This window comes from Cebidichthys violaceus, unplaced genomic scaffold (genome assembly GCF_023349555.1).
Source record: "Cebidichthys violaceus isolate CVI_PGR_0920_01 unplaced genomic scaffold, fCebVio1.0.p SCAF_65, whole genome shotgun sequence".
NCBI classification, from domain to species: Eukaryota; Metazoa; Chordata; class Actinopteri; order Perciformes; family Stichaeidae; genus Cebidichthys; species Cebidichthys violaceus.
The window spans coordinates 886207-1029333 of record NW_027176872.1 but is presented as its reverse complement, the minus strand read 5'-3'; the positions used below and the strand labels follow the sequence as shown (position 1 = coordinate 1029333).

The 143127-nt window shown below is 41.7% G+C and overlaps 8 protein-coding genes across 23 annotated transcripts in view; 4 read left to right on the top strand and 4 right to left on the bottom strand.

Annotated features, from left to right (window-relative positions):
• The window catches only part of LOC137890489 (oxidation resistance protein 1-like), a 152310-nt gene extending 145516 nt beyond the window's left edge, over nucleotides 1-6794 (top strand). For all 4 annotated transcript variants that reach the window (XM_068734585.1, XM_068734583.1, XM_068734584.1 and 1 more), the window contains 5 exons: nucleotides 685-810; nucleotides 2695-2847; nucleotides 2967-3062; nucleotides 4470-4543; nucleotides 4737-6794. In XM_068734585.1, coding sequence (XP_068590686.1) covers nucleotides 685-810; nucleotides 2695-2847; nucleotides 2967-3062; nucleotides 4470-4543; nucleotides 4737-4872 — 585 coding nt within the window. In that variant the 3' untranslated portion in view covers nucleotides 4873-6794. The remainder of the gene's footprint in view (nucleotides 1-684; nucleotides 811-2694; nucleotides 2848-2966; nucleotides 3063-4469; nucleotides 4544-4736) is intronic.
• A 1546-nt stretch (nucleotides 6795-8340) lies between these two features.
• Nucleotides 8341-17315, bottom strand: sqlea (squalene epoxidase a). The gene is made up of 11 exons (XM_068734613.1): nucleotides 16832-17315; nucleotides 16275-16533; nucleotides 14355-14532; nucleotides 13748-13844; nucleotides 13504-13617; nucleotides 12863-13034; nucleotides 12274-12369; nucleotides 10677-10819; nucleotides 10323-10419; nucleotides 10079-10166; nucleotides 8341-9547 (listed from the first exon to the last, which is right to left on the bottom strand). The coding sequence occupies exons 1-11, from the start codon at nucleotides 17111-17113 to the stop codon at nucleotides 9355-9357; spliced, it is 1719 nt and encodes a 572-aa protein (XP_068590714.1). The 5' UTR covers nucleotides 17114-17315; the 3' UTR covers nucleotides 8341-9354.
• Nucleotides 17316-21125: 3810 nt separating this feature from the next.
• LOC137890481 (protein LYRIC-like) lies at nucleotides 21126-29579 on the bottom strand. Its single transcript, XM_068734569.1, has 13 exons — nucleotides 28951-29579; nucleotides 28578-28697; nucleotides 27842-27917; nucleotides 27099-27281; nucleotides 26630-26680; nucleotides 26312-26446; nucleotides 25677-25760; nucleotides 25483-25551; nucleotides 25235-25380; nucleotides 23984-24100; nucleotides 23510-23617; nucleotides 23207-23333; nucleotides 21126-22078 (listed from the first exon to the last, which is right to left on the bottom strand). Exons 1-13 carry the CDS (start codon nucleotides 29281-29283, stop codon nucleotides 22014-22016), a joined length of 1614 nt encoding a protein of 537 aa, XP_068590670.1. The 5' UTR covers nucleotides 29284-29579; the 3' UTR covers nucleotides 21126-22013.
• An 819-nt stretch (nucleotides 29580-30398) lies between these two features.
• Nucleotides 30399-61205, bottom strand: ubr5 (ubiquitin protein ligase E3 component n-recognin 5). 8 transcript variants are annotated; one of them, XM_068734539.1, is made up of 59 exons: nucleotides 60990-61205; nucleotides 57384-57428; nucleotides 57168-57249; nucleotides 55829-55905; nucleotides 54187-54306; nucleotides 53362-53641; nucleotides 53063-53222; nucleotides 52672-52821; nucleotides 51642-51853; nucleotides 51295-51411; nucleotides 51074-51184; nucleotides 50650-50804; nucleotides 50496-50537; nucleotides 50204-50321; nucleotides 49871-50055; nucleotides 49592-49701; nucleotides 49003-49115; nucleotides 48687-48833; nucleotides 48436-48547; nucleotides 48160-48314; nucleotides 47872-48069; nucleotides 47489-47699; nucleotides 47042-47168; nucleotides 46762-46913; nucleotides 46150-46245; nucleotides 45772-45895; nucleotides 45528-45625; nucleotides 45092-45249; nucleotides 44493-44584; nucleotides 44210-44356; nucleotides 43884-44002; nucleotides 43596-43722; nucleotides 43332-43461; nucleotides 42940-43100; nucleotides 42520-42759; nucleotides 42147-42270; nucleotides 41785-41896; nucleotides 41506-41637; nucleotides 40236-40493; nucleotides 39861-40129; nucleotides 38762-38973; nucleotides 38340-38573; nucleotides 38013-38086; nucleotides 37728-37900; nucleotides 37469-37618; nucleotides 36895-37112; nucleotides 36466-36586; nucleotides 35412-35784; nucleotides 35135-35222; nucleotides 34871-35015; nucleotides 34491-34621; nucleotides 34271-34331; nucleotides 33895-34076; nucleotides 33649-33733; nucleotides 33397-33552; nucleotides 32678-32791; nucleotides 32393-32537; nucleotides 32159-32244; nucleotides 30399-31158 (listed from the first exon to the last, which is right to left on the bottom strand). In XM_068734539.1, exons 1-59 carry the CDS (start codon nucleotides 61049-61051, stop codon nucleotides 30946-30948), a joined length of 8589 nt encoding a protein of 2862 aa, XP_068590640.1. In that variant the 5' UTR covers nucleotides 61052-61205; the 3' UTR covers nucleotides 30399-30945. The 8 variants fall into 8 exon arrangements, with proteins under 8 accessions (XP_068590640.1, XP_068590642.1, XP_068590643.1 ...); XM_068734541.1 differs by having other exon boundaries at nucleotides 33895-34073; XM_068734542.1 differs by having other exon boundaries at nucleotides 35439-35784.
• Nucleotides 61206-67558: 6353 nt separating this feature from the next.
• Nucleotides 67559-70498, top strand: LOC137890468 (Krueppel-like factor 10). Its single transcript, XM_068734552.1, is given in 5 exon segments — nucleotides 67559-67642; nucleotides 68260-68490; nucleotides 68980-69832; nucleotides 69918-70085; nucleotides 70088-70498. Coding segments are annotated over 4 exon segments (1338 nt in total). The 5' UTR covers nucleotides 67559-67642; nucleotides 68260-68268; the 3' UTR covers nucleotides 70183-70498.
• Nucleotides 70499-70737: 239 nt separating this feature from the next.
• On the bottom strand, nucleotides 70738-79174 carry LOC137890467 (antizyme inhibitor 1-like). 2 transcript variants are annotated; one of them, XM_068734550.1, is made up of 12 exons: nucleotides 78962-79174; nucleotides 78207-78328; nucleotides 76661-76871; nucleotides 76318-76491; nucleotides 75800-75972; nucleotides 75314-75448; nucleotides 75011-75092; nucleotides 74689-74763; nucleotides 72659-72824; nucleotides 72453-72568; nucleotides 71633-71853; nucleotides 70738-71512 (listed from the first exon to the last, which is right to left on the bottom strand). In XM_068734550.1, exons 3-12 carry the CDS (start codon nucleotides 76760-76762, stop codon nucleotides 71398-71400), a joined length of 1359 nt encoding a protein of 452 aa, XP_068590651.1. In that variant the 5' UTR covers nucleotides 76763-76871; nucleotides 78207-78328; nucleotides 78962-79174; the 3' UTR covers nucleotides 70738-71397. The 2 variants fall into 2 exon arrangements, with proteins under 2 accessions (XP_068590651.1, XP_068590652.1); XM_068734551.1 differs by having other exon boundaries at nucleotides 71633-71850.
• Nucleotides 79175-83556: 4382 nt separating this feature from the next.
• On the top strand, nucleotides 83557-90947 carry LOC137890503 (V-type proton ATPase subunit C 1-A-like). Its single transcript, XM_068734605.1, has 13 exons — nucleotides 83557-83701; nucleotides 84198-84361; nucleotides 84981-85048; nucleotides 86063-86148; nucleotides 86437-86531; nucleotides 86771-86862; nucleotides 87045-87143; nucleotides 87227-87295; nucleotides 87409-87501; nucleotides 87718-87811; nucleotides 88537-88634; nucleotides 88767-88893; nucleotides 90311-90947. The coding sequence occupies exons 2-13, from the start codon at nucleotides 84230-84232 to the stop codon at nucleotides 90407-90409; spliced, it is 1152 nt and encodes a 383-aa protein (XP_068590706.1). The 5' UTR covers nucleotides 83557-83701; nucleotides 84198-84229; the 3' UTR covers nucleotides 90410-90947.
• Nucleotides 90948-93478: 2531 nt separating this feature from the next.
• Nucleotides 93479-137244, top strand: spire1b (spire-type actin nucleation factor 1b). 5 transcript variants are annotated; one of them, XM_068734589.1, is made up of 18 exons: nucleotides 93479-94119; nucleotides 100215-100243; nucleotides 111774-112010; nucleotides 115521-115646; nucleotides 122541-122615; nucleotides 122792-122956; nucleotides 123334-123420; nucleotides 124501-124630; nucleotides 128013-128063; nucleotides 128950-129113; nucleotides 129224-129317; nucleotides 129556-129698; nucleotides 130467-130655; nucleotides 132157-132294; nucleotides 132431-132501; nucleotides 132617-132644; nucleotides 132965-133257; nucleotides 134853-137244. In XM_068734589.1, exons 1-18 carry the CDS (start codon nucleotides 93768-93770, stop codon nucleotides 135106-135108), a joined length of 2628 nt encoding a protein of 875 aa, XP_068590690.1. In that variant the 5' UTR covers nucleotides 93479-93767; the 3' UTR covers nucleotides 135109-137244. The 5 variants fall into 5 exon arrangements, with proteins under 5 accessions (XP_068590690.1, XP_068590691.1, XP_068590692.1 ...); XM_068734590.1 differs by lacking the exon at nucleotides 128013-128063 and adding an exon at nucleotides 125241-125282; XM_068734591.1 differs by lacking the exon at nucleotides 128013-128063.
• Nucleotides 137245-143127: the final 5883 nt, after the last annotated feature.

Genomic DNA, 143127 nt, shown 5'->3' with positions numbered 1-143127 from the left:
AAGTAAGGCTCCCTTGACGGGCTGAGTGATGTTTTCTGAGGACAATGCAGGTAGGCCCGACTTGAATGAGGACTGAAACATGAGAGCATCCCAGCCACCAGTGGGGAAGCGCTCCACAATCAGCCTCTGTTATCGAGAAAGATAAATAACCCCAACAGTCAGTTGGTCAGAGAAAATGTCGAGCAGTGCAAATTATTCATTGGGTTGATTTCCCATTCAATTTGCATTCTCCTCTCCCAGACAGTGTCTCTGCCCGCTCCCCTAGTGCTGCCAAACCAATCCTAGTCGTCTGGCACCGGAGAGTGGCAGGAAGATTTTCCGCTGTCGTCATCAAACTGTTGGATTATCAGTGTGTGAGCAAACACTGCGTTTATAATTTTGGCAGGAACATGGTTAATTTAGAATGCTTTTGTTGCTCGGCTTAGGCTTTGGTTAAAGGCGAGTTCCTTCATGTCGTCCCAGCCTTTTTATCTTAGAGCTGTTTAGTAAAACCGTGCAGAGTTTTGTGGTCACTGCTTTAGATAGTCTCACTATGCAGGAGTAGCCCGATATGATGCAAAACAGAATTGTAGGTTTATGACAGATAGCTATAATTGAACCCATCCAGTGTCGGTGCCTTATGGAAGCTGAAACCTCTCCCTGTGTGAGTGTGTATGCACGTCTGACATGTGTTTGTGCCTGTAGATCACCACCAAGGAAGAGGTGAACTCCAAGCAGGGCACAGCCATCAAGACGGAGCTGGAGCCAGAAACGTTCAAGCCCAACCTCAGAGAATCCAGTGATCTCCTGGAGGCCGACCAGATAGAGAAGGTACAGACTGTTGCTCCAGCCTGCTCTAATGCAACACTAACATTTATGTCACCATGTGCATCTGAACGCTAATGACAATGTAAAGGAGACGGCAGGCAATCTTTTGTACTTTTTTCATGGTCAACAAATCACCCAAAAGACAAAAAGTAGGAATTAATCGATCCCGCTAACAAGTGTGTGCATCTAAAGCCTGTTGTATCTAAATCCTCTGTGCCATAGAGCTATTAAATACAACTATTAAAAACACATCAGAGAGCCACACCGTTGGACTGGTTGACATGTTCCTTTAGTGTAATAAAAAGGACTGTAAGTGTACGTAAACACTCTCCGGTTCAACAAATGTGTGTTAATCTGCTAAATAAATGACCTGTTGTGTTTTTAATGATTTACATTTTCAGTACGAACCAATGGGTAATAAGAAAAATATTTTTGACAAGTATACTAGACATATCCTTGAAATGGATAAACTGTATATAATAATATGGTCTGTGGGTCATGTGGTTGGTCATTTCACTTTCAAATTTGTAAAAAGAAAAACTAGCCAAGTCATCCATTCCTAGAGCTCCCTTTCAGGATTATTTGTCATCTGTGGGGGAATAAATGTGTTCACTGCTGTAATAGCCATTATACATCTGTCAGCCCTACAGTTGTTAGGTGGGAAGAGGAATACATTACGCAGGAATAATAATATTTATAGACAGCAGCATCAGCGGGTACTGTAGTCGTACTCCTTACATCAGACAGAAACCAATAAGCTGTGGTCAGTGGGTTGAGTTTTCTTTCTACGGCTAATGTGGCCGTTTAATATTCCTGAATTCCAGCCACATAGAACTAATAATGGACATAAGTTTGATAAGCCATTCAGTAGCCTAAATTTAAACCGCAATAAAATACAAAAAAACACAAATAGCATGATTCAAGTTCCAACAAATGTATTCAACAGGTTGCTGCACACTTACATTCATTAAATTAATTTCATCCGATGAATCGCTTTATTCAAACTGAGAATCTAGTTTGAGGATTTGTTATTTTAGGGTGATGATGTCACGACAGACATTCCATATTGACTTATGTAAAATGGATATTGAGCGGCTTATGTAAAGATGACACACGGTACCTGTGAGAAACGCGTGAAACTGACATTTCTGAGCCACAAACCTTTTACGTTTGAGGTGTGCCGTACGCTCCCGCAGGCGAGCACGGACACGCCCACACGCCTCCAAACGAGTCCCCGTTGGCAGATAAGTTGCCGATGTGCAGCTTCCTCCGATTGCCCCAAGGGCGGAGCTCAGAGCTCAAGAGGTGAGCCGAGTCGGAGCTTCATCTCCAACTGCTGATTACGCGACTGCTTGTGCTGAACCAACAAGAAAAAAAAAAGAGCAGAGGGACCTGTGAATTATTGGAGAGCGAGCAGAACGTTTAAAGACCCTTGTTCCATACAGAGGAAATGGTGCAGCATACTGTAAAAAAAGTTGTCACTTTTAATTCCATCTTTTAGTCCGTGTCTGTTTTATCTGCCTGTTAAAATGAAGCATAAACCGCACTGCTCCTCCGCCGCCTTTGTCGGCTTTATCTCCCCCATGCACCAGCGCCACTGTTAATCCTTCAGTCTGTCAGCGGGGCAGCCTCTCAGGGAGTGCCGGACCTCTCTTTCTCCCGAGACCGCTCTGTGTGTTTGGAGCCCTGTTACTCTTCCTTAAACACCAGACCGTGTTAAAAGTTCACCGCGGATGTAATTGAGCATTGGTGGCTGTGGCCTTTCTGTGTTTCATTTCCTTTCTCTGCTTCTTTCCTCCTTCATCCTTCCTTTTTTTTCTTTATTACCCCCCCCCCCCCCCCCCCCCCCCCACACACACACACACACACACACACACACACACACAGCTTGCCAGGAACCTCCCACCTCGGACCATTGGGTACCCATGGACGCTGGCTTTTGGCACATCAAAGCATGGCATGAGCATTAAGAGTCTGTACAGAGCCATGCAGGGCCAGGACACCCCCGTGCTCATGGTTATTAAGGACAGCGACGGCCAGGTAAGCTGTCAATTCGACAGAATGTAAGTAGTGCACCGCAATATATTGGAAGCGACTTAAAGCGTTCAGCACGTTCTACTAGTTCTGCTGTTGATGTCGGAGTTGTTTTCTTTCTCCAGGTGTTTGGTGCGTTGGCGTCTGAGCCCTTTAAAGTCAGCGACGGCTTCTATGGCACAGGAGAGACCTTCCTCTTCACCTTCAATCCAGAGTTCGAGGTACACTACTGACTTTACAAAACGGTCTTTTTTTTTTTAAGGTGAACCCAAATAGCTTCGAAGCTTTGACCGTTGCCATGGTAATCAACGTCCGAATCAGTATTGGAATGCATCGCGTTGTTGGGTGTGTGGGTGTCATTGCGCCGCTGTCCCGGGTGCTGAAACGATAGACGGTCTCAACAAAGCTAGGGCTACAGTATATATTTATTCATGCGTTTGTTTATAGACCGATCATTTGATGTGAATATTGCAGGGGGGTTTTTTTTAGCCAATTTCGTTTCAATGAAAAGGAAAGTCGTCCTCTCTACAAAGAGGGCAAAGTAAAGTACCACGTAAGTAGATAATGACGGCAGATCTGAGGAAAGTTCAACAGCTTGTGTTGTCGTCGGCCCTCCCACCAGCGTTTAAATGCACACGCTGACCGGGCCTCGAGCCAGCAGGGTCTCTACTCCAACACAACCTGCCACGAGAAGAACTGTCTAGAAGCTCTTTATCTGACCGAGCAGCCAAGGTCAAGAGGCGACTAATGCTTGTAAAGAGGTTCTCTCTTTTCCCCTCTGTGTGTGTGTGTGTGTGTGTGTGTGTGTGTGTGTGTGTGTGTGTGTGTGTGTGTGTGTGTGTGTGTGTGTGTGTGTGTGTGTGTGTGTGTGTGTGTGTGTGTGTGTGTGCGTGCGCGCGCGCGCGTGTCATGTGTGTCATGTGTGACCGATTATAGTGCCACTTGAAGTCTAGTGCAAAGCATCATATAACATGCATTCTGTGAACTTGCTTGTGGGTCACATGCTGTTGTCGATGCATGTGACCCACAGACTCACTCTGGTCGTCATAGCGGCGGTGATGAGTATCTGTTCACACATCTTTATACGTGAGGCAGTGCTCTAAAGCCTCACTACTCAGTGGCGTTTAGTGTTCTGTGACTTGCTTTCTTGTTTATGCTCTCTTCTTAATCACATTCACACTTAATGGATTGAAGCCAGGGTTACTGAGATGAATTGGCTGAAAGCAACACATGAACTGCACCACTTTTCACAAGCATTGTCTCATTTTTCTACAAACAAGAACTTGTTCCACAAGAATAATTAGAGACAGTGATAAACTCCTATAGCAATTCTACACATAATGGCTTGAATGTCTTCATCTAAGGGCCATTGAGTCCATCTATGCTCTCTTCAAAGCCACCAGGCTCCATTGATATAAACAACAATTTCACTGGAGTCCCTGGTCTACCGCCGCCTCAATCGGTCGGTTTGTTTGTGTTATTGTGACTTTGATGAATCTGAAGTAACTCTGTAAAACACCAAAGTCACACAGTAGGTGTTCTGTTCCAAGCAGGAGTGAAAACTTAATGTCAGCATTTAACATGTCACGCACTGTCTTCTAATATGTGCTCTGTTGTGTCTGCCACAGGTGTACAAGTGGACAGGGGACAACATGTTCTTCATGAAGGGAGATATGGACTCCTTAGCGTTTGGTGGAGGAAGGTGAGCCCAAGAAAATCAGTTCTAGCAACATTTGTTTTAATTCAATCTAATGATACAATATCGTTCAAAGGAGGACAGCTACATGAAATGATTCTATTGAAGAGGCAGACCAGTTAACTGCCTAAGACTGTGTTTAGTCTGGAAGAAAGATGCATCAGAGAACGTTTGCTCAGTCTGCTCTCTTCTCCTCTAGCGGTGAGTTTGGCCTGTGGCTGGACGGAGACCTCTACCACGGCAGGAGTCACTCCTGTAAAACATTTGGGAACCCCATGCTCTCAAAAAAGGAGGATTTCTATGTTCAGGACATAGAGATCTGGGCTTTTGAATAACAGAACAGTGCACCACAGGGAAAAAAAAAAAAAAAAAACAAGTCCTGCAAAGGGCAAACCGAGGGGTCCTCCTCCTTTAGAACAATGGCAACGCCCCAAACCTAACTGCACATCACCAGGGCGCCCCGGGCCGGAAGCCAGCTATCGGATGCTTGTTGTGCGTTACTACTGCAGTTATTACGGAGCTTTTTTTCTTTGTGAAAAATTACCTTTGTGTGTATCTTGTTACAGCCTTGTGCAGCGTCTTTGCAGAGTAGGCGGAGTGTGTGTAAAGCAGTGGAGAGGATGGTGACGGGATTGTGGGATGAGGTTGTGTCGGTATGAAATGGGCCGTCGGGCCTTGACGAGGAAGACGCTCCTCTCACCTGAGAGGTGGTGAAGATGGCGGCGGCTGAAGTTTGGGTCTGCTGCGAGGAAAGGAGAACCGCTCCACTGGCCCGGATAGTGCATCTGAACTTCACAGAACCTCAAGGAGTCCCCAGCACCCTCTCAGACCCCCTAGAACTTTGTTCTTTCAGTAGGTTGTTACTCACGGTGCCGTCGGCCTCGCCGGGGAGAGACCCAGTTAGAGGGAAAGAAACGAGACAAAAGCTGAACACATTCCATTACTCTTGACGGTGATGGTTGAGTGTCACATTTACGTTGTGATTTGAGGTAAAACACAGATATACGAAACCCATCAGCAGCAGGATACGATGACACTCGACTCAGAGAGGATATTTGCCGGGTAGGGGGGGACGTCAGTCTTTTAACAGTACCGTTTGTGGGGGGGGGGTTGTCTTCTGAGGCTCAACTATAGAGTATTGTGTATTGTAGTCATCCTGTCGTCCACCGTCATAGCACACCATCTGAAAGCACATAGCTATAATCAGATCACCCATCGTCGTAACGTTCTGTTCAGTGGGTGTACATGTGAGTCCAGCTAACACCGGCTCCTCTCGCGGGACGCTGGCTGTACTGTTTGTAGACAGTAACGTGTTGCAATAGATTTGTGGAATATGCAATTAACTGTCCTGTGACCTCAACTACCCGCGGGCCGCGGCACTTTTGCCGCCTCCTGTCGCTCTTTCAAGAGAGAAACTTGTAAAGCTTTTACGTCTTGATACACGATCGCTTTTCTGGGTATCAGTCGAAAAGCCTGAGACGTGGTTAACTGTTTTACATGCATATATGACAATTATATATTGATATATATGATTATATTAGGGATATATATAATCATATATATTTTGCTGTTAAGTGTGACAGTGATCTATTTGTGCTGATATTTCAGCTGTTACAATATAATGTATATTACCCTGTAAATTAATGTTCAAATAGTAGATTTGTTCCAATATATATATATATATATATATAAATACACAATGCTATATAAATATATATATATATATATGATAAAGTGTGGATTGGTGGGTTGCTTCTAGCACTTTAATCTGGTGTGAAAGCGTCAAGGCCAGGTTATTATATATTCTCTTAGCAGTAGCTGTACAGTACTTTTTTGTTTAGATCATAAAGATGTTAACTGTTAGTAGAAAGCTTGCTGCTACCAATATCAATAAGGGTAAGCCCTAACGCTCTGTGTCTAAAAAGGAGGATTTCTCTGGTAGGAAAGGGGGGGTTGAAGGTGGTGAAACATGGCAGCGGGGCACGTTGCTGTGCTCGTGCGGCTGTCAGGTGAGTCTCCACAGGTACAGGTAGGTGCTCCACCTCTGACAGGCAGGCGATGGCTGAAGGGACGCGTGTACAGTACTTCACTCTCCCCCACAAGGAGCTTTCTCCCCCCTTTCTGGTCTTCCACACCAGTATTTGTGTCCTTGTGGAGAGTCACAAAGAATAATATGGATAATTCTTCCAATTATTTCACCAGAATACAATGTATCAGTGATGTATAAATAACAATAAAGCTGAATTAATTGTTGTAACCTGGGATGTGACTGAGTTAGTGATGATTTTTGGTTTATATTTTTTTACCTATTTAGCAGTGCTAATTTGAAACAAATGGAAAAAGATCAATCCATGACTTATTTTCCAACGAGTCATTAAGACGTTAGTCTGGACAATCAAACTGCAGCTGCTGCTCTGTAGGTTGGATTTAGTTTCATTCTTAAGTGATCCACTGCTTACACATGTTTGAATTATTTAACTGGGCAGCTCTCTTCAAATTATAATAACAATGGCGCACACACGACTGTAAAACATTTAAGCAGGAAACAAATAGATCATGAGACATAATGTGATACGCAGACGAATAAGTAAATGCTCAATCATAAAGCACATTTTAAAATGTTTGCAAAAAGCTCATAAACCATATTAACACAAGGTCAATGTCTGGCCTCGGGTCCTTTGCTGCACGTCATACCCCACACTTCTACATCGGTTTGTTTTTTTTGCTTTTATGCTGCACAATTTATAAGCTAATTTACCTAATTAATTAGTAATGGCATTTTGAAATGGATCCGTTTATTAATTGATTGTAATCACTCACCGAAACGGTCTTTATTTTTATTTATTCCAGTGGCAAACTCCAGGCTCCACACGTCCTACGATAAGGTGGGTTTAGAGAGGGATTTGTCTCGAGCGTTAGAATGGAGCTCAGCTGCTTTGTAACTGAGCGTTGTTTGATGTTGAGACACAGGAGTCAAAAGAGGAATAACCTAACGTCTGAATCTCTTTTGCCAATTCTTAAAACCAGGATCTATTCCATTCTCCAGTTAAATAACAGAACATCAACATGGCCCCTGTGGTCTTTGAAAGTCCTTGTAGGTTTGTGTATCTGAGGAAGATCACGTTACTTCAGTGACCTTGAAAGACGATGGATCTTTTTTCCAAATAAAAGTACACGGTGCCATTCAACGTGGGTCTTTGTTTGAATACGCACTTCATGTTGGTATAGCTACAGCGTATAAACTGTTTTTAAAATGTGATTTTAATGAAAACAATAGCAAATGAAGTCTTAATGTCTCGTTTCGGAAGAAATCACAGCCAATTTTCACTTAACCCAGCGAGTTATTTTTATATATATATATATATATATATATTCACCCTGCTTGATTTCCGACTGTTACATTTATTGTGTTATAAATGGAGGGGTAAAAAGCCTCCTCAGTATCACTGTTTCTACTGGACTTTAATTGAAACCAATTCAGATATTAAAAGCTGCAGCAGAAGCCTAATACCAAACTAATTCTGAAAACTCTTGCAATCTCAACAGTTCATCATGTAACAGTATCTATCTCCTGAATTTCAATACTAAAGCACAGCAGAGGAACTTAATCCAAGGCGGAGCCTCCATTCAAACAGAAATCCTCCATCTGTGAGTGAGCGCCATCTAACGGTCACTTCTGTTAGTGTTTGTCCTGCAGGCTCACACTTAGTTCACGTTACTAATAACTGGTATATGATAGCCTATTGTCAGATATGTTATCAATAACAGCTGCTGTAATGAAAACAGGAGAACTGAAGAGAGAATTCTTGTCTGTCATGTAGGATTTATTTAATGACCCATCAAGCCAAAATGCAGGAGCAGGTAAACACAACAGTGGTGAACTACCTCCATGACTTCCTCGTCTGTGTCAGCTCAGGACAAACACCGCCTGAGCTTCATCCGCTGATATGAGCTCCTTCTTCCTCAGGTCCCCGTCAAACCCAAACTCCCCCCAGGCATGCTGCGTCAGGTCTTTAATGACATCCAGCAGGACTAAAATAGTGCAGCGATCATTCTTGAGTTCTGGGATGATTTCTTTTTTTTTTTGTCAGCTGCACTGTAAGCATCTTTCAGACTGAGTATGGAAATCAAGATATGTCCCTTATGATATATGAAAAGAGCAACGGTATCAGGAAGGCAGGAAGTGATCATTACTGTAAGGATGTGTGTGATTTGAACAGATGATGTGAAGCAGATATTTTCCTCAACAAAACCAGGCTGAAAATATACTGGATGTATGAAATGCAACATAAGAGAATAATTCAGACCGCTTTCTGTTTTATAACAGCCCATCATCAGTGCATTAGATTGAAAAATTATGCATTCTTGTAATACAATATATCATCATTACATGAGGATTCCCGTATTAAATACAGCCAAAATTAGCTCAGCAGGACAATATTCAGCAGAAAAATGTCTCTATTGCAAAATCATTATAAAAATCAGATGCCATGTTCCACATAGCAGTTCTGTTGGGCAGGAGCAACTCCACAGTATTAAATGTTCATGAAAAAATGAGCTACACCAAGGCATTGTTGAATCATATGTCCAAATTAAAACAAAGCATTAAGTAGGACATTAAGACGATGCCATCTCCAGTAAGGCAAGGGCACATTGTGGAAAACAGTCAAACGGTTTAGTACGGCAACGGTGCTTTTTTCAGCAGAGAGGGAACATGAAAAATACCAACATGTGGAAGGTCTCTTGTGCTTAGTTACGGCGTGACTGTGAAGATCACACACTGAGTTTGGTCCTTCTGTGTCCGGGTGTAGAGCTCTTCAGTACACCAGGTACTTGAGCTCAGAGTAGATGAGTGGAAACATGACCGTGCAGGCTCGGTACAGGATGACTCCACTCTTGAATAAAGCTCGAGGTTTGGTGCACCAAGACTCTGACTTGAAGTTGACGTAGATTGCGTACATTGCCACAGCGAAGAAGTGTCCAATAAGGGTCATGGGTTTGGGGGTCAACCTGGAGGAAGATCACGGTGTCATTAGGTATTTAATCTTGTATTTAAAGGAATAGCTTAGCTTAGCACCAGCAGGTAGCGCTTACTGCTCACTGGTCCCAGCTAAGAAATTGTCCAGCACATAATCCCCCGTAAAAACTACACTTGTCATTTTAACACAGTTAACAAATGAGATACTGCACAATTAGTGAGCTTTAGCTGAATGCTAGTTTTAGCTTTAGCATAGCATTCTTGGAGTCTTGACATTGCCAATGGAAGAGAAATAACGTGTGAGCCTCTGAGGTGCTGGTAGGTGGATTTTGGACATAGCTTAGCATTATAAATGGAAATGTGACTAGCTTGGCTAAGCTAGCCGTCTCTAGTTTTACATGAAGGAAGCAGACATACAAGTGTGGTATCAATCTTCTCATCTAACTCTCAGCAAGTAAGCAAAACAAAAAGCTTATTTCCCAAAATGGCAAACTATTCCATCATGCCATGTTAGAAAGATTCTGTCTATCCTTTTATTGTGGAGGACATTAGTTATGGCTTACACTGAGAGGAGTCCAATAGGCCCAGCAATGCACTCTCCACCAAGCTTGAAATACTGGAAGCAGGCTTTTCTCAGCTCCTGGAGAGAATCTGGTTAACACAAAACAGGCACATGATGAGAATCAAAATGACCATCAAGTGCTGTTTAAAATAATTGCAGATTTTGACTTTTATAATGGCAAAATAATAATCATTTCTAGTCCACTGTCATTGCTTTTAATGATGCAGAGTTAGGCAGAGACTCACTGTCTGTGGCTGCAAACAGCTCATACAGGGCTTGGGCCAACACATTCACCACGAAAGAATGTGATGACTTGCGTTCCCAGTGGAATTTTTTCTTTGCCTTTTGAGAAGAAGGGGAAAATAATCAGTGTAATATTGCAGTCGCTCACCTATAGCAGAGGGAATAGCAGGACAAGGCAAATGGGATGTAGTAGAAGCTCCAAATATAGCTTCTACTTGCAGTCGTCTACTTACACAGGCCTTATTGTTTTCATATTTTATACATTAGAGTGTTTTTAATAACAGTTTTAATGTAAATGCTTTTACGGTTATTGGGTCGTCAGCATATAAAAGGTTATGTCTAGTCGCTGTGTTCACCTGCAGCATAGCCCCGTCGTCGTATAGATCCGGGATGTTTTCGAGCAGACTCCTCCAGATGCGCACGTCATTGAGAGCAACACTCATCCCTCCTCCCGTCAGAGGGTGCCTCATGTTGTAAGCATCACCCAGGAGAAGCACGCCTGCAAACGACACACTGCTGTTTGTCTCTCATACAAAATGCATCAGCAGTTGTTGTCAGCTTCCCCCCCCCCCCCCCCCCCCCCCCCCCCAGCACTTGTAGTAATAAAATCCTCCAATTAGTGCCAAACTCAGTGAGCAGGATGACATCTGGAGGATGAGTTCTAGTGTTTCTCTGTGCTTATATTTGTGTGTGTTTAAGAGTGCCGTTGCTCATTACACCCACAAAGTTCACTTGTGTTACTACTTCAATCCAACGCCCCCATTTACATATACAATCAGTGTAATTTAAAGGAGCAGTTTGGCTTTTTGGGGGAATATGCTTATTCACTTTCTTGCCAAGAGTTAAGCTACATCCATACTACTCCGTTTCCGTTTTCGTACATAAATCAGGAGGTCAATACCACTGTCATCCACACTACATGTGAAGCTACTGTCAACGGCTAGTAAGCTCAGCACAAGGATTGGAATCAGGGAGAACCAGCAAGCCTGGCTCTGTCGAGGGGAATAAAATCTGCCTCTAAAGCTCAATATTTACCACATTATACCTTCTATGGCAGCATAACAGAGGGTTAAGTGCTGGGCTATTTCTTGGCTGGTAACCTCCCAGTGACGACAAGCTTCAGAAGTGCTGGTAGGCTACATTTGTTGCCTTTGGACAGAGCCAGGCTAACTGTTTCTCCCTTGTTTCCAGTCCTTGTGCTATGCTAAGCTAACTGGCTGCTTCATAGCATGGCATAGCTTAGCTTAGCACAAAGACTTGAAACAAGGGGGAAACAGCTAGCCTGTCTCTACCCGCACATCTAAAGCTCACTAATTAACACATTGTAGCCTACTTTAGTTAGTTACTTTAATTATAGCCAACAGCCGTTTAGATTAGCTTAGCATAAAAAATGTAAACAGCTAAACTATATCTGTCTAAGGCTATTTTATTTGTTTAATTCTACAAAAAAAGTATAAAAACTACAACTTTTTATCTTTTTACACTTTGGGTTTGTAGGATTAAACAAATAAAATACCTTTGGACTGATCCAAGTTAGTGGTTTCCATTTTTTATGCTAAGCTAAACGGCTACTCGCCATAGCTTCATATGTACAGCACATCAATTGTATTGATCTTCCTATCTGACTCTCAGCAAGAAAACTAATAAGAGTATTTAGCAAAAGGACTATTCTGTTAAATGTAACTTTTGCTTTATCAGGTACAAAAACAAACGTGTATTTTTTTATGTATTCATAAAACATAGTACTACTTACTTTGGAAAATAAAAAGGAAAACATGCATTTACAGCATTTTTAAAAACGCAGACTAATTACAAAATAGCACTTTAATTAGTTTCATCATACAGTAATGACCAAAGTGGTGCACTACTTTCCAAGACATGCATCATACTGTTCACAAGCTGAAATCAGTTCAATCGATCCCCCCCCGGCCATCTCTAACAACACTTCAGTACCTGGCTTGTTGACAGGGGAGGGAGGGAGGAAGCTGGCAGGCATGGACCTGAGTCGATCGTTCTGTAGTGCCCCCATGAAAGGCTCCTTTAAATGCTCTGAGGGAGAGAGAGGAAGAGAGAGTGCATGCTGTCGATCACTCAGAAGGCTCTGCGGATGAAAACCCAAAGGTGCATGCTGGGCACATGTACAAGAAAAAGCCTTTTCTTTTGGTGTCTGAATGTACGTTTATTAATGCATCAGTGTGTCTGACTCTGCCATTTCCGCTGGACCTCTGTCAAGGTTACCAGAGCTGATGCTTTGATATAGAGGCTTTGATATTTCGGCTGAATAGCAGAGCACAGCGTGAATGTCAAATCCTTCAGCAGTAGCTCTCCTGGCCGCACACACACACACACACACACACACACACACCAGCCCAGGCAGCAGTCTGGATATGTTGCTACCTAGCAGGACGTCTGGCATCACTGCCATTATTGTAAGCTTTTATCATTCATCACGCACAGGCCTAAGGTCATTTTTCATTCGAAATAATAACAAAAGAATAAAACCACAGGGACATTTTCAAAATGTATCACACGTGTCTTTTACCTGGCAGCTGAGGGTATATCTTCTCGGCCATGTACTCTGAGAGGTTGCGAGGCATCTCCCCCCTGATGTCCACGAGCACTCTGGTGTCTGAGGAGGAGATCTGGTAGATGAGCACCGGGCTCGGGTTGGCCAGCACCAGCTCAGCATGGTTGGCTTTAAACTGGGGACAGTCCTGCGGGAGAAGCGCAGTGAGCCGCTGTGATCGACTGGATTGAAAAACCTTGTTTCAATCAATACTTGGGAGACTTTTTATTTCTCTCGAGGCAGCGTTTCAAATGACTGAAGGTTCATTTGTTAGGTTTACACACAGTAGTGATTTCCCAGATCAATCACATATTACAGTTTGAATGGCATGTAGCAAGTATTTATTGTCAAAAGTATCAAAGATTTGAACATTTAAGGGTTTCAACTCGTGATTATTTTCATTATTGATTCATCTGCTTTTTAGTCTCTAAATTAATTGATAATTCATTTTGTATATAAAATATAAAATGTGGTGAAAATGTTCATTGTAAGAGAAAAAAAAATTGAAGAATTATTCACATTTGAGAAACTGGGACCAGGCAGTATTTAACCATTTAAAGGCTTTCCAATTCATACAGTGCAGTGGGATGATAGCATCGGCACTGTGTGGTATTTACCTTCATGAGGCATCCGACAAAGTGAGAGGAGGTGTGAGCTTTCCCAGAGACCAGACTCTTTCTGAATTTAGAGAAACAGCCGTCAGCCACGACAGTCAGCGCAGCATGGATTTCCTACGAGACACAGATTCACACAGTCATCTACATCCCTTTGCATTAAATGTAGTGTTTCTTTCCATTAGGTGGGGGGGGGGGGGAGTTGAACACAAGGTTCTACATGTGCAGCAGAGCTTCCTCGTCTCACCTTGATGTCTCCAGTTTCTTTATCCTTGTACTGCACTCCGGTTACACAGTCGTCCTCTTCCTGCAAACTGGTCACGATGCCTTCTACGAATGTGACACTGGGGGGCGCAATTAGGCAGTTAGAGACATCGCCTCCACATGTCAGAGCAGCATGGGCAGCGTGACGGGAGAAAGCTACTGGAGCAAGATTAATGCCTATTCGAAATATGGTCAGAATGCAGAATTTTGATTGTAAAACAAGAGCTGTCCAGGCCATTTTAGTAAACCGTCATTCTCTTTTCTTAAAACATAGTATAGTACATTTAACCAACGACTGATATCTGTGTAAAGTCCTCCGAAATACATACTATAACTTTTCACTCGTCATGTAGAACATGAGAGCTCTTTTTGAACAAACTAGTCATGCAGTTTGACTTTACAGGGCAGAATAAATGAGCAACATGTGAACAACAGATTTTTAATTATACTCCTGTTCCCTCCAACCCTCAGTGCTGTCAAAAACAATGCCATCCAATTAGCTAACTGTCAGTTGGCATATGGACTGTTTTGTGTGTGTGTGTGTGTGTGTGTGTGTGTGTGTGTGGGTGTGTGGGGGTGACTCTACTCACTTTGGCTGGGCCAGGGCGGTTCTCCTCAGGCCCATGATGAATCGACCGTGATGGAAAGCGCGTCCACACTTGGTTCTGTCCTCCCCCTGTGGGTAGGGGATCTCCACCTCTGTGCTGCTCTCCATGTCGTGGATCACATAGCCGCTCACCAGATGGGCATCCAGACCCTCCACTGAACCTGAAGGCAAACACACACACACACACACACACACACACACACACACAAGCAACAGGTTAGTTTCACAACGCGCAGTCATTGTTCACTCACTCTGCTACTGTTTACACTCGGCATGTGTGAATCAGCGCATGCAGATGAAATGGAACACGGATCTGATATCTTGACTGAGTGATTTAAACCTCCATAGTGTTCACAGCTGCACCATTCCATCAAACGTATATTTTACATATAAAGATGTATTTTACCTTATTTAATACACATTTTCACAAATTCATCACAACATATTTGGTGGCTTTATTGAAAACTGTGACTTCTAATAATTTTATATTGTTTTCAACATTTTTCCTGCGAGATGGAAGATTGTGAAAAAGGGGATACTGCATACATATTACGGAATATAACTTACTTTATAACAGGAATATTGATGTTGTATTAAAGGAAGTTGGTTTTAGTCATTATAAAGTAGGATGTAGTCCCTATGAGTATTTAGGTCAAATTTAAGGAATTCCTCATGAAGAATGATTACGTAGAGATTCTGCCCTTCATTGGCGAAATCAATGTGCTGAAAAAATAGTTGTAGGGACAAGTCATCTCCCCACTTAGATGTATACAATTTACAGTGATTTAGTCCAAATGGGTTCATTTGTTATTTGGACGATTAAATAACAAAATCAGCTGATTTTCTGTGTTCCAGAGAATTGTTTTGGATGTGAGGTTTGAGGAACTCCATGAAATAACAATGTGATTCGTTTTGTGAAATATCAGGAACATGAAAATGTTTCATTTAAATCTATACTTTCACTGTGTATGTATTACATGAATAAGTAGAGTTAGGGAAGAAACCACTGAATCACAGAGCCACTGAAAACTTCAAATCATATCTCATCCAACATTTCCTATTTAGGACTAAATAAACGGCAAGATACGAAAAAAAAACACTTTCAGGAATTATTTCATTTTAAAGTTTTGCACACAGTCCTGATGATCTGCTTCATCAGGACTGTGCAGGTCAGATTTGATTGCCAACAAAAGCAAGCAGCCAAACAACCGTCACCAGATTCTGATTCAATTATTAATAACTCTGATTGGTGCACAGAAATATGTGACATCAACTTTTCAAACTGAGCCCTGCCCAAAATACAGAAACTAAAAATAAACTCAACTCAGTGTGTTCATGTAGCGTCTGTGTGTGTGTGTGTGTGTGTGTGTGTGTGTGTGTGTGTGTGTGTGTTCATCGCTCATAGAAAGAAGCTGGTTGGGGAAATTTGTTTTCCTTTAACCTAGAGCTTCATTATTATGCAAAAAAGAGCTGACTATGAGGCAGATACAGTATACATCAGGGCTATGTACTGTATATTACACAGTATATATATGTATATATACATATATATACTGTATATTACACAGTATATATATGTATATATACATATATATACTGTATATTACACAGTATATATATGTATATGTATATATATGCAACGTATTAAGTTCCAAGAGAAGGACTTTTATACTCATCCTGGTTGTTGAAGCAGATCAGTCCAGGGAGACTTTTTTTTTATATGTATACAATACATACACATTATATATACATGTATATGTACATATATATATATATATATATGTATACATACATACATAGACACACACACACACACACACACACACACACACACACACACACACATATACATATACACATATATAGCAGCTTCATGAAGCAGCCCCCATCACTCATCACTGACCTTCCAGTCCCAGCTCTTTTAGTGCCCTGAATCCTCCAGGCTGCAGCAGCTCCCCCACTATCCTGTCAGGCTCTCTCAGGTCCCTCTCCACCACCGTCACCCTCCTCCCGTCCTGGGCTAGGACGGCCGCCAAGGCAGATCCCAGGACCCCCGCCCCAACTATGACCACGTCTGGCTCCGGGGCCACCGAGGGGCCCCTGGCTGAGGCACTCGCTGAGGCGGAGGACTCTGTATCTACTCTTTTCCTTGTTCTCCGGCTCTGGAAACAACCGAGTGGAGAGTCTCGTTACACACAGGGTAAAGTCCAGATTGAACTGTACTGTGTACTTGGAAAAACATTTTTTTTTTATACTTCCATCCAATAACCTGCTAGATAGATTTACAAATATATAAACTTCAAAGCACTTTACTTCAGAAATGCTAGAATACAATTTGAGAATATGAAGTCATGAAGTCAGAGTTTTTTTCCAGGGACTTAGTCCTCTTTTTGTATCTGTCTTTGTCTTCCTTTGTTCACAGTATATATACATAACATGAAGCCAAACGAGTTTTCTTACCTGTTTACAGCTGTTGCTCTCCGCCTTCTCGCTCCTCTGTGTTGAAGTTTGGGGGATTAAATTGTTGATAACAGGTAAAAAGGACAAGAGGCTCAGAGGCAAATGTAATACCTGAGAGACTCTGAGCTTCTGCATATGAAAGTACCTGACATACGACAGCAGCAGGCCGACTGTCAGAAATAAGGCTGCGGCCATTAGAAGCTCTTTGTGAGCGTAAATCAAGAATGTGTTGGATTTTTTGTAAAGGTATGTGAAGCTGGCTATTCCCAGGAAGGTCCACATCTTTCTGGATTTAAAAAAATAATTAGATGGTGAAAGCACTACTACTGAGAAACCGGTTTTTTTTATACTGACAGAAAATTACCACGCAATTAATAATTCCTCTTCATATTGTTTCGTTGGTGCTCCAAAAAATCAAGTCAGCCCACCCAAAACAAAAGGTTACTCTTGTAACTCATGATAAGTTGCTCCCAGACGGTCGGAGGGATGCTGCTGAATATTTTATGATAATGAGAAACGCGCACTACTTCGGATTCGGTGGTTTTACGTCCCGCCTCCTCTACAGCTCAACCCTCCAATCAGAAGCGACGTGCCGGTGAGCAGAGCTCACGCTATCCGCCCATTGGACAGCCACGCCGGCTCTGGGCCGCCCCACGGCCGCTGATTGGACGGTCTGCTGGCAGGACGGTAGTATGATGTGATGTCAGTGGAAAGGTGCGCGTTGCATTTATCTCCCAGAGCCAGAGGCTGAATGAGAGGGGTCCTGCTGCAAAGATCGTTCATGTTTGACAAGATAAACCACTCTGTGCTGTAAACCTGGGCCATGTTTAGTGTGTCTGTTAAATAGCTGCTTTAGGGCTTACCTACAGATAGCAAGATGTCACCATGGCAACCAAAGTTGTGAGTAGCGAGGGACAAAAAGGTGCAATATGTAGATAGCTCACACAAATCTAGGGTCCTTATATGTGTGCAGTGTACAAAACATCCAGTTTTTGTAACATCTGCCACATCTGTGTACATTCTGGCTGGTACATCTAAGTCACTGGAGATGTCAATGATATCCAAAAAAAGGTGCAGAGTGAGAGCTCTTTTCAATGCTTATTGGTAAATAAAGCTTTTATTTGGATAGGATCTGACTAAATGTAGCCTATAAGGATATTAACGACTCAAAATACTGCGGCATGTTGTTCTGGAAAGTACACAAAATGATTTACCATACCAAAAATACAAACCGGATGTGCATATCAATAAACTGTTGGAGCTGTGGCGAAAGCAATGCAGTAAGTCTTTTTCTGCCCAGAATTAAAACCCTAAAGTAAGTTTGAACCTTGATTTAAAAAAAAAAAAAAAAAAAAAAATCTAATTAAATAAGAAGTTATACCAAAATATATTATTTTGGCATGACAACGCCTGAACTAACTATCAAAAGGAAGCATTACACATACAGGATCCCGATGAAACATCATTACGGTAAGAAGTTCTTAAAACAATAATAAGTTAACAGTAAACAGAATCAACTGGAGAGAATCATTTACAGAAATAGAAATCATGTATTCAAAAAGGCAATAAAAAGGCCATCGAATGCATGGTTAGATTATGAATGATGCCCAAAATGACTTCAGATATAGAGGAATACATTGGGAATACATAGTTTTAATCAAATAAGAAACAAACACACACAGTTGATAGGGCACATAACAGGTAAAATATTGCATTGTCATAATCCATAAATCATTATAATTACAGTCTAGTTTCCAAATATAAACAAAGATGTAAGACATACCAAACCCATATTATTGGAAACAATCATGTAAATGATCTGCCCGAATAATAAAGTGCGGACTTATTATTATATGAAATCTAAAGTTTCACAAAGACATACCTTTATCCAGTAAAGATTGTATTACGTGTATTTGCACGTCATCACTGTTTGATCCAGATGAAAACAGCTGTAGACTATAAACTGTCCTCATTGAATTTACAGCAACTATAGATGCTCATGTCTGTTGGATATACCGACTCATTGTAAAAAATTAAATAAAAGCGAAATTAGGAAAGGAGGATAAAATAGCAAAAAGTCCATGAAACAAAAATGATAATGATATTTCAGAGTTTTTTTTGGGAGATCAGGAGCAAAAGCACTAATACAGCACGGAAAAATGACATCTTAGCAGCACATCTGGAATTAACACCACTAAGGGTAGAGTTTAGCCTGTAATACATTCTAACACCAGAGAATACAATACCTTAATCTAGAACAGGATAGCTTTTCTTCATTTGACAGGGAATGTTCTTTCTAGTCCTTTTTGTTATTTATATAAGTATGCCATAAAGTCATGGAAAAGTCATTATATAATATACTAAAAAATGAGAAAAACCCATAGTATAGTCTGTTATATAAAGTCATAAAAAGGGCATACTAAAGGATTTTTTTAAAAAAAGCAATAGTATAATATGCCATTAAGTCATAGAAAAGCCATTGTATATGTCCTAAAGTCATAAAAAAGTCATAATAGTATATCAAAAAATTCTTAGTATAGTATGACATTACATGTCTAAGAAAAGCCATAGTATAGTATGTTGAAAAAAGTCATAGTATAGTGTCAAAAGAAATCTTTAAAAAGTCAAAGTATAGTACGTCAAAAAAAGTCTTATAAAAGGCACTGTGTTGTTAAAAAAGAAAAGTCATAAAAAAAATCATAATATAGTTTTTGAGGCAAAAAAGTCATAGTATAGCATGTTGAAAGAGGTCTTTAAAGTTAGTTATTTAATAGTTTTGTTGAAAAAAGACAATGTGTCAAAAGACTTCCTGAAAAAGGTAGAGGTAATATATGCTGAAAAAAGTCACAAAAAAGCCAAGGTATAGTTTGTTGAAAAAGGTCTTTAAAATGATATAATTTAACAAAAAAAAAATCATAGCATATGTTGAAAAAAGTTTTTTAAGTCTTTGTACAGTATGTCTGAAAAAAGTCTTATAAAGGCCACAGTGTAGTATGTCAATAGTGTCATAGTATGTCAAAAAAAGTGATTGTTTAGTATGTCCAAAAATAGTACAGAAATGTCATAGTATAGTTTGTAGAAAAAAAGTCATAGTATGTCAAAAAAGTCCTTGTATTATGTCAGAAAATGTACCAAAAGTCATAGTATGGTATCTTCAAAGAAGCCGGAAAAAACATAAAGTATGTCCAACAAAGTCTTATGTTGAAAAAAGTTAGAAAGCACGTTTGTGTGTGTTTGTGTTAAAAGGTGCTATACAAATACATATTGATTTGATTTCTGATAAAAAGATGTATTTAAAAAAACAACTAAGCTATAGTATAGTATGCCCCCAAAACTCAATGTACAATATCTCATAAAGGTGTTTTAAAAAAAGTCATAATAAAGTATGTAGAACATTTGTTTTTGTAGTTGTACTACTACTAAAGATTGTAGTACATTTGTATATCGTCCTTCTCTTCTTCTCTCCTCAGATGATTGCAGAGTTTTCCGGACCAAAATTGAGGATGAGTGAGTCTCTTCACTTACTTCATCCTCGTCTTTTTCTACAGTTTGAATGTAGAACGTACTCAGAGCGGTCATTCAGGTACATGCTTCATTTTCAATAAAAAGAAAGAACTGAAATTTGTGGTTTTTGGTAACCTCCTCTTTCCATCTCCAAAGCTACAGGAGGAGCTGCCGTCTCATACTCCCTTGTGGTATTCTGGGAACTGTTGTCAACAGTGGCGGGAAATTATGTGTTCACAAAAATGTCCTCTCCAAAATTATTACAAAAGATTCAAATTTGTGACGTTTATCTAGCAGGCTTCTACAAAGCTCAACTTAAAACATAACCGTAAACTTATATTTTAAAGCTCTGTTGTTCCAGACTATTGATTTTATTTCTACATTTATTTAACTTTTTAAAGCATAAATGTGTAACCTTGTGCACCAAGGATTTAACTCGTGTTTTACGTTCATCCAAGTGGTGAAAATTCCCCGTCAGTCAGTCAGTCAGTAACACCAACCAACGTTCTCTACCTTTATTGTTGCACCTTCAGAGGTCATTGGTCTTTTTCTGAGGACAGAGGTACATCCACACCAAGTGTTGTGTAATAACATCTTTGAATTATCTAAATAGTTGATGGATTTTGTACAGCTTCACCTCGAGGCTCAAGGCTTCAGCCTGACAGCTAATGAAAAGCCGTCTGTTCTGATCCGAGTAATGATGTCTTATTCATCGTCATCCTGTTTCATTTAACGTCACACAACGGTGGGTTGCTGGCCCAAAATAAACTGCAATACAAAGTAGCCCAAACATAGAAAAACTGGCCTTTATTTAGTCTTTTTACATATGGCTTTAGCTTTTCTTTTATTACAAACTGGTTTTACAAAAGGTTCCGAAGACTTTTGAATCAACCAGAGGTGGAGAATGATAGAGGCTGATGACACTGCGATGGTACGTCTACGATCGGAGGCTCCCACAAAGCAGTCACAGATAGTAAAGCGAGGGAACACTGCAGCACAACATCGGACACGGCACACACCAGATGGACAGAGTCCATTGAAATGTTGTAGTCACAGATAAAAAAAAAAATGCAGAGCACACATGATTCCCTTTTCTGTCTCGTATATACGCCGAAAATGTTCACGCCGCGTTGAGTCGCTCATGTGAAAGGAACATTTGATCGCTCGACTCTTTTTCGACCAACAGCGCTCACTGTACCGCCACGGCCGACGAAATGTACGAGCAAAATAAAAGACTGCAAAAGCAAAGGCCGACTCGACATCACGGCCCGGTGGTGAGTGACCTGAAGCGTGTCGACGGTTTTCATTCACTACACAGGAAACTCCAGTCGTTAGCCACCACAACATCAAGACTTCTAAACAAGATCAGTATTTTCTACACCTAATTAGTACAATACAGCTCTTTCACTTATTTGATTTCAGTGGAATTAGAAGACAGAATCAAGAGTATCAAATGCATACTTAAAAATCATTAACACCGCGTTACGTTAGATTGCACCGCATCTAGGTTCAATTTTCAACGATCCATCGGCTGACACGCGACGTGTATAAAAGTTGTTTCATTTCAAGGTTCGAGTCCATCATGAAGACCTTAGTTCAAAGTTCTTGTCACAAAAGGTGTTGCATAAACAGGATATGAAGTCTTTTGCATACAGAGGTCTGCAGAGGGGACTCCGTCTCATGTCTCTCTCCTCGCCTTCTTCTTCTTTGCTGGTTTGGGCGCTTGGCTCTCCTCAGGTTTTTCTGTGGAAACACAAAAAGCCAGAGTGAGATTGGTTCCGCAATTATGAACGTGTGACTCGCATGGCCTCTGGTTCAGCTTCGATAAGAAACTATTTGAGATATAATTTAGTAGGCATGAGGAGCAGCAAGTTAAACGTACACCATGTATATGAAACAAGCTGGTTGGTAAAACACTGAAACTTAACTCATAACCAGTAAGCTATGTATAAAAACTGTTCTCAGTAGGTCGGCCTGTGTTATCAAATTCAGCAGAGCAGACAATTTATACAAGAGATTAAAGCAACGGGCATCATGGAAATATGCACTATTACTGGAAATGGAGCAATCCATATTTAAAAAAAAAAAAAAAAAGAGAAATACAGAAAAGTAATTAGAGAGTACCTCGTTGTTTAGGAATCTACAATTAAGAGATTACTGCTAAACCCAGCCAATCAAATAATGTAACTGATAAATGACACATCTGATCTCAGCTCTTTATCCGAGGAACCACTTTGCATATTAGACACACATGGTTTAGAGAACTCATGAGAAATGTGAATTACAACACACACACACACACACACACACACACACACACACACACACACACACACACACACACACACACACACACACACACACACACACACACACACACACACACACACACACACACACACACACACACACACACACACACACACAAAAACTCTGGAGAATCCAGATAAGACTGTTTTTATGGTGGTATGAGAAGATTTGGTGATAGACATTGTCGATAAACACTACTAAATATTTAGGACATGTAATCTGGCATATTCTCAGAATTCCAGGCTTTTGATTAAAAAAAAAAGGAAGATGTAAAGACTGTTGAAATATACACGTTTATAGATATTTAAAGTTGCATCAGTACATAATAATGTCTGTTGTTGCATTCCCCTTTTAAAAAGCTGAACTAATGACAAAAGCGAATAAAGAAACTAATAAAGAAAGCTGGTTGGGGCATTTAAAAATGACAGACCTGACATCTGCCAGTAATATTTCTCATGCCTGTCATTTCCTCCAGCTCCATAAATGACTGTCTGACTGACGTATCTCGCATTACATAGGGGCCCCCATTGTAACGTCTCACTGTGGTGTAATTGTGCTTACTTAGTTGTGTTGGAGCAGAAAGGTTGTTCTGCTTGGCAGTGGACTCTCCATCAGTTGGCTTCTGTGGCACTTGTGTGACAGGGGGTTTCTGGGATATGTTGTCTTTCACTGGTTGCTCCACTCGCGCCTACAAGAAAAAGGGAATATTCCCCTTTTTGTTTAGTCTTTAGATCTCCTCAGCAAGAGATGAATGAACGAGGCCGTTAATCATCAACGATTGTAAATATGACAGATCAGAAAATGTTCTGCAGAAAAATGCTATGAAGATTATCTGATCTGGGGTCAGATTTTGGCACCACTGACCTCGACAGCAGCTGCTTTGACAGGCTGGACGGCAGCAGCATTCTCCTGAGCGGCTGGCTGCTTCTTCACCGAGGCTGCGGGTGCCGCCTCCTTCTCTGGCTCCTCCCCCTTCACAGGACACAGGCAAAGTTTACACCAAACTGTGCAGCGAATTCAAAATAAACTGAACAAAATGTCAAAGACTAATATGAATCAGCTGATCAATAGGGCCAAGAAGCAGAAAAAAAACAGCTACCAGAGAAGTCTTCCATGTAATAATCAGTGCTTAGGCATTTATTATTATTATTATGGGATTATACAGGTTGGATGCACCCTGTAATATACATGTAGAAGAACACAGCCACATTGAGTACATTGAGTGTGTGATTAAATATACTACATTCAGGCTTCCTTGATTTTTATACTCCAACATTTGCACAAAAAAAAGTCACATCAAATGTCTGCAGTCTGTGTGTTATTCTCTCTAGCAGTTACCTGGCCAGCTGTTTCTTCCTCCTCGGCAGCCTTCTTCTTCTTCTTTTTCTTCTTTTTAGTTTTAGCCGCTCCATCAGCGGCAGTCTCTCCCTTGTCCTTCTCATCTTCATCATCGTCCTGACAAAAACACACAGATTAGTCTGACAGAAAACAGACCGACAATGACATTCTGAACAAGAGCTGCAGAATCTCTGCTTCGAATGGGATGAAGAGAGACTTCGGTTCTGCACTCGTTGTTAAGCTACTGTGTGTAGGATTCAGGAACTCCTTGCTTTGCTTCAATGTCAACAATGGCCCCCGTAGCCGACAGCAATACACACATGGCACATTTATGTTAATAATTATCATATAAGAAATGATTTGCACCTGCTCTAATGCTGTGACTAAATGAAAAGGGTCTTTTAACATAGACCGTATACATCCACAGTCTTGAGAAGTGGTCTAACCTTTAAGATGAACTGCGTGGGTGTTCAGGAGTAGTAAAACTGCTCACCACTGCTGCTGCTAAATCGTTTGCCTCAACTTAAAAGCTCCAGAGATGTGACACATCCAAGTGTGTCGACAGGTCTTGAGGAGCAGTACTGTATGTGAACACGGCTGGAGAAAGCCTTGTGTGGCTCCAGAGGGACCTGTGTGAAATGTGATGAATTGCGTCGGGTAGGGCTGAAGACTACAACTTTGAAAATGAAAAAGATCCGGAAGTGTGGAGTTTATTTCACAGACCTCCATGGTAAGATCAGCTCTATTATATTTGATATCTGTGGTAAGCTCCATTTTTTTTTTTACTCCATTATAATCTAAATCATATTTATATGCATCATTTTATATTGCAGAGTAGGTTTTTTTTGTAAACTGTCTATCATGAATCTGATAGTTATGGGAGTGCAGCGTCAGATTGATGAGGCGATCTAACTGCAGGATGTCAAAATCTAACTCTAACGCCATCTGGTGGTAGTACCAAAAACAGCATTGACAAACAGGAACACATGCCACTGAATACATTTATGTTCATTATCATTAAAACAATTCCATTGTGTTATTCAAATCATTCATGATATCAATCACACCTGTGTTTCTCATGCTAAGACATGACAAAATGTCTGCCATGTGTGTTCTACTATGTTCTATTGAGTCTCTACTATGAGCATCAGGACCAAAGTCAGGCTCAGTCAGAGTCATCAATTACTAGGTTGGTATTTTTAATCTTTTTTCAAACTTCCGGAAACTACCATAATGCTTAGTTTTACTTACAGCCGCTCCAATCAACAGATCAACCTTGGCGGGCTGAGGAGAGGGTTGCTCCAGCACAGGAGGGGGCTCGGGAGTGGGCTCCTCATAGTTGCCCCAGGCTTCAGAGGGGGCGTTCCAGTCAGAGCTCGGGTCCACTGAACCTCCACCTGAGAAACACAAACACCATCAGTGAATAGGCAGAATCGTGAAGGAGTAGCACGACTATAAAGCTACAGCAACGTTGGATAGAGAAGCTTCGTTATCCTTACTGGGTCCAGACCACTCGTCGTCCACTCTGGGCTGACTGAGCCAGGACAGGTTGCTCACAGGCTGAGGCTCTACGGAGACACAAGGCCAACAACTCAACCTGCCGTCCTCAAGGGAGACTTTGGACAACTGTGCCGTCTAGAGGAGGAAGCCAGGTTAAGCCACCACTCATCACCGGTTGTTATTGTATACTTACCAGCAGTACCAACACCCAGTCCAGTTAAAGACACCAGGTTTTGGTCCGTTGTGGTCATCCCCCTATCAATCACAGTCCACGAGTCTGAAACACACATTCCACAGACGCCATGGTGTCAATATTCAACACAATTAACTTATCAAATCAGTCAGTGAGTTGATGAAAAAGGCTTGTTATAAGTTTAAGAATAATTACATCTTTTCCCTTCCAAACCTCAGCTATAAGTGTGTAGCTTTTAACATGATGCCAAATAATTCTGATCAATCATTTATTAGTCACTACAGGAACTAGGAGGAAAACCCAGAGTTGCTCTACAAACAGTTTAGTTTAGTTCTACTTGTTGAACTCTGCAAATTCTCACCTGGAGAACATGTCAAATTCAATTTTAAAAAAACAAAAACAGAGCAAAAATAAAATGGACTGCGGTTAACACTACCACGTTTCATCAAACATTCATACTATTCAAGAATAAAATACAGGATTGCATTAGGCGATCCTAATATATTGACGGTAGGATCGCCACCTCTGGCACTGAAAGCCGATATAGAGCTTATCAGCCGATAACTGCTTCATGGAATGCCATAAAACGTTTACATCAACACATGTAGGTTTCATCAGTGGTCAAACATTTTTACCATCAATCTCGGCTCCCCACAGTGATGCTGGCTCTCTGCTGGTTGTCCAGGGGCCCGTCTTCGGAGCGGGAGCGGGAACCTTTACAGCCATGTCAGTCACAGCAGCAGCCACCGGTACCACCACACTGCTGTTAACTAACACCAAGAGAGAGGCTTGATACTCCGCCGGAATAAACAAAAGATCAAGTTGGCAACACATCTAATATGAGAGTTCCCAGTGAAGGTCGATTAAAGATTTTTGCATAAATGAGATCAGTGTGGGTGTCTTTCTGAACCGATAGCCAGTCGATGGGTGAAGCATTCTCTGCTGATAATTACCTTGAGATACAACAGCCTCAATCTTCTCCGACTTCACTTTTGCAGATTCTCCTGAGAGGATTAAAATAAGGTCAATATATGTCAAGTACACTATCCACGAGAGCCTATTAATGAAGGGAGCACGCACACAACTCAGCACAAAACACCTCAGGGAAAACTCACTCTGGGAGTCAATTAAATCCATGTATTTATAGTCCGTCATGTCAAGAGACCAACCAAACGCAACAACAGTCTATACAGAACAACATCTCTCTCCAGGTGCCATATTAGGCTGTTTGCCCAAGATGGCCTGCAGGGTTTGTGATTTGTGTGAAGATATACAAGTAAAAAAAATAAAAATAATAATAAACAACACTATTACGAACTCATTCCCTGATCCAATTTTTAAAAAATAAAACTCAAAAGAAGCAGAATCACAGCCTAAATGAAACTATGCATGGTTTTAAGAGTTACGTCTTTTGAAAGCCACCTTTCTTCTTCTTCTGGCTGCCAGACGTGGGGGCTGCAGAGGCTGCAGAGGCCTTGGGCTCTGGGGGAGCGCTCGCACGCGCGTCCCCTCCTCCTCCGGGACTGGCTGAGCCATCGCTGGAACTCTTATCCTTCTTGCGCTGCTCACGCTTCTCCTTGTTGCTGACCTTGGTCTCCCATGTGCCTGAACAGTACCATTAAGTGCAGCGTGGAATTAGTTGCAAAATACTGAGGGTGTCATTATGGGATTAGTGAGGAAATATGGTATGGATTAGGCAGGACAAAGGAAGACTGTTACACACATTTTTTTGCTGAGAAAAAAAAAAAGGGGGACTAACCCAGGTCCCATTTTACCACAACACATCGAGCAGTTCTTTAACACTAGTTGACGTTATTTTACAGCTGATGATAATTTCATCAGCTGCTCCACAGCTGACCACGAGTGTTGGTAGTTCGGTCTCTCTTCTGAGCTCCGGTGGTGCAGACAGCTTTGATTAAATATTAAGCCAAATTTGATTTGAGGTGGTTTATATCTTTAACAATTAAAATGTGCTTAGTTACGGCTCACTAGTACAAGCACAAATAACATTCCTGGTTTGAATGTTAATAATAAAGAGAATATATGAGTGCAAAGTAACGGCTCACTAAGAAACAAAAGACAGGCCTCCTCAAAAAGGTGATACAGTACACAGACGTCATTTTGACCGAAAAACCTTATTTATGATGCGATATATAATATTTCACCTTCTTCTGGTTCTTTGCCATCTGCAGTCTTTGTCTCCTTAACAGCCTGTTTGGCCTTCTTCTTGGACTTCTTTAACTAGAAGAAGGGAAGTAGTGGGCATAAAAGAAAAGTTACAAAAAAAACACATCTGGGTTTAAAGAAACAGTGGAGATACTTCACAGCACACATTTCACTTCCAGGAACAGCAACTGGACAAGTGGCCCCATGTGGACTGAACCATAGGCAGTCAATCACATCAGCATGCTCAAGCTCAATGTCTATTTATAAGTGAAACTACATCCACTGTCCAAGACTCTCTAAATGTGTTACATGTCCTTTTTGTGAACACTATTTCCATCTCTTAGTGTATGCACAATTACATCTTCTGAATCCAGCACTTTTAGTACCACAGTGTGTGCGTGTTATCCAGAGGGTGGCATTAGATGATAAGGCTGCACCATGTGCACCTTGTGCTGTTCAAAGACAGGAGCCACCTTCCAGGAATGTGCTGCATCTGCGAGCTAAAACCAGTAACCCAACACTGGCAGCTGGTCTTGTTACATCACTGCAGGGTGACAGTGAGAGAAGGTGGCGTTTTCTCAAGCGACTGACATAAAAGTGGACCCGAAAAATAATGATGTGCAGCGAAGTGCAATTATTAATACAAACACAACCTGGGCAAATCCATCCCAATGGGCAAATCAAGATGTATGTCACGTCACCATGTTGTGGTGCGAGTCGCCATAAGTCTTTTACCTCTGAAACCTTTTCAGCCTTGACTTCTGGTGTTGGCGGCTGGTGATGTGGCACTATCTCCTCCGACGCTATGGCTTCTTCCTGTGGTTCAGCAACAGCTCTCCCATTGGGCTGGGCTTTCTGAAATGAACATGTAAAAAACAAATGTAGAGGGCCATGACAATTTTCAAATATATTCCTTTTTAAGCAATCAATATGTAACAACGTCGAATGCTAACATAGCCAGGTTAGACAATAGCCTGAAGCTAGCTAGGGTTTGGCCATGACATGAGATTCAACTGTCACTGTGATGTTAGCTTGACAACTAGCCATGCTAACGATACGGCTAGCAAGCTAGGAAAGGGTGTAGGTTGGTTTAATTCATGCTACGTGCCTTTTCCGTCGTCTTCTTCTTCTTTTTCTTCGGTTCTTCGGATTTGACAGGTTTACCGAGACCCCGCTTTACTTCAATGTCGTCGTCCACGGCGCTTTCAGCGGGTCGTTTCTTGAAGAGAGTCCGGCAGGTTGAGGCCCACAGAGCGACCATCAGCACCAGCCCGGTGCATGCCGCTAAGAGGATCACCCATGGTGGAATAAGCTCAGGCTTCAGTCCCAAATCCACGCCGAGCTCGGAGCGCAGCAGCCCCAAACCTTTGGACAACAGTTCATTCAGACGAGTTGTAAGCAGTTTGAACTGCTGAGAGGCCGCGTCCTGCCACTGCTCCATTTGTATTGTTTTTAAACAGACCGATTAATCACGCTTTGCTTGCCGCTATTAGCCGCGCTAGCCTGCAGTGCTAGCTAAAAATAACGGAACGACTTCGACATGATGGGTGACAATAAATTTACCCCCTCATCCGCAAGCAACATCGGCCTGACTAGGCAGCCAGCTAGCTTCCTATATCAAATTAAGGCTGTGGTACAAAACTAAGTTAGCTTACTAGCCAGCAAGCTAGCTGATATCATCGTAAGATAATACGCCTCCGTTAGCTGACCACCACAATGTGACCGCGAGTGAGCCAGATTCACCTCATATGGCTCCGTTTTGAATGGAGGAGAAGTGTTGCCTTCACTGTCGCTTGTAAAATGCAGTTTCCAGGTTGTAAATCCACGTATCATAGCAGTCCAAAAAGCTGACCTGCAATGTTCGTAGCTGTCATTCTGAAGACAGCATATGTATTATATATTTTAAGTGACCGAATGAAAATTATGCAGAATTACAGGTAGTTATTTGGAATAACATTTCTGTATCATATTTGCTATTGACAAGGTGCCATAGCCCAATGTCTCGGGTGCCACAGCTATATTCGTATTTTACTAACCTACTGGGCACACAAAATTCCATTTTTACAAAATCTTATGAAGGCATCACAAACGGCCATGACAGCACCAGGAAATTGACGTGGCTGTGATTTCTACCACGCTAATTGGCCTAAGTCCTCGATTCATCAGCATTTCCAGTCCCATTACCAAAAACCATACATTTTTTAGTGTCTTGTCACTCTGTAGCTGCTCATTTCTAGCCATACGACGATTATTTTCTAAAACGCTACTGCGTATGATAGTTATATTTAGAATATTGCAAAAACACAAAAAAGTCACTCGCTCAACAAATCAAGTGCTTAACTACGCAGAAACACGAACATTTAAATGCTACTACAGTAACTAGTACTCAAAAGCCTATGTGGGGCTGGGGTGGAGTAGAGATTAAACAGCCCTCTCCGGTGTGTAGTAAGTCAAAACTTTGTCACAGGTAAGCAGGCTCCTCTCACACCAGCATAACAAGAAATCCCTACTACTCTTAACCCAAAGCACTGGGAAATAAAAATCAGGCCAGACAACTTATTTGCATCCAAGTTTATTTTGAAATTCCCTACTCCCCCTGTACAAGAAAAAAAGGACTTTCCACAAAGGCAGCAGTGAACTGTCAGTGATAGTACTTTTCTAGGGAAGGAAAAAAAAACTTATAATCACAGTGTGTCTTCTTTTAAATACTTCTACTGCTGTCATCTTTGGCTGGGTTTCGGCAGACAGCTTTCTGTCAAACCACATTCCTGGGAAGCAAAAGTTTAAGCCAATAGAGCAGGGCTGTGGGCTTTACGTTTTACAGTGCCAATGCAGGAATGTTCTGGACTGTATACCTCTTCTTCATCAACACAAAAGAAAAGAAAAAAAACAATAAAAATTGAAATAAAAATAACAAGCTGTTTGTGTTCACAACACAAACAAATATTACCACCTGGGGAGATAGTGACAGTATGTCGAATTTCATAAAATTGTATAGACAAAAAATAAATCTACAAAAATGGAGCTAGGTAAATATTACACAACAGTAAACATGTTTTTTTTTTTTTCTTTTTTCTTTTTTTAAACTCTTTATGTCGAACCTCTACACAAAACCAAAGTTCTTGGTCTTAATGGCTAGCAGGAGTTTCTGTTTGAGTATCTGTTTTGAAGAATATAGCGGCACGTAGAGACGTGAGATGCAGGTGTTGGCTGTGGGGAGGTGCTGGTCGTCTGGAGGCCGGATGGTGATGGAGGGCATCGGCTGGAAGCCCTCCTCGCTGGCTGGCAGGGAAGGGCTGGAGGTCCAGAAGTACACCTGAGTGCAAGGAACATCGGAAGTTACATTAGCCATTTCCATCGATTGTATTTTATGAAAACTTTTGTAATGTTTGTGTACTGGATTAAGTCAGAAAATGGGCAACGAGATAAAGAGAAATCATATTATTGGACACATTCTTGCTCTTTGGTGTTCACTGGTGCCTGTCATGCATATCACTTAATGTCTGACAATAGAATTACGAACTAAAGGCTCGTCTCCACTGGATGTAACTGTGACACTTATGTTGTCCTTAAACGGAAACAGAAAAGGATCTTTTAAACAAAGCTGTGGCTCTTTATAAGCCCATGCTTCTCCATCACATGCATGTCACTCCATCCTAAAATAAGATTTTTTTTTCACTATATTTTACTTGCACTTACATTTAAATAAGGTTCTAGCCCGTAAAAACAGTTTCAGGTAATTTATCTCTCTATTCTGCCCACGCTGCCTGGTTGAGCAGCATGTGGGTGTTAATATTTCCTTTTAACTTAACACTTTCCTGTTTGTTTCAAAATAAAAGCCCTCTAGCATCTTTCTGTGGACAAAATAGTTTCATTTTTTAACACAAGGTTAGTATTCTGAAACATCTGCATGACAGTATTGTGGAAAATTCAGTGACTTGCACTGCTCCCAAAATGAATAGAGTACTACATTTTAATCATTATTTACATATGAGCACACGCTTCTTAACCCGTTTCTGTCTAAAATAGATGTAAATGACATTTATAATGAAATGAATGACACATTCTGGCCATTATGAAAGGCCAACTCTGTAGAATGAAGGGCTGGCTGTGTGTGTGTGTGTGTGTGTGTGTGTGTGTGTGTGTGTGTGTGTGTGTGTGTGTGTGTGTGTGTGAGGCATCCATGTGAGGCCCTGGTGTGAGCCTCATGTAATGTACAAACAACAATTATTACCAATGTTAAGCACTGAACTGCTGAGAGCCACAGGGAGTCCCTCTGTTTTGTAGGATAATGGTCATGATGAGAACAGACTTACCAGATCTTGCCTCTCAGTCATGCTCATCTTTTCCACTATGGACCAAAACCAGCGTTTAAACTGCAGTAGTTTGTCTGCATTTTCCCCTGTTGGATGAAGTACAAGTCTTACTTTGTTGCAGTGAAAATGTACAACCGTAAAACTTTCATGTCTGAATGAATGCAGGAAACGGAGGTAAGACAGAAAAATAAATAGAAGCAGATACAAAGAAGAGATTTAGACATAGCAGCTTACCAGATTCATCATTGAAGGAGGTGAAGCTAATGAGCATCTGGACGTTGACTTCTCCACAGCCGTTCACCAGCAGCCTGAAGTCCTCAGCCGTCAGGTCCTCCAGGGCGTTTTTAGGAAGCACATCCAGCAAACCCTTCCTCATTGCCTTCAGACACACATCATCAAACATTTGTCTGCGTTCCAATAAACTGACAAACTTTGAGAAAAGGTTTGGCAGAACGCCAAAAAATGTTTCTTCCTCGTAATTAACCTTGAATTCTCAGAAGTTCAAAGTGTGTTACTCACATGGAGAGGCTGCTCAGCCACCACCAGCATTCTGTGCTCAGCATACTTCCTCACGTACTCGTACACGTTGAGAGGAGTTACTGGCATGTTGACCCCACCAGACAGAAGCTCCACCTGCACCAGGGAGAGCAAGGCATCAACAAACGCTTCATGGAACAACATATTTCAGTATTCACATTCTGCTCAGAAAAGCCAAACCTCAAGCTGCACATTTATCATATCAATGTCCTGTGATACAAATTATGTGTATAACTGAAACAGAAAAACAGGCCAATCATAATAGTTTCCTTATAGATTGCTGGTATTTATATTTTGTATGAGGATGCACAGCTGAACCTTAAGATATTATAGATTTTGGGACATTATGGGTCTGAATTTGAGAGTAGTCAAGAAACGTTACAGAAAGAAAGCACATTATTCAAATTCTCTGCTACACAAACTGACTGTTCTAACGGAAATTAGCACAGCATCTAAAATTATATTCTCGGAATTCCTTTATCAACTTTCCAGTAAAACACCTTGTTGCCTGTAGCAGGTAGTGTTGTACTTGGTACATTTAAAATTCTACTTTTTAAAAGCATTGCCTTTAGTTTCTTGCCACTTCCTCCAGCAACATGCTCAGGTCATTGCACCCTCTTATCTTGGTTTAGTGCAGTGCTATTTAAACTCTATACCGCATGCCATTGATTTGCCGACACAATGACAGCGTGGTCCTTTACCTGTCCAGCCCCTTCCTCTTTGCAGAGGTCAATGGCGAAGGCAAGGTCCATGGCAGCAAATACTGCATCTGCTTCACCAGCCTGAGAATGGCGGATCAGCTGCCGCAGGCTCTCATACATGACCGGGTCAAAGAATGCAAAGTCATGCCAGTTCACCTGCAGTAACAAAGAGAAGTACATTTAGCAACTTCATTCTGAAAGCGGCAGGTTCTAACAGTGGGTGCACAAATATATCATAAAGATATCTCTTACCTTCCTCCCAAGCAGCACTTTGATGACATGTCTGTTCAACGTGATTGGACAGAGTTCATTTTGAAGCAGACACAACCCCAGTATTCTGTAAAAAAAACACAACATTTAACCTATTGCGTCCTACGTTGTTAAAGATGCGACTCAAATTCCCCCGACATTGTTCTTGTCTGAAGATTTTTGACCAAACTATACCGATTCATGTTTGAGTCCCTTCTTGTTTGACCCATAAAGCGGACAATTCATTACCTGCCAATGTTACGGAAGCAGTTCAACCGGGCTTCTGTGTTCTTGCCGGGCCGAGGGGAGTAGAAGCCTCTTTTGCCCGGCTGGTAGAAGAGAGGAGCGTTGTCGTCCCCATCGTCCGGGTCGTCCAGCTCCATGTCGACCACACTGCGGGTCGAACCATGGCGCTTACGGTTTTCCTGCTGCTACAAGCACACAAAACGGAGGAGGCTGTTTATAAGCATGTATTGTACAGAGGCATTTATGTCATTTTATGTCAATAAGGGAAAGAAACATTGGTTAGTATGCTAAACCACACCTGATTATTTCCAACAGAAATGAAAGGGTTAAACTCTACATATTGGGGAGTATAGAGTGGAAACAGAGATGTTGAGTTTACTTGTGCTTTCTCCGGAGCCTCCAAAAGACCCAGGTCCAATATGCTGTCAGCACCATTTTCCCTGGAAGAGACAAAAGACCAGAAGGTTATAGTTACTTTAAAAAAAAAAAAAAAAAAATGCCATTATGACATCATTTACCGTCTACTCGCAGAGCACTTTAGAGTCGCGTGCAAAGAGAGCAGAACAATGCGTGTCACTACAGTGAACAGATGGTTTTACCTTCCATGTGCAATGAGAAGCTCCATGGCCTCCTCCACCCGGGCTCGGAGAGAATCCTCACTAGCCAGCAGCAGCAGCAGCTGGGCGGGGGACAGCTCCAGCAGCATGCCTGTGATTTTACTGGCAAACGCCTGAGGAGGAAAACACACAGCTGGTGTCAGCGCGGTGAAGGAAAGCTTCAATTGTTCCAGTTAGACACGCGTATGTATACATTCAGTTGTGCAGTGGAGTAGTCTATGTAGTAGAAAATGTATGCGTCTTGATGATGTTTGAATGTGCAACGCCAAATCTGGAAGAAGCCAAGAAATGACCTGTTTCTCAGTTGATAAAAATGAGTTTTTTGTAAAACATAGCTTTGACGGATGCAGATGATTTATTACCGGTTGCATGGCGTGAACACGTGGGTAGAGCCTTTCACCCAGGGCTTGTCTGTGCGCAGGCAGGGGGTCGGGCTCATCGCTGGGGTTTCCCTCTGACGAGGGCCTGAAAGGCCGGGTGTCTATGGACAGCTGCCTCCTTGAGTCTCTGTAGAGCACAAACACACAGGTTTGTCTCGGTCTCGCAAGGCAAAAAACATTTTTTGTTTATTGTAAAAAATAAATAAAAAAAAAGGGTAAAACATATGTAATAAGTTGGGAGTTTACCTGTCTCTGTCTCTACGAGATCCCGCTCGAAGCCCTCCGCTTCTCCTCTCTCTTTCCCGGTCTCTGTTTCTCAAGCGCTGCATTAGATCTACGGACACAAGCACACACAAATACACATTGAATACAACAAGTTCAGTTAAGTGGGAAAAAAATGTATGTAGAAAAAAAAATTAGCTTTTTAATTATGTGATGACTGTTTTAAGCATTATAAAAGTACCATTGAATGCAACAATGAATGAGTTCCATAATACAGTATAGTTTCTATGTATTGTCATACTTGAATTGTAATCGTGATGACACGTACTGCTGGCCTGCATGCCCTTGCTGACACTCTGAACACAGTCCAGATTGGGCAGCTTATCGTTGGAGAGGAGGGCCAGGGCGATGGCGGTGTAGAAGCTGCGGGCCACGCCGCTGCCCTCGCCCGGCTCATCTTTAAAGGTGACCTTCACCCGGTGCACAGCCATGGGTGTGGTTGTGCAGCGCCTGCCGAAGTGCGTGTTAAGCTGTCGCATGGTCTGCTGTATCAGCTGGTCTCGATCCCGGTCCACCTCCAGTGCCAGGTCCCGGGACTGCAAGTTCCGCAGCTTCTCCATCTCCCGACGGAACTTGGATTCCTTTACTTCAAAGCCGCCTAGCTCTGTGAGGATCTGGGATAGACAAGAACAAATAAATCATTATGATCCGGCACTCCAGCATCAGGGATACTCCCTATCTTTTCTAAATCTGTCCGAGCATCTCCTGTAACTCGGCAAACACAAACAAGTATTTTTTTACCATGTTTCTCAGTAACATGACATGGACAGAAAGGAAAAGCACACACTGTAATGTCTTCCTGATTTAAGCAGCTTTTCTCTCATCAACTCCTTATGGAACGTCATCTGAATGTATGTAAGTTCCACTTTCTGTGATCTATTATTCCATTACTTTTCCTGACGTATTTGTTTTTAGCTGCGGTATTGTTTCCGTATCAACATATTTAGGCAGGGTATTGTATTGGAGTAACAGTTTGGGTATCGTGACAATAATATAAACAAATAAATAAGAGTTGCCTGTCTGCAGCTCTATTCAGCTGATTGTTAGCAGCCAAACCTAAGGCTAAATATTGGATGTCCATTCCACAAGCAGTAAGAAAGAGGATTCTATTGGGAGGGCCATATTGCTTCCTGCTGGGAGCGCATGTCATTTTAGGTTAGGCATTTGCTGCATTTTATGTAATACGCATTGAAGTATCTATATTTGAGTTAAAACTTAAAACATTTATACAAGTATAAAAGATGGGGTAGTGTCGAGATTACGTGTAAATAAATAATATATAAAAAAAAATGTACCGATCCAGGCTCGGCTCCAACATCCTCCATGAAGACACGACCAAACAGCTCCAGTGACAGACGCCAGCGGCCGAGTAGCATGTCATGTGAGATCATCATCCCCATGAAGCTACAGTGAGGTCTGGACAGACAAAGGAAAACAAACTGTGATGCTGTATTTGTATTTTAAAACCATTTAAAACAAAATGATAGTATATTTAACCATTTGAGACGCTCTTCAGGGCTTGGTTCGCTGTAGTCTTCTTTGCCCAGTATTAGAACTTGTATCAAATGTGGCAACTTACTGATGCCAGTTCCAGATGTTATTTAAATACACTGTATATATAAATTCACAGGCTAAGTCCAGCTAACAGGCTTATTTCTGAGGGAAATATTAAGCTGCCACTTTAGCTAAACCAACATCACAAAGCACGGATTAGTGTTTGGTACCTGAATGAATGGAGAGGGGGTCCATCACTTTCAGTGAGGCCAATCTCAGCAAGGAGGCTACTCTTCAGCTGGGCGGCGAGGTCATGGGGCGAAGGGCCTGGTTTTGAAGCCTCCATCTCCTGCTCTGCTAGTGACTGGTTCTCAGTGCTCCGCTGGCCAGTTTCCATACTCATAACATTCTTCAGGTTGGCTGAGTAAGACATCTTAGTAGGCAGGATCTGTTTCAGTGGGGTTCAGGGTAGTTCTTTAGTAACGTCAAACCTTCGACGATGACAGTGTGATGATAAAAGAATGGAATTATGAAAATGGGACACAGACCACAGGCTGTGCTCCAATATCCACACTTGAATTTCAGTGTAAGCAAAGAAGAACTACCCAAAATATCCATTATTTCTTGCTTTCCATTATTTCCAATGCTCTTAAATGCCACTGGATATAATGAGAAAATAATAAATCCTGGGTAGTTTTTATGGATTTCTATTCAAAAGTCTAGTTACTTGTTATTGTTACTGTTATGCGTGGATATTAGAACACAGATGCCAGCGTGTTTGTCCAGTGAAGAGGGGTGGTATACCTGAGAGGGGGAGGGTAGAGAGGAGCCCATGTTTACCTCCAGGCAGTTCCTGTCCATGCTTGCCTCAGCCAGGCCTTTGGTTGCCATGTACGAGGAAGAGTACAAGCCCTGAGAAGGACGACCGAACAGATCCTCCTTCCTGGCATTAGGCTGTTAGAGAGGAAGCAAAATTAACTTGAAGCCAAACACTTGAGGTTTGTGGACCGTGCATCTTTAACCCTTCCTTCTTCACGCGGAGAGACTGAGCAGCAATACTGACCTGCAGGAGGTGGGGCTGGTCTGCCAGCGGGATGGCCTCAGCCAGGGGAACATCGAAGGGGTTGGGTGGGATGCAGCCCAGGAAGGTCATGGAGTCCGAGCGACGGAAGAAGGGGTGGTTCTGACCCGTCTCAGCTGGGACGGGGTCTTCATCCTTGTCCTGCAGAGTTGAACCTGAGGTAAAGCACAAACAAATCTGTCAGCACACATTAAAATGACAGTTCAAAGCAGTTCTTTAACATCTAATAATAATCAATGAGTAATAAATGTCAGTTATCTGGCTTACTCTGATTGGTGTCCTCGTCGTTCTCGTGTTCAGAATCCTCATTGTCCAAACCCAGTTCCAAAATCTCTCGATTCCTTAAAATACAAGTAAAAGTGGATTAGAAACACTGTTTTAGTCAAAGAAGGGTTCATTTAATAAGCCACGGTTAATCAGTTGTCCTAATGAAGACAATAGACAAAACTGTGTGATAACAGGGTTTTGTTTCGGTGGCTATCAGATGCAGAAACATACGCTGTGTTTTTTCTCTTTTTGAGTTGTAACCAAACAGCTGCTGAAGTAAACTCTTGGTAAACAAAGACAGCATTTTAACTGATTTTCTTCATTTACCTCTTTCTATCCATCTGTGGGGTGTCCAACGTGGTCTGCTGGTTCATGGCCTTAATCCAGTAGATAAGAGCCTGGAAAACGTAGGCCACGTGTTTCAGTGAGCACACGTCCAGCACAGGAAGCACATCAGAGTGCTCATCGTTGTGGGAACGCATTAGTGATAAGGCGTAGTTCAGGAAGTCGCCCCGCGCCGACATCATGCCCTGGCGAGCCGTCAGCAGGGTAGCTGCTCTCCTGAAAGAACACAAAACCGGTGAGACCACTACAAATCTGGAGTTCATTCAATACAAAGTGTGGACCAAAGAGAATTTGTGTGTGTAAAGATGTTGTCCCATGTCGAATTGTCACACTTGTTAGTGTGATCAGTTGATAACCGTTTGGTGATTAGAAAGAATTTCCAGAAAACTTTTGTTTTTTTTTACCTGCGTCCCTCAAGGGTGCGGAGGCTGGCCTCCTCCCGGGCCGTCATTCGCTCCCTGCGGGCCGAGTGCTGAGATGCGTGGAGCGGGTGACTGGGGTGACCCGGGTCTCCGGCGGATGACAGAGCCGAGCCGTATCTCAACTGAGCCTCGGTGGAGTCCATGATCGACACCATCCAGTTCCAGGTGGGAATCAGCTTCTCCTCCACATAGTTCTGGTCCCAACAAATGATCAACATTTCACTCTTATTCAACTCACTAGACAGATAAGATTTTTATCTAAAACATGATAATGTTCAGACAGTCATTGTTGTCCCCTGCCAAATATGACAGATGCAAACGCAATTTGATTACATATTTATATAGATTTTTGTGAATTGGCAGGGATCCCCAGAAACTATTTTGATTCTGAAAGTGAATTATCCAATACTGTACTGTTGCAATTAAATGTTACAATACTTTCATGATTTGCTTTTTTGTTGTTGTTGTAATCGTTATTTTCAGAACAGTTGAATAGTGTTTATTCACCCAGAAAAATATGAGTAAACACTGAATCAGAACCTAAAATCCAGCGTCTATAAATGTGTAGCCACGCTTAGTTTTCCTGGTATTTCTGTACAGTTGCAGATAAATATCAGGCTACATTTAAAGAGTTTGAGTCCAGTGGTGGCTGTTTAGGATTGTTTCCGACTTGTGTGTTCCAAACATTTCCAATAACTCCAGAGTGTTCAAGTCCAAACTTCCAAATGTTTTGAAAAAAAAATAGATATAATCTTCCAAAATACACATTATTTTATAAAACCTTCAAAAACAACATTTTCAATGTGGTCAAAAAACTGCCTTCCAGCTTGTAGCACACAGGCTATTCATTTAAATTGAGGATTTTCTGTTTTCGCTGATGACATCATAACCTTTGCCGATAGACATTTGAAGCTATATTCAAAAACCTCAGTAGAAGCGTTACAGCCCTGCATATAAGATAAAACACAGATATCACTAACCTCTCAAGATGCAGAATTTGGGGGTTGTTTTATACAACAATCTTATACTCAATTAAACCATTCATCCAATCAATTCACCACACGACGGCCGTGTATCTCACCTGCAGGTTGACAGCATCCTGGTAGGTGAGCTTTACAGCGGCAGGGTACTGTGAGTAGACTTGTTGGTTGTACTTGGGAATCAGACTCATGAGGTCTGAGATCTGCCTTATGACAATGCTGTAGGCCCGGGCCAGGCTGCTGGCAGATGTCAGATAGCTGCTGGAGTTGCTGGCCTCCAGGGCCGCCGCCGCGGCAGCCGCACTGGAGCTGATCGCACTGGAGCGACGCAGGTTGGTAGGGTCGATGTATATCAGGCCTGTGGAGCTCGCTGTGAAAAAGACAAAGATCATTACAGGTACGATCAATACGCACCGTTATCACCTGGAACCGCAAACCGTCAAAAAAAAATAAAAGAATCCCACAGCTCCACTGACCAGCAGGTGTTGAGGAGCTGGAAGGAGCGCTCCCAGTGGCCCTCTGGCTGGGGGTGTTTCTAACCGCCCACTGCATGGAGCGAGGAGCCTGGGCTGCACTGTTGGCATGGGAAGCGGTAGTTGTCCTTTCCAGCGGCTCATCCAACAGGAACGTCTCCTGGTCGACGTCGTCGCTCTGACTGCTGCTGCTGTCAGAGTCGCTGGAGTCATTGGACTGGGAGTCGTCCTCTGAAAAGAAGGCAGGGACGCTGCTGGCACCTTCAGGGGCGGGGGGGAGATGGGATGAAGAAAAAAAGATGAAGGTTTAATGGCTTTGTGTTCATCTCATCTCCCTGTCTTTTGTCTGTCACATCAGATTTATCCAGGCAGGAGTGCGGGTTAGTGAATCACACCACTACAAGGCCAAACAACACTAATATGATGGTGACAACACTGAAGTCAAAACAACAGCTGCAGTCTCTGTTGATCACCTTTTGCTAAATAACATAGGACTTCATTTTCATGTTTGTTTTTTTTAAAGATTGGAAATCTTTGAAAGAACAGCAATGTCTCAAATGTACTTAATATTCTAAACAACACCATCATTAGTAAGAAATAGACATTTTAGATGACCAAGGAGAAGAAAAACATCACACCATTTTGGAAAGCTACAGGTTGATTAGTGAGTTATTTGGGTGAAAAGGACAACACTTGTGGTGAGTTTAGGTTAAAAATGACAGACACAATAACGGTGGAATGTGAGAAAGGGACGAACTGAAGGAACTCTCAGCAGGAAACTGTGTATGCACTTTGCAAATTCACTCTTGCCCTGACATCTGTATATGCATTGAAGTAAAGAGGAGCTCCTACCAAAAATAGGAAATGCCAAGGACACCCTACTGCCTGCGAATGAAATACATGGGGTATTCAGCCAGGGACCTTTTTTCTGCTGTATCATTAGCTCTACAAACATAAAGCCCCACAATTTCAAATTGCTGACTGTGAAGCACCAATGATTTTGTGAAGACTGCATTAGTCTGCAGTTCAAGGAAAAATGAACCACAGTGCAGCAAAACAGAAATGCAATTTCTATTTAGTAAGCAGTTGGAGCCTCACAAAGATTTGGAAAGATTTCAGTTTAAAGAGGTCAATAAGAATGTGACCGCATTTCCACCAAGAAACTAAAAAAAGAAAAGAAAAAAAAAAACCAGTGCAGTTGTATGAAGGGGGACTTAAAAGAAAAACTAAAATGAAATCTAAACTGAAATGTTAAAAACAGCTGTTGACCAACCTGCTTCAGAGCCAGCTGTGGCTGCTGTGACGACACTCCTGCGGCCGCTAGCGTTATCCTGATTGCTGTGGTTACTTTCGCTGTCGCTTTCCGTTTCAGCCGCTGCCAGAAGATCCAGCTCCATGTCGCTTCCTAAGAACAGAGGATGACAAACAGATGCTTCACTCGCTGTTGGGTGCTTTCAGATTCAAGTTCACGAAACATTATGAATAGTGTCATTAATTCCCTTGCATTCATAAAAAAAAATAAAAAATAAAATAAAAGTAGGGCATGTCTCACCATCTTCGTCGTGCTCATCATGCTGCCCTTCTGCCTCCGCATTTTCCTCTCCCTGTTCCTCTTGGTCGTCATGATGGTCTTCCTCACCAGCTACTCCTTCTACAACTTCAACCTAAAAAGACAAACAAAACAGATCCTAAGAGAGAAAGCTTGAGGCAAGACAGAGCTATTGCCCCTCTCACATAAAATGATACAGTAATAGGAAAGGAAATTAAAATATTCATCCAAAACTCAGTGAAACCATGCGGTGTAAATAACAGTGCAGGCTCATACTTTCTTGGAAACTAGTCACTAATATACATGGGTTCACTTGCATGCAAAGTTCATTAAGGCCTTAATGATTTTATAATGAGGCTCCCCACCTCTTCCACATCTGCTGACACAATGTCATCCTGCTCCTCATCTCTTCCTCTGACAGGCTGAGACTGGCTGCTGCGCCGAGGCTGGGGGTTCCTGATGATATAAGAGGCAGCTGTCTGACTGGAGCTGAGGGGGGGGGGGAAATGAAGCACAAGACCAGAAGTCATTATAGCTGGTGAATAAGAAAAATCAAGCATCTTCTGTTGCTTTTGGTTTCCTCTCTCAAAGTCAAAATCTAAGTGAATGACTCAATGATTTCAAATGTTTCCCCATCTTTGCTTTGGCACATTAACACGGGGCTCTCACCACAACTAACTGATACAATATGAGCACATTTCAATCTTCCATAACACAGTGAAAATAAACCCAACGGACCTGCTGGACTGGTCGGGTGAGGGTCTCGGAGGCAGCGGCTCCACAGAGAAGAGCTCCTCGCTGCCCTGAACGGCGTCTATGCTGGTGCTGGCCAACGTGAACGGAGCAGTGGGTCTCGCTATGCCCATTCGCACCGGCACAATCAGCGACTCGGCTACATTACACAGCTCCTCCACAGCGTAGGGAAGCAGCGCTTGGAAAACCCGGCGACATTTCCCGATGGGCTGGGGGATGAAGTTGCTAGGTGAAGAAAAAAAAAAAATGAACACCAGTCAGAATATTAAATTAATTAGCAATAAAAAAAAAGGGCGTGTCTAATTAATGTCATTGTGTAGTCCCAATTGTGTGGTAGAATTGAGCGGATTCTTACAGCCTTAGTCTTAAACTTTACTTGAAAACCTTAATGAAGTGTGTTCTTACTTTTTCTTCTTGGATGAGGCCATCTCCACGCTGAGGATGACGAATACCCGGGCGACAGAGCGCAGGAACCTCCTGGTGACATTGACTGCCTCTTCTCTCCGGCCCGGAGTGTACTTGTTCTGCAGCTCCTTTACTAGTGTACCCAGCAAGGTGTCTATAAACTAATACACGAGAACAAAAAAAAAACACGCACTGATGACCAAAATACTTACAAATGCACGGGCGTGTTAACAGCTGAACTGAAGGAAATGCATGAGTAGTAATATTGAGGTGATTTTATTTAGTGTTTTAACTAAAAGAATTATTCAGAAATGGAAATTTTGTTGACCGTGGCGTCAAATAAGTGAAGTCGAGGAGGAAAACAATAATCTTGTTGCTGACACTGGACTTACAGTGATGTCAGGAGCACACTTGACAATGAGGCAGTGGGTGAAACAGTCAAGACGAATGGTGCCACTCTGCTGATTCAAGTAGACCTGCTCTTCAGGCAGGAGGTGGGCAATTCTGCTGCTGGCACTAAGTCTAGGAGATGCATAAAAAAAACACAAAACTTTAAATACTTGTTGCATTTTTTCAGTTCTTTAAGCACACTTGGTGAAGCTCTTCTCACCAACCACATTCTACTGCTGTGGGTGTTGGTTTGCAGTGAGACTTACGGGTCTTTATTCTCCTGAGAGCCAAACATGATCATAGACTTCAGGGCGTTCCAGTCCTGCAGGACCCTCTCCAGGGCCAGCTGAGCAAAGCGGGGAGGTTCTAGATCGTGGTCTGGCATATCAGAGTCTGAAAGAGAGGAAAGAAGAATGTTGTCATACATCAGATGCCTCTGAGGAATAACATTTTAAAAAGATCCGGCCTAGATCTAAATAATCTCGTGTAAATGTTGAGTCGTCTGCACTGATGGTATAAAGTTGGGTACTGTGTGAGGGGGATCCTGAACCTACCCTCTGCATTTGCAGCCTTGCGGTTCCTGTCTTCTCTGATGCGTGGTGGTCTGTACTGACAGTGCTCAACGCTCTGCCTGGCAACAGTCTGCACCAGGAACAGTAATATATGCTCTCCCCTGCAGATGGAAATAAAAATCGGTCAGAAATAGCACTTAAGCCTCGCTTGCACAATATCAAGTATCTTCCATGTCAAAATAACACAATCAAGCTGACTTAGCCGGAAATGCCTGCAGTTATTTGCCAATTATTAAGGACACAAAAGGTATAACACTACTGTGGGTGAAGTGGAGATTAAGGCCACACAGAGATCAGAGGGGTCTTACCTGCTGTTGGGTGTTGTGACCAGGTTGGTTGTTGTGAGTAACCTGTACAGCAGATCCAGTCGGGCAGCCTTCTGGCCGGCGATCAGCGTCTTACACTTACATTTCTCCCAACAGTCACAGTATGCTGTGGGAGAGGTCCTCTTCAGCCTGGGAAAGAACGGAAGCAGGGTTAGGATCATACGTACGAACCTGGTGCTGAACGCAGGCGATGAAAAGCAACGGTAAGAAGGATGTAAACCTTTTACAAAGATCTAATGAGGCCACAGTCAGAACTGGGACTTACTTGCAGTCGTGTCCTTTGTGACACACCCTTGCACACTCAGTGCAGCAGCAGAGGGACTCCAGCAGACCGCAGGTCCGACACTCAAAGATATCCTACACGCAAAGTCATTGTGATGAAAAATGTGAACTTTCAAGTGAACATTATACAGGGTTCATACACAGCTATACAAAAACATTTCCATGACTTTTCAATGCCAAAACTTTCTGGGTTTATTTATTTTTCCATAACTTCTCCAGGCCCTGAAATCGCCATTTTTCAAATGACCGTATGAACCCTGATTATACTTTAAAGAGATTAACAAAAACTGTCTCCAAAATTAGTGAGGTTCCACTTATGAGACGGGAAAAAAAACAAAAAAACGAGGAGTCCCTGAAGCTGACCTGGCAAGCAAGTAGCAGTAATCAAATAATATTTTGATGGCCGTTTCTTTTTTTTGGCTTATCGAGTTTTCGTCTTTTAAACCTTAGAATTAAGAAAGAAATTCCCCATCCTTAATAGACACTGGTTACTGGCGCTATAGAGTGGGCCACAACACGTCACATTTTCCTGATGAGTGCTTTTCCTCTTATTTCAGTGTACTGATATCCTCTAGGTCTGACCTGGTTAATGTGCTCAGCTCCAGTCCAAGTGAAACTGCAGGTGTCGTTGCAGCAGAGAACATAGAGGGGCGAATCATCTGGGTTGGTCCCCGAAGGGCAAATCATTTCCATGAACACAGAGTCTGCATCCTCCTTCTCCGCAATGCCCGGGTCACCCACTGTGTTAGAAAATATGGAAACAGGAGGAATGCCAGTTATAACATGTAGTTAGCGCTTGTAAGCAGGGCAGCTAAATAGGTCAGGATTCACATAACTCTCGGCTAACCTCCAATGTCCCAGCTGTTACATCACCTACTTAAAATGACAGATTCACAAAAAGTGATGTTCTTCACAGAGGTGGTGGCTGGTTGGTCATGCAAACTTCAGTATAATGTGCATGATACTAGGCGGGCATTTAAACACAGGTTTGCAACAGAAAGGTGACTTATTAACATACCCTTGGCCATTTTCTGAGCAGCCTCCAGTACAGCGATGGCTGCTGGGTAGGCTCTCCCACTGACTGCCAGCATGAATGGGGTCATTCCACGGGCATCCCTGTCAAACAACGGCAACAAGGACATACATGAGGGACAGATAAACAGGCAAAAAAAAACACAGAACCGCAGATAAAGACAAGAAAGTGCATTTGTTTTGTGTACAGTAAGCACTGATAAGTAGTATATAGAAATAAAGACACGTACTTGGCAGAGAGTAGCTCCCGTAGGCGTGGCCTCAGCACAACACTGTCACACATCAGCTTTAGGATAAGGTGGGCGTTGGCCTTTCTGTCTTTAGATTCAACCACAGATGGCTCAGTGGACGGCCCTGTTCAAAAGGAGAGGACAAATCGATATTATATACCATTTATGATTCTAAGAAGGTTTTGAGTACGTGGTGTGTTCACACTAGAAAAGTGAAAACAAAAGTATACTATATTAAATCTTAGGAAAAACATTGATGTTTCTTTGTGAAGTAGTAGTTATACGACAGTATGTAGTACATGTGTAGAATCAGTATGTAGAATGGGTTAGGGTCACAGCTCCTTCTCGCTCCTCCTCTGTGGTGAAGATGTCGTGTACCTGGTATGGTGGAGGTGCTGGGTCCCTGGCTGGTCCCAGTGGAGGCGGTGGTGAGTGAACCCACAGCTGGTGCTAGAATGAAGTCAATGTCACCGTCTGTTGATTAAATAAAAACGCTGTAGATGTAGATTTCAATTCAGTTAAGAGCCACGCAAAGTATCATTCAATCAGGCAAAGTAGAGTTAAAATCATAATTACACAAACATTGCAGAACAGTTGTGTAAGGCCACCTTCAGACTGACAACTGTGGCAAAACAACTCAAGAGTTTGCACTGGTGTGGGTGGGCTGTTACAAAGTATCAGTGAGAAGATTAAATACAAATTCAGAAGTCGAGCTTTAAAGTTTACAACACACAACATGGCAGTTTACGCTCATTCGGTCAGGATTGTATAGCTTTGGAAATCTTTCACACCCTCTGGACTGCACCGTGGCAAAAGTAGAGAAAGGATCAAGTTTTTGGCTGGAATACCTCGTAGTGACACCTCCACTGTACTAAAGCGATGCTTTCATTTACATTGTTGTTTTTTGTTGCAAGCTTTGTCTGTCTGAAAGGGTTCTTAGACGCAGACAAAGATTATCTAAATTTGACAATCTGGTACAGATGCACTGACCAGGGTCCATGGGTGGGGGGTCAGGGACCCAGCTTGGTGGGGCAATGGGTGGGGACACGGGGTCTTGGTGGTCGCTGGATGACGGGCCGGACTCATGACGGCCGAGACCTGCAGCTCTTAGAGACCTCCGCATCATCTCCCTCAGACGAAGCCTGGTGATAGCACAAGAAAATAAAACATGACTCTGAAATTAAAACCAGCAGTGACATTTGAGTTTCCATATTAATAGACAACATTGGATGGAAAAAGATTCCTTTCTTATAGGAAGCCGTTTATTTACCCTCTGCTGCTGGAGGAGCCGGTCCTGTTCCCAGAACTGTTGCTGGAGACCACAGAGATGGCGTTGGCAATTGCCTCCACAGCAGATAGACGCTCTGCAAATGTGTTTCTCTCCGACCTTTCAGCTTCTGGAATGAAACAGCTTGGTCACTTTGCATAGAGAAGAGAGACTTGGGGAAACAGGCAAAGTGACACAGCAGCAGACTCCAAAATAAACATTTTGTGTTTGGAGAAAAAGTCATTTTCTTCCATTTTTTATTTTTTTTATTTGACATTTTCTAATAAAGATGGCAAAGTCCAAAACTGAGAGACACTGGGAAGAAACATGTGACTGTACCAAGGAAATCAAAATAAACTCCTTTTGAGATCAGACTCAAATATTAAAACGATTTACTATGTTGATGTTGGACCTAGCTCTCCTGACATCGTCTCTGAAGCAGCAGCTTACCTTCCTCCTCTTTGGTCTCCTTGTTGCTAACGGGGAAGCACACAGAGACGGCAGCATGGAGGATGTTGCGGTTCCCATCGCAGCGGTGATCCAGAAGTGCCCCGAGGGCCTGGCTGCCCTGATCCAACAGGAAAGCCTGCTCAAGGTTCACCAGGTACTGCCGGCAAGCCTCGTAGTCACAGCGCAGCACGTGCTGCATCAGCGTCTGTTTCTGAAGGGCACAAAGACGACGATGCGAGTACTGATTATGATCGCTCATTTGAACGTTGATGTTTTACTGCGACTTTCAGACAGATTTATGGGTAGGAAGTGATAAAAACCACCGCACTAAAACAGATTGTCTTCTCTTTTTTACATCGTATGTATAAAAAGGATGTGCTTACCTCGACAGCCATAATAATAATAGCAGCTTTCTTTTTAATTGTAGAGTTAGAGGGGAGGTTGGCCAGAGAGTGCACCCCCATTCCCAGGCTGTTTATAGGTGGCAGGTCCAACCAATCAGGATCACGAATTCCACCCATGCAGTCTTTAGCCATCGGGTAGATTGTGCCATTTCCATCTCGAAGGATGATGGGAGATTCCTGGGAGAAAAATAACATTTTATAATTGTATATACTAATGCGTGTGCAAAACTGCAAAAAACACGTCACATATTTGGGAGATTATCTCACCTGTCCTGCTGTAAAGATGGCCACATTGCGCTCACTCTGACCCAGGAAGGCCAGGTTACTGGTGGGGAAGTTATTCTCCTGCTCAGCTTTGCCTGTGGCCAGGTCAAAGATACAGTACCTCACCCAGCTACCAGTTTTTAGCACTGCGTGAACTCCTGGAGGACGGAAAGATGTTTAAAAAGGTCAGACATACAAATGTACAGAAAACTACAAAAGAAATCTATTGAAAGACTATATCACATATACTCTGACATAGAAAAGAAGACAAAGACTCACCTTTGGAGTCAACATTCACGGCCAGAATCTCTGCCTTTTCTGGGATACAGAGCTTTTTAGGTGTGCGCTGAAAACAGTCGGGAACTTTAGGAGTCCCACCGGTTTTAACCACCTGTCAGGAGCAGATTGAAGGAGACGAAAAGTTAAGTCGATATAACGTGAGGAGGAGAGATGCTCACACCCGCACAGCTACATTCACAGTGAACTCTAAATACTGAGATGAAGAAACTTGGATCAATTAATGTCTATACCTGCAGCTCGTCTATTCGGAGGAGCCTGCAGTCCTGCAACAGGGATGATGGGTCTGAGTCGGCGGGAGCAGCAGTCGTCTGGTTATTCATGCTGCTGGATGTCCCTGGAAACTTCACAGCAACATACGCGCCATCCACTTTCAGCACCTAGGACATAGCATGAAGGTAATTAATACGTTGTGAAATGTCACGACAAACCAGAGACACGTGATTGATAGCCATGGACTCAATCACCAGCTTTGCTTACTATTCAAAGATGTTACCACATTTGTAAACATTGATCTTCTATGCACTGCCACATCTCAGATGCACCCACCTTTCCCACAGGGACATTTTTAACGTCCTCCACAAACACCACCTCCCTGAGCGGCCACTGCTCCTCGTTCACCTTCTCCTCCTCTTTGGGAGCCGGGGTGGAACGCCTTCGCTCTGCAAGTAGCGAGGCATACTAACGGTTAGTGCTTTGATCACAGAATAATCAGATAAGGCACCTAATTGGAATCCACATCTAGTGACTACAAAGAGTTTGGCATCAAACACCTGACTAGGATAGTAAAAAATAATCTGGTGACCAGGTGGACGAGGGAAAAGGACTTATCAACACAGACCGCTAGCTGTGGGGTTCATATGATAAGGGGAGGTAAAAAAACAAAAAAGGCAACCAAAAAACACCCCAGCTGGCCAAACACAGGAAAACAGGCAGAAACCCCCCCCCCCCCCAAAAAAAAACCTTGCTGATAAAAGCCTGCGCACCATCTGTTTCAAAGTCGAAGGACTAATGAGAGCGCAGAGTGAGGAAGAAATTGGTTCTGTGCCTGGGAGATAGAGAGGAAAGTTGAGAGGCGAGTGTTGTTGTGAGAGCTAGAGGTCAAGAGGGAGAGACGGAGATAGAGAAGCTGACATACTGTAGGGCAGCGAGGCACTGCTAGCTATGGAAGAGGTATCACTGCAGGTAGATGCCGGGGAGGGAGGGGGGCCCATCTCAGTCTTCACCAGCTCTGGCTTGCTCTCCGTCCTATGGATTAAGTCAAAAAAATTTGAGTTATACTATATCTACATTCTGTAACCACGGGCACTGAAGTCCAAGTCTTCCAATTGTGGTTAAAAGTGTAATGAAATAAGATTATGGAAGACCATTCATATACAAAAATCGACAGCTTTTTTCCACACAAAATTAAACTGACTTGATTTCCTGGGTCTTGGTGGTCTTCTCCATGTTCTTGAGGCTCTCTGGTGAGCGCAGCTGGAACCGACAACTGTCGTTCATGTTCCAGACGGACTCCAACAGGACGCCCACTTTGGGAATCCCAGCATTGACAGAAAAGGCCACTGCGCCGGCATGGTAGAGGGGGTTGTTCCTCAAGCACACCTAAGGACGGGAAGCGTAAATTGATTTTAAACAAACCGCAAGACTCATATTGAGCTCACGCCAGGACTTTAAAACAGAAACAGAAGAGGTGCTTAATCCAACGCTGATATACAAGATAATAACACGCCCAAGCAAACGACTGTCTTACCTGTGTTCCCACGGTGATGTTTGGTATCGAGGAGATGCCAGCGCTGGACTTTGGCTTTTTGTTCTTGGCTCTGGCCTTTTCAAGCATCTTCTTCCGTTGACTAAAAGGCACAACACCCCTGCAGACAGACGACAAGCAGTGAGACATTCGTACCTTTCTCCGACACAAACCGTTCTTACTTTTAATTGACAAAAGACATCCATATTGTAGCCTCTGCTAAATGTCACATTATAGCATGTAACGCAGAATCTTTCCCCATCAATAACCCTGTGAAAGAGAAAAGTGTAATAACCTATCGTTTTGCGTGTGACTTTGATGGACACCCCCGCTACACCTGGCAGGATAACAATGTTATGGTGACATTCGTGAGGCAATGTTATTGTTAAAAACATAGAATTACAATTCCGTTCAATGTGGTTTAGTGTTAAAACAGTTTTTCTTCTCACCACCAGTAGAGGCTATTCTCCAGCTGTACACACGTGTAGAGCGCGCAGCAGTGCAGCGACACCATACGTTCGCCCTGCAGCTCAGGGAAAGCCTGAGCACTGTGCTCCAGCTTAGAGGCCACTGTGCTCAGTGTGTCGTCCACCCAGGTTGCCACCTATAACACACACACACACACACACACACACACACACACACACACACACACACACACACACACACACACACACACACACACACACACAAGTTAATGGATAATTCATTAAATATTTGTAGTGCAAGGTTGGCTGATTAGTCACTATAGAAACATATCTTTAGGCAAACAACATCTTCTGGTTACACAACTTATCCTGTGGTCGAGTGCTGCTACCAAGAAGGAAGCAGAGCACCTGTGTTCTCATGTCAAGGGGAGCAACCATAGTCTACCTTGTTGGTCTCTGTGGCTACAGTGGCTCTGATGCTATTGGCAGACAATAAGGTGATCTTCTCATTGGCCAGGCCCAGGAAGGACACACGCGGGTGATGAACGGAAGGATTCTGATGGAACAAATGACAGAAAGGTGGAATAAACTACCAGTACTTTCTAGCCATTAAGCATGCTACGACAGTTTTTGGGTAATTCCATTCACATTGGTTGAATTCTCCACCTGTGCATTCCTGTAGGGTTCAGGTTCGCTCCACTTCCACTGATACAGCTCTCCTTTGGAGCTGACCGCAACCAGCTCTGAGAACATGGCTCCGATGCTCACAAACTTCACACCGTCCTAGAAAGGAAAATTAGAGATCTCAGTAAATGTCAGGTAAAGCTAAACTTAACCCTAATCGTCCAATGAACTGAATCTGCTACTAGCGGGCGTCAATCAAGTTGCAGCAACATTTCAAGAAGGAAAACAAAAGTAGTCAAAATTCCACATGCAATGTCGCAGTAAAAGGTTTGTATTTCTGTGTTTTTAAATAAACATTAAATCGACATTTATGTCTGGGTTCCTCCTACCTTGTCGGGCCACCACTGGAGCTCCTCTCCCAAGGAGACGGGGCTCTGGACCGGGATGCTCTTCTTGTCCAAGCTGGGCTCACCCTCGCGGCTGGTGGAGCCTCGCTCCGTGTCGAACGAGGCCCCATCCAGCCACCGGCGCTCGCGCAACCTCAACACGGACTCGCGCTCGCGCAACAGCTCGGAGTCGCGCTCTAAGGGAAGAAGGAGAACTGGTATGCAATAAGGTCACACCAGTGGGATAGAAGTAAGCCACTCTCTGGGAAAGACCCGTCAACATAGTTTTAAGGATAGAGAGAGAAAGATACGATTCTTTAGAATCAAAATTGCAGTGCTGAAGATTGAGTGGGAGTCTAAATTATACTGGTGGGTGAGTCAGTTTGCACGCTTGTATTTTAAAGTGTGAGGTAGAAGAGGAAGTGGATGGACAGAAAGAAAGAAAGCATGCATGTGGGCTAAAAGTGGGCTAGGTAGGTTTTTAGAATAGACTGCTTTAAAAGGGTCCCTGTTAAGACAGGTGGGCCTAGCGGGCCTTTCTCAGAGAGCTCACAGTATGCACTACAGCCATGCAGCACAACACCAAACATTTATAGCCAGTAACACCAAACACCCGTATTAGAAATCAAGCTAAACAGACTGAAGAGAAAATGTACAACAAGCTAAAACCATTGCATCAACATTAATATTTGTGAGACAGCTCAAGTATACATTTAGCAAAGAGGAACATTTGTATTTTCTTTACATTTGCCCGACAGACATTTTTGTCCAAAAAATAATAATAAATTACTCAACTTCTTACCCATGGCAAATTTATATATATATATATATATATATATATATATATATATATATATATATATATATATATATATATATATATATAAAAAATACTACACTGCCTTGCTTTTGCAAATTGTATGCTGTTGACTTTTCTTTTAATAAGCCATTAAAGCCTCCATCCTCACAACAAAAACAACCAGAGTCACCGAAAGCCTTTCCTTCACTAGTCAGAAATGAGTTGTCGAGTTACCTCTGGAGGATCCCAGGCGAGACAGTGAGGAGCGTCTAAAAGAGGGGTAGCCAAAGTAGCTGATGTCCTCAGAGAACATAGCATCAGCATCAATGATCACACTGGGATGGGCCGAGTGGATGTCTGCATCCAACAGGGACATCAGGTCCTCTGCGTGGGACCAAGGAACAAAAGGATGCAAGGTTTCACTCACAAAAAAAACACACTTATTATTTTTATGAATTCAACAAATGTTGAGACCATTACTAATCATAATTAAATCATTTCATAACTTTATTACTCTTCCACACTAGCCTATTTGTATTATATATTGAACTGCTGCTAAACCTGAACTCTTAAAAAACACAATAACATCACTTTATATACGCTGTTGTCCTTTTGTTTGACAAACCTCCAGGGAGGTAGGACTCGCTGGCTGTGTCGTCTCCATCATCTCCATCTTCATCATCCCGGCTCAGCAGGTTGTTGACGGCGAGGTTGACATCCAGGTTGGTCCGCTGGAGTTCTCTAATGATCACACTCCTGGACTTCCCCTGGAGGACTACCTGGGCCTGGCGGAAAGGACACCAAAGTAGAAAACACATTTATCGACACTCGCTTGTGAATGCAGATTAGCGGGTAAACGTGCGCCGTTAACTGTACAATTAGTTTTTTAGATAGATATAGACACACACGCTGAGAAGTCGGTACCTGAGTGATGAGTTCTTCAGGGATGACAGAAGCTGGTATGACCGGCTGAGGCTGGCTACCCAGCAGGCCCGAGCCGCGATCCCTCCCTGTACGAATCACCCTGGTCTGTCGGCGGGAATCGCGAGCTGCCGTCGATGACCTCCCTGACGTGCCTCCGCCCCCGCCACTGCCTCCGCCCCCTCCTCCTCCGCTGCTGCCACCTCCAGCTCCGCCTCCCCCTGCTCCTCCTCCACTGCCACCTCCTCCGCTGCCTCCATTTACGCCAGAGCTCCAGCGACTCCTGATACATACAGTGCAAGGCCATGGTCAGACACAACCGCCAAAAAAACCCCACCATCTGACTAACAGAGCAGACTCAACACACACACACACACACACGTCTGGGTTAGGAGGGATTCATTGACTTTGTGACAGCGGAGACAGGGCAAGACAGACTAATAGGGTTTCACAACAGCACCATTTACAGGAAGGGAGAAATTAAATAGTGAGGATTCCTAATTTAATCAGGCATTATCAGAGAAAAAAGCTTTGACATAGTATGATGAGTACAGTCTGGATGTTTCAACTATCATTTTGTTTCTGTTCAACATTAAACTGTAAGGATAAGCACCAAAAAGGCCGCAAATTTGGCGGAGTCGTTGAACATGGCCATGCTCTTTGGTGGACACATTTTATTACATTTCACAGCAGCCTGAAGGTCTCTCTTCAGAATGACGAACGGTGTGGGGAATACACCCCCGATCCGCTGCAGCGCGAGCGCTGTGCTCTCTAAACACTGAGCTTTCACAGGACCGTTTTGTCTCTGTCAACCCTGCCAGAACTTACCCAAGGGTGTTGCCTGCCAGTCTGCCCAGTGTGTCAGAGCCAGACAGGAACCAGGGCGGATCACTAGTCCTGCCTGGCCTGGAGCTCCTTCCTGTCCCTGAACCACTGCTCAACTTTGAACTGGAAACAAAAGATGGGAGATCAGTTACAAACCTACAGAGGTCCCACACAGAACCAAACGACCTCATTTTTGACCAGGGTTAACAGAAAGTACATTTACCCAAGGTCTGTATAATTTCACCCCTTGGTTCGGGGTTCTTTTTCCGTTTAATATTACATTGTGAAAAAAGGTGGGGGGGTATTTTGGAGACTAGCATGGCAACACCCTTGGGAATCAGAATTGGCTGCAACTCGTTCCTCATTCAAGACTTTCCTCTTTTCAAAGTTCTTGGGGTTTTGGGGCTGCAACTGCTTTCTCCTATTTCAACTTTCTATATAATGGAATGCCTTTAACCAAAAGTAGTTTACTTGAATATTCTTAACTCATGTGCTCTTAATATAATTGGTATAAATGGTGTTTTGCTGTGGCCAGGGAACTGAATTATGACCATTTGGCCAACGTTTCGAATAAACAGGGACTACAGTGACACAAAATTTAGACAAGTCAAATAAAATAACAAATCACATTAAGTACCAGATTGTGATGGAAGACAATGGGATGCAGAAATGGGGATTCAAATTATTCAAATGCAATACATACAAACAGCAAAATCAGACAACAAGCTGACACAATCCCAGAGGATAATAGACCGTGTTCAGTGAGCCGACAAAACTTGCCAAAGACGACCTGCCACACTATTTTCCATCGGCTTCCCAGCAGCCCACAATGGTGCAGACTGAAAAACGATCACAATGTGAAAACCACCTCTTCTGTGTCTGTGGCAGGGAGCAAAACGTGTGCTCTGCAGAAACGTTTGGAACAAGGAGCTCCTCAGGCCTTTACAATGTGATTCACATGCATATTTAGCAGCTAGAGGGGCCTTGAAAGCTCTCAAATCACGGTTGGATGTTGTTCTGCTGGCAGGACATCGACAGCTATCAATGAGACATTCATCAAAAATAAATACTCAGAGCCAACTCAAAAAAGAGCAGCTAGAGGAAAAAAAAAGTGTTTTAATTAAATCGCAACCATAAAGGCAACTGGCTTTTAGAAAGTTACACAAACGAGTTCTCTTGCCGTTGGTCGTTTGGTGTCAAGATTGGAATAAAACCAGAAGTATTTTTAAAAAAACAAAAATGTCCCTGGAATGCATCTAACTTTAAAGAAGAAAAACAGCTCTGTGGTAAGAAAGACTTAAGAGGCATCATCAACATAACAAGCAAACCCCAAAGCATCCCCCAGTCACCCAGCTGCCTGTTGGGAGGACTCCTGTTGGGAACAGGCCTGTGTTTTCAGACACACGTCTCACTCCTGCTGGATTGAAATCTTTGCAGCGAAGAGCCCGAGTATTATTCTCCAAGTGAAATCATGTCCGACGGCTTCATACTGGGCCGAGCGGCGTCGCAGCAAACCACCGTCAGTGAGCCCGAGCGTGTTCAGCGCGTCTTGCGCTAGACGTCTCCCCAAGCAATCTGTTTTCCAACTCGGTGCCAAAGCTAAAACAGTTTCCGGGACGGATCCCATCATAAAGAGGTCTCTCACCCATCGCTGCCATCCGGTTTGCTGAGCTCCAGGCGGTCGGGCTGGACAGCGAAGCTGATTCTGCAAACGCGTCCATCCTAAAAGAGATGCATTTATGGTTTTCAATGTCACTCATTTGACTAATAAAAAGGAACTCTTTGCCCGTACTGTAATGTGAGGGCAAATTATCAAATTAGGAATTTGAAACGTATATCAAGACAAACATAAAATAACATAAAGCCAACAACTCAAAATCCTTTTGTCTTTCACATCTTAGTCTATATGTCAGTCTGAGTCTACAGGCAAATTACTGCTGTGCATATCAGTTTATTTATGTCAGAGGTGCTGTATACGGGAAGATATAATTCATTACTTAGATTAGACTTTAAGATTAATACACTACTGTGTGCGTTACTCATCCAGAACACACTTCCACCTGCATGCCCCAGTTTGCTGACATTTCTGTCAAACGCTCAAATAAACAAAGGCGGTGAATGGCTGCATGCCTCTTCAGTGTGTCTGTAGCCTCGCTCAAACCTCACTAGCCTAACTGAAGTTCGCCTGGGAAGCAGACGAATCTGCGAGCTCGTGTTTATTTGCTCTGATGCTCCTGGCCCCCCTCCGCTTTGGACAGATTCCAAGCAAGTTCTGACGAGCCGATCGCAACAGCTTATCTAATATGGGGGTGCGTTTCAGACGAAGATCGCAAAGACGAGCAACGTTCAAGGAATTTACTAAAACAACCAAGATGGCTGCAGCTGATGTGGAACTTTCTGTTGAAGCCGCTATCTCGTCACTGTTGAACGAACTGGGACGGATGTTTTTGCTAAAAGAAGAAGCTTTCCTTGAGAAGAAAGCTGTGTTTTCTGTACTTCTGACAGGATCTGGCAACATTTGAATGCACTCGTTTACTATATTGAGGCTCATCTCTGCCTACTCTAGTCTGGTTTCATTGGTTCCTTACGCAGCGCTGCATCAAATGTTTCGTTGCTGATTGGTTGTAGGTCTATCCAATGGCGTCCAGGGTTATTTTGGTCTACGCACATTGATAAGACCTCTTGGAAATCAAAAATGAAATGAGAGGTTCCAGATTAATGTGCGATTTGATTTGGCGACTGGGGTGGTGTCCTGAATACAATCAACACATCAAATCTATCAAATCCAGTCCACCTATGAAATAAAAGAAGCAAATGACCGAGTGTTTTATAGCAAAGTCAGAGCTCATGTGATAATAGTGACCGGGTTTCAATTGAAATCTCCATATTATACTGAACTGTTTTAGTGGGCAATGAATAAACATTAAACATCTCTGGATCAAGTGTTTCATCAATGCTAATGATGTAATGTCTCGTAGCATTACCTCAAGGAGAAATCCGGCGTGGTTTGGACCAACAACACACTGTTTTAGAGTGGCCTGCTCCAGCAGACTAAGGTGTGGATGACTGCATTAGAAAAGGGGGAAAAAAAGAACAAAGACAAATGAGACGATATAGAGATTGATTATGAAACAGCGTCCCGTTTACAACAATTGATCAAATTAGACAAAAGCAGTGTTCCAATGTGGACACAAACGTACCTGTTGTAGCTGTATTTGTTGAGTTTCTCCGAGACTTCCCGGAGCCTGAAAAGAAGATGAAGACTATATTAATCCAAGTGGGACCAGTTTAAAAACCAATTAATGCAGATTCATGTATGCAATTCAGAAATGCAGGGCTGGAATATAGTTTAAAACATGAACCACTGATGCGCAAACCATGTTTATGTCATCATACTTAACCGTCAACGTTTCACCCTAACGGAGAGCATTAAGGTGCATTTCAAATGGCTTCAACTCGTGTGCATCTTTTCTATTTAACTAAAGCGTAGGCATCCCAGGACATGTAGAACACATCACTTAAACAAACATTCTGGAACACGATTGGCAAACAAATATGAGGCAAATTGGGATTACAGCATCTGTTCCACTCGACAGTATCAAATGATTCCATGGTGACAAAATGGCTTAAAAGAGGGGATTGCTTTGCTTGCCTCATCAGCTGTGACATATGGTTGACTAACGACAGGATATCAGAGCAGAGGTCACAGTCCAGAGTGGGTGTGAAACTCTAATCTGGTGATGCCAGTATTGAAACCTCTGAGGAAAGTGTACAGAAGCATTTAGCTCTGGTTATCGATGACAATGTCAATTTTCGGAGTAATGTTTTTTCACCGTTAGATTTGAATATCAAACACAAAAATTGCAGTACCCATGACCCTTTAGTGGCTTTTGCTATGGAGAAGGTGAAAGCCAGAGAGGCCCGTCAGAGATATTTAAAACACTTTGTCACGGCATTAAGTCACTGCATTGATCCACAAGTAATCCAGAATCCAAAAGTGAATTATAAAAAACTGTTTCTAAAGTTATAAAAAGGATTTTAAAATAACAGAATATGTTCAGTAGTTGGACGTAGTCTCACTATGATGCTCCTAGTCTTTTTTATCAATTTAACAATTAGTTTGGGGGTTTTGTTTTTCCTGAAGATTGTCTCTTTTTTTAATACTGATGAATCCGTCCAGACTGTTTCATGCTAATCCTTACCATGAAGTATCATATCTGCCACTGACCCAATAATGTCCATGCAGAAAACGAATAGGACTGCTACTTCTGAGACCCCTGCCACCCAAAATATCTCCTCCCACCTCACTAAATAGTGCAAAGCAAGTGTCGAGCCAAAATAACACAAAGGGCACCGAAATATACCCCAAAACTATACATTCAATTATTTGTGAAGGATTTCTATTTACCGAACATGCTTAACCACGTATGTGGTCTGAGATGTATTGTATCCTGATTCGTGTCTAGTGTCAAGACACATACATCAACTCCTCAACCCATTTGTTCCATGCTGTCATCTTGAATTTATATTTCTGCAAACCGTTTCCTCCACATGTGGTCTGTCATTACACACAGATATAGAAGCACTGGGGCACTTGTAGTGATGAGTGACCGAACTGAAACTCAAGAAAGAAGGCAAGAAGGCAAAAACTCATCCTCAGTGCTAAATGCAAATGCAGTGCAGTTAAGGATCATGTGTACAATTTAAAACACAATTTACATGTTAATACCAGTTGTAAGTCTAAAGATACGATACTATAATGATTACACAAAAAAACAAACATTCAAAAATGTTGTCCACGTCCAGGCATACAACTTAAGCAGAATGTAAATCTATTCCACTGCTTGATGAAGTGTGCCCTCCTTTGACAAACGTAAAATAATTTAAAGATAATAATAATTTAGAAATTGTCTGAGATGCAAATGGTAAAAGGTAGAACTCTGCTCACAATACAGAAGCACATTAAGAGCCCATGCAGCAGTCCACACACTACAGGGAGGTAAGAGAAATGTACTCACGCAGCATCCAGGTCAGTCATTCGCTAACCCACCCATCAAACAAATGGCACCACTCTAGCATGGACAAAAAGTCTACCCGCCCCAATGACCGATTTAAAAAAGTCTCACTAAAGCGCAGCAAAAAACGTATTAAACATCCATTGCGCTACAGGGGAGGAGCTACTTGCAATTCCACCGTGCTAAACTTATGTGTCAAAGCAGACCTCAGCTAGGTCAAGCAAACCACTGGCATGTGGTTGAGGAAATCTGACCGGATGTTCATGCCAGGCAATCGCTTCAAATGAGCCAAGCTGGACCAAGCCTTTTAACTTCAGATAGAGGCACTTATCTGCTTTGACAACTGCAAGTTCCTTCATGGGGAAGAGAGAGGAGGGGGCCTCCCAGCAGCACATGGTGACTGTATCATGCAATGGCATGCATGCCTGGGGATGAAACAGCCATGACCCCTTTAAGGAACCAATGGTCCAAAACCACCAGGATGTTTGAGTGACTTTTTCCAATAACCAGCAGAGTAACCAGGCTTTCCTGTCAATCAAACCAAAAGCTGGGCCTTCAGAGTTAAGATAGTACACCAACCTGCAAAAAGTATTCACATACTCTGAGCCTATACCCTGTTCTTAATCTCAAGGTCATTCTAAAAACACTTCTCAACCTCTTTAAGTAGAACAGCTCATTATTCAGTTCAATGTCAATGGATGTTATAAATAGGTTTATCATAAATCACATGTTCTGCAAAAAATACAGGTCGCACACAATTTCCTGGACATTTTGTCCAACTACTGCTGTCCCATTATCTCTTCAGTTTCAGAATGTTCCTAAAGAAACTCCATTAAACGCAGTGTGATGCATGCCAGCATGCCACTACTAACAATATTGTGTGCAATTGAATTATCTGTCCCGAGTATGCTCTAGGTATTTGGGTAACAGTGAAGAAATGAAGTGTGTGATCACGTGAACGCTGATGAGTCCAGCATCGATAACAAACACTTTATAAGCCTCGTCTGGTCCCCTTACTAAAGTAGATAACAGGATTAATGTGAATGCAATGTTGCTAACTGTGCCTCACTGCATATTTTAGATATTTATCTCGGTACGCGATGTTCAAACGGGACAATTGTGAAAACATTATTTCCGACGTTGCTAGCAAGTAAATTGTGCCGTTAAACGTTCGAATAATACAATGCCACAAAAGACCACGAAACACAAATATTTGGCTTTGTCAAGAGCGTGGCAGCGAATTAGCTTGCTAGCATTAGCAGCTAGTTATCCGTTAGCTGACGTTAGCTACTTCATTGATCATGATAATCAACGAGGCACCCACAAAATAAACACTGACACACGTCAAAGGAGTGCATGTGTGATTTGAACACGAAAACTCGTATCTTTTCAACAACGTTGTGTTTTACGACCCTTATTTCCCTCTCTTTTCCCCATCCCCCAACCCGCATTGTCTATCTCAACTTTGACTGTGAGCCAATCCTTCCAGAGAAGCAAGGAAACAGCCCGCTAGTGTTAGCTTACGTTATTCGTACGATGGCCAGTTAACGGGTTAGCATCGAGCTAGCACTGGACCGACTGTTTAGGTAGCAGCAGGCTAACGAGGATTGTTCAAGATGCCGGGCCTTGTTTCAACCCTGGGGGGGGGGGTCATTTAAATTATTTAAACCCGACTGAACACGCATGACAATGTCAACATCGGTCGTAATGACAATATCGAATACTATATACCATACCCCGCACGTCAGTACAGATTAAAATGCTTCTTTTCCACGGGCCGCAACAAAATACCTGTCATTGAGCTGATCCTCAGTCCCCGGCAACGGGTGAACCACGAAGTGTATAGATGTCATGGGGTCAATCCAAAATCACACACAGACGTGTGAACGATGTGGAAATTGTTGTTCTTTCGATTAATGTATATATGTGGATTCATAGGAATCGTTTAATGGCGAAAACCCTCGAGTTTAGATCCCAGCCTCCTCACCCACATGCCGCCATCTTAACTCTAGCAAGCTTCTTCTCTGTGTGTTGATTAGTGCACATGCAACCACTCCGCTGGTTGGACCCCGAGCACAAACAGGAAATGTGTTAAATTGGACGGGATTGGCCTCAAGAAGAAAGGCAAGACTACTGTAATAACAAAATACTACACTTTCACACTCCAACGTCTTTGTTCTCAGCCAGTTCGGCCGATGCGTCTATGTTTGTTTGCATTTTCATGCACCTGCAGTCATTTCCAGGTCCATTATTGTCCCACAAAGGCCAAAGAAAGGATTAAGTATTGCGATGGACAGGACTCTCTACCAGCTAAGACAATAGCCTACAATGAAAAAAAAGCTGAGACGATAGGATTTTAGATACAATAGTGATCTTTTCGGGTTCTCGTGTCGAAAGAAAAAAAAAACGAGAATAGTTTGTGCAGTTACAAACCAGTACAGTAGATATTTAAACATGCTTATTTTTACCATCATGGAGGAGCCATTAGGTTCACTATAATATCATGTAATGTAAGCTTATGAATTGCTCAAAATTGTACCTGAATACAGACCTTAATCCTGTATTTATGGTATGAAAAATTGTATCATATTGCTAAATACAAAAAAAAACTAAGACTTAAGCCTAATATTATGTCACCAAATCTTAAGGGAACTACGAGGTTATACTTGGCATACTGTCAGCATTACTCTGGGAATGGAAGATTAAATCATGTGGGACCCTCAAGTTAATGCTTCTATACTGACACTAGAATTATATTTAAAACTGAACCAACTCAGGTCTGAGCTCTACAAAGGGGAGAGAGCTGGAAGTGTCTTCACGCTGGGCTCACTCCCATTAAAGACTTTGTAAGAATGTAATATCCCCACATCATCTAAATCCTGGAAATGATTTATTCAGCAGTGGTGCAAGCATGTTCCCCTGATTCAGAATAAAAAACTAAAAAATGTAAGGCTCAAGGTCAGCCTTGTGTAAAACTGACAAAAGAAAAGTCTACTTTGAGTGGCTGTTCTGGGCCCGTACCCTGGATGTAAGAATTACAACTGGCCCACCTATTTTACAATGCACAACAAAATGCGAGTTGTAGTCCTTTTATGCTACTCAAGAAAAAAAAGAGGTTTTTAATGATGGAGTATGGAACAGGATGACATGCTAAAGTAAAGTGATCATCCAGAATTAGTTTTTAGTCTTTTTTTTTTTACAATAGAACTTTGCAAAAACACCCTCACCGTGGTCAGTTTGTTAAGCAAAATAACAAATAAAAAATCAGTCTAAGAAGATAGTAGATATTGCACATTTGAATGTAAACCAAAATTAAAAGGATATTCAGCTAATCTTCTGTTATAGTTTTATTTTTTTTAACCTACAGCCTAAGCCAATGAAAGCCTTTGTCTCTCCACACCAGCAGATGGCAGGGTTTACCTTTCACGATGAGATCCGAATCAGTCCCAGAAACCCATGCTATAAAGCAGAGAGTATTTCAGAGTTGGACATGTGCGTTCAGGCACATAGTGGTATATACGTTATAAAGGTAGCTCCAGACCTTTACAACCATTTGTCAGATATTTCTGTATAGAAATAAGCTGTTAAAGAAATGGCCTCAACATCTGGAACTGAACGTGAGAGGTTTCTTAAGTGGATGTGAAGATAATATGAAATGAAGCATGACACAGAGAGAACATTTTGAGTACACCATAGGTCAGGTTCCTCATTTACTGTTATCTGCAGTTCCTACTTAGCCAATGCAATGAGTATTGAATCTATTTTCAACCAAAATGACTGATGTATGAACTTTACTTTTATTCAGTCTGGCCTGCAGTTCACATTGTAAGGACTTAAACGGAATAAATGTTTAGTAACAGGTTTACATCTAGAATAGAAGACAAATGCGATATAAGCTGTATTAAAATAATAGATTTGTATTAAACAATTTATTTGTATTTTTTTTTGTATTTACTCACACAATACGTCAGTGTTATATGCATTGTTGTTGTTGTTGTTATGATATCTAAGATTCGCAGATATCATTATTTGGAATATAACTGTCTATTTTCATTTGATCATTTGGCCTTTTCTCTGCTACGAATGCCACATGTTATGTAACCAGCAGAGACAACACATTTAGGGTTAGGGTTTTTTTTTCCTCTGTGTTTACTGAGTTCAACACAGAGGTTAATGAAACCAGTTCCTCTGCCCTGCAAGTCAAACAAAACCCCAGAAATCTCCCAAGCTATTTTTAGGTAGTTGGCACTGGGTTATCAAATGACCTCTGGTGTTAATGAATTTGTGTCCAAAGAGTCAGGAAAACTGCTCTGTCATCAGAGCTTAGTGGGTTTGTAGCTTTAGAAAATCAGTCAACATGGATAAAAGACACAATATATTCTACTTAATAAGGTAATTAGTGAAGTTTCTGAGCTGTTGTGAAATTTACACAATGGTGTGTTCCATCTCCCAAGACAAAAAACAAGAGAGGCCCAGAAGCTCAACCCTCCCCTCATAACTTATTGAACCGTAGACCAGTTGACCAGCAGCAGCTCCTGTCAGTCAGGGCAACAAGTAGAAGTATAGGTTATTCCCAGTGAGGTAACACGATCACTGGCCGGAGAGGAAGACTTTTAAATAACTCCTCTTAGTGCTGGCTGGGACATATCTTTACAGGTCCCAGGGCAGGACCGGCCATGAGGGGGGTAACTCTGCCTGTTAACACCAGGTCAGTCCAGGTCCTCGGGCACAAACCCTCATGTTCCAAACAGATGCAAACGCAGCTTAAAGGCCATTTCCCTGGCCTGTAATGAGCTGTTCCCGGCTGCTGTCTCATAAGAGGAAAGAGACAAAAGTCCATTTCTGTGACAGCAAAAGAGAACAGTCAGTCCTTGTTGGCCTTGTCTTGCTTGCCATTCACAACACTGCTAGAAAATTGGCCGACATTGCGTAGAAAGCCGCAATGTCTGGGGCAATGCTGCCACTAAAGATCCCAACAGAATCCATTTGTCCATTGAGGATGTTGTAAAGTTCTGCTCAAAAGAGCTGGGCTATTGTAACTAGTTAACGTCGGCCAAGATTAGGTCCCCATTGCATCAAGCTTTTAAAACTAGGGCGACCTGACTGGCCAAAAGACCAGGAGATACAAATGTGCTCTTCTGTGCCATGACCGCTCACTCCTGCAATGTTAGGAGCCCGATAATCCTGAGGATAAATAAAAGACTGAACCATGCTAGAACACGCATTAGCGCAGACGTCTTTTCATTATTTTAGTTCTGCACAACAAGACAGCGATGCAACATGAAGTATTAAAGCTGCACAAATCAATGATTTTATTATGACAATAGATTATTGTGTTTTTGTCAAGTTGTCAGGTACGTAACTCCAAATAAGCGCTAATGCTGCTCTGTGTCTGCCAGCAATGCGTCAATCAGCAGTTGTCAGCGCCTTCATGAGGTGACAAGAAGGTGATTTGCATTTTTTTTTTGCGTGTTTTGCTGCCCCCAAGTGACCAAAGAAAATGGATGAATGGAGCTTTAAGTCTTAAGTTTTTGGTGAAATCTTATCTTTAATAGAGTCAAACATTTGAATGAGTCCCGTCATTATAGTACATCAGTTTAGAGGAACACTCTCACTCATAAGGTTTGGGGCTCGTGAGAGACAGATTTAAGAAAAAGGAAAACAAGGTCAGAATCAGTGTAGCAAAAGCTAGTTTTACATAATGTGAGTCAAGATTAAAAAACGCTGGATCTGAAGGTTTTTTTTCTCAGACTATTTTAACAATAATAATCTTTATTAGTATAGCACACTTTATACAGACTATGTAGCTCAAAGTGCAGTACATTTAAAAATAAATAAAAACAAAAAACCTTCCCTTTACAGATAAAATAAATAAAAGTGGTAGGAAGAAAGCATGCTTTTTGCACTTACATTTTAAGTGTAATTTAAAGAATTTCAACAAACGAATAATAACTGGAAAACAGTTTACATTTAAAATGACAAAAACATAATTTTTTTAAGTGTTTAGACATAAAAGTGTCTAAATCCATAAAAGGGAATTTGAAATAAACATGTGGGACACACATAAGATGCCCCCAGCAGAGCCACAGAAGACACTACAGCTGTTCTCACAGGCCAGTACTCTCAGTAAAGGGACTTTTATGTGTGAAACTGGTGGAGTGACTCTTCAACTGCTACAGTAACAAAGGAAGTACAATCTTATAAATGTATGAGTCAATTCAACACTGGAACATGTTACAAACAGGGATGTGGAGAAAGCGTTGTGAAGATGCACAGAAAGTAACATATTTGGTGTGTTTTCTTTATGCATAAACATTCAAGAATGTTTTATATATTTAATATACAGCACATATACAAATGTGAAATTCTTCTGTCTGAAAATATAGAATTAGATTGTAAATAACAATTTTATGTGTCAACACAGTAAACACACTATGGTAACATTGTTCCGGTGTACTGTGAAGCTGCCCTATGACAAAACACTGACTTGGGTTATCTTTCATACAGAGAAATTAAAAGTGCAGCAATTTCCTAAAAATATTCATTTTGTATTGTTTGGTTTGTTGTCAATTAGGCTGTTCGAGTGAAAAAAGTTTTTATTCCAAAAATATGATCTTATCGCACAACTCTCTGTACTAACACTATATATATGAATTAAGTACATATTAAATAAATTGATAAATAAGAGGCACTTCCTCAAGAAAGTAGAACCAAAGTGAACAATGGTTTCATTTTAAACTTAGGATGCTGGAAGCTGTAATCGAGATGTCAAGATGTAAATATTTTAGAGATATGGGCTGAAGTTATTTCACTTGCATTCAGACTCTCCGCTCTGCCAGCGACACATTCCTGGATACGCTTTTGAGGAACGTCCCACAGCGCCAGACTCAGTTAAAGTGCTGCATGTCTGTGTGTGTATTTCTCCATTGTGAGTCTCCAGCCGGCCCTTTGTCCTGGTTGTCTGTGCTGTGCAGGAAGGTCTAGACAGCTGACACTTACCTAATCCAGAGGGCTGCCCGAGGCCACCTCCTGTCGGCCGACCTCTTTCACCCAACGATGGACACAGCAGTCGACTTAGAACAGGAAGAAAAAAAAAGTTCACAAAGGTAAAAATGTGAGGTCAGTTCAAGTTAAACTTCTAGAATTTAGTCACTGGGAGCTAGTCGAAGCCTCTTCCATTGTACCAAATGAGAAATGGATTTTTCAGAGGAAATAATAAAAAAGGAAAATAAATCCTTCTCACATGGACTGATTCGGATATTCAAGTTGCTGCTGAATTCACTGGGACTGTTTATTAGGGTTTGAATCAGTTCAAAATGCTTAAAGATGATTTCACAAAATGTCAAAGCCACCCTTTCTTTTGCAACACGCGAGACCATTACAGGCTAATATAATCAAATATTATTATAAATCCCTTAAATATATTAAATCTGCTATTATGTCACATATTTTAACACATTTAATTCCCTTTTTATCTTTTTATTGTTTTATTGTTTTGCATCAGTCTACTTTCATTTGGTTGTCGTTGTTTTGTTTTTTGGTGAAATTGCCAAATAAGTGAAGTTTATTTCTAAGCTATTATTGACATATATCCTCAGTGGAGTTACAGCTCTCTGAAAGAATGGACTCATGTAGCCTACTGTATGACATCATATCAATTAGACGTGATCCATCATCAAAAAACAAACAAAAAAACAGCAGCTTCCCGACCTACAACACATATTTACACAAGTTCTGCCATAAACAGTGGCAATACATTTCTATTTAGCCAATGACATATCAAACTGTAGGGAGAGTTTGTTCCGCCTGCACTCCAGATTGAACGAATACATTTCTGGGAAAAGTGTGAAATATTCAAAATGTATTGTAATACTTTATTTAGACTCTACATCCAGCCAACAGATGATGACAAAGCATCTGTTTTTCAGTTTCAATTCTGCAAAGTCTGATTAGTCACTGAAGGTGTGTCTGCTCCTCCTTACGTAGACGGTGACATAGATTGACTCATCCAAGACGATGGTGTGTGTGTGTATTGGGGGTGTGTGTGATTGTGTGTGTGTGGGGGGGGGGGGGGGGGGGGGGGGGTGTCAAGGGAGGCGCGTGTAATCAGGAATGTTTTTTTTCACACGCCCATGCTGTTGTGTACCACGCTGCCTCCACGGCGCAGTCAGCCCCCGATCACGCACCGAGTCGCCCTCCCATTGGTCGGCGCCCAGCACACCTTTGCGTCCCATTGGGCGAGGCGTTGATCCGGGGCCCGGGCGTTTCACCCCCCACCGCGTTTGAAACGGATGAATGGGAGCGGAGGGGGGAAGGCCGAGGGAGAAAACTGGGGAAACTTCAAATTTTAGTTTGAAGTGCTCACGAGAGACGGAAGGACGAGTTGCGCTATTGAGCAGTGAAACCGGGCTCCTTAACACACGTCACACAGACCCACACAAGATGTAAGTACATACACTTTCACTTCGTCATTCGTATACAGCGAGAATTGCTTGAAAAAAAAAATAATATTCCAGAGCAGGGTTTGTTATTTCGACAGTAACATTTGTTTGTTACATGTCTAATGATGGTTGTTTAGCAGCGCAGCCTCTATCTAGGTCAGAGGTCATTCATTTACCACCAGCTTCACCACTGATGGTTACCCAGGAGGAGTGTGTGTGTGTGTCTGTGTGCGCTCGGGTCAGGGAGGGGTTGACGGTTTGTGTAAGCAGCACAGTTGGTGCTTTTGTCCCCCCCCACCAAAGAAGTAGGTGAAAGGTCCCTGGTGCTGAAGAGCAGCAGCTGATCATGCTCACTTCACATGATATCCTTTACACAGTCTGTATATGTTGATGAATGGCTTAATCAATACGTTTCAAGGCATCGTTTGATCACGGTGTGTGTGTGTGTGTGTGTGTGTGTCTGCTCACGAAATGTACACAATCTGTGGTTTATGTCATTTCCCCAGAGTAACAGCATGTCATATAATTGAAGATATATGATTCAAATTAAATAAACAGTCCATGTTGTGTTGTCTTATACTCATTTTTTCTCTCTTTTTTAAAAAAATTTTTTATACAAGAGTTGCAATATGGAAGTTGAGGTGCTCCACTCAGACATTCAGGGTGAATTCCAGCCGGCTCCTTTGGGTGCAGGTGACATGGAGGCTGTGGAGGCTCTGATGTCCATGACTAAGCACTGGAAGACCAGGGCCTTCAGGCTCCGACACTGCCGGCCCTTGACTCCGTCCTCGGACTGCTCAGAGGACGACTCTGTCCCCTTTGGGTCTGCCACGCTACGGGACTCTCCTTCGGTAAGGGTTAAGGGTTTTCTAGAACAAACCTGCAGTGTGTGGGAAACAGATCACTGAGTGTCCAGTGATGAGACCTTTCTGGGCAAACCTTGACAAAGCACTAGAAGGCACACTTAACACCGATCTTGTGGTTGGGTAAAATAATTTTTTAGGAAATGTTGGTTGTCAAGCAAGACGTCCTGATGACTATATGTTTAGCATTTTAATATCCGCTTGTAAAAAAAAAACGGCAGAGGAAATGAAACTGCTTGAAAACAACAAGAATAATTAAACAGTGAAGGAAGGAGGAAAAAAAGACTAATACGATCACAACAAATGTAAACATATAAAAATGTACACACAAATACAACATATGTAGATAAACATGCACACACAGCTGGAAATGACATTTTAAGATGGCCATATGACAAGAGTGGTTTAAAAGAAGATACATATTTTGCAAGACTGAGTTTGTCAATAAAAGACTTTATGACCTTCCATTCCTTTCAGTGCATGACGCCGCCATACAGTCCACCCAGCTTCGAGGCCACCCATTTCCCCTCAGTGGCGACCTCACATCCACCTGCAGTGGCTGGAAGTCCGAGCCGGCAGCCAACGGAGGAGACTTGCCTGCACACGCGCACCGCCGCCACCGCTCCTCGGCACCGGTTCCGGTGCACCAGCGTGATCCGGCACACCTCGGATGGCGCCAGCCATCGCGTCTCCAGGGAGGACGGACTCACCCGAACTCGTACAAAACGCTTTAAAACAGATTCAAGCTCCGAATGCGGGCTGAACGGTACTGTAATGCAGTCCGACTCTTGTGCAGCCAAATCTTTTAATGTGACTTTGCCGTATGTGGCTGAAGGCAGCCAGACCCGGGTGACTCTGTTAGGCCCCGATGATAAATCAATCACATCTCAGGCTGTCTCCGGGGTCTCTCCTGTGCCCGTCTACTGCCAGATCCTCCCCGTCTCTTGTCCGTCCTCTGCCGTCGCGGCCCCTGTCGGGCAGCTGCAACATCTAATCCCATCAGCAACCACCAGCGCACTACAACAGCGAGCACAAGCTTCTCCCACCCACGTCTTCCTCCTGGGGGGCCAGGTGGCAAAAGGCCCCGTGATGCTCCTCGTCCCCCAGCCAGGTGTCCCCACACTCTACGTCCAGCCAGCGCTGGTGACCCCCGTCGGCGCCAAGCTGCCAGCCATCGCCCCCGCGCCCGGTCGCGCCTCTTCGGAGCAAAGACCAAACCCGCCGCAGCCAGACGTGTCCCGTGCACGCACTCATGTTTGTCCCCGCGAGGACTGCAGCAAGACCTACTTTAAGAGCTCCCACCTCAAGGCCCACATGAGGACACACACAGGTAAGGATTTTAATATGATTTGACATTCCCTTTTCTCAATGCTGTGATGAAAACAAACTGCTCATCACTGGCTGTGTTCCAACAGGTGAGAAGCCCTTCAAGTGCAAGTGGGAGGGCTGCGAGAGGCGGTTCGCTCGCTCCGACGAGCTGTCTCGCCACCGGCGCACCCACACGGGGGAGAAAAGGTTCGCCTGTCCCACGTGCCTCAGCCGCTTCATGCGCAGCGACCACCTCGCCAAGCACGCCCGGCGGCACCTAGCGCGAGGAGGGCGCCCTGCTGGGCATTAAAGGTCAACCAGCCCGCTGACCTCACCGCCTCCGGGAGTCGGTCCTCGACAAACTCCCTTTGAGACATCCTGATGAGACACCGAAGTAAAGACTGACATTTGAATGTGGCAGTGTGTTCCTGGTTTGTACACGTCAGTCGGCTAATAACAGCTCCTTTAATGATTATAGTCGAGTGAGATCGAGGTGATGAGACTGTTTATATTGGACTTCAAATTACTGCGTCCCTCCCATTTACACTGAAAATATCAAGTTGATTTACAAATGAATGCTTGGCATGTTTACTTGTCAGTGATGTTTGACCAAAGAATGTTACATATTGTCCTTTTGTGCCTTGACAGAATCTATTTTGTTATAAAAAACTATTTTGCACAACCCTCATTTCTTGCAGGGACAGTACAATTCTTTTTAATGTGTCCGTGTAATGACAGACTTTACTCCTGTTCAGTTCCTATGTGGTTTTGACTTGAGACATTTAGCTCCTCCAACCAAATCCGTTTGCCTTTGATCACATTATCCAAGATGAGAACTGGATCAGGTCCTGTTATGAAGCCATTTCTGAAAGTGGGTATCAGTTATTTACTGAGAAATGGAATATTAATAAAAGACAGACACAGGGATTCACAGTCCAGTCAGTGAGGTGTTTATTACTGTTCATGTTGACAAACACAGATACAGCAGTTATTTTCCATCATGCCTTAAACACAGATTAGGAGACTTCACAGATATTGTACACACTTTGCTTCTCAACCAAATGGAGCAGACTGCGCTCATCACGTTTCCAGAAGGACAACATATGACGAAATCAAGCTCTTGTCACACTGAATTAACTATACAACCAACTGAAATCATAAATACACATCTTGCAGTGACGCTATGAACTGTGTTGCCATTTAAATACACCGCTTCAATCTGGGATTACTTTACAAGACTGGCAAAAGCAATTAAGACATAGATAATATAATCATTTAAAAGCATTACATGTCTACTGTATGAGTGTAAACAATAGTGCCGTGGGACGCCCAAAGCAAAGGGAAGAACGCCTCCGTCTTTAAGGAGTCATCCATTTTGTTGCATACTAATTAACATCTACTTAGGTTTCGCCGGACTAATCACATACTTTACTCTGTGTTGGGGTTAGTAGAATGAATTCAGTCTGGTCCAAGCTATTTCAAGCTATATCTGCACAGCGGGCTCAGTTCCTCCCAGTTGAATGTGGACCGGAGGAAGCTAGCAGCAGGAACAAGTAAAGGAACGTTCTCCCGTGTGTCTGGTGATCGCTAAGCTGGGACAGACAGACCAGCCGCTGTCTGGCTGGAATTGAGGAAATAAGGGACCAAAGAGAAGTTCTTCAGCGTAGCCTCGTGGCTGACACCGATATCCTGCATCTCAAACCTGGTGGAGGAAAAAGAACAGGAGTCAGGGACAAAATCTGCACAGAAAACATTTTCAAAAAAAATATATATATATTGTGGGGGGATTTTGCAAAAACAATTCCACCACTGACTGCCTTACCAGTCTCTAGAGGAGATGACACAGTACACGGGGGGTGGTGGGGAGTCGGTGGCGGTGCACAGTGGCTGACCCATACTGTAGGCCCCTGCTTGGCTGAACGTGAGCCAGTCTCCGACGTTGAGCTCAGGCAACAGGCAGTGCTCCACCACCTGGTCCAGGTCATCCCCAGAGGGACCCCACAGGCTGCTGCTGAACACTGGAGCATCCAGGGATGGGTTCTGCTAACACACAGCAGGGACTTATGGTTCATTTATCTATTACATTTATTTAGTAATCCAACACACAACTATCTCCATCAACTGGAGGTGAGAGCTTTCAATACGTATTGTAACGCACCTTGAATAAAATTACAAATTTCTCTGGGTTTGAACATTATTGGAAACATTAAGGTTGATGAAAGTACACAACTTAACAAAATATATAACATAAGTCTAAAGTATGTTTTCTCCCCTTTACGTTTTAATGCAGAAAGGTAACATATTCTACCTTTAGCTGAAACCTAAAGTCCTGACTCACAACCTGTACCCTTGTGTTTGTTATTCCATCATCAGTAAATTCCTCAGGTTAAATGCAATATCAGCACAACTATGAAATAGTGTACTTGAAATCAATTGCCCATTACACAGTGTGTCCCCCCCCATTAATTACATCATCAATCATTACTCAGTCAGAGTAGAAGAAAGTGGCAGCAAAGATGATTATTTATTAGGATGGAAAGTTTGACTAACGGGTATTTAATTAAAGACAAAATGTGTGTATTCTGTATATGGCGACACAAAGACATTTTTTTTATAACCATTTAAGAATCTTTGAGACTCACCTTATAAACAGATGGAGGAGCAATCAGTGTTTCAGAGAGTTTGCTGGCAAACGATCCGTACACGCCCTCGTTCATGTGGTACTGGAACTCTGGCTCATCGTTGGGAGACGGATCGTCTGTTCAAGGACATGCAGTCATATCAACATAAGCTTTAATATCTTTATTAATCTAATGTACACCCTGAGTGAATATATCATGCCACTGACCATGTGCGTGGTCCTGGAGATCCCGTGCCACCACCTCCTTGGAGATGACGTTCACAGCCAGAGTGAAAGCAGAGGACACAAAGAAGCTGCCGGGCTCGGCAATGATGGACACTCCAGTAGAAGGAGGGAAGTACAGGTCCACCATAGACATGACTGCTCTATTGATCTGCAAAAGAGATGACAGCGGTAAAAATTAGGAACCAAAATGGGTAGACCTTTAAAAAAATGTTCCTTAATCTAATCACATTGTCTGCCTTTGAAGAGGAATTTAAAATCAGGTCTCTCACTACCGCAAATGCTGTCCTACGACCGCTGTATGATGCAACATTTATACAACAGTACATATTCAATATAACGGTAATGCAGTGGTGGGCCGTCAGGGCCTTCAAGGCCTTCTCTGCTGGCCTAAACAGAATCACAAAGTTGTAGCTATTTTATAATTTAATAATTTTTCATAAATACACTACATGTATTATAATTTATACAAACATTTTCCCATTGCACAGCTACTGTCTTCCTCAGTTGCTCTGCTTCCAGCACAGCTTGTTTTAAGTAGAGCTCTTATCCAATCAGATTTCACCTCTATGCTGTCTCTAGGTAAGAAAAGAGGCCCGAGGCCTTCAGACTCTCAAGTGAAAGCCTCTGCAGTTTAAGTAAATGGGGACGATATTGTTGATTGTCATCGTCTTCAACCAATCAGATCTTTATTTTGACATGTTGGGCGTATTCTTTGACGTGCCAGAGCCTTCTAGCTGGCCTATAAGTACGTCTGCAGTAACATGCTCTGCAGTAAGGCTGCAGTGCGCTGTGATTGGTCAGTGGGCGAGCACGTGACTATTGTGAACCCTAAAATAGCTAGCAGAATTTAGTTGTAGTAGTAAGAGTTCAAATTGAAAGATATGGAAGAAATTATGACATTTGTAGCATTTTGCTTGGTGTAGATTTTTTTTTTTAACCTATTTTTTTTTTTTTTTAACACTCAATGGTTGAAGGAGGAGAAACAGATTTGTGAGTTGCTTTTGAAAACCGGTCCAGGCACCCGAACTGAAACGATGGGATTAAACTCTTTGTAATCAAAGAAAGGAGGATGGAGTTTATCTTTAAGTAAACAGCATTTGGTAAGTGAACTTTTTGTAAGTTTGCTTTTCACATCTAATATCTGAATGTCCAGTGCAGCATTCTGTGTAGCAGAACGCGTGTTCCGCTGCAGGTCTGCTGGATTGATTTGTCATGCTTTGTTGTCATATGAACATATGTGACTGGTTCTTGTGAGTTTGTTGTTGTCATTGTGTTAATTACATTGATTTTGACTATATGCATTGTCCGTTAATTACGAAGCATCCCGTCATGCGTGGAGTTATTGTCCGGACAATTGAATCTGTTTGGGCTGGTTTTTTTTACAAAGCAAGAATTATGGTCTGGAGAAACGGGGATTGTGTGGCGATTTCTTCAGCTCTGTTTGAATCAGTAGGGAACAGCTAAACGCTGCGGGGAGAGATCGTAGCGTGTTGGATTTCCTGCTAAGCTAGTTTAGCTGTTTTTTTTTTTTAGGTTTTTTGGGGTTTAGAGGTCACAGCCCGTTGTCTCCTACGTGAGCGCAGTCCACCGAAAACATCATATTTCCCACAATTTAAGCTTATGCATTTTCCAAATGCGCTAGTAAAAACTGAACGGTTTAATATGAATACGTGTATTATTACACCCCTAGAAACAAATAACCATAGCTGTGGCTCATAATGAGTCGGACAGCACTGAAGGCCAAGGTATAAAATGCACGGCCCGCCACTGCGGTAATGATACTATTTTTTCCTCCTCGTAATTTCAAAAGAACATGAATGCAGTATAAGTGACATTGTGGTGATGCTTGCAATTCACTTGTATTGTGCCAGATAAAATCCATTCTAAACAGAGACAACGGGTAAAGTCAACTTAATATCATGACACATGTCTCAACCTGTGTTGCGTCTACAGATTATTGTGCCCCGTGTGTCCTTCATTAGCATCATGTAAAAAGCAGATAAGATACTGACCAGTTCCAGCTGGGTCTCGGATCCACTGAAGCCACCTCCAATGTCCAAGAATTTCATGTTGAAGCCAATTTCCTCCTGAGGCAGACAAAGGCTTGTAAATGTTTAACCAAAACACAAGTGATAACCAAACAAGTGTTTCTCGAGCTGTCGCAAGTGTCCAAACCATGAAAATAAGAAACAGAAATGCTAAACAAAAAAGCCGCACAGCATTCAAATCTTAATTTACAATTTGATTGTCAACGTACTGTATGAAGCTTCGGCACAGTTCTACACAGAACTAAACAGCGCAGCTAGTAACATAACAATATTTAACATTACTCACTCCCATATCAAAGACACAACGGGCATCAGATATGGCATGAACGTACACCTGATCATCCTCACAGGGGCTGGAAATGTGAGACCTGTGGGGAGGAAATGAGGAAGTTAATGGTGGGACATTGACACCTTCACAAGGAGTTAAAACTGTATCTTGTAGCAGGTCGGACTAAAACATTTGTTTAACAGAGATCTGAGAGCTGTTGTGCTCCTTCTACACATCTATGTTTCTTCTTTAGCTTATATAAATAAGCTTCTTGAGCTTTATATTTTATAACCACACACAGTGCATCTTTGCAGGCCTCACCTGACCCCGACCACCTGCACACCCAACTCCTTAGCCTTCTCCAGCAGGTGCCTGCAGTCCTTGAGGGAGCAGCCAAAAGTCATGCTCATGTCATCGTCCTGGCTAGATGCTTCTGTTGAAACCTGTAGCAGCAGCCTGAATTAAATAAAAGGATTGCTGTTACGGGTTTGCTAAGAAAAAAAAAAAAAGAAATTTGAAGAATTAAATAAAAGTGGAACACAACTAGAATGAGTTGAAAAGCGAGGACATTAAAATCACAAAATATCTGCAGCTGAGATCAAATGATTTTGTTATTAGCAATCCCAATATGCCAGACGATGGGAAACAACATGCTGTATTTCAAGACAAATCCTGTCAGATGAATAATATTTAATGACTTGTAAAAAAGTGACATAATCGCACAAAGCCAATTACTTAACAATGTTGGAACAGCAGCTTTCAAGTCACATGATCATTAGCGCTGGGACTAACACCTCGAGCACTTACTTGGCATTGGGGTGGCAGCGAGAGATCTTGCGCAGCTCTGCTTCATTGTCACACACCAGGAGGTCCACGGCGTTCTTAGCAGCGTATTTAATCTGGGAGACTTGTTTGCAAAAACCGCTGTAGATGATGTCTTCAGAGGGAATACTGTGGCTCTGGACCAGCTCAAGCTCAGACTGAAATACAATAGAGACGCAGTCAGAGCAGCGTTCCCTTGATATACTGCATGTGGGCTAGTCGACCGACATTTCATCATACTACAGACAAAATATACGCTAAATAATACATAAAAAGGTAGGCAGTGAGGCACACTGACCACTTGGTCAGTGTGCCTCTATATCTATTCTACAGATTGTGGACCAAGAGTTGTGCAAAATAAACCCACATAAATGTACTAGTACTTGCTCTAGTAGAGAAGGACGTGGTAAATGACTGGACTGTATGTGTTACCCTTTAAAATAAGGGTAGTAAACTCATTATTTACACAATTTTCTGCTCAGTATGCAAGCATGAGAGAGTACCTTGTTGGTACAAATGAATCCTGTTCCGAGGGCAGCAAGAACTTCAATAACAGCTGGACTGCTGTTGCATCTGACAGCATAGTAAGGTCGAATTTGGGGCATGTGGGTTCGCCAGCGAACGTGCTGCCTCATTATAACTCCCAGGTCCGCTACAAAGAATGCATTCTTCTCAGACTGAGGAAAAAGGAAACAAACACGTGCATGAATAAGAAAAAAAATGCACAACGCATGTAATAAACGAGGCAAAACAATACAACAACTGGTGTTTCGAAACACTTCTAAGACGGTAAGAAAGTCAGGTTTTTGTGCTGAATGTGCATGTTGTTGCGGTGAGACCCCTTACCAGAGTTTGTTCGTAAATGTGATTGTCAATCACGTCACAGAGGGCTGTGCCTCCCTCCAGTAGACCGACAGAATACTGTGGTTCATCAGTGATTCCTTTCATCCTCTCAACCGTTTTCTTCTAATCCGACAGGCATAAAGAACGTGGCTAGTCCGAAGTGGTCTTGCTCACACCTACTCGAGCCCCTGGGGTCCTAGACTTATGCAACAAACTGTACACGGAAATGAGAAAAGTCAACATAGCGCACAAAGTCTAAGAAGCAAAGCTTTTTCAATCATATTTGGATAATACACATTCATTGATGTCGTCCCGCTCGTTTCTAGTTTATTCAGTAGCTGGAACATGAACCTTTCTGATGAGCTCCCCAATCAAACAAGTCATTTTCTGGGAGCATCCAATCAGAGCACGGAGCAGGCTCCACGTTACAGGACAGCTTTGTGGAAGAGGCCTATTCTTCTAAAGAGCCGCTGTGAAAATAGAGTCTGGGGCACAGAGTTCACTTACTTTAGCGTCAATTACTCCCAACAATCACCATTAATCCCTGAGCTGGTGACCCGTGAAAGGTTCTTTTTGATGGCATTAAACAAAGTACAATACAGGCGGCGTTGATGCAACAACTTTACTTTCAATAATGTTGCACAATACATCCGAAAGGCACAGCAGTCTGGACTGGACCAGATGTGACATGGCTGTAGCTTTGGGAGGTTAAATAGGGAGACTAACAATGTGGCTAGAAAGCCTGCTTTACTGCTGACAAGTGTGACAAGGAAGGGGCTATCGCTCCAAAAAAGTGCAGTATGCGCATTACTCCCCAAAACCCTTTCGAAGTCTGATTGGTTGTATGTGAAATAATATGCAGAAATAATGGCACAGAGACTCTGATGCAAACGCAGGAACAGAACTCCTTGCTTTAATTGTGAAGCCTACCAATCACTGAGTCCTCTGCAGAAACACGGGTTAAAAAAATGCTTGGGAGATAACTCAACCCTATAATCCTTTTAAAAATCAACCAAGACTTTATGTAACTTAGAAAATGCTCAACTATGTCACTCATAACATTTGAAAGAAGTGATGACGCATGACGGGGTCGTACACAGTTAATTTATTATGCAGAAAGAAGAACTACGTAGAAAGTGTAGTCACTATTAGTAGGATTAATATCTATAACCAAATAATAATCTCATTTATTGCAACTAAATCAGATCAAGAGAAAAAAAAAACTACTGCAGACAAAAGAAGTGTGGAACACAGAGCCCTGCTATTTTAATAGAAGTGATAAAAATAGATCTGAAATGCTAAATATAAAATAAATATTAGCCTATTTGTGATATAACTGGGACACGCAGTTTATTAATACATCTTTTCCTTCTGTCAGAAGATTTGGTGACGCAGTTTGAATAAAGACAAAATTATACTTATCCATGCATACAGACACACATAGACAAATGCAAACATGGTTTTATATTGCTTATGTGTCTACTATGAAAATATCTTAAGAAAAACAATCACAGAGGATGCATTCAAATGTTACACCTATTTCACTCACATGGATGAGTCCTGGGAGGAACTCGTCCACTATCAGCTAGGATCCCAAGGTGGCTCTGCGTTGAAGTCAAACGGCTCTCGGTATAGAGCTGCCCCTAGATCCTCTGGATAGTTGTTGTACACCTGCAGAAGCACAGATGAGGATGGGGCACTTAGTAATCAGTCAATGACAGAGACACAACTCTAACCCGGAGCTGTTTCCACAGTTATACAGTGTCTGTACAATCAAATATGTTACGTGTTGAAGAAACACTGGCAAACTGATGAGCTGGCAAATGTTGAGTGATAAAAGCCAATGGGAGGAGAGTATGCGTCACACATCGTTTCATTAATTGCTACTTGTTAATGTTTAAAATGTTACCCTCTACTAGAATGGACTATGGTCCGAATTAAAGTTCACTGAATTTATGCAATCATGACTAGCAGTTCCGAATGAAGTAAATTAATTGCTATGTAACAACAATTCCACCCTTGCCCGGAACGATTAGCCAAATACCAAGCTGCTATTGTAATGGATCAACTTGCGACCGTTAGCATAGGTAGCATAAGATATAACGTTAGCTTCCTAGCAACATACGATATAATTATTCTTTACAAATATTTTTTCAGCGATAATCCCAAAAAGTTTACGTTATCTTGAGCCTCTTAAAGCTAGCATGTATGACTGTTGGCACAAAACGCTAAATGACCCGGTTAATATAACAACATGCTAAATAGCAAGCTAACAACGCGGTTAGCTAAGATAACGTTACTTACGTTGGCTGAAAACCCAAAAGAGGGGACAGAACGCTTTTTCTTTTTAGGCGGAATTTTCAAAGAGTGGTGGGGTTACTAAAAGAGAAAAGGATAACGGCCATGGACGTGGTGGATTAGGTCGAGTTATTATCCTTCAGCGTTATGTCGAAGCAAGCTGGGACCGAGTATTTGTGACGACTGAGCGGAAGGTAACGGTGGAGGTCGATTGTGCACACCGACCGACAGGAACGTCAAGTTACATTACACCAAGATTAACAGTATGATATCCGGTCAAATTATCAAAATAAAGTCCACATTAACATTCATATTGTAACTTTGTTTTAGTAATGCAAAGCACTAATGCGAAAAAACGGGATTCCCAAAATATTTAGCTGATGATAGTATTTTTCAGGGAATGTTCATTAATTCTTAACATGACTTAATGACAAATTATATAAACATAAAACGCTATTCCGGTTAGATTCTACATAAGAGTGGGCAGCTGGATGCATTTTAGATGGGCGGAGTTTAGAGCTGTCAAAATCACAAAAACAAAACATAAGACAACGACCTTAGATGTTCAACACGATATTAGATGTCATGTGGAGGATTTATCAGCAAGGACACAAATTACTACAATAATTAACCCCGACCCTAATTTGCAATAATAATATGATTATTGTTATCGCTATTATTATCAATAATACAAAATAAGGATAATAATAAGGATACAAATAACGGTACAAAATAAAATAAAAAACACTAATAATAATAGTAGCAATAATAATAATTATTAAAAATAATATTGATTTACAGATGAGTATAATATGCTGGTATATTCTATTTTTCCATACCATTTCCAGAATGACTTGGTTGACAAGCTATATCTATAATAACCTGGTTAATGTCAAATTTTCCAAGAATTACCTGTGTTATGTCTTCATTCTATTTCCCATGGCTCAGTAATAAGGACAGAATAATGTTCAATTAAATCTGCAGAAACTTCAAAAGCCAAAATCAAGGTAGCAAAGCTGCAGTCCCACGAGTAATAAGTAGGTGGATGCATGTATTGTGCCCCAAGTTCAAGCTCAGAATGGATTTTCCTTTCCCTTTTGCTTTTGTTGTGGTGACTTTGAGAAGTTGTGCCTGCCTCTGAAAGTGCAGGGGCTGGGGCAGTGTTTCTTCCAAGGAGATAAATTTGCATGTCTCCCTCCTCAACACTGGAGGAGGAGGAGGAGGTGGAGGAGGAGGCCATGGAAAGCTCAATCTATCTATCTATCTATCTATCTATCTATCTATCTATCTATCTATCTATCTTATAGGATTCTAAAGGTTAATGCATATTTGCAAAGGAAGGAATTTTACTTTTTTGTTGCAATTTTGGAGATTGTATATTTATGAAATGTGTATAAGGTTTGTGTTTGTCTTTGTTGTAATGATCCACTCATATTTCCTGGAGTCAAAGTCTATTTTCAGCTGTGTCTGTGCAGCCTGCGGCTACTGAATGTTCACTTAGTTCAGTGGTTTCAATGAATTATTAAAGAGTGACGGGGACACACAGTGCAGTTTTTAATCAACTAAAATCTCACAAAAATGTGTATCCTTGAAATACACATAAGAACAATCCTTGCTCTCACTTCTAAGTTGGGCATAATGTTGGGTTTTTCCAGGATTCAATACACTTTTTGATTCCATATATCCAGAAGCCCTTTTCTTTCATTGAGATCATATGTTCTCTCCTAAATCTTTACAATTCCGTCTCATAAAAGTACAGTAACAGTGCATGGTGGGCTGTTTTTGATTTTTTTTTTTTATAGCAGCTAACCAGAATGGGTGTGAAGTCACAAAACTGTGAAATTCTTCAGTGTATTAGATGAGCTTTGAGCACTCCTTGGGGGAACAAATAAACAATAGCAGCGTTTGTTTCACTAATAAAACTGTTGCTTCGGGTCCATTGTAAAGGCTGCAGAGGCATGCGGACTGCAACACAAAAGCTGTTCCGTGTTTTGTGCCGGTTTTCTGCGACACTAAACGAGCCCATGTATATATAAGTCTAATCACGCATAGCATCTAAAGTGGCTTCCAGTAAAGCGCAATGTTTGATTTCCATTGTTTGGATCATAATGGCCATCGCAGCCATTGGGTATGCGTCAGCCAGACATGTGTACCACCCACTGTGAGGGCAAATACTCCAGTGGCTGCATTGTGCAGCAGGAATTCATATTTGCAAACATTACAAACAGATTACATCAACACACAGGCTTCGAGAGACCCAGCATATGAACCCTGACTGACCAAGAGTCTCCAGTCAGAGAGGAATAAACAACATGTTCCAACGACGAAAATATAAAATAATAAAGCACCTTCAACAAAATTGATCGTCCATTGATTGTCCTCTTAGTTTCTAAGCATAAAAAAACTCATTAAAATAAATATATAAACAGAATCAAGAGAATACATCTATAAATGTACTGTACTTCTGCCTATTTGAAAAATAATTCACTCATTACAGGGACTTGAGTGACTGTTTAAACCAACATGAACTCGTGTTATGCAACAGATTCTAGTGTTGTTAAGTCACTCATCAGGTCTGTTTGCCAAAGAATGTTGCTCAGTAAAAGGACCTCCGAACAAACTTTTCCCCACGCTGATCTGAATGTTAAGCAGGCGAAACTGGCTGCAGGAATACAACAAATATACAAAAGCCATTTCATTAAAACGATCTGACCCAAGAATGCCAGTGAAAGTCTATTTGCTGACAACTACATAGACATTTCTGAAAATTCAACGCAATCTTTGACACACCTAAAAAAATGTATTGTAAAATGTCTCTATTTTTTTGGGGGGGTGCTACAATATGCCACCCGAAAGGAAGCACCTATCTCTGGGCTTTCCCAGGACTTGTCATTTTCAACAATAGTATCAAAGTAGTGGAGAGATAGAGCAAGATATACCATGATGGTCGAACAATAACCCAATCTTAAAAAAGATGCACATTTCACCCCTTGTTTCCTCTCTGCCAAGATAGATTGCAGTATAAGTCATTCTTAATAAGTTCATAGCATCACTCTGTGTTAGTTGAGTTCATACAAGGTGGTTTACTGTGAAGGTATATTGTTTCTGAGAAAATCATACCATCAGAGAAAGACCACATCACTAAAAGTAAATATAGACACTTTATGTTGCATTATGCTTTTTAAGATGTTCTGCAGGTAAGTCATGTTGGAGAATGCCCATAACGGTATGCCTGGACATGCAGCTGCACAGATACAGTCTAAATACTGCATGTGTATCCTGCAGTGTATCCACACTCACATGTACACATATAGCCATCATGTGGACTACGTGTGTGTATGTGAGCGTGCTTGAACTTGTAGAAACAGTAGGTCACTGTAGTCCAGGTGAAGTACAGGTAGGTTCAAATTTAACAGGGGATGTGTACAGAGAGACAGTGTATACAAAGCAGATAGAGAGGCCTTCATCCTTGGAGCGCACACGTTGTTTCAGAACTAGAAGAAAAACAGTGAGTGTTTTCTTAAGACACGGAGGAAGATGTGATCTGTGGTCAGTCGCGTGTGAGTAGCTGTGATGGTTTCCAGAGAGCTCTGGGAGTCCATGCAAGGTGACAATGTTGAATGATATGCGTGTGTGTGTCGGGATGGCAGTAAGCTTGTAAATAGTTATGCTTTTTTCCATTCAATGCTACTTATTGAACACTTTTCTCTCTTATTCAACATGGAGGACAAACACACACCAGACTCTCAGCAGCAGTCTGCACTCTCCAGACTGACTGATTATGGCGTGTGTGTGTGTGTGTGTGTGTGTGCGGCGTGTGTGTGTGTGTCCTGATAACATCCCGGCAGGCTGGCGTCTGGCCAGCCATGGGCAAACTCGACCTGCCGTTTGATGTCGAGGGTTGGCTCCAGGCAGACCAACCATTGTGTCCCAAACAATGAACCCCAGACCCACTGAACTATAAACATGTCCATTTGGGGGGCGTTTTCCTTCAGATTCTGTGCAGGAGACACCCAAAGTCAGGAAACCTGAGCCGGCTTTTCCAAATTTAGCAACTCGAAAGCCTCAAATGCCTGCTGACTTGGCATCCAAGATTGCTTGTATCCTTCTCTTATAATGTAAGAATGCACTTGGAATGTGGACTGACGCTCAAGTCTGGGGTTTGAGTTATTATCACGTTTTGCAATTCAGGAAATTTGGTTAAATTCCATGTCAAGAGTGTAAAAATGTTGCCCCACCGAAATTGGTTTCTGTAAAATTGACTGTGTCGTGGAAATGTCTTCCCCACTGTAATAAATAAAGTCCTTATTCATGGAGGTTGCTGATCTATGTTATTGCATGACATTCATACAATCTTGACATGACTTGTAGAGTGTGGCTTGGTCACTGAGACCCTCCTTTATCTAAATGGCATGGCCTCCATCACATATGTTCGCACGCATCTGCCCTACCGAAGTGTCCTTTAACGTCAGGATCAAACTCACTCACAATAATCAGCATCACACGGTCATTATTTCAGGTACTTGCCCTGCAGTACCCGCTGTCCACCGGCCGTGGTCGCTGCGGAGTCTCCCCAGTGAGCAGAGCGTGAGTGAGAGGCCTTCCGGTTCCTCTGGCAGATCAGCTGACTCTGATGCTGTTGTCAGGAGACCTCACCAACTGTATTGAATGGCAACTATGAACATTATCAAGCCATAGACAGCGATATTTATTTCCACTACTAACGGCTACATTTGGTATTTACAGGTAAGCATAATCACCTCTGCTGCTGTTGTTGTTGTTGTTGTTGTTGTGAGCAAAGCTAAGTGGCTAACGGGTAGCTAATCCCTGCTGGATGTTGCTTGACCTTAACCATCTTTTTTTGTTAGCTTCGGTTTGTATATGGCATCGTTATCATTTCATTCTTATTTCTGCCTCTTTAACGTTAGTAGCAGTAATTGAATGATAATATGTTAGTGTTGGCGAAACCGCCTGTAATAGACTAAAACACTGAATGAGCTCCTGTTGTTAGGTTAGCATGATTTCATTAGCTTGCTAGCTTAGTGGTAAACAGCACTGCAGCTTTTTGGAGCTAAGATGTAGCTAAAGACGGGAGACATGTAAACACAGTGCTTAGCCTGCACTGTAACCATATCAGTGCTGTTGACAAAGAGACAAACTCATTGTTTCTCAATGTTTTATGAACTGTTGAGCTGTATCATAACACAGCACACATCAGTCTGAATTTAGTCTTCCTCTCTAGTTTTCTCTAGCTTCACCAGTGCTGTCGAAACCATGTCAGAGTTTTGGTTGATCTCTGCACCGGGAGAGAAAACCTGCCAGCAAACATGGGACACCATGATGGCAGCCACCACACGTACCAACAACCTCTCCACCAACCACAAGTTCAACATCCCAGACCTCAAGGTTAGCATGGATATTTGTGGGCTTCTCTGCTTTTCACAACATCACACTTTTCTCCCATGCTGAAGTACAGAGGCATGCCTTTGTGGTAATCAATCTATTGACTCATGTAGTAGAATGTGCACATAAGTTTCTTCTTTTCAGCCTTTAAAAGAAGAAATGGTGGTTTTACATGTAAAAATAGGCTAAAATCACTCACCTAATATATCCACTGTCAAGAGTAAGCTGATTGTGTGTATGGGAAGCAGTCTTCACACGGATCCGTCGCCTGCATGTTGAAGCGGTCGGTTTTGGTGAAGTTTTTGTCCACAGAGCAGCCCCTACTCGTCTGGTTCGGTTCCTCTCTTTGCCGAAGGTGAAGTAACCCCGCTGACCTTGCAGCCTCGCGGGGCTGCGATGTTCTCCTGGAACTGTTAGCGATGCATGAGTGGCCCCGGACAAAGAGGCGCCACCATAAGCACACAGGGCCCCCCTCTGGATGTCACTGTAGGCGGACTGGACCTCAGATGTCACTGTTAAAACACAACCCCGCTGACCCCGCTTCAAAACGACGGCAAATCTCAGGGCTGACGACTCAAAAACCATAATGTGCTGATGTTTGACTTTTTGTGTTGAAAAACAGGTGGGGACACTAGATGTCTTGGTTGGGCTGTCGGATGAACTGGCCAAATTAGACTCCTTTGTTGAAAGGTATGCCACCCTCTGTATTCTGACTTGGAATGAACATTGCTATTAACTGAGGAATTACTGTTTTAGTGCATGATTTAAAAAAAAAAATCTCCTATCCTGCGCAGCACCCCTGACTCTCTGATGTAGCTGCTTTACCATTCCCTAATCTCTTCCTTTACCTTGTAACAGTGAGGAATTTCACAGGGGCCAGAGGCTAGCGGGGCTCGCACTCTAAACTCGGCAATTTACAGTTGGGTGACACACCAGCAGCTCTCTTATTTAAGTCGTATTTATACCCAATGACTTATGTGCCCCGAGTGCGTTTGAGTGTAATTTATAGCCTTTTGGAAATGCTGACATCCCAAAACTCACACAGAGCCATTACTGCCTGAGCTCTGCTTTGCTTCCTCTGTAGATATTTCCAAGACTGTGAGAAACACACAGTTTCACTTTGTCTGACTACAGCCTTTAATCTAGTTCCTTTTTGGAAGTTTCCGTCCACCATATCGGGGGGGGGGGGGGGGGGGGGGGGGGGGAGAATACCTAAAATTGCACCCATAAATGCATTTTATTGGAGTTTTGATTGGATTATTTGGATATGGGTTATTTTTCATTATCAGAACAATACAAATCTTTTTATAGATAGACAAGATTAAACCTAAGTGGCAGATGTACTTTCTTATGAACTTTTTAGGCTTGAGGTGTGACTTGGCTGTCAGTGTGTCGCTGGCTTCACTACTGTAGACACAGCTCTGCTTTTGAAGTGCTGCTGAACGCTTAAAAATCCTGAACCTCTGCAAGTCTGCCATATTACAAATTGCCTTGTCAGGAAATTACCTTAACAGGAATATGTGAAAGCTTTTGATGTGTGTGTGTGTGTGTGTGTGTGTGTGTGTGTGTGTGTGTGTGTGTGTGTTATATTTGGGAGATGTGGTCGTGTGAGCATGTGCAGGGCGAACGCTCGGTCTGCGCCGGCTCTGTGCTCTCAGTTTGCGTTGGCATGGCGTTGTATTGATGTCTCCCGGTTGTTCACAGTGTGGTGAAGAAGGTTGCTCAGTACATGGCTGACGTGCTGGAGGACAGTCGAGACAAAGTGCAGGAGAACCTGCTGGCCAACGGAGGTACACTGATGTTTGCAAGTAACACAACGTGTCAAGATTATTTTAGCACCAAAACAAGCCGTGGGAATGCGAAGCACAGTTAACTGGACTATAACGCTAATAACACTGAAGTCATACTGATGTTGTTCTAAATATTCTTAACAATCCTTGACAATTCCAACTGACAACTATCAGATCTGAAATCACACTGCAATGAAATTGTAGCTTTACTTTATTTTCTGTCTCAATATAATCTGATAATAAGCTGATTATAGCCTGACAGGTCTCTTGTTGTCTTTTTTTCCCCAGTTGATCTTGTCACCTATATCACCAGATTCCAATGGGACATGGCAAAATATCCCATCAAGCAGTCACTTAAAAACATCTCTGAAATCATCTCAAAGGTAGGTCTCTGCACTCTGCGTTTGTCTATATTTGTACAGATATTGCTGTGTGTTGTCTCTGTCTATGTTTGTAGTCTAGATGGCAGTGGTAGAGCTCTACTGTAGGATTCAAGTTCCTGCTGGGCCCATCCAGCGCCTATAGGGGCTCTGAGCACAGAGTGTGTCTTAAAGGGCATGTCACTCTGCATTTGACTTGTCGGTCGTAAATAATTTGATCCACGTTTCTCATCGTTTCCCAGCAAGTAAGCCAGATTGACAACGACCTGAAGGCCAGAGCATCAGCCTACAACAACCTGAAGGGAAACCTGCAGAACCTAGAGAGGAAGAACGCGTGAGTGACCCACATGTACCAACGTCATCAGATGGCAAACTATATTAACTTCACGGTTTATCTACCGTGTTCACGTGACGGTGTCGGCATGGTCAGAAAAGTTACTGCGACCCCGAACAAGTTTTGACGACGCCGTCTCCGCGTCGCGTCCGTGTTATTGTAACACTGTCGTACGCCACCAGGGGGAGCCTGCTGACCAGGAGCCTGGCCGACATCGTCAAGAAGGAAGACTTTGTTCTCGACTCGGAGTACCTCATCACTATGCTGGTAGTTGTACCAAAGTGAGTATTGTTTCTCGAGAAGGCCTCAGGAGAAAGAGAGTTGAGCTGTGCTCTTAGTGTCTCCTCGTCCTCTGTTCTTTCAGGCTGGCGTACGCAGACTGGCAGAAAACCTATGAGACCCTGGCTGAGATGGTGGTGCCCCGATCCTCAAAGTGAGTGATGTCATCAGCGATTTTGATTTCATCTGTATTTATATGCACATTGATTTACAGTTTGTCGTGAGCATCATATCAGCCGTATAACAAGTTCCTGTCTTTTCCTCCAGTCTGCTGTTTGAAGACAATGACAGCGGACTGTTCAGCGTCACTCTGTTCCTGAAAGCCATCGACGACTTCAAACACAAAGCCAGAGAGAACAAGTAAGAGTCGTCACACTGAGAAAACGCGCGTCGTCATTGGCAAGAGGTGTGAAACGTGTTCAAAAGAAGCCAGACTGTGCGGCAAATATAGATAGCTCTGACTAAATATATCAACTGGACGGTGAATCACAGGGTTTATATTCGTAACTTCATACGCACACAGATATATTCACGATGAAAGGAAGCTGATTACTGCCCCCGACATCTTGTTTCTAGGTTCACAGTGAGAGAGTTCCAGTACAACGAGGAGGAGATGAAGGCAGACAAAGAGGAGATGACGCGGCTCTCCACAGATAAGAAGAAGCAGTTTGTAAGTGACGGAACAGGAAATCATTTTCATAGTTTCATGTTCTTAAGTTTTGTTTTGTTTTTGCAAATAGTGTTGGTGTAAGTAGTTATTGTGTAGCTTTCTCTTGGAGATTTGTTTGCAATGCTCGGCTGCTAGACTTTGCTCATTGACACAGTTCCACTCTGGGTACTTTAAGGCCTCCTTCTGAACTATTTAAGGAACCACACAAGTGGTTTGGCATGCCGTAGTAAGCGATCATCCACAAGGCAAATTGTGGGAATGTTTTATTATTGCCATGCATACTTTATGTTTTTCTGAGCAGCCATTATGAAGATAAACTTAGAGACGTCAATCCTGACTGCAATTGGTGTTACTCACTTTATTAAGTTACTTTTATTTGTCAAAATGACCTTTTTGTCATATGACAATGTATGTCAATGGGGAAGGTTTTCCAAGTGGTAAATCACACCAACTGAAAATTCCTAGTTTAATGATGAAAATTATTTAAATCCTGATCACCCAAGATGACACACAGCAAGAAGTGTTTTCACTAGGATAATGTCAATTTAATAGTTTTAGAAATGTTTTTATTCTGACTAGTTGATTTTTTTGTTTAAGAATGTCTGCCAAATTAGTTTTTTGAAGTTTTTATTTGCAAATTCTTTCCTCTAATGTTTGGGCAAGATTGTAAGAATGCCACATCCCCAAAGAAAGCTATAACCCTAATCTGTATCTGCTTTCTGCAGGGCCCGCTTGTCAGATGGCTGAAAGTGAACTTCAGTGAAGCCTTCATCGCGTGGATTCACATCAAAGCTCTGAGGGTGTTTGTGGAATCTGTTTTAAGGTACTGTCATCAGAAATACAGTCTTAATATCGCCCATACATATAACTGATCATAAACTGGCAGCAGTTCAAAAACAAAAGACAGAAAGAAAATGATTTATGCATTACTTATTTATGTAACGTTTTCCTTCAGATATGGGCTGCCGGTGAACTTTCAGGCCATGCTCCTGCAGCCAACCAAGAAGACCATGAAGAAGCTGAGGGAGGTGCTGAATGATCTGTACAAACATCTGGACAGCAGTGCAGCTGCTATCATCGACGTGAGTACTTTGATATTATTGTGTAACGGCTCTCACTACAAGGTAGTAGCAACAAGAAAAACTCTGCACATCTCGGAGCAACATAGTCATGTGCTACAATAAAAACCTTATAATATGATTATCTTATCACAAGTTAGGATATACAATATTATGTCAGTATGTATACCTACAATAATTCCATTACTTAAAAGAATCCCAAAGTATCTTTTTCAGACTATTCTTTGTCGTTATTTTAGACATAAATGTTATATTGTAATGTAGTGCATTGCAAAAGAACTAGTTTCAACAACAGAACATGTGTCTTAAAGCCACATTACACACTAATTCAAAGCAGCTTTTGAGTGTGTTCACACTTGAGAAGTGACAAAGTGAAGTATACTCAAACCACACTTTATGAAAGCTTGATCTTTTCAGTTTGACGTCTCACTTTCCATTTACTGAATACTTTCCTGTTAGTGAGGTGGTAAATGTCAATTTTTTTGGGGGAGGGATATGTAACAGTAAAAACATTCTATGATGATTAGCATGAAGTAGATTCTGTATAGAATTGTTATTAATGTGGGACACACCGATAGTCTCTACTGCTGCAATCTCTGCTTCTCCTCCATCACTGTGTGAGATAGTAACAGGTGCTCCTTCTCATGGCCAGAGCTGGTTACTGCAATAAAAGTACAGTGGTCCTAACCTCTACACACAATCGATGCTGTGGACTTGCAGTCGCGTACCAAACTATTTTAATATTGAGGCATAAGGCTGTATTGATTGATGTTCCAGTCTTTAAACAATGTTGAATACGTTTTATTAAGTTCTCTTTTAAAGAACACAGATAAACAAAAGTGATACATATGTGACAACCGGACACAAAAAAATTTTAATTAAAAAAATAAAATAAAATAATAATAATAATAATAATAATAATAATATATATATATATATATATATAAAAATACATACATACATACATACATACATACATACACGTGTGCACATCCATGTGTACAAACACATATATCAACCCACAATGCACTTGTAGGAAGACATTTTTTTTTTTAAATTGGAAGATATGCCCTTAATGTAAGTATATTACTGCTACTATATATAATCAGGCCTTATAAGTGAGAAAGGCCATTTTGTCCCAAAATATGAGTTTCAGTTAGTTGTTTAAATGAGTTACTGATAAGAAACTTTGCATGAAATGGAGTTTTGGCAAAATCCAAATCTGTTTGTTTTTCAAAGTTTGAAGTTAAAGCGGGGATGCCTGGGATTTAAGGAGTGAGATGTTTTTTGCTAAACACTACATGCTGCTGTGTTTTCCTCAGCGTTTTTCATTTGACCTTATGGGTGGCGTTCATTTCTTAGTTTTACACTAACAGCCTCAACTGTCTTTTTCTGTGTGTGCTTTTTTTTTTTTTGTCAGTCTGCGATGGACATCCCGGGCCTGAACCTGAGCCAGCAGGAGTATTATCCTTACGTCTACGACAAGATCAACTGCAACCTGTTGGACTTTAAAGTTTAACACTTTCCCCATTTTATCTTTATGCTGAGTGTTGATAATAAGTTAAATCTTTACCCCCCCCCCCCCCCGCTGTCCGTCTCCTCACTGTCGCCTCTCCCTATCAGCCGCTTGAATGACAACGCTGCATGTTCATTCCTTGTGGTGAAACAGCCCAACGGCAAGCTTCTACCACTTTTACAACCAAAAGACAAAAAAAAGACTTTTAATTATTGTTTTTGTTTACAGTTTGTTTTTGATGTGAAATGGATTAACAAATCATGTTTAAAAGATGTATATTTACTGCGTCATTCCACATGGGTTGGCTTATGTTGACAGCGACATCCTCAGTGTTGAAGGATTTGTGTTTACATGTTATCACTGTAACCCACGGCAACCAGGCCTGCTATGTGTTTATGAGATTGTGGGGTGGCTTTACGTAACAAAGATGTGATACGAGTGCGTGTGTGTTGTCGTCTCATGTTGTGTATATTTGCTGTCAAATAAGATCTGTATCAGAGTATTGTGTGTAAGTGATTAAATAAATATGATTGATCAATAAGTCATATCAAATGTGTGGGAATTTGTGAAGGGATTCATAAATACAAGTTTTTATTATTGAATTCAGGATATTTTTATTTAATTTTTAGAATTTAAAAAAATTATAGATAGACTTTATAGGTATATGAAAGTCTTATTTGTCCTTTTGTGTGTGAAACTTTTATGTTCCCGGTTTTGGCCAGAACTCCCCTTGGAAAAAAAAGTCTCTTAATAGGACCATCCTGGCAAAATAAAGGTTAAATTAAAAAAAAACGAATGAATATGAACACGGTGTGAGCGTGATATGGTGACGTACGTGAGGGAGAAATGAAAAAGAGACATGCTGGCCTAGCTCTGTGTAGTAAAAAGAGATCCTCTGTGAAGCCTCCTGATGACTCATGATCATATGCAGAGCTGCAGGCCGTCTGAAGGACAGTTTCTCTTTAAGCAGAAACCCTTTGGAATTCACATGGCTTCAGGAGAAATACTTCACTTTCAACATGGAGGACAGCTGGAGACATCGACAGCAGAGGGCACCAAACAGACACTGAAGACGAGGTCCTTGCGTGGTACATTTGGACATGTTGGAAGTCAAAACCTCAATTACAGTATCAAAAGTACATGCACACTATGCAAAGTGATCCTGCCAGTGTTATTGTTACATTGATGATTCATCATGTTTTACAAACTGATCTTGTGTTTTGTGCCTGACATCTGAAAAGTAATAAGATACAGCTGGTAAATAAACCTACTGCTAAAACCTTCCCATTGAAATATAGTGCAGTAGAAGTATAAAGTACGAAGGAGATACTCGCATAAAGTACAAGTACCTCAAAATTGTAAATAAGTACATTACGGGAGAGTTCTTGCTTTTGTAAATACAGTTTGTTCTGTTTACTTCTCCACCGCATACAGATTAGAGTACGTGTGTCTGAACTGCATGGAAGTCCCATGACCTTAAAATGGCATCAAGTCATACAAGAGATCTGCACACAGCACTGTCAACTCTCAGTAAAATACCATTTGACAGAACAATGTACTGATCTAACAAAGATCTTAGAAAGGCATTGTCAGAATGCAGCTGTATCTCTGATGTTTATGTAATCTGCATTATTGAGAGTCAACACTGGATCAATCAGTGTACAGTGTAACACTCTCTGATACTCCTTAAGGGGACAAAGTATGTCAATAATTGCAATAGAAGTAGAACATAACAGACAAATTATAGGAAAAAATGTAGGAAAATATTACAAAGGAACAAGTTGAATTGAAATCCTGAAAATGTTTTTGTAAAATACGATGGATCACTTGAATGAAGTATCCAAGGAAGAAACAATTGTTATAGAAACTACCACAAAAATGTAAATAGATATAATGGAAAATAAAAAGGAAATACAGAGTCTAGCATTAATATTAATGCCTGGAAGAAAAAAAGTTGATTTTTTAAAGGCTCTGGACTGCACACAGGTGTTTTCAGTTAACCTGATTAGACCTCTGCACAGGTTGAAGATGGGCACCGCTGTGATCGATAATCTACTCTACTAACCTCCTAATTAGAGGACTAATTAGACAATTAAGTGAAAACACCTGTGTGGGTGGACTATGCCTGTGTGGGGCCTTTTGATATCTGATGATTTACAAAATCCATTTTCTTATTCATCATGAGAAAAAACACAACAAAACATAAATGGAAAAAAAGAGATGAAAACGACAGACGCAATAGAACTTTATTGAGAGGTAAAAATATTTGACAAATAAATAAATTTATATAAATAATAATTGATTAATTAATAAACAGCGCCAGTTACTTTGTTACAAATAACAAGCAATGAACACACTGTACAAAAAATGTTCAGTGTTGCTATGTAAACATGATGATGGACAAAGAAAAATTAAAACAAGTATGAAAAGACATCTTTAAAAAGCTCTAAATGGAGACATTTATGTGTAGACTGCAGGTGCCCTATACCTCCCACCCTCTGCATTACTTATAGCCACATTGTTACAGATCTATCGTCAACCCCAAGTTTTCTGTCACTCTGTGATAAATTGATTAAACGCCTAAAATGTATTTAGGTAGCCATATGCATACCACGTAAGCAGGGCGTAAATAGTACACCACCTCAGCTGGTATTGTGCTTCAGTTGTGCATATTTCCTTTAAAAATGTGTGATTACATCTCACCACCTACAAACATGTGACTGTGAAAATGTGAGGGTTTTGAAGGGGGGGGGGGGGGGGGGATTCTGGGGCTTCTTGAAAATTCTCTGGTTGGTGATCCAACTTTGACTCACATACAACCTGCGTGAATGAACTGTATCTGAATTATTAACCACACTGGATTTGAAAAGGAACAGAAGTAAATATTTTGCATCATGTCTTCTAATCAATCCTCTCAAAAGTCCAGGGAATAAGATGCGCGCGCGCGTGTGTGTGTGTGTGTGTGTGTGTGTGTGTGAGAGAGAGAGAGAGAGAGAGAGAGAGAGAGAGAGAGAGAGAGAGAGAGAGATCATGTGATGAAAGAGTGAGCCGTGCTTGCTGGGTTGTGTCGTGAGACACACAAACACACGGCGGAGACTACAATCACACCCCCACCTCCCCTCGCACACGCACACACGCACACACCGTCTTGTGAGCGCGCTGGTGGTACCGAAACCTGGACGAGGCGTCAGCGCGGGCGGGGAAAAAACATCCACCGGACATCCACCGGTGCGCTGCTGGCCGCTGCCCCGGGGAGCAGGAGCGAGAAGCATCCATGCCGCCAGGTTCCCTCTCACACATCGGCCTGGACCTGCTCTCGTCATCGGGCCTCCTCCTCCGACGCTGCTGAGATAATGAAAGGATGGCCGAGCGGCGACGCGGGGACCACGGAGGGCTGACGGATGCCGCCGCGGCGGCGACTCACCGGGATGAGCAGCAGCGTTGCAGCGCGATGAGTTCGACGGAAGAAGCGGCATTGGAGGGTCTCTCCCTGGAGGAGATACTGAGGCTTTACAGCCAGCCCATCAACGAGGAGCAGGCATGGGCGGTGTGTTACCAATGCTGCAGGACGCTGGCGAAGGGGCACCGGAGCAGGGGGAGCTCCTCCGCCGCCGGAGCATCGTCAACGGCGGCTCCGATGAGGATATCTGGACCGGAGGATGTCAGGATACAGAAAGACGGGTCCGTGAGGGTGGAACACCGGGGCTGTGAAGGTAAACTATTATGTAAGAATGAGTGCGCCTAAAGCTGCTCTCGATCTAGGCCAGACCATCACTTGCATTTCAAATATTGGGGTGTTGTGATTGTAAGACTGAAAGACTTGGGGGGGGGGGGGGGGGGGGGGGGGTAGCCTACAAAATCACATCACTAGTGTATAATCCCTAATGTAATATAGTGATAACACAGAGCAATAACGCTACTGTAAATAAAACATCCAGCACGTGGAGGCTTTAGATGTTTTCCCTGATCAGGTGCTATATTAGTCTTTAATCTGCAGCAGGACAACATCAGCCAGTCATGGGGCCCAATTATACCTGATCACTGACAAACAAATAGTCCCCTGGCTCATACTGTAGTGGTTCTCACTGGTTTTCACTATTCCTCCTCACTGAGGGCACATATGTGTGTGTGTGTGTGTGTGTGTGTGTGTGTGTGTGTGTGCGCATCACTCGGCTACATCTCTCATTGAAGGCCTCTCAGCCTGTTTGCCACTTCACATCCGATTAAAGCATGTGATTATTGCAAGCTGAAATGTGCATGCATGGGGCCGACGTAAAGTCTGAATCGGGCCTTGTGTTTTGAATGGCCTGATTACAGTTGCTCCTAACTGCCTGTGACTCTGTTTTATGCAGTGATGTGCGGTGAGGCACTGACACTACATAAATCAGATTTACAAATATATGAACCAATAGAGAAGATTAAATCACCATTCAATTGGCAGCTTGCACATTGACTACTGGTTGTTTTTCATATCAGCCTTATTTACACACACATAGGTAAGTTACATATTTGATTCCACCGGGAGCGTGTGCGCCGCGATCTGCCCCACCGATTTGCCCTACCGGGAGCGTTTCAGAAGCGGAGCGCTCGCGGGCACCAACCGCGAAAATCGTGAGATTCCGCGATAATCTACGTAACAACCACGGCTGTATAAAGAGAACAACAAACAAATAAAAGGTTACTTTACCTGTCCGACGTTGAATTGCTGTTGATTTGTTCATATTTCCCTGTTTTTTTGAGACATTTTTAAGCTAGGATATATAATCTTACATTTTTGTGGTCAAATCAAAATATAAGAAGAAAAGTGTAGAAGAAGAGCAACGACAGAACAAGCATAAACCCGACCCGTGGGCTCTCGCACGCCCTCTTCAGTGAGGCAGAGGTACTGTTTGCCCCTCTGTGCTTTTTCACTGCGGTTTAATGTCAGTTTTATGTCCTTTCTTAATGTAAAGAAAGGACATATAATAAAAGTGTCTACAAATATTACAGTGATGACAAACAATAAGAAAGCAAAAGGCACGCGCTCAACCCAGTTTGTGAGGGATTGCGCAATCTGAGGTGAGGCACAGCTCGTCGCTGCCTCACCTCACGTGTCTCCTCTGTTTGAACAGGACATTTGCTAATTCAGCGATTTTCATTATAAAAATGCTTGAAATGATTGGAATCATACAGCAATTACATTTATAGCACAGGTCAGTAGAGAAATATTAATATTTATTTTATTTTAGCATTATTTGTTTTTTACTTGTCAAGTTGTCATGATGGCAGGTGAGGCTCTGCCTCACCTCCCTCCCCTGACCGCACGTCCCTGGTTTTATGAGGTGCTATAAAAAAATGAGGAGTTACGGTCCTGCTGGTTTTACAAGTGCTCTGAAAACATCCAAGAAAGTGAGAGGAGACAGTGGCAGCATATAGCGAGCCAAATGATAAATCACTGCAACATTGTGGAAAATATCCCTTTAGGGGGTTTGCACAGTGTCTGTGGGGCTATATGCAGGGTGCTTATCCTGACTTTATTGTGCTTTATGGTAATTTGTGTCTCACATGGGAGACAGTTACAGCGTTTATGTGGTATTTGTCTAGCATCCCTCATACTACAGGTGCTTTTTTCCCCCTTCTTTTTAACAAGGTATCAACAAAGATTCAAAACAATCTTTGCTGCCATGTGATGGGCGTGTCTGTGTCTGTCTGAACACTACACAGTGTCCTGTCAGAAGGAGGCCTGGCATGTTCAGTGTATGTTAGACTGTGAACACAGAGTGTAGCAGACTGACTAAATGCCTCTCTATCCATCTATCTGTCTCTGTCTGTAATGGACTACACCTGAGGGATAGGCTCTTTACTCCAGCTGCAATGTACACACACACACACACACACACACACACACACACACACACACACACACACACACACACACACACACACATACTACTGAACACTGCTCGGTCAACATTTTGGCCTTTGATTCGATAACTGCGCTGCATTTCTGTGAGAGTGATGCTGGTTGTGGCATGTAGGTCTATATATGCTTAGAATGAATGGGCTATTTTTAGGAGTATGGAAGGGACCATCGGAGAGGGGAGTCCAGGCTTTTATTCCTCAGCTGCTGCTGTAATGTCACATCATGCAAAACATATTGACTTGTTGTAGTTATGCATGTTTTGGGGCATTTGTATTTGCAATATACATCTTTTTTTGTTAATATCACTTCAGTAATCATGTTGCTAATTCACAGATGAGCATCTTTTTGTATTTTTTTCCCCATCAGAATCAGAATCAGCTTTATTGGCTATGGATGTGTACTCATACCAGGAATTTGACACCGTTTTTTCCATTGCTCTCAACGTACATACACAGAATATACAAATAAACTATTTAAAAATAAATAAAACAAGGACAACAAAGTAGAACAGAGGTAGGCATAAACATTTAACTACTATATTATATTATTATAATATTTGGTCACAAATCATATAGCAAATATAACTTGCATCAAATACAAACAAAGAACTTTATAATTTACAGCAGACATAACACATATACACACATACGCATAAAAGCTACTGTACATAATAACATACAGGTTATATACAATTGGAGTACAAGAACAAATCAACTTTAAATAATTCGCCCTATAGCAGGAAATAAAAGTAAAAGTCAGATAATATTAAGTTATAATGATGTCATAGAATAATCATCCTTCATAATCGTCTTTTCCTGTAAAAATAAGATTGAGTTGAGTTTAAAAGCAGCTTTTTGGAGTATTGACAATAAAATCATTGCCAAGCAGCACAACAATGTTCAATAATGTATTTTGATTATCTTGAAAACCCCAATTAATATTGAGAGGGGATGAAGGTAAACGATTGTGTGTTCAGATAACCTGCTGCTAAAACGATACAGATGGACATCTTGCCGTTTCCTTTACATCATACACCATATGTGCAAATTATTAAACATACTTTTCATGTGGTAAACAGATACGGTGAAACGCATTATCTTACAAAGACTGTATTTTAAACATGTATCCATTACTTCTATCTGAATATTGAAAGTGATCATTCATTAGCTAACTATATCAAGTCTTCATTTCTTCCTCCCAATCCTTCCATGAACCTCATGACGAGTTATGAAGTACCTCTGGCTGAGAATCACTGCTCTGCACGTCTTCAGTCTGTCATACTGGGAGTGTTTTGCAAGTGTTTTGATCAGTGCACTGCAACCACACAAATGGTCTCGCTTTGCAGGGTGATTTGAGGGTCTAATTGCCACTTATCTGTGCTGTTCAGCACAGTCTCTCTCTCTCTCTGATGCACAAGCTTGAGTCAGATAAAGTCATTCTTGTAACTAATTTGATAAATCTGTGGCAAAAGTTTTCAGGATTTAGGACTTCTGAAACTCTCGTATGCAAAAATTGACTGAGTTAAATCAAAGGTTAGTGTTTGACCTGCTCTTTACCACGCCCGCCAAGGGCCTGGCGATAATTCAATATGATAATTAATCGTCTTTCAATGGAATCATATCGTGATAGAATTGTATATCGAGATATCGTGGTACACAATCACGTCGTGTCTAAATTGATCATAACAAGCCCATACTAACTAAAATTACTCAGCTGATTACATTATTTTGCACTGAAGGTCTTATTTAAATGACAAAATGCTCCGTACTTTTGTCAAGTATTTAATTCACACAAACAAGAGTATACAAATCCGTGTGGTTATTTCATATAGACCACTTATTTCGTAAATTACCAGAAAACATGCTGTATCGTGATATATATTGGTATCATGATATATATCGCGATAGAAGATTTTGTCTCAGCCTATACGTTCGCCCAGTATTCTTTTATTCCGCAGGTCATCCGGAGCGCCTGACACTTTGTATTACATCTGAATACATCATGAAAGCAGGACCTTTTAGAACCTCTGCAAATAGTTTTCTGTCACAAATTTAACGAATATTTTTAATATCCTTCTGTTTTACCAATCGTTATAGCACTATCAAGAAAGCACACTGGTTTATCTGCTCCCTCTGTTTGGCAGTGCTCACATCACACCGCTCTTCTTCACCCTACATACAGCAGTGTGGCATTCAAACCTGCTGATGCTGAAGTTAACGGCCAGAGATGATGTCATAGCTGTTGTGATGTTGCGTTACCGCGTGTCACAAGACAAAAAAGCCAATTTGTTTCGAGGGTCGTCTGTCAGCTGGCTGTTTGTTCACAAAGTAAAAGCTGGGCAGATGTAGCCCGGGGGAGCATTTAAGTGGCTCTTCTTTTTGAAGGGAGTACATTCATGCAACGTGGCTCCTTGGGAGGGGTCTTGTCATCATCGGTCACATGCTATGAACCGCTGAAGTAATTAGAAATGAAACGGAGCTTTTATTAAAACTGTTCTAGTCAGCATAGTGAGAGCACAGAGCACTTTAACAGAAATGGTTTAATGAGGGAGGGAGTCTTTAATCACTGATAAGTAAGCTATTTAAAATTCCTTTAAACCAAGAACATGAGCATTTATAAGGCAGGGATGTTCTGTATTATTCTTTTAGTTATTTAAATGTCACGAACCAAAACCAACTATGACTTTATCCTAATAACGATTCTATTGTTGTCAGAAAACTATTAACAGAATGCATCAGTGAGCCACACCACTGGGCGCCGTGTTCCTTCACCGCCATTCAACGTAGCTTGCGCGGAAACTGGATTCTCGCGATAACACGAGATCACGCGAGAAGAGGTTAGCGTAGCTGCTGCAGTAGCATGTTATATCCGAACTGAAGAGTGTTTCTTCATTGAAAGAAGAGCAGAGAACGGCACCGAAAGCTTTTCTCGATGGAAAAGATGTTTTTGCTCTTTTCCCGCCTGGCATCGCCAAGAGTTTGATTGACAGATGGTTCGTCCAATCACCTGCCAAGCGATGTTTTTATTTTTTAAAGAGCCTACCCTTTTCCAAACAGTTTCCAACAAACCATTTGGCGCGTCAGGTTAACGTTCACCTTCCTGCTTTCTGGATATACTCAGCGGCACACCAAATGTGTATTATTCCTCAGCTGAAAATAGTTTCTAACAAATGGTCAGTTTCCTCCTGTTTGAGGAACATTTGCTAAAATCTACAGTGTCCAGCTGTTTTAGGAAATAACAAGTCCTTTTTAGAAATACAACAATGTGTCTGTGAACAGCCATTAAAGATTCACATTGTCAGTGGGAATGAACAGACTTGGGGCTGAGTGTTGCAGACAGTGTACTATAGTTGGGCAGTATTGAAGCAGATTGTGGGTTTTGGTCTTTTCATGGGATTTGTGGAGAATAGGACTATGCCTCATCATTTAAAGCTACACTATGACCTTGAGAGTTTAATGTTAGCATTTGTGGACATGCTCCGTTCCTGATTAGTTTTAGTGTAAAAAGAATGTGAATGCTGTGGCCTGAGATTTTCCATCAGTGACAAATAAAAACTATTGATACTGAAATAAACGAGTTTCTCAGCTGCAGTCCTTGTGTGTGCTTTAACAGCAGTGTAGAGTGATGAATAAATGAAAATGATGGCCCAGTGATTGCAGTGAATCCTGGGACAATGTATATTTCACATGATATTTAAAGGATATTCCGACACGGAGTCAAAAGTAATGCATGGCCTTTTGACATGAACGGCTTAGATCATCATCACATGCGCTTAACTTCTGTCAGTCATGCATTTTTTTCACTGTAATAGAACAGCTATGTCACCGCGCATGTGTGTGTAAGCTGCTTTGTGCCTCGGCTTACATCTGCTGCTTATCACAACACTGCTTTCTTGTTTCCCTGCAGGTAAATACAGCCCTTGCACAACCACAGAGGTGAGTAACTCCACTGTAGTTCTGTTGTACTTCTCGTATTTCACCATCACATGCTTACAGAGGCTTGAACAATATTATGTGGGCATTATTTACTTGTGTATAATGTCAAAGTACATGTTGTGGGCGAGGGAGGACATTATAACTTGGGCACATTGCATATGGAATAACCAGGACCTTTTATTTCTATTTTTATTACTGTATGTTTGCAATGTTTACTTCCTGTTTTTGATGTGCAACTTTGTTGCTGCATGGTAAAAATATATATTAAAAAAATACATGTTTAAATTAGTATATATATAGTATATTTTGGTCACATGAATGGATTAGTTTGAGTGTAACTAGTTGTAGTTGTAGTTGTGTTGGAAGATTTTGGTTGATTACCTCACAAGCCTCCCAGAGTGCAGGCTGGGAAACTCCAGCGTTTCTGGAAAGGAACCATTCAGTCAATTGACAAGATATTAATGGAAGGAGATGTATGGTTGTACAGGGAGAGATAATAACAGGCTTAATCGCAATAGAAGCATTTTCTACTCTTTAAATATTTACCTCCCACAGTTGGTTACATTAGCTAGTTACAGTCAAAGAGGGCGGCCAGCCACAACAACAGAGATGGCATATTAGAGCGGGCACTCTTCAGCAGCTGGGGCGGTATTGCAGTCGCTCTACCGCACCGTTGTGACGAAAAGAGAGCTGAGCCGCAAGGCAAAGCTCTCTATCTACCGGGCAATCTTCGTTCCTACCCTCACCTATGGTCATGTGGACTGGGTCATGACCGACAGAATTAGATCGCGGGTACAAGCGGCCGAAATGGGTTTCCTCAGGAGGGTGGCTGGCATCTCCCTTAGAGATAGGGTGAGAAGTTCGGTCATCCGTGAGGGACTCGGAGTAGAGCCGCTGCTCCTTTGCGTGGAAAGGAGCCAGTTGAGGTGGTTCGGGCATCTGGTGAGGATGCCACCTGCCACCAGCTTCAGACTGTGTTGCATAGAAAACTGCTTCAAAACAGCAAAATGAGCACGGTGTCCAATGCAAGTTGGTGATGGAGATAGTTTCTGGCATACAGCACCATCACGTCTCTGCTAGCATGTTGATGTCGTGAAACAATGAGCAGAAGGTAATGCATTAGTGAAATGGTTCCACATTTTAGGAAATGTGCTTTTCACTTTCTTGCCGACAGTTAGATGAAAAGATCGATACCACTCTCATGTCTGTACACTGCAAGTGTGGAGCTGAAGCCATGAGGCAATTAGCCTAGCTTAGCTTTAAGACTGGAAACAGGGGGAAATAGCTAGCTGGGTTAAAAGATACACCAATACTTTAAGCCTTGATATAATATAAACGGATGATTTAAATAATAATTCACATTCAATTTTCATGAACGGTGAAATTAGCTATATAACCGGGCTGTAAACATGTTAATTCCTGCTCTGAAGTTGGGTATTAACACATTGTGTCATCTCTCTTACAACATGTAAGTCATCTTTACTTTTCTGTTTGTGTTGAGATTAAACAAATAAGGTACACAGCGTTAATTAGTGAGCTTTTGAAGTATTTTTAACAGTTACCACCTGCTTCCAGTCTTTCTGCTAGGCTAAGCTAATCACCTCCTCCCTAGCTTCATAGTGGTAGTAATATTCTCATTTAACTCTCGGCATGTAACCGAATAACTATTCTATTAACACAGGGCAAATGCTGTGGAAGGGCCTCAGTACAAGATAATGGCTTTTACTGTGTCTTAACACAACGCAATAATACTTTCTTCTCAGCGTTGCTGTAAATAGCTTATTTTCACTGCTAGTTACACAAATTGTTCTGACAAGTTGTCAGCATGAAAGACCATTCTCTGGCATGTGTACCCATCCTCCCTTCACCCAGCGTGTGTCTTCTTCACCCGGTCATTTTCTCCACCCGCCCCAGAGCTCCCAGCTGACTGGTAGGAAATGTCACCCTGCAAGGCCTCCTGTTTTAATGGCAGTTCTGGGAGCAGTTCCAGACCTAATTAAAGGGCTCTTTCCTCCAACAACTGCTGTTAATTGTTTTAATAATAGTTTGTGAGAAGAGGTCTTACAGCTTCTCCGCCATTCGCGTTTTAGGAATATTTTGCTGGATGTTGTAGAATAGATGGAATAATTTTAGCCCGCAGGGTATGTGTTTTGGTGTCACTTGAGAGTGTTTGATGAATTCAAAGCTAGGTCTTGGTCTGACAGTATTTGGTGTCTGTGATGCTGCACACTGACTGAGGATCTCTTCCCAGTTCGTTAGAGACAGAGTGCAGCAGTTTTCAGGGGGCTCTGGAGATGGATTGCTGTGTTATGGACTGTGATAACAGATGGAGAGTGACTAACTCAAGCACACAGGCACACACACACACACACACACACACACACACACACACACACACACACACACGTTGTAGCAGCGGAGAATGTGAAACGGTATAGTCAAATCTCTGCTAAGCAGCTTTGCACGAGAAATGAGTTCTCACAACGCAGTGCGCTACAGTCTGGCTGACAAAACCACCGGCGAGTTGTTGGAGCCGCTTGGCAGCGATGAATCCTGCGGCAGAGGCGTTCTGTTACAGCATGCAGTGTGGAATTAGCCCAAAACTGGATGAGCAGGAGCACATGTGTAGCCGTGGCCGACGCACATTATCCGCACACGGCTGCAAAACAGCGTGAACTCCAGCAAATGATGCGGCTGCGGATGTCAGATGATGCCGTTGTCTTCAGAGCCAGTGAACCGAGCTCCCGACAGGGCTCTGTGTTCAGTACTCAACTACTAAGTCCACTGGAAATGGATGATATTTGTTAGCATATTTTCACTCAAATGTGACAATGGTTCTCTTTAGCTATACCCATTTCCACCTTTTTACATGTCGGCGTTTGCAAGGGAATTTGTTGTAGACATGCTAGCGAGACCCTCTTGGTCCCGTGATGCAGCATAACCCATGAATTTGTGGATTATGCTTCATCACGTCCCCCGCTGACAAAGTTTAACCGCGCGCGCTTCTTGCCCTCTTAATGTCTGCGCTTTGAAGTCTAGGAAAGGGATTAGAGTTTAACGTCGAAATCGGTGTTTAACGTAAACAGAAAACTTCGGTCAGGAGTTATGAAAGTGTTTGGCAGGAATAGTATTTGCTTTTATGTGAAAAAAGAGAAGAAAAAAAACAACAGGTGGAGGAAATGCATGTGGTTTCTTTCAAGTGTTCTCTCTGTTCTGTGTGTGAAGTCATGCGGGTTCCGCATACTGGACAAACCAGAGGAACCGTGCTCAGTCATATGATCGTCAGAGGTCACAGCATCAGGTGTGAGTCTGAGAAAGGAATCTCCTCAGTGCTTGTTTGTGTGTGAGAGGAAGTAACCCACTCTTAACATGAATGCCATCCATTATTAAGTGGGCAGATTGATTTTTACTATGATCATAATACAGCAGTATGTTTGCTAGATGAGGAGTTGTGTATTGTCCATTCTTTTGTGTGTAAAAGCCCCATAGTTCCCCAGGCAAACTTCACAAATATACCGTAGTCTTTTTTGCTGTGGTGGGAGTTACAGTGGTGCAGTGGTTAGCACAGTCGCCTCACAGTAAGAGGGTTCTGGGTTCGAACTGTGATCGACTGGCGTTCTGCCAGGGGTGTTCCCAGCCTGTCGCCCGATGCCAGCTGGGATCGGCTCCAGCTCCCCACAACCCTGTGAAGGACAAGCTGTTACAGATAATTGATGGATGGATGGCTTCTGCTGGAGTGCTCTTCAATAAGCGCAAATGTTTTTAGATTAATTAATTGAAACAAAATCCCAGTTTGTGCCATCCCATCTTTGCCATGATACATTACAACATGCTCAAATATCACCAATCCTTATGACTTTGGTGATCCGCTAGTGCCACCAATAGGTCAAGGTTTTAACTTATCCATTGAAATATATCACCATCTACAATGTGTATCGGCACAAAATGTGTTACAGATATTAAACTTAAACTGCGTTACAGTTATATGCATACAGGTACATACATGAAAGTTGACCTTTGCGTTTAACCAGTGGTGGGCTGTGCATTTTATACCTGGGCCTTCAGTGCTGTCCTACTACACTTGAACCACCTCCTAATAACCTCATTATGACGCCACAGCTACGGGTTATTATTTGTTTTGTGTAAAAGCCGCATATTCACATAACACTGCAACATTTGACAAGTGAAATAAAATGTTAAATGAAGCTCAACACCTACAAAACACTATCTGCAGAGTGCAAATACATGAATCCGTGCATGACGGGATGCTGCGTCATTAACGGACAATGCATATAGTCAAAATCAATGTAATTAACACAATGACAAGAACAAACTCATAAGAACCAGTCACATATATTCATAGGACAACAAAAGCATGACACATCAATCCAGCAGCAGTTCCACGCATTCCACCACACAAGAGCACGAGCCATTCAAATATTATTCCTAAAAACGACACGATAGACAAATGAACAGTAGCAACGTTACTGCAGATGTAAACAAACAAACGCAGTTTGTCACTTACAGAATGCTGTTCACTGAAAGACAAAGTCCATCCTCCTTTCTTTGTTGACAAAGAGTTTAATCCCACGGTTGTACAGTACATCGTTTCAGTTCCAGTAAGAAGTCCTTCTCGATTCATGGACGCCAGTGATGACAGTCGTGCCTCCCCATTTGTATTTTGCCGGTATGCGGTGGCCGGTTCGCAGCAGGGCCGGGATCCCACCTCCGCCGGCAGTAGATCTGTAGATCCACTCGTGTTTCTCCAAAAGTTTTCAAAAGCACCGTAGTGTCCTGCCGTGCTATGGCGTCCTCGGGTTAGCGTAGCTCCAAACACCAAGACGCTCAGTTAAAATGAAACACATTCCCAGTCACAAAATGTGCAACGCTTCTCCGACAGAAACACCATTCATACAAATCCTTTTCCTGGCTGGGTCAGTGTTGCTAGCTGTGGGGTTGACTGACTATTTCTTATGATGTCCAGTTTTTCCTGAAATGTCCTTCTTGAGAAAGGTGTTGCCAGTAATTCCGCCACTAAATCCGTTTCTCCTCCTCCTTCAGCCATTGAGTGTTAAAAAAAACAAAGCTAGGTAAAAAAATTTAATAAACTACACCAAGCAAAACCCTAAAAAATTCCTAATTTCCTGCATATCTTTCAATTTGAACTCTTACTACTCCAACTAATGTCTGCCAGCTTCCTTAAGTTTCATATTAGTCACACGCTCGACCACTGACCAATCACGGTGCACGCTGCACCTTACTGCAGAGCTGACCTTAATACTGAGCTGCACGTTAATGATGACGTACTTATAGGCCAGCTAGAAGGCTCTGGCATGTCAAAGAATACGCCCAACATGTCAAACTAAAGATCTGATTGGTTGAAGACGATGGCAATCAACAATATTGTCCCCATTTACTTATACTGCAAAGGCTTTCACTTGTGAGTCTGAAGGCCTCGGGCCTCTCTTCTTACCTAGAGACAGCATAGAGGTGAAATCTGATTGATAAAAGCTCTACTTAAAACAAGCTGTGCTGGAAGCAGAGCAACTGAGAAATACAGTAGCTGTGCAATGAGAAAATAACATAATGGGAAAAATAATTAGAATACATATAGTGTATTTATGAAAAATTATTAAATTATAAAATAGCTATAACTTAGTGATTCTGTTTAGACCAGCAGAGACGGCTTTGCTGGCCCTGACGGCCCACCACTGCGTTTAACCTATCCTAAGCATTAGGATAAGCTTTAGCAACTTAGGGTTCAGTGTCTCGCTCAAAGACACTTCAACATGTAGACAGTAGGAGCCGGGGATTGAATGGCCAACCTTCTGGTTAAAAGAAGACCCTCTAAACCCACTAAGCGACTGCCAGCCATAGTTATTCATGGTCCCCAGATGATGATTCCTACTGACTTTGGTGTTCCTCCGAGTTTCCATCTAGTGCCCCCATGAGGTTGGAATCTTTCAGTTCAGATTGAAACATCTAAAAATCTATCAGATGAATTGTCATGAAATGCAGGTGTTTTTCCTAATGTAGAATCTATCCAGTTGATCTCCATTTCAAAAAATAGTCAAATTCCCTTTAAGATTAAGTCACAGTATGTCCTAATTTATGGAGCTATAGTTAATGTGAGTTGTGCATAACTTCACTTTATGATGTCTAATTATTGTTTGTTGTAAAAACTTAAACGGACAGTAATCAATGGAGAGGTAATTCATTCATACAATTTAGTATTTAGTCAATTTTGTAAAATTCTACTCAGCTCACCTACCGTTTACTTTCACTGCCATGACCTAATTCCCATGAACCCATTTAGTAAATATAAATGTTTTAAATCCCCACATTGTTTCTACAATCCTTTAATTCTGACCAGTGCATGCTGATTCTGGTAATCCTCTGCTGGTTGGCTAACAGCGACTAATGGAAGGCTTTTTCATACGAGAGAGCAGACCTCATAGATTTCAGTTAGCATTTAATTAGCGCAATTGGCACCGGTGTTTATCACACAAAGCTACATAACTAAAACTAATGAGATTCACAGTCTAACAGCTGGTGTCTTTGTCTGAGTCCACTAAAAATGCGTAGTAGACCATGACATCTCATTGACAGACGCATAGAGAACCAGCCTTTTGGTCACATGTGATCCTCCCTGACCTTTCTTTGAAACCATGAGCTTATTATTTATTAGTCAAGGGTCAGAAAATATTTCAACACTTTTTATAATAGATTCATCCTTTACGTCTTTTAGCAAGAAATAATTCTTCTTAAACATTGCTTCTTAAAAAGTGTGAGGATTTCCTGTTTGATATCACTTTTCATGTTTAGGTTTTCAAATGTCGGTTGGACCAAAATAAATAAAAATCTAGGGAACATCAACACTTTGGGAAATACCCTTACTTGCTCTTTTGCTGAGGAGTTAGATGAGGAGATGGACACCACTCAAAATGAAGCTGGAGTCAGTGCTGTCATCACCATGAGGTTGTCGTGCAACCAGCAGAAACTCCCAGCCAGGAAATAGTCTGGCACACGACACCATGTAAATCCACAAATTATTGTTTTTACACATTGGGTTTTATGGATTATACGAACAGGATGGTGAGCTTCAAAGGCATTGGAAGGCAGATTTTGTTAACTCTGGACAGAGCCAAGCTAGCTGTTTTGTGCTAAGCTAAGCTATGTCATCAAATAGATAAACCGAGAAGGAAATGGATTGAAGCCCTACCATAAACTGACCCCCATGGTAAACATATATGAACCTTGTGCAGTTTGCTTTCATTATACATGAGATGGTTTAAATGGTTTTGAATACCTTTAATTTAACTTAAAGGTTGCCTGTAGTCTTAGCGTTGATGTACTGTTATACTGTACTTCTAACTGTAGGAAACTGTATAAACAGAATACATGGCAGCCGACACCTGGCCATATTAACCCAGAAGGTCCTATTACATCATGTGTACAGAACTAGAACAAACATGTTTCATTCACACGTGTCTACATAAGGCTCTGTTGTTCTATCATAATGTGATGGTGTTCAGTTCTCATATCTGAGGTCATGTACTACAGTTGCTTTTGAGAGCTGTAACCTCGAAATTTAACCTCGAATGGATCAGACACCTGAACATAACACTCTGGTGTCCCATTTTGAATGACTTTAATTAGTTATGCTAACCTGCATTGTCCCTCAGGGATAATCGACTATGTAGGTGGATGGTAGATTGATATTGACTGTAGTTTGAAGAGAGGAACCCTGAATGGATATAGTACTGTCTTTTGTGAGGAAGAATTTGAAGCCAGCAGGCGGATAACTAAGGAAAATAACTACACATGTGAGAGAACCATCATGGCCGATGCTTTGGGGACAATGTAAAAAGCTTTCCCCATGCGTCACAATAGTTTTTACTTTGGCCCAGCTTGCCTCCTCTCCGTGACAGGAATGCTGAAATTAAAGCCAAGCTGTTTGATGTTGTTCCTGCTTGTGACGATGGCCACTGCTGCACTTTGCAGCACCGGCAAATCTCTTTTGGTTGAAACCTTCATCCTCTCCCCACTTTTTCTCTTTTCCTTCTTCTTTTTTCTTCTTCTCTCCACCACTTCTTCCCCCTTCATTCCGCTTGGTCGCCTGGAATCCTGAGACCCAGTCAGGGAGATTTCTAAGTGGAATGGAGACGCTGTTTGCTTTAGGCTGCCTTCACAGCCACGGGGAAAGTTCTTATTTTCTGCAATCAGTCATAGTTTGCAGTTAATTATTTGTGAGGGAATGTGTAAGAAAATGACGCCAGCAGGCTTTGAGTGACAGCATAGGCAGGATACTGTCGAACACTAACTGGAGCTGAAAAATAAAGTATGCACAATCGTTTAAAAAAATGAAACATGGTTGAATAGCATATCTCCTTTTGGTCAGCAACAGCAAATAGAGACAGAGCGAACTCTGAAAACCATGCCCACCAGAGGGGGAAATAATTGGCGCCACAATATGCAACCAAGGACTGAAATGCTAACAAAATGCCTGTAGCTAGCTAAAAAACGAGATTTCAGCATGTCAAAGGATTATTTTAGCACCCTATGTCTAACAGGGGTGCAGTTGATAACTAAAGTGATAATGGGATGGGTCGAGTTAGCTGTTAGCAAGCTAATGTTAGCTAGCCTTTGCAAGCTAATGTGATTAGCTAAGGCACTTGCAAACATAATACTGCATAGCTTTCTGATTAATCCACATTCTACTAAACTGCAAAATGTTAAGCTAAACTTACAGAAATACTGACATTTGCTTGGTGCACACGTGATGTTAGGCATACTGAGGGTCAGGATACCACAGTTTTCCCATCTTTACAACAGGGCTAATTGTTATGCTTTGGCAGCTTATAAAACCATATTTCTTCATGCTGCCCTGTTTGTAGTGCATTCCACCACACAGCAGCTGTTAGGTATGTTTCTGTTGTTTTCTAGCAGGCAAAAGTGACCTTCACACAATCCAAAGTCAATGTCACTATGGTGAAGCCATGCGTTCTCCACCAATAATGTACACATCCAATGTTTGTTCTCCGCTTGTGAACACAAATCAATACGTGCAAAAACATTGCAGACATACAGTACAGCCAGTCAATATCTTTAAAGGATGACAAGTCCTGCAGTCTGCCTTTAATCTCTTGAAAGTTTAATTTGTGGCTGCTTCTTCTGCTAGATAATAAAAAAAAGTCTGTGAAAAAAATGAAAGTGAAAAAAAATTGTCAATCCCATCTGCTGCAGCCTTTCATTTCTTTTTAATCCATTTAAGTCATTCTCCTTTTTGCAGATTTTTTTTCGATAAGCTGCAGAACAGAAATGGGAGCCTGAATATCCACATAGTTAACACATGAAACCATTAGCTGCTTGGCAGGGCAGATCATTCCATATCTGTCACATTTTCTATAACATTCTCAGCTGTCTGCTGAAGAGGATTTCTTAATTTACAGCCTAATGTCCCTGGAAGAGTACGCTTGCATGTGCATGTGTTTGTGCCTACATGGTGTCATATATCAGCGAGTGCGGATCCAGGTGGAGTTTAGACAAAGAGGTGGCATTCAGCCGTCCCTCTCACCCCTGAGGAAACCCAGCTCTTACGCACTGATGGGGGAGAGGAGGACAGATCTCTCATATGACTCCTCCCTCCGTGATTATCAATTGATCTGCACTTGATCTTCATGTCTCCACAAACACACAGACACACACACACACACTCTTTATGAGTCTATGAATCACCGTTCTCCGCCCTCCTTGACCTCTCTGATCCATTCAACAACTTGCATCATTTCATTCACTTCTTCTTGTTCCTGTCTCTTGATGCATTTCTGTCTCCGATCCTTGTCTTTTTCCCTCCTCCCTGCTTCCCCGTTCCCCCTTTCTCTCAGTTTCTTTTCTCTCAGCGTTTTATATCTCAGTTCTTTCTCAGTGCTCAGGGCTGCAGAATAATCCCAAGTGGATTTCCCACTCTTGTCTTTTGTCTTGGCTTTAGCATTGCTGCCTTTATCCACCATGACTCTCTAATTCCAGGGCAGATTGAAGGCTATCACTGAGCATAGCATCTTACCAACAAGCACCAACCACTAGAATAGATATAATATCATGTATTTTAAGATTTGGGGATATTTTCTGCAAGTCATATATATTTGACCTTATTTGTATTTCATCCCCCACCAGAAAAAGCATGGCTTCCACCTTCGAGGGTTTGATCCCTTTTTGTCAAATCTATATTATTTTTGCATTTTAGTACATTTCAAAGATTAGCTTGTGTTACATAAAAAAAAAAGACTTAAGACTTTGTTCAAGAAAGTAATGTGAGACACCACCATACTCACATTTTCAATTTCCTAGAATCTATGATTGCTTTAGGCCAGTCTCCTGGTTTGACCGACCGCAAAGATGTGATAAAATGAAATGCTGTTGCTCAACTGACTCCTTGGTCCTGGAAGTGAAAACAATAGCATGGTTTCATAAAGCTTGGCTCAGTCTGCATTAACGTATTGTGATTAGATACATATTCCTGAGTTGAGTTACGGCAAAATGACTGTAAAATAATTTTTTTTTAAAGTTGCTGCTTTCACCAAGGGTTGGTTGGAAATGTACGCACTAACATACTTTTCATACTATAAGTAAGACATGAAATTGAGCCTTTAGGTTGTCCACCTGCATAAAATGTGGATTTTGTGTACCCGAGAAATGCCTAAATGTATTGTAGATGAGAGTATGAGACTTGAGTTTACTGGACATATTCTGCCCCAAAATGCAAATAAGTTACTATTAGATGAAATGATTACAAATGATGGCGGTGAGGAGAGGAAAAGCGCGGGAGCTCACATACATACAATTTCGTTACTGAATGAATTCAAGCGCTGTTTACCATTTGGCAAAGTATCACTCAAGTCCTGACGTCCTCAAAGTCGAGGAGGAATACCCAGACAGTGGATTCTTTCATCCTTTACAAGACGGACCGAATCCACATGAGGACATGTGTGATGATAGTGTTTTCCTTAATGCGTCAGTTAATCACAAGATCTACTATCGGTAATCTGCTCCCAGCGCCGGCCCCTCGAAAGGCCAGCGAGCGTCAGTGTGTTTGCGCGCATCTATGAATGGTCTCTCGTTGAAAGGTCGAGTCATGAGGTCACCGCATTACAGCTGTTCGGCTCAGGCTCGGCACACAAAAGAGGATCATATTGCATAACAAAGAAATCCATATTTGTTTTTATGATGTGGCAGATAAACAACGGAAAAAAGCACAAAAACGAAACAAATGATGCATCCGTCACAAATAAATGTGTTTTGCTTAGTATTCATACATCCAGTTTAATCATCAGACACCAGTTATTTGGCTGGTTTTAACTTAAAATATGTACAACCTATGTGCACTGTAAGTTGGCAGTAACACAATGTTCATAGATAAAAGAACATGCGAACATGCAGATTGTTATCAACGTTTACAGATCAAGGTGACAGCTACAGAAATGAGCGTGTATGTGAAGCTGCTTCTTGGTTGTCTCCCGTGCTCCTGCAGGTGATTGAGTCTCTGGGCATCATGATCTACAAGGCTCTGGATTACGGGCTGAAGGAGAACGAGGAGAGGGAGCTCAGCCCTCCTCTGGAGCAGCTCATCGACCTCATGACTAACATGGCCGAGGCGGAGAGGGACGCCTGCCCCGACGAAGGCTACGAGGCAACAGAGGAAGAGGACGAGGCGGAGGATGACCCTGACAACATCTTCAGCGTCCATGGCTACAGAGATATCTTCGAGGTACGTACAGTAGCTGAGTAAGTGACTGTTCATGCTTAGGCTAACTAGTCAGTCATGTTGACTGACTGCAAACATGTGACATCTGAAACACATCACTTCCTGTTTTAAGGTGGATCTAACCTGGAAAAAAGCTGTCGCCAACAGCTAATAAGACACCAAATTTACAGCAGCACTCATAATTATTTTATGTCAACTATATTTCGAACGACTATGCGTAGTGTATTTTAGCTTCTTTCATCTCATTCTTTCAGTTTTACAGCCTGCAACGTCTCTGTTTTGGTTCATCCGCCTGTTTTCCAGCAGTGGCATGCAGCTGTTTTAGAGAAAAAAGCTGTGCTACATGCCCAGCTCCAAACTGTAGATACACAAGAAGCTAAAAAAAACATATTTTTTTCCCTCAGGAGGTGGTGGAAACCAAAACAGAGCAAAAAGGAGAGTGACTATTGACTCCAAATGAATGCTAATGTTGCTCCATGTCTGTTGAATGTGGAAGTAGGCAATATCTTTGCTAACACTTTAGCCGTATCACCTTTATAAGACAATACTGTATGTCAAATGTGTGTTTTATTAGCTAGTTGTGAGGTCCTGCCCCCATGATGATTAATGCCGTTCAAATGTTAAATGTTGATTTTAAAAGTGTTTAAATACTGGGCGAGGATTGGGAAGTACTGGATAGAAGCAAAACATTTAGGAACGTTTCAATCCTCATTTAACAGAGGACTACTACAACAGCTGTGAGGAGTCTGAATTCATGGATTCCAGCAATGTAAGAAGTTCACCATACCGATCTTTGATTATAATAGGATATGAAGAACCAGTTGAACAATTTGAAAGTGAAAGTACAGAAGTATCGTATCAGCAAAATATGCTTTAAGTATGAAAGGTAGAAAAACAGATTATGCAGAATGGCTCCAGTCGTGTGTTAATATAATTTGTATTATTGGATTATTATTATTAGTGACATGTTAACTTATAAGCATTTAATTGTTTTGAGATGGTCAAGGTGGAGTTCATTTTAAATATTTTATATACTGTTGAGTAGCTGTTATATAATAATGCCTCATATATTGTAATCTCATCATACGTTTTTGACAAAAATGTTAATTTGAAAAGTAACCAGTAAATATAGCCGCTAAATAAGCCACACCCATTCCAGTAAGAAATATCATAATTTGCTTTGAAATCTGGCGGAGAAGAAGTATAACGTAACTTAAAATGGAAACACAGTTCTTGACTGAACAAGCTGCACTGATGGATTCCAGGAACAGACGACATCAGCGAGGGAGAAAAGATGTGTGTGAGAAAATGGACTCTGGACCACATTGCAGTCTGGCTGCCAGCCTCATCCTTGCTAATAGGGGAGTTGTGTCTCTCTGTTGTCCAATGGAGCCCAGAGTCACTGTGTCAGGCCTCCCATGGCTTCACACTGTTTACATAATGAGCACATACTCAGTCACACACACACACACACACACACACACACACACACACACACAGCTCACCAAGGTATCTGAGCAGTGTGCCAGTCTGGCTGGCCCGCTGGCTACCGAGCTGTCTGTTCCAATTGCGGTCTCAGTATTTTTCATCCTCGGTCCATTCACTCTATGTGCTCCCTCAGTTTACCTTTTGTCCTACTGTACTAACCCTAGCTGACTTGAAATACACTATGAACTGTTTTGAACTGAAAATAATACAATAACACTGGCTGCAGCATTTTTTGTCTCATTCACACACTCGCGATATGATGTGGGGCGGAGAACGCTTATGGAGACACCATTGTCTGCTATTTCCTGCGTTTAGTGGCGTTTTCTGCAATGCAGTCTGGACAAATGGACGCCAAGCGCAAGCCAAACATTGGCCCGGGTACCTTCTGTTCTCTATGAGAGAGACAAGAGTGTATTCTCTCATCACTGTTGGTCTGTCTGTGTGTATGTGCAGCAGCATGGCTGACCTCAAGCATCAATTGTTTTGTCACTTGTGTTCAGCAGTCAGTTGTTTACAAATGTCTGCTTTTATGGTATTTAGTCTCTATTCAGTGTGCCTGAGATCCTTAAGCGAACAGTTTGACATTGGTGGAAGAAGTATTCAAGTCCTTTACTAAAAGTAAAAGTAGCAATACTCCTCTGTGAAAATACTGGATTGCAAGTAAAAGTTCTACATTCCAAACCTTACTTAAAGTGGCAATCTCAAAGAATCTAATTTACATAAATGTTGATGAACACAGTGGGGATTGATCCTGTGGCCCACTGATGATAGTATTGCAATACTTGTATATTTGCAGTATTACGAAGTGGGACTTTGGTGACATTCACTGTAAGAATACCGTATTAAGGCACGTCCACGAAGTGCGAAGTTGAACTCCACAAAAATGCGACGATGTGAATTTTATTTTCTCCGCCACGGGAGGCGGGTGTTAAGTTTTGCGTTTGTGTGACCATGCTTTTACAGTTTTCCTCATTTTATACACACAAAGAATGGAACTTTGCACGCTATTCTGAAAACTTGAAGATTATTTATCGAGACTAACAGTAACAAGACTCCAGACTGCTAAACCTCAAGCACAATTCCATTGTTTTTACTCAATCGAAATTCCAAGTATAAGTATGTAAGTATTATCAGTAAACAGTCAAATGGTGTCAGTGTTCTACTATCAGATTAACAGCCCTGTTTTAAGCTTTTACAGTTTTCTGTCTAATTCAAGTATTTTTTTCATATATTTTGTTTAGCTTAAGAAGTAGGAGAATGTTGTCATCCCCATATATACATTTTCATTGCCATTTTGTTGCTAGGGCAACAGCTTTGGTCCAAGGTCCAACATTTAAAATCAACAATTTTGGAGACTGTCCGGACAGTGTGGTATGCAAAACTGTAATGTGAAAAGTAACTGTTAATGCCGTCAGACAAATATAGTGGAGTAAAAAGAACAATATTTGCCTGTGAGATGTGATGGAGTGAAAGTATAATATTCATATAAAGCCGGTGTAGATTGAAAACTGTGTTTCTAAATTAAAGTTGCTGAGATTCAGATAAATGCCATGTAGTGTAGAGCTGCAACAATTAGTCAATCAATTAGTCAATCAAAAATGAATCATCAACAATTTTGATAAGGGTCTTGAGTATTATTTCTTAAAGAAAAAAACGCTCAAATTCTCATGTTCCAGCTTCTGAAATGTGAATATTTGCTGGTTTCCTTTTACAATTGCATTGTTAGCTAACAAGCCAGCATGAAAACTGTCATCAAACTTTTAGAAAAGTTGTTCACAGAGGGTGTTAACAAAGCATAGAGCTCCTCAAACATGGCTGCCAGTGGGCACTTTACAAAACCTGAAATCCCTTCACTACGTATGTGATGGTAACATCATAATAACATGGATATTGTTAGTCATTGGGTTGGTAAAATACATTGCGCTTTGTGAATCATTTAGGTGTCCTGTTAGCCGTTAGAGCAGCTGTGTGAAGTGTGTACTGAACATCTCTCTCTTCCTCTGTGCTTCGCTGTCTCTCTTGTAGCTGTGCACAGCTCATCTGCCCAGTCTGTCAGACACGCCCAGTCACTACCAGGCAGTGTGTCGCGCTCTGTACACAGAAACCAGGGAGCTCGGTACTTTCCTGGACAAGATCAAGAGCGCCAAAGAGGTGGGTCGTCATCATCATCATCATCATCATCATCATGACCGTGGGCTCCAACAGCTCTTTTTTTCATACACATTAATTGCAGTTTAAAGGTATAATATGCAGCAAGTCTATGAGAAAATGACTCTACTTCTCACTTGATTTATTACCTCAGTAAACATTGTAAACATGAGTTTATGGTCTCAATCTCTAGTTTCAGGTCTTCTTCATTACAGCATGATGTTCATTTAGTAAATTATGGTCAATTTAGAGTCAAATAGACCATAAAGCAGAGTATGCTTTAGGGCGGGGCTACACGTGCTTCCACGACGTTGTCCGGTCTGGGAGTTGTCCGGATTTTTTTGTCTAGAACTTTAACCCTTTCATAGTGTGTTTTTAATTAATGGAAGTTAATTGTAAAAATTGAATTGCCAAATTTGTTTCTTATTCAGCGTTCTGTTGCACTTGGCTCCACCCTCTCGTGTCACTTCTGTTTACAAAAAAATAAGATAGTGACGGCCAAAAACCAAGATGGCGATGCCCAAAATGCTGAACTCAAGGCTTTAAAACAGGCAGTCCACAAACCAATGGGTTACGTCACAGTGACAAAGGTCCATTTTTTGTACACAGTCTATGGTCGAGACAGCCAGCGAGCTTCATCCGTGACAAAGAGGCACTATTTGAAAATTCCTGCATGTTTTATCTTTAAGCCATCAGAATTATGTTTTAGCTACACATTATGAATTTTCTGCACATGGCCTTCTGCCTTCTAATGAAAGCTTACAGGATGATCGCTGACCTTTATATAGGTCATAGCAGGGGGTATCTTTAAAAGATTTAGCATGGTGACCTTACATGCACCCCACTAATCAACAACACTCTCTCTGGGTGGGTAAAACTGACAGGGTTAGTATTGTGGAAGTCCTGTTACAGGACTTATACGATTGGTCTGCATATGAAGGGTTTCATTTTGAAAAAGATATTTCAAAAAACAAAAAAAACATTTTGAATATATTCACTCAGGTGTTGCTATTTTGTAAATACACACAATTTATGTTCAGTATTTGGTGATCGTGATTATGTGAACCTAAGGGAAAATTATCAGTATTTATCTTTAAGCCTTTAACAACCAGTCTTTGGTTGTAAGATGTCAGTTTTTCTCAAAGCGTTTGAGTGTCAAAGGTTAAAACGAGGTAACCAGCAGAGCATAACAATCATGTCTTAGTTAGCGATATTGCCTGTTTCATTAATACGCCATCATTCCAAAGAGGATCGCAGCATGTAACAGGCATGGACATAACAGAGACACACATGGGGACATGAGGACAGCTGCTTCGCCTGTGTGACGGAGCAGGGACGGTCAGCTGATACGGCAAGGCATCCGGTGTAATGACCGTGGATAAAGAAATGAATGGACACATCAGTGCGCAGCCTATATTCCTCAAGCTGTGACATAACAGTAACTCTGACTCGCAGCTTTCACAAACAGCTCATCCTCATCACTTTTACGCATTACTCACATTGCTTGTAGCATATCGGAGCAAGCGGCCAAAAGCTGATTTAAGATAGTTTACACCAAAAAAAAGAAACTTCAGTTTATTCCAAAATATCTGGTTTGTGCATAAAACATCACGCAAGAGCATCTTAAAAATCCTTTAATTACCCATAATTCATACTTACAGTATATTCATTAGGATAAAACCTGGGTCCTTTTAAATAGATGATGTCTCAAATCCACATTAAAACAAACCTTTAATGAGGCTATTACGGTCCTTAAAGTTACTTATTATAACAATTCCATCCTTATTTTACTGTATTATTAAAAGTTTGGGATGTTTTATGGTCCGATATTAAGCACCTGCGTCATAGAAAAACTGATCTGAAAAGAGTGACGGTGATGTCATTTTTTTTTTTGGTTGGAGGTGGGAAACTTTCTTTGAAGAGCAGTGAAGGCTTTTTTGTATTTTTTCTTACCCTAAATTGATGTTTTAGTTCAGCAATCCTTTGCAAAACCGTTACATAAATAGTTACATCATACCACTTTGCCATTGCGGAGAACAGCAGCTCTGTCTTTGTTTCAGGGTTGCTGGTGGTGTACGTTAGGAGCTCCATCAAGATATTAAGTCATAAACTGAGGTTACACGGTTAAACAAGTACCACTGCACATTATTCTGACATGTGGTGGGGAAGGATGTTGCAATTATCTTCTGACATAATAACACTGGGGGAGCTTTGTTTTTTTTACAAAGTGGAACATAAGGCTTCCCTGTCCTCATCATCCTGATGTACAGCAGGTTACAATAACGATCACATTTTAGGATATAGTATGTTTTAGAGCAACCTTTGGAAATTCAGGAATTTAATAGTATTTAAATATTACAATATTTATCCTAATATTTAATTATGAAATATTAAATATCAGTTAACTTGTGCTGTCCATTTCTAATCTAAGAGAGCCTCCTCCCTGTCAACAGCTACATGAATAGAAAAAAATCAACCTTGACTTTAATTGCCCATTTAATATTTCATATATGTATTTTTTATGGTGGTGTGTATCCCAGAGTTTTTCTTCCCATCCACTCACTGTTCACTGGTTTGATGAGTCACCCTGCTTTTAAAAAAGTCATTGAGAGTGTCGCGGTTACACAATGGCATTTATGTTGTTTCAGAGGATGTTACAACCTGGCTAAAGTAGTAAAAACAAATATGAGGACAAAATACCAGCCGTCAGCAGCTTTGATGCACCCCGGCCAAGTGTATACGTCACTACTGTTGTAATGTCCAAACAGTCCGTCGCAGCTGCAGTGTGTGGATGACTGGCCGTGCTCTCACACACACACACCCCCGCAGACTGACAGGTTGAAGTGGGTCACCGTGAAGAATGAGAATGACATGTTGGTTATTCATGTCCGACATAGATGACAATATCTGGAGACATGCTGACTCTCATTCTGCCAAAATCAACGAGTTCAGCTTCTCACAGCTCACATTCAGAGAGGCACGATTCATATAATCATGTGCGAGACTCCTATTGTAGTGATACGAGGGTCTGTAATGTAACATGTTTCCAACTTGTTTGCATACTGCAATGGATTAATGCCCAGTGTATTATTGGCATGCTGTCTGTTATGGGTCATGTGTCCATGTTCAAAATGGTGCTGGTTTTCAATTATTCTCCCTTAGTTTTTGTCTGGTTTGCAGGTAGAATACATTATAATCGCTGCTTTCTACGTGAATGAAAATGCTTGAAAAGCAGCTTGAGAAAAATGAATGTGTGTTCATAATATAATTCTCTCATCACAAATACATTATCGGCTTATTTTAATGCTCCCCAAGTTCACAATGAGGCTGCTCCTCCAATCACAAAGTCATGTCTTGTTGGTGCAGGACTCTTGTCTCGACTCATTCATTAAGATCAAGTACAGGAGTCATTTTGGGCTTTGTTTTTCCTCGGGAGCACAGCTGTGGGTTGGAATATTTCATTGAGGAGGTGTGTGTGTGTGTGTGTGTGTGTGTGTGTGTGTGTGTGTGTGTGTGTGCGTTGCACCTCAGGGTTCCTTCCTGCAATGCACTACTGCTGCTGCCCTTTTAGTGTGCTTATACTGCGTAATGCATCGGCATGAATAGAGGGGATTTGGCTAGTTACATAACTCTCTGTTAGGAGAGAGGACTTATTGCAGGGTGGAGATGGCTGAGAAAGAAGCCTGAAAAAAAAGAGGAAATTGGAGACTGCATTCTTTTGTAGCCTTTAAAACAAGGAAGTAATGTTTTTGACACACTATCGGATGGTACAAACATTGGTTATAATCTCCCTGCTGATTCTCTGACTTTTCCTCCAGCGTCATTATCAGGTCAAATACCAAATACCTGCAAAACGAATCCCATTCCCATCATCCCCAGCTTTACTTTACGTTTAGTGCGAATTAGCAAATATTGGCACGCTAACATGCTAAGCTAAAACAGTTCCCCCGGTAAATGATATACGTGTTAAACATGGGCATGCTATTATTGTCATTACGAGCATGTTAGCATACTAATGTTGGCATTTAGCTCAAAGCACCACTGTACCTACAGCCTCATGGAGCTCCTAGCATGGCTGACTCTTCTTTTGAACCTCAACCATCTTGTGAGAGTGTAACATCTTGTGGGTTACCTTCTAGACACGACCATTACCCTGTTTATTTGGTTTTGTCATATGTACAATATTAAAGAATAAGTTTAAAACGCAATAAACACAAGGAAGAAATCATAAAATGTCAGACAAGAATAAGCTTAATTGTCTCTAGATACTAAAATCAAATAGAATGTGTGACCTTACTTCAGTGTCATCGTCAACAAATATGGAAACACTTCCCAGTCTGCATGGCGGAGCTGTTGCTGACCCACAGTGGATCCATGTTTATCTGTCCACCACTACCAGCCATGGCTGCCAAAGAGTTGTTTTGTCTCTCCACAGAGACGCCTCCTGCTGCTAGAGAATTACAGAAAGGCAGCCGAATTACTGGTGATTCACAGAAACAACCCCGGCTCCTATTTTTGCTCGTGGATAAGTGTCTTTTGTCAGCTGTCGAGAGCTGAAAACCAAGAACAACTAGAGCAGAATTCACTGACTAGAAAAAAAACGAGGTTGTAGATGCAGTTGGTAATTGCCCTAATTATTCATGTGGACGTTTTGTCCGGGGGTTGCTGTGCACGTTTGAATTAAAATGCTGTCCCCATCGACTGCAGAGACCACTGCTTAGTCAAACCTTTTGAAATGGAAATATGGGCCATTGATGTGATTTTATGACACGCCACTCGTACGAATTAGATAATGGTGTTTAAAAGCAAGGGAACTAATCTCTCTTTATGCTCTTCACTGGCTAGATTAGCAGTGTTTTAATTGGGTAGGCTGTTATACTGTATGCCATTTGGCCCTTCAGCATTACCTTGTGGCACTGAAGAACTGTACACACTGTGGGCATGCAGAGTCATGAGGCAGCTAAATGCATTATGTTGTGAGTGATATACTGCTACTTTGAGCCTACAGTCCTGTCGAATGCAGTTTTGACAATTTAATGGTGAACTGTGATTTCCCCGGTGGATTGAGGTCTTAACTCGGCAGTCAGCTGGGCGCACTCCCGTGATTGTCTTATCAAACAATCTCACCACAAACATTAACCAGAGGGAATTTTCTGCCTTCATCCCTTTTAAAATACTCATACACTTTTAGTTACATTTTGTTTCCTTCGCTCTGTCACTCTCTATTACACACACACACACACACACACACACACACACACACACACACACACACACACACACACACACACACACACATTGACTCTGTCCTCTGCTGAACTTGGAGAGCACCAGCAGAGGAATGCAGGTTTAGCTCCCTTGTTTCCCACAGACAGTCAGTCAGGCTGTCAGTGTTTTACGACACTCTAATGGCCTCACGTTGTGCAGGTTCACACAGGTGTCAGGATGGAGGAGCTGAGCTTTCAGTTGACTGCAGGATAACAAGGGACTGTGTCAGGTTCCCTTTTTTGTTTCTTTTTAGTTTTTACTTAAAAAAGGGAATTTGTGAAAGGGTTTTTCTTTTTTAGGGCTATTTTTCACGAACATGCTAACAGCTATGTGAGGCTGTAATGCTTATTGTAGAAACAAAACTAACGTTAGCTAAACAAACTGTAAGCCCAAATTTGATTCTTGGCCGTTGTGGTTAAGTAGCTAATTGTAAAAATCATAGTGGTTGATAAGAGAGTGGTTGTTATGCTAATATGCTCAAAATGACAATGTCAACATGCTAATATTTAGGGGGTTATTTTTACAGTGTTCATTGTCTTAGCTTAGCGTATTGATATGCTAACATTTGCTGAAATGCAAATAAGCCTTTTTCACAACCAACATTTTGAATTGACATGTAAAGAAAAGCACAGGTGTTACTAATAACATTGTTCAAGTGTCCTAATAAGACATGACAGTTTAGCCAGCATGCACTATACCAGGACCCCGAAACGGAACCAACTGAATCAAATTCAGCCATCATTAATTAAATTATTTAGCTACACCTGTGCTTTTGCTTCTGTGACATGTCAAAATGTATTCAGGGGAAAAGGCCAGTCTGGAAACATAACAGGATCTACAGCCATGCTATCAGCTCTATGTTGCTAATGCTCATTACAAACAAACTGTATGGTAAATATGTTGATTCTTAGCTGTCGTGGGAAATTTTATGTAAAAATAACAGTGGTTGGTAAGGCAGCGGTTGTGATGCTAACACGGTAACAATGACAATGCTAACATGCTAGTGTTTAGCATGTTTACCATGGTCACTGTCTTTACTTGCTAGCATGTAAGCACGCTAGCATTTGCTGATGTGGAAAATTAGCACCAAGCACAAAGTGCAGTCAAAGTGGTCAAGTTTGAGGTTATTACAATCAACTGAGGTTATAACAATTCCTCCTGTGGGGACATTAATGCTTGTGCCAAAAGTCATGGCTATCAAACAGTTATTTCCCTGTGGACTAAGTGACCTATCAACCAACATTACTAGCATCCTATCAAGAGTAAAGCCACTAGCATTGCTAAAAATCCAAATATTAATGTTGTATTTTCTTGTAAATCTCTCTTTTTTATTTTTACAATATTATATGTCAGCAAACAACTATATCCGTCATTATGTTATTATAAGAATCTTTCATTTCATAGACTATGAACAGTTTTTCTTGTTTATGTGATAATGGTGACATCACACATTAAAAGCTTGTGTTAGCTGTCTTTAAGTGTTCAAATTAAACTGAATGACAGAGTCTACAAAATAGAAATTTCCCACAAGTGTAACTGTATGACAGGCTAAACTGGTAAAAAACCCCATCTCTGACTTTGTTGGTCCACATGTACTTCAAACTCTGTCTCTCTCTCTCTTTTCACCAGAACCTGCGTAAGATGGAGGAAGGGTCATCAGAGGACCCTGGCAGAGACCTGAATGAGCTACAGAACGATGACTGGGTAAACAAACAGACTCAACTGACCTCTGACCTCCAGCCTCAACTGATCATTTGACCAAAGCCAAACTCACTCTCACTCACTAGAGAGGCCTGAGCAAGAATTATTGCTCCTGATTCAAAGGGTCATGGTATTTTTTACTTCCCCTTTCCCATGCTGCCCCTTTCCTCCTCTGTCAGGCTCGATTCTGGGTTCAGGTGATGAGGAGCCTGCGTGAAGGAGTGAAGCTGAAGAAGGTGCAGGAGCGTCAGTACAACCCTCTGCCCATCGAGTACCAGCTCACCCCCTACGAGATGCTCATGGACGACATCAGGTCCCAACGCTACAAACTGCGCAAAGTCATGGTCAGTGTCCAGTTTGGAACACAAATAAAAATGGATGCCCCATGTACTCCTCCTGCTTGCTGCACTTCTACATGTCACCACAGAAAAGGCTGCCATGTTGGCGAAAACAAGATATTCACCTTGGTTTCTGGGAAGATGTTTTTTACTATGTTTTTTTTACACTCTACAAACTAAACAATTTATCAATTAACCCCCAAAATAATAATTATATTGGACTAATTGATTGAGTGTAATGTGGTACCAGATTATTCAACTTTTCCATGTCATGTGTTCCAGTTAATGAATAAACTTCTGCAACAAGCAGGATACCTGAACTAGCTGTCTGTCTGTCTGTGGGTACCTTTTCCATATTGTATTATTCTGTTCTCTTGTTCCAGATAAATGGAGACATCCCACCGAGGTTAAAGAAGAGCGCTCATGAAGTCATCCTGGAGTTCATCAGGTCCAGACCACCTCTGAACCCTGTGAGTGCAGCTCAAGACTTAAATATCACAACCCATCCTTTTGCAGCCTGTAAAAGTCTGTGTTGATTTCAACAGACCAGTGAACTGTCTTCAAATGAGAGCTGAGACCAACATCCAGCCAGAACAGTGGTTTCCAACCTTTTGAGGCTTGTGACTCCTTCTCAGTTGTATCTGTGACCAGTTCAATCAAAGTGTCCCCTTGTTTTATTAAAACTGAGTTTAGAGGCTCAAAGAGGGGACTTTATCCAGTGATTGACAAGAAAAAAGCTTAGTCTAAAAGTCTGAAATGATAAACTGGAGACAGACAATGCTGATTTGAATAGCTATAAGGCCAGAACTATCAATTGTTAAAAAAGTGTCATAAGCACTAATAGAAAACATCATGGAAGATAGTGCCATGACATAGACTGTTTTGGATTAATCCCTGCCATACCGTTACATGGCAACAATAAGCCATTTGGCATTGCTGACAATAATCCAGAAACAGTTCAATTCTATCAATTAGTTATTTTAAAGAAAATGAATCATAGATAGTTTTGATAATCAAGGGTGAGGCAATATTTTTACTGATTTATCCTGTCTGACATTATCTTCAATGAAACATATTTGGGTTTTAAACCCTGATCCACGCAAGTCCTCGTTTACCCTGTCTCTACAATGGAGTGCAAAGTTAGCAAGACCAATAGAGCCACTATTGCCACATTTATAGTAAACACGGCATGTTGAAATAAACCAGAATTTTCCTTTAAAGTGTTTTATTTGCCCCAAAAGGAATGTTTCAGACCTGTTTTTTGGATTGACATTCAAATTGATGTAACTAACACTGGCCTTCTCATTCACGTTTCACTGCATTGTGAACTCAGTGAAATGCTGCGTTCACCACCTCTCTGTTGATATAAATCTCACTGTTGTTTCAGCAGGACGCTCAACTCTGGGTAATGAGATGAGCAGTCAGTCACAGTAGATAAGAGGAGGTGGTGATGATAAAGACTTCTGGCTATAACCCTGTTAGCTGTTGCGCTCCGCTCCGCTGACTCTCTGTGTCACTGTCTCTATTTACCCGCCATCGACCTGTGCCAGGCGTCAGCCCGTAAGCTGAAGCCGCAGGCTCAGCTTCCTCCAACGCTGCATGAACGCATCTTGGAGGAAATCAAAGCGGAGAGGAAACTCCGACCAGTGTCTCCTGGTGAGGTCCGCCGAGGAAGGCTGGGTAAGGAAACTCGCCACTTCTCTGACCCTGCTCTTGTTGTTAATCACACACACAAACACGCTCTCACTTACATGAAAACATACTTCGCTCTGAAATGTATTGTTTTTAAGCTGAAGTATGGAGCTGGTGCTTGCAGATGAGAAATGTGTAGCAGCTTCATGTTTTAGTTCCTTTCACACTTTACTGCACTATTATTTGTGCCTCTGCTCTTTGCTGTTGTTGCTAATTCTGCCTAACTTCTCCTATATGTGTTGCAACTAATGCCTTTTATTATTGTTTTGTTGACTAGTCTGTTTGCAACATATTGGAAGTTTTTACAATAATGCTAAGTGTCTAAATTCTCTTAATCCTAACGATGCCAAAACCACTGCTGTTTCTGAATGTCAGTAATCTCTCACCATTGGCTGTGGCTTATTTGAAATCCTATTATCTCCCATCGTGAAAGTGGTTATACTTCAGTGATCTAGAACAACAAGTGTGCTATACCCCTGCATGTCCTGCCAAATACAAGCAGATTACATCCTTTAATGTAGTACAGTAAGTCTTGCCTTGATTTACCTCCTAACCACAAGCAATAACTGTCCGATGCCATGACTGTTTCTCGTTGCAGTAATTCGGCCTCTTAGCATGTCTTTGAGTTTTGACGCGTCAGGTAAAGTCTACCTCGCTGCTTGTCTGGCTTTCTTTTTTTTTCTTTTTTAAAAATATCTCTTTCTGTTTCTTTCCTTGTTGTGGCTGCTCATCTGCTCTCCCAGCCTGCACACACATCAAACACACTCTATCAGCACACCGCACACACATTCCATGTCATGCTTCAGTGGTTGGTGGTGGTCGGCTGTGGTCTGTGGAGGTGAAACATGGTGACGTGGGACGCCGGTGGTCGGTAGGAGGTCACCGAGGAGAGCGAACTGATGAGAGACACTTTGACCGGCAGAGTGGACACACAGGATTTTCATTCACGGTACAAACAGACAGAGCTGTAGTCAGGGCAACCACTGAGAGACACTGAGGTAATGTCCTTTGTATTTCCCCTGATTTTATAAGCTGCTCTATACAAATTTAACTATTTTTAGCATGTAGTCTTTCATCTTTGAACAGTAGGAAATAAATAGAGTAAAAATAGATAAATCCAAATAAAAAATGCTCAGTTGATTCAAAATATATATATCATCTCACATTTGTGTTTAGGATGCACACAAATAGGTTTAAAAGTGAGTGTGATGAAGTTTATCATATCTAATATCACATTCACTCCAACCCTCCAGATATAATAGGCTCACTATGCAGTTTCCCAACAACCTTTGATTCAAGGTTTGCAAAAAATAAACAATAACAGGGGCAAAGCTGAAACTAGATCTGCCACAACCCATGTGTTTTCTGTGGAGTAATACTTTTATACGTCGGATGAAATAGCAAGAGGGAATCCTAACTTCCCATTATCATCTGGCTATCCTAAAGGGAGAGATTAAACTCAGCTGGCTGATTGAAACAGATCACATCGTCTCACGGGCGGCTTGGGATATTTAAAAGGCTTTACTGCTCTCGGTGCTATGTGATTACACACTGAATTAATTGCCAGTAACGGTTTAAATAATGTAATATTATTCAGCTGAGTTTTATGTACAATGTCATTACTTCTTCTTTTTATTTGTTTTATTTCTGCTGAGTACACCTGTCTTTTTTTCTGAAGGACTGGTTGTGAAATGACATTGCCTCAGTGTCTTTCTTTGGAGGACAACATTTTGGTGTAATAATTCTACTCTATCATAGAAATGTCTATCTACAGCTCCTGTCATACAAAGGGACAGCATTACGCATATGACTCCTGAAAAATGGTCCTGCTTGTTGCTGCTGATCTCTAAACACCCAGGCAACGGTTCACCTTTGCTAAGTACATCATCTGTCAACTATACTGCTGTGATGTGAATCTTAAAGGTGTAATATGTAAAATCCAGCCATAATTATAGTTTGACAAATAAAAAGATGTGGCTAGATATTACACATGGCCTCTTTGAGTAGAAGTGTGTAGCCAGCCATCAAATCAGGGAGCGAAAATGGACAGCTGAAACTTCACACAACAGAGTCTTTCATGTACTCTGTGACATTGCAGAATTCAATCAGGGTGCAGCCTCATGCTCTGCACAGCGGTCTCTCAGTAGTGTGCTGCATTAAATACGACCAACTAAATGAGACAGTTGTGATTGAGGTGATAATGAAATACTGCTGAGGCAGGCAAATCCGATTAATGCTGTGCTCCTCTTTCCCTCCTCCTGAAGCCAGTATCTCTCATCACACCGCAGGCTTTATCACCTCTCATATACTCATTCATGCTGTCTGATAATCTGTGTGTATGTGTGTGTGTGTGTGTGTGTGTGTGTGTGTACGAACTTCCCTCGATAATGCATCATTCTCATACAGAGGAAGCAGTTTAATTCTCACTTTGCTCTGTATTTTATGGGGGGGATACTACATAATCGCTGACACTTTACCGAACATGATTAGGTTTTTCAGGAGCAAGAAAATACAGTTTCAAGGAGAAATCCATTTCACGAGATATAAACACGACTCTTGGTGATGTATCATGCACGTCTGGGTCCTTTTTGTTATTTGGTGGTGGCAAAAATGGTGTGTCTGACTGGGATGTTTATTATCCATCAACAATTTATGGAATAACTTGACATTTTAGAAAATACGCTTAGCTTGCGAGAGTTAGATGGGAAGATCAACACCACTCTCATGTCTGAGCAGTACACATGAAACTAAAGCCAGGAGGTGGTTAGCTTAGCTTAGCATAAAGACTATGAGTAGGGGAAAACAGTTAGCCGTTCAGGGACTATTTCTTGGCAAACGGGCGCAGTAAGACAACAGGAAGTCACTGCACCCGGCCAAGAAATGTTTACAATATATTTAACTCCATGTAAAACCACAACTTGTTCTTTCTACATTTCTTTTTGACATTAGAGATTAAACAAGCAAGATTCAGAAAGTTACTTCGTTAACTTGAGAGTTAACTGTTAGCTGTTACCAGTCTTCATGCTAAGCTAAGCTAATTGCCTCCTGGGTGACGATTCATACTTAATGCAAAGATAGTGAGAGTGGTAGCAATCAACTCATATAATTTTCACCAAAAAAGCAATTAAGGATCTCTCCCTAAATCTTGAAACCTAAAAAATGGTTTAACTATAAGGTGCTAAATTCGATGTTGTGAGCTCAGTGATTGCCTCCCCACTCCTCTCAACATGTCGACAGCTGAGCCGGCGGCTTGCAGCTAACAGTGCAAACATCTACAACAGTGCTGACAGTCTTTACCTTGGTAGGAGAACCAGGGATGGGCACTAGGCTTTATGACAGCTATCCTAATGAAGGAGGTGTCCCCTTTTAGGTTTTGGCAAAACTCGCAGTATGCCACAGGATTTGTTCCGTACTGGACTAGGTAAAGTATGAGCTCTGCTGTGGTTTGGAAGGCCTTTTTTTACCCATAACCTAATGGCCTTGTCTGTCTGCCTCCCTGGCTGTAAACTAATATATCCTCTATTTACATATTTGAATACTGAAGCCTTGCCAAGACACAGGTCGAGTGTACATTAATGGCCAATTATGGCTGGTTTGTTTGGTGTAAAGTAAAGTCTAAAGCCTGGTGATGTAGTCTCTTAGCTTGTCGAAAAGTTAGTTCTCGTCCAGCAGCAGAGACAGAGCTCCCATCGATGCTCTGTCGAAGAAATGCAGGAGAAGAAACTGAAAGGAGAAAAGAGAGGTTTCAGGGCTCCCACAGTTCCTATCAGCTGCAGCTCTTTATCTGTCTTTTGCAGCATCGCCTCGTCTCCTCTTCTCTCACTCCATCCCTCCTGTTAAACCCTCTATTCAGTTTTTGTTTTTTTAAGAGTCAGGCAGCTTGTTAGGTGATTGGTTATTGTTTTCTGTCTTTGGACTCCTCTCTCAGTGCAGAAATGACCTTGTGGCGCTTGATTTGAAGGATTCAGCTCCCCCTGAGAATAATAAGAATAAGAATCATCCATGCTCTGTGTGTAACATCAGCCTGCTCCTCTGCCTCCCCTCAGACCAACTTAACTCTCCCTCCCTGACCTCTTCAACCTTGGGATGGATCTCAAACCTCAGTCCTCTGTATAGGATTCAATGCATCTTTTCAACTCACCACATTAAACACACTGTGATTTGAAAACCGTCTGTTTGAACAGTCCAAACAGATCGAAAGAATAACAGGATGCAAAGAATCATGTGAGGATTTTGTTTTGAGATTCATGTCAAGTGCTTTTCCTCTTCAGCCTGAATGACTCTCTTTTGTGTGTGGCTCTGTGCAGATGACTTTAGTCCGTACATGGGCAGGAGGACGTCCAGCTCTCTCTCTCTGGCCAATGGATCAGCCTCTATCAGGGGAGAACCCTCCGGATCACAGTCTGTGCCTCCGAGGAAGAGGCTCCTGAAGGCTCCTAGCCTCGCCGAGCTGGACAGCTCTGACTCCGACGTCAGTATGCGTTTGTGTGTGTGTGTGGGATGGATTTTTTTTATTTTTATTTCATCTGGCATGTGCAGAGCAAATGACGGATGAAGTGTTTGTGTATTCCACGCATTCAGGATGAGATTTTTGGGCACAAATCAGCTAGCAGCTCCAGCGTGGCTACATCTTTGATGGATGATACGTCTCCGGAGTGTGCACTGGGGAAGAAAAGTGAGTCAGGAATGATTTCTACATCCCTGTCACAGCTAAGTCGCCTCCTCAGCTAAACCATACGCTGACTGTGATGAATGAGTTTTAATCTTACAGCCTCGCCAGTCAGAGATTTTGCTCTTTTCTTTCTTGCTGTTTATAATCAGAAGTTCTTGAGCCTTGAATTAACCAATGTCATATTTCCAGTTAAGCTGCCTCCTTGTCTCACTTTTACCTCTCTTTCCTCCATGAACACCAGCTCCCCCAATGTTCCTGCCCATCTCTTCTACTCCCCAGCCAGAGAGGCGTCAGACCCCCCAGAGGAGACACTCCATCGAGAAGGAGACTCCAACCAATGTTCGACTGTTTCAGCCGGCCTCCAAACAGAACTCCAAGTCTCTGGTGAGTCAGACGTCTTTACTATAGCAAGCAGCACTCTCTGGTGCCAAGGTGGACATTTCAAAAACTGCAGTTCATCAAATCCCCATTGACCACTATCCTAAAATGCAATTTTACAGCAGGAATTAACATGTTTACAGCCTACAAAAAAACGCTTTTGCACTATTAAGCTAATATCTCTGTTAGAGGGGTACATTTTTATGTAACTCACCTTGAAAAAAAGTGGCGCGATAAGGGTTTTATTATTTAAAAAAATATTTATAAGAGCAGTTGCAGTTAACTAACAAACAACAAAAAGAAAAATGTGAGTGGTAATCTGACAAAATCACATCAACTGCATTCAAATCATTGTGACAGTATTTGTGGTTTGTGTGCAGAATGTTAACATAATTGACCGGATGCAATATTACTTCGTTCTGCTGTGCACTTGCCCTGTGAACAGTATGAATGACAATGTTAATCTTGATCTATTAGAGCGGATTACTGTGGGCTCCCTGAGGACAGCGTAGCCTGGCGAAGTTTTAACTCGGCCTCGGCCACAGATCCTGTCCAGTAACTTAATAAGGGAGACAAAAGGACAAGAAACATTTGGATGCTAACAGTCCAGCAAAATGAGAAAGGCCTGAAACAAAACAGTCAATGTCATCTCTCTTATCCTTTTATTTGCGTGACGTGTGTCTTCCTAGATTTCCTCCCTCTCCTTCTTCCATCACCACATCTCCTTTGTATGCTGCTCACATTGTCTGCTGGTGTGACTTCGTCAATCTGCAGGAACCCTCTTTGGTTCAGTTTGGGATGATAGCTTCATTTCGTCCCCGGATCCCCCTCCTCCGCCCGTCTCCCTCCACTCTCCACCCTTTGCAGAGCTCCCACCCTATCGAGGCATTTGCGTTGGGGTTGATGAAGGCGGTGTTTGCTCTGTGCAGGGCTGTTTACATCAGAGGACAAGAGTCGGCCAAGGTTTGCCAGTCTCCCTCAGTCCGTCCTGATACAATAACTGTAGCTGCCCATCTGCTCCTAATGCTTCCTTCTTCACTAGTAGAGATCATTCACCTATAGAGCAGGCTGAGGACAAACTGCTTTTTATCTGAGGTGTCACATAGCTAAATATATCATAGTATACTATACTATGATATATTTATTTAATAATCATTCATTTCACTACTTTTGATAACATTTTAACTCTCAACCACAAGTAGGTAGCTTAAGCTAAAATTCATCTAAAACTGCTCTACATATCATTTGTTTGCTGCTGGTGGGATGCATTTATAATATAATGACTATTTTGACCTCCATATTTTGCTTAATTTGTGGCTCTATAGATGAAAAGAAATACACTTTTTAGCATCCTTTTTTTCACATATCTCTAAAGATGACACTTTTTTTTTTAAAGCTTGTCTGATGCTTTCTCCCTCCTTGCCTCTGGTTCCCAACATGAACCAAACCAGTTCGGAATACTGATCAATATGACCAGACCAATACAGCAAAAACTTTATTTCCCTTACACCATTTCTGTTACATTGTGTGTCCTTTTTAATCAGAGTTATACTGACATTTCAGACCAGTTATTGAGTATATGTTGACTCTGCAGCATCCGCCATGTCTGCTGGCTGGATACAATCATGTGTGAGTCTGAAACAGCACACAGATCTCTCCCGCTGCAACATCACTGATGGTGTCCGGCACCTCGCCTGCAAAGCAGTTGAGCCTCTGCACCAGGACGTCTTGAACGTATCCCTGTCCGACCTTTTCACCGGACAGACAGGACCATATCATCCCCGATGGAGTGGGAGAAGGCGACCTGACGGAGCATGGTGGAGGGAGCAGTGGAGACCTCAACAGCCGTTTTCCTGAGCTGCTTGGAGGGCGTTTTAAATTGAGCGAGGTGTTTGGAGGAGGCAACCAGAAGCCCTGCACGACTCCTGGAACCACCTCATCAGTTGCTCATCAGTTTGTAATCCTGAGGTTTAAAATAGTTTACAGTCCAAACAAAAAACGAATAAAAATCAACTCTCACACACCCTGATGGGTCTGTAGAGGCCTCGGCTTCCTTCAATAAACTCCAAGAATATTTTGTTGCCGCATATGAAAATACAGAAGCGGTTTAACGTTCAAAGCAACGACGAAATCTTCACAGCGATAGACTCAAGAGTACACAACCCCGGCTGATCCTCCAGGTACACATGAACAGTGTGTGTTCAGGTGGAAAAGTGTTTGGAATTTATATTCTAGAACAAACGCAGACAGATTTCTGTACAGTCTCCGTGGGAACGCTCCTTTTGAGACCAGCATTGTGAGGAACTCTGCTGCAATCATGTCTTCCCATCCCTCCGGCTGTTCACGCATCATGAGCCCTCTCTTTTTTCTTCTTCTTCAGCGAACAACGAGAACACTTTAAGCAGTCCGGACCCACGCAGGCTGCTCTGAGTGTTTCACCCACTGCTTGTGTGTGTCGTTGCAGGAGGAGTTCGGTTTCCCCGTGGAGTGTCTGTCTCTGACGGTGGAGGAGGTGATGCACATCAGACAGGTGCTGGTTAAGGCAGAGCTGGAGAAGTTCCAGCAGTACAAAGACATCTACAACGCTATGAAGAAGGGAAAGGTAACTTCTTCTTTGTGTACGACGCAAGCAGAAAAAGACAATGAGTAGATGCAGTTCTATCTATCTATTAAATACATTGGGTTGCATTGATTTCTTTATACTCTAACGCGGTCTTCATCTGTTTTTTTTATTGCAGCTTTGCTTCTGTTGTCGAAGCAAAAGGTTTTCCTTTTTCACCTGGTCCTACATCTGCCAGTTTTGCAAAAAGTAAAACACCTTAAGATATAATCTTTTGTAATTTAAAATGAAAACTAATCAGGAGGAAGCGTGACTGGTTTCATTCATCACTTCCTCCATTTGCTCACTCTTTTCTCCCTTTCAGGCCCGTGTGTGCGCAGTGCTGCAAAAAGGTGAGTCAAAGCGGGTAAATCAATCAGGCACAACATGAAATCTTGTACCTTCATTTGTTCTGATCAGTCAGCTGGTGCCATTCACATTTTTTATTTTTCTCTACTTTAGAGAGCTCTCCTGTTACCTTATGATAACGATGTGATTCCAGTCAAATGAGTTCAAATAAGTTTCAAAATAAGATCACGTGCTGTAAAGCTAAACCTTCGCCCAAACTAGTTTTATGAAAAATGTACACCTATCATTTTCATCAGTGTTCTTTCTCAGTATCATCATCATTTTGCTTTTTCTTGCTAACATTCATGTCTTCCCTCTCTATCAGATGCGGCTGCCATCCAAACCTTACTCCAGCTTGCCCATCTACTCCATCGGCTCCACCAACACTCTCCCCAGGGAGAGGGTCAGCGCCATGGCTGCCATAGGACAAGGGCTGTCTGTGGCTGGAGGGCCGGGGCCTTCATCAGTGGGAGGGGCCACGGCGCCCCCCACTGTGAAAGTAGAAACAACAGAGGCATCTAAAAGAGCTGGAAAAGTCTCTGGAGCGGCTGCTGCTGCCAAATCTGAGAAATCCTCCAGTAGCCCGCAGCGCCACGGCATTCACAAGACCATGTCCAAGTAAGAGCTATGAGCACACTTCTTCAGACTGTGAGGAGTGCTTGTTGTGTCCTAATGTAAAACTAATTCTCTTGTGAAGAGTCTGCATGATACTGGTACAGTGGCCCCTAAGACCAAAACGCAAACTGTGAATGAGTAAAATATATTACACATGCAAAGACTCAAACATGTAGCAAAGCTGAAAACACAAATGCTCATAATCAGAAAATGCAGAAAATGATGAAACACAAACAAAAGATAACGAAGCATTCAATCATAATAGCTGCTGCTGATATATCCAGTCTGTATCTTTAGAGTATGGTGCACTGTCACTGTGACATCTAGTGGCTGAAAAGTGCTACGATCAGAGCTAGTAGAAGATACATAGAATTTGTATTCATTGTATCAACTGATTGGAGACAGGAAAGGAGATATTACATAAAAAGCGTTTTTTACTAGGCTATTAATGCTAACTCGGCAACTCACACTAAAACAATCTAGATTGCTAAATAGCACGACAGGGAAGAGGAAACATGTGTTTTTGAATTTGGGGGAACGTCCCTCTACTTAAAAGGTGCATTGATGTATACAGATTCCGGGGCTCCATTGGCTAACAATCACCACTGCTAAGTGGCAAAAATTGTGGCCCTGTGAAACTGTAATAGTTGTTACACACAGAGGAAAATATACTGCTTTGCTATTCTTTGTTAAAGTTAGGTTTAGCTGCACTCTGTCAGCCTCATCTGTATTCTACACAGACTAACCCTAAAAGGATGTAGCTTATACAAATGGGCTTGCATGCTAAACATTTAATATTAGCAAGTTAGCGCCTAATATTTACCTTTTACCATGTTGTATTATATGCACATTAAGACAACATTAAACTCAATAGATACATTAAGCAAAGCACAGTTGATATTTCAATTTAGACCAAATTAGATGGTGGTTCTGATATACTGAAGGAATAAGTCTGACATCCCTTACAGGGTCCCACTTCTTCTCTGCACATTTTTCTTGTGTGGGTTTTGATATCATTTCACCATTTCACCTGAATTGGATTGCATTTCTCTATTGTTTGTTTTTGGAGATTTGGTATTTGCGCATTTCTGTATATGGCATTTATACATTTTACATGTTTGTGTTAATTGCCCAAAAAAGTATTTTCTTAATCCCAGTGGTATCAAACCATGCAGATTATTTTTGTTTTATTTTTTCCGGTGTTGAGATATCTTTCTCTGAGATTGGTAAATTCAACAGCAGCATTTCTCTCCAAAAATGTATGTTAAAAATACTCAAACCTTCCTGTTTTCAACGAGGAAAGCAAACAATATCAACTAACAATATCAATAATTTATTGACTTGGCATCTTTCATAAACACACAGGAAAAAATAAAAAGTAAGCAAATGAAATCAGCTAGAATACTTGCAGTAAATACCATCAGTTTGATAAAATAAAAAGTAGTTTTTTGTAATTAGGGTGAAGTGACCCTTTACAAAATGTGTCCTAGACTACACACTCTGGATAGTTTGAACAATTACTCAAAGTCAACCAAACAGTAAAAACACAAACAGTAGTGATCCTGTTCATGCAGAGCTTGTCCTCCTGTTCCGCGCAGGTTTTCGAAGCACGGCTCTTTGAAGTCCCACGAAGAGCTGGAGCTTCCCTCGGAGCTGACGGAGGACTGGGCCACCATGGAGGTGTGCGTGGACTGCAAGAAGTTCATCTGTGACATCATCGCCTCCAGCAAGCACAGCCTGTCGCTGGCCACTAAGAGAGCTCGCCTAAAACGCAAGACCCAGTCCTTCTACTTGTCCTCGCCAAAAGGAAGGGAGGAGTACCGGCCCTCTGAACGAACAATCAAGGAGATTTGAATCTCTCTCTCTCTCTCTCTCTCTCTCTCTCTCTCTCTCTCTCTCTGGCTGCTTCCAGCTTCTACAGCACAATTATAAAGACTCAACACTGGATGTGATCTTACTGTACATGTATACTTCAGTGGGATAAAGCTAAAAGTCAGAGTGATATGAACCTCAGTGGTGAACGGTGTGTTTTTTTGTTGCTGTGTCCTGATCATCATGTACAGCTCCTTCAGACAACAGCCTACTGTAAATCTGTCAATCTTTTTTTTAATTATTATTACCATATCATAGATGATCCTTTAATCTCTGGCCACAGACTTTTGAGTCAAGAGACAAGAATTGTTGTGATTCTTTGATGTGTCAAAGTGGAATGACTTCTCCCCGCCCCCCCTCCACGAGGTCCAACCCAACTCACGGTCAAATCGATAAGCACAAGACAGACAAAGGACTGACGTGTGCTTGACTTCGTCAGGCACCGGCACTGCAGAAGGCACGAGGCCTGCAGAGAGATCATATTGTAACTGAGCCTGACACTATGGAAGAAGAAAATATGGAATATTAGACTGTACGGGTTTTTTGTATGGGTTTTAATTTCTTTATTTGTACACATGTGCGTACAGTAAATGATTGCTCGATGAAGCCACCCTCGGTTTTATTTTGAGACTCTTCCCCCACTTTCCTCTTTACCAATCGTACTCAAACACGGGTTTCTCTTTTTCTTGAGGAGTCTTTCTTTCCTCGCATTTTTTTTGCAACACATTTAAAATCTGTTTCCACACAGATTTAGTGCCAAATAATATAATCTTTCTACTCTATATGTCCCCAAAAGAAAAGTAATTTCCCTTTAAATTGTGTTTGCAACTCTTGATATCTCAAATTGAATATTCAAGACTAAATAAGCACTGCTCAGTTTTCTATTAAAAGTTAAGCTAATCTGCTTCATCAGGACTGATTGACAGCGGCCCGGCACTCCAGCGATTTCAATGTTGCACTTCCATAAAGTAAGGGGACTTGAGAGGGTCAGATTATAAAAAGAGGGGGGTAAATTGAAGCATTTCCCCATATGGGTCAAGCTTCAAAAAAAATTTCCATGAGTCAACTCCACTGCATCTCTCGTTAAAACGTTCCTGACTGTTAAATACCCACGTCTTTGAAACTCCACAGCCCCAGTTGGTAACCCATGTAACACATAAACAAACTGAAATCTCTTGTGCAAAATGACCCAAAATATTCTAACTTTGACAGAAAATGTTGTGTTCATGCTGAACCCCATCGCCAAAAGGAAGAAGTAAAAAATATATTTTTAGGACCTTTACAGAACATTTCTCAGCCATACATTCATACTGTATGTTCATTTTCAACTTACTTAAATGACTCAGATGTGTGGAGAAGCAGCTATAGAAAAGTAATCACCTGAAGGACCATGTGTGGGATTTCTTTCAGTCTTGCCTTTGAATAATTTACGTGAACTATCTGCATATTTTTGCATTTTTAAATATACCTTTGCATTGATAAATACAGTATGTGGTGTATATTAACTTGTTTTATTTTCTTTACATTAGGTTTCTGACGTGTTTTTGTATTGTGAGAATTAGTCATATCAAAAGACCTTTTTGTACAGTTGCACAGTTTATGAAACCCAGTTCACTGTACAGGCAGCAAAAATATAACACATACTTAACATGATGCCTTTATGATTTCCCTCCATCATTCACAGACTCATTGGCAGGAAGAAATATCTGACTTTTTGCCTGGTTTTCTATTTCATTCTGCATCCCATTCCTCATCTCCCCCTTCAGATATCTCTGCCTTAAGAGCTGCCTTTTTTGATCACGCTCGTATGTTGAACAGTCATCTACTGTAACTGTACATACTTTGTTTCTAACGGTTTGTTTGTATGTCAGGTGTGTGTTGCCTCGACGGTATCTCGTAGGTGAGACTGCTGCAGATCAGTGTCTCTTGAGAGGGAAACTATCCCAGTACAGTGTGTTCAGGGGAGGAGTGGGAAGCCCACGCAAGAAACCTGGCGGTGTGACAGCATCATGCATGTACTACGGTGTAGCTTGTACCCTCAGTCTGTATTACCTTTAAGCTGTAACTCCCTGCAGAGAGTGCAACAAATGATGACTGCAACAATAAACTATAATGCAATACCTGATCAAAGTATCTGCTTTGTGCTGTTTTTAAACGTATGTCTTTCTTTTGGAATTTATTATTATTTCAAGTCAGTGAAGTAATAATAAGTAATTTCAGAGTCAGAATCAGCTTTATTGGCCATGTATGTGTTCGCATACAAGGAATTTGAGTCCGTTTTTTTGTTGCTCTCCGCGTACATACACAGAATTTACAAATAAACAGGAAAGAAATTTAAATATATAAAAAATAAAAAACAAGGACAAAAAAAAAAGTAGAGCAGATGTAAGCAGAAACATTTAATGACTATGTACAGTATAAATATAAATATATATCCAAAAAGTATGAACATAAACCTATACCAGATTGGATCCAGATTGTCACAACCTGAGAGTCAGGAGTGCTGAATCTACCAGGTACTGGAGACACTCGTGCCCTTTTGACCTGTGTGTGACTGAGGTGTTAGTGAGATATATAGCATGATATATTTTAAAGAAAAATAACTTAAAATAAAAGGTCAACATTTTGAATGGCATCACATTATTGTTAGCTGAATGATTAGAATAAAATTGTACCTTTTTGCATCCCTGTGAACGCACAGGGAGTGAATGAACTTCAGAAACCTATGACCTCAACTGTGCGTTACTTCCATACTACTGCAGGGGGTCCGCTGAATTTTTTTTTTTTCCAAACATGAATCTGTCCATTATTTTAATAGTTCAGTATTGTATGAAAGATAACAGGTATGTTTATGCATGGCAGTGGCACTAATAGGCCATCACTCATTTTCGTTCCCCCTTTATGTTTCAAATTAAAACGTCAATTTGAATAGCTTGTATGCATGATTATCATACAAGGTATGTCTCTAAATTGCAGTGGAAAGGCCACCCTACTCACTGTACCTTGCACATGAATATATGAACCTGTGTATTATTTGAATAGCTCAGTATTGAATGCACAATAACAAGGTATGTTTGTACATGGCACTAGGCCCAGTTTAATATAAAACACAATTTTATACAATATACTATAGTAGGGGTTCCCTGCTCCTGAGCTCTGACAGCTGGCACACCTGAGTCTCATCAGCCAATCACCTGCTGCCATCTTTCCTCCCAGTCCTCGCTAGGTCCGATTGGTTCGTCCACCACTGTGGTAGCTGTGTTTCAGGCCTTATCTAAACTCCGCCTCCCAGCCTGCTGTTCTGGGTTACTAGTCTCCTGCCTGCCTGCTCACTGTCAGCCATCAGCCCATCTGCTCTTTTCCATCAATTCAACCAGTCCCAGGAGCACAAACCCTCTTTCTTACCAATCTGCCATGATCTCCATTCTGAAAACCAAGTTTGCAATAAAACCCTTTTAACCTGCTCTCAGAGTCTGTGCGCCTGTGTCTGGGTTCCATTAGTACTGAACTTAACAGGTTCAAAAGTGCAGCCTTCATTTGTCATTAAACTGACTGTTTTGTTGTGAAATGGATGCAATTGATCAAAACACATTGTTTGTTATGTGAGAATACAACTCTGAGATATGAATTACTTTAACTAATTTCCCCCTGGGGATGAATACAGTTTCTATCTATCTATCTATCTATCTATCTATCTATCTATCTATCTATCTATCTATCTATCTATCTATCTAACATAATAACATCCACTGAAAAAAGGGGACTAATTGTGATGGACAAAAAAAAAATCAAAACAAATGGAGAGGATTCCAGTAGAATTCCCATCACAGTCAGGCTTTTCCTCAAAGAGTATGTAATCTAACTCCTTTACATACATGTATATTAATTTTGAGCGCAATAATTAATTTATTATACATAAAAAGTCATGATTACACCAATGATTACAAAGTTTAAAAATAAGTCCGCAAACACACTGCAAACCCCTTTGTTAAAATACGTTGACAGTATGGCACGAGGTGTTGAGTTATCTTGGGGAAAAAACTCCTCTATCCCAATACTCACCTATTTGGAGGAACAGAAACTTTACGCCAGGTACTAACGCCCCTGGTTTTAAGTTATGGGCAGACAGAAGTATCGGAAAGATTTCAGATTTGTATGATTATGATACTCATACTCTTTTAAGTTTTAATGAGATCAAGGAAAAGTTTAGCATAGCTACAAAACATTTGTTCAAGTATCTCCAGATAAGAAGCTTCATAACAAAGACACAGAACTCTGTAAATCTCCTCTCTCTAAATTCTTTAGAAAAGATAGCTCTAAACCATTATGGATCAGCTGGACTGATCTCAAAGTTTTATCAGACTATCATAGCTGCAGCAAAAGAATCCTCAGATGACAAAAAGCTAGCATGGTGTTCAGACCTAAATGAAGAAATCACTGTAGAAGAGTGGCAGGACATATGTCTACAGTGTCAAGTCCAAACAATTAACTCAAGGTTCAGGCTTCCCCAGTATAAATAGGTGATGAGAACATACATTACTCCAGAGTTACTCCATCACATTTACCCCAATACACCGGAAGCTTGTGTGTGGTATACATAAAGGTAGCTTGTCTCATTGCCTCTGGGAATGCACCCTCATTCAAGATTTCTGGAAAGAGATTATTACAATTTGTATTACATTAAATTACATTAAAGTCATTTAGCAGACGCTTTTATCCAAAGCGACTTACAATAAGTGTATTCAACATAGGTATTCAAGAGAACTACTCATCACCAGAAGTCATAAGTACATCTCCTTTTCCAAACAAGCATCTAAGAGCATGAAGCAGAGCATAACTCAGAGCCAAAGTACAGTACAGAAACAAACAAAATCAGTAAGTGCAAAAAAAAGTAATACGAATACAATAAGTGCAACAAGCTAGTATGAATACAATAAGTGCTAAGTAGAAGGCTCAGGGTAACACTTCCTGAAGAGGTGAGTTTTCAGCCTGTGCCGAAAGATGGGCAGCGACTCTGCTGTCCTGACGTCAGTGGGAACTTCATTCCACCATTGTGTGGCCAGGGCAGAAAACAGCCAAAACTCTGTCTTTTTGGGTGTTTCCCAGCAAACTGTACACTTAACAATAGCAAAAAGAAGATGGCCATATTTTATCCTCTTGAGGCTAAACATAAAATTGCAATGGCTTGGAAATCTGTTCACAGGCCGAGCAAACGAAATTGGATAGAGGGACTGCTACAGTGCCTTGCCCTAGAGAAACTTACATATGTCGTTAAAGGGAAATATAACATCTTTGCAAAGATTTGGGGCTCATTTATGGAGTTTCTGGAGGGGGAAGATTTTGTTGTAACCCTGTAGTCTACCGTTTCCCCTTTTTTTTGTTTCCCTTCCCTGTTTTTGTTCTTTCTTCTCTCACTGGTCACATTAGGGTAGGGAATGTGGGAGCATTGTATTTGTGGGGTATAATATGCATCTATCTGTGCATGTCTGTCACCCTCTACTGTTATTTTTAGGACCCGAGCAACCGACAACGTCGGGCCGCGAAGGCCCTATTGAAATTTGAATACACATAGTACATCGGGCGCATATTTGGGAGACTTGCCATACTCGAAAACTCACCAAATTTTGCACACTTGTCAGGCCTGGTGAATATATACATAGATATAGGTTGCATATTTGTGTGTAAATAAATGGCTCTCTAGCACACCCTAGAAATTGGACCGGCGACGCCCCTCAGTAATTCGGACATACTGGCGTATGTCCGAATTACTTGAAATTCAACACGCATGTCCACCTCTAGATCTACAAAGAAGCCTCTCAGATCCTTAAAGCCTTCTTAGATTTTCCGCATTTTTTAATTTTGTGAAAAACACATTTTTGCAAACTTCTCCTAAACACTGATTTTGATTGATACCGAATTTGCTCTGAATCATTATTGGATCTACATCATCAAAAGTTATCAAAAGCTTTTTGATATCTCTTTGCGTTTACACAATATGGACTAATAAACATCTTAGGGGTGTGGCTTATATATCAAAATACACAACTTCTCAACCATTTGTCCTAAAATCACGAAATTTGTAGCTTATGTGAACATAGCATCCTGTAACATACCCTGACATTTTTATTTCATTCAACCACTAGGGGGCACTACAGTAAACCTGCCATGTTGTGCTTATTTTGTCGCACCCACGTTGGTGACCGCACGTCACATAGATCCCTCGATGGTGACTGTATCACTTGTCGCACCCGCGTTGGTGACCGCACGTCACGTAGATCACTCGATGGTGACTGTATCACTTGTCGCACCCGCGATGGTGACTGCACGTCACATAGATCCCTCGATGGTGACTGTATCACTTGTCGCACCCGCGTTGGTGACCGCACGTCACGTAGATCCCTCGATGGTGACTGTATCACTTGTCGCACCCGCGTTGGTGACCGCACGTCACATAGATCCCTCGATGGTGACTGTATCACTTGTCGCACCCGCGTTGGTGACCACACGCATCAAGAACAAGAGCAATAACAACTCCACAGAATAATTTTTGTTACAAAAACAGTACAAAGAAATATTTTTGTTACAAGGTGTTTCTTGGGAAGATGAACACTAGAGAGACCTTCTTCCAAGGCGTACAGGTGTCTTTACAGTAACAATAAGAGATATTTAAACATAAAAAAATAAAAAATGGCTGATATGACACAACTCTCTAGTGGGCAAGAAACAGTACAAAGTAATTTTGTTAGAAAGTGTTTCTTGGGAAGATGAACACTAGAGAGACCTTCTTCCAAGGCATACAGGTGTCTTTACAGTGACAATAACAGATATTTAAACATAAAAACACACCAACATTTGAATAAAGGTAGAGCTGTCACTTTTTTCCATTTCAAGCACTGAATATAACATAATAACAATAAAGAAAATCAAAGAAGAAAAACTTACCCCAATAGGTGTGTGTACCTGTGACAGAAAGAGAGAGAGAGAGAGAGAGAGAGAGAGAGAGAGAGAGAGAGAGAGAGAGACCGCGTATACCTGCTGCAAGACTTGAACTAATCTTTACAGCTAAACTAACCAACAAAAGCTATTCATGAAAGTCATTAAACGCAAGTCATAAAGTGAAAAGTGGCGTCGTCTTCTCCTTCCACAAACGATGGACATTTCCCGATGTTTCTTGATGATCCACTGGTATCAGAAAGTTAGGTATAATGACAAAAAACTCTAAGTAGTATTTCTAATCCCATCAGCTCCAGAAAGTATTTCTAGTAAAGTAACAATAACAGATATTTAAACATGAAAAATAAAAAATGCTGAATCGACACAACTCTCTAGTGGGCAAGAACAACTCTACAAAATCATTGTTGTTACAAAGTGTTTCTTGGGAAGATGAACACAAGAGAGACCTTCTTCCAAGACGTACAGGTGTCTTTACAGTGACAACAAGAGATATTTAAACATAAAACGTTAAAATAAAAATGGCTGTTATGACACAACTATCTAGTGGGCAAGAAACAGTACAAAGTAATTTTGTTAAAAAGTGTTTCTTGGGAAGATGAACACTAGAGAGACCTTCTTCCAAAGCGTACAGGTGTCTTTACAGTGACAACAACAGATATTTAAACATGAAAAATAAAAAATGCTGAATCGACACAACTCTCTAGTGGGCAAGAAACAGTACAAAGAAATGTTTTTGTTACAAAGTGTTTCTTGGGAAGATAAACACAAGAGAGACCTTCTTCCAAGGCGTACAGGTGTCTTCACAGTGAAAATGACAGATATTTAAACATAAAACATTAATATAAAAATGCTGAATCGACACAACTCTCTAGTGGGCAAGAACAACTCCACAAAATCATTTTTGTTACAAAGTGTTTCTTGGGAAGATGAACACAAGAGAGACCTTCTTTCAACGCTTACAGGTGTCTTTACAGTGACAACAAGAGATATTTAAACATAAAAACACACCAACATTTGAATAAAGGTAGAGCTGTCACTTTTTTCCAT

Coding starts and splice junctions, on each gene's coding strand:
- LOC137890481 (XM_068734569.1), bottom strand. CDS start 29,283: ATGGAGCAGTGGCAGGACGCGGCCTCTCAGCAGTTCAAACTGCTTACA. Junction 26,447..26,629: donor TGAGGCTGTTGTATCTCAAG/GTAATTATCAGC, acceptor TCTTGGTGTTAG/TTAACAGCAGTGTGGTGGTA. Junction 22,079..23,206: donor TTCTGCTCCAACACAACTAA/GTAAGCACAATT, acceptor GTGTTTCCACAG/AAAAACCTGAGGAGAGCCAA.
- sqlea (XM_068734613.1), bottom strand. CDS start 17,113: ATGTGGACCTTCCTGGGAATAGCCAGCTTCACATACCTTTACAAAAAA. Junction 13,035..13,503: donor TTGTCGGATGCCTCATGAAG/GTAAATACCACA, acceptor CTTCTCCCGCAG/GACTGTCCCCAGTTTAAAGC. Junction 10,420..10,676: donor ACGACGGGGCTATGCTGCAG/GTGAACACAGCG, acceptor TCTTCTCAAAAG/GCAAAGAAAAAATTCCACTG.
- spire1b (XM_068734589.1), top strand. CDS start 93,768: ATGGCCGAGCGGCGACGCGGGGACCACGGAGGGCTGACGGATGCCGCC. Junction 100,244..111,773: donor GCCCTTGCACAACCACAGAG/GTGAGTAACTCC, acceptor GTGCTCCTGCAG/GTGATTGAGTCTCTGGGCAT. Junction 124,631..128,012: donor GGTCCGCCGAGGAAGGCTGG/GTAAGGAAACTC, acceptor GTCCCCTTTTAG/GTTTTGGCAAAACTCGCAGT.
- ubr5 (XM_068734539.1), bottom strand. CDS start 61,051: ATGACATCTATACACTTCGTGGTTCACCCGTTGCCGGGGACTGAGGAT. Junction 51,185..51,294: donor AACCCTACAGGAATGCACAG/GTGGAGAATTCA, acceptor TTGTTCCATCAG/AATCCTTCCGTTCATCACCC. Junction 45,250..45,527: donor TGCTCAGAAAATGGCCAAGG/GTATGTTAATAA, acceptor TTTCTAACACAG/TGGGTGACCCGGGCATTGCG.
- LOC137890503 (XM_068734605.1), top strand. CDS start 84,230: ATGTCAGAGTTTTGGTTGATCTCTGCACCGGGAGAGAAAACCTGCCAG. Junction 85,049..86,062: donor TTAGACTCCTTTGTTGAAAG/GTATGCCACCCT, acceptor GGTTGTTCACAG/TGTGGTGAAGAAGGTTGCTC. Junction 86,532..86,770: donor TCTCTGAAATCATCTCAAAG/GTAGGTCTCTGC, acceptor ATCGTTTCCCAG/CAAGTAAGCCAGATTGACAA.
- LOC137890467 (XM_068734550.1), bottom strand. CDS start 76,762: ATGAAAGGAATCACTGATGAACCACAGTATTCTGTCGGTCTACTGGAG. Junction 76,492..76,660: donor ACATTTACGAACAAACTCTG/GTAAGGGGTCTC, acceptor CTTTTTCCTCAG/TCTGAGAAGAATGCATTCTT. Junction 72,569..72,658: donor TCTCCAGGACCACGCACATG/GTCAGTGGCATG, acceptor GTCCTTGAACAG/ACGATCCGTCTCCCAACGAT.